Source organism: Heteronotia binoei, chromosome 17 (genome assembly GCF_032191835.1).
Source record: "Heteronotia binoei isolate CCM8104 ecotype False Entrance Well chromosome 17, APGP_CSIRO_Hbin_v1, whole genome shotgun sequence".
In the NCBI taxonomy this organism is placed as follows: domain Eukaryota; kingdom Metazoa; phylum Chordata; class Lepidosauria; order Squamata; family Gekkonidae; genus Heteronotia; species Heteronotia binoei.
The window spans coordinates 8,735,726-8,879,724 of NC_083239.1; the positions used below are offsets into that span (position 1 = coordinate 8,735,726).

The 143,999-nt window shown below is 45.0% G+C and overlaps 3 protein-coding genes and 1 pseudogene across 5 annotated transcripts; all 4 read left to right on the forward strand.

Annotated features, from left to right (window-relative positions):
• Positions 1 to 15,174: 15,174 nt before the first annotated feature.
• PIGV (phosphatidylinositol glycan anchor biosynthesis class V) lies at positions 15,175 to 42,816 on the forward strand. 3 transcript variants are annotated; one of them, XM_060257591.1, is made up of 5 exons: positions 15,482 to 15,624; positions 22,953 to 23,024; positions 24,258 to 24,418; positions 31,455 to 32,621; positions 42,369 to 42,816. In XM_060257591.1, exons 3-5 carry the CDS (start codon positions 24,332 to 24,334, stop codon positions 42,669 to 42,671), a joined length of 1,557 nt encoding a protein of 518 aa, XP_060113574.1. In that variant the 5' UTR covers positions 15,482 to 15,624; positions 22,953 to 23,024; positions 24,258 to 24,331; the 3' UTR covers positions 42,672 to 42,816. The 3 variants fall into 3 exon arrangements, with proteins under 3 accessions (XP_060113575.1, XP_060113574.1, XP_060113573.1); XM_060257592.1 differs by lacking the exons at positions 15,482 to 15,624; positions 22,953 to 23,024 and adding an exon at positions 15,175 to 15,238; XM_060257590.1 differs by lacking the exon at positions 22,953 to 23,024.
• LOC132585720 (tubulin alpha chain-like) lies at positions 37,449 to 38,744 on the forward strand (annotated as a pseudogene).
• Positions 42,817 to 53,674: 10,858 nt separating the features above from the next.
• ZDHHC18 (zinc finger DHHC-type palmitoyltransferase 18) lies at positions 53,675 to 92,301 on the forward strand. Its single transcript, XM_060257593.1, has 8 exons — positions 53,675 to 53,932; positions 66,573 to 66,733; positions 76,707 to 76,856; positions 80,000 to 80,137; positions 81,019 to 81,067; positions 82,164 to 82,266; positions 84,306 to 84,415; positions 90,890 to 92,301. The coding sequence occupies exons 1-8, from the start codon at positions 53,676 to 53,678 to the stop codon at positions 90,993 to 90,995; spliced, it is 1,074 nt and encodes a 357-aa protein (XP_060113576.1). The 5' UTR covers position 53,675; the 3' UTR covers positions 90,996 to 92,301.
• Positions 92,302 to 133,907: 41,606 nt separating this feature from the next.
• Positions 133,908 to 135,379, forward strand: SFN (stratifin). Its single transcript, XM_060258240.1, has one exon. The coding sequence runs from the start codon at positions 134,024 to 134,026 to the stop codon at positions 134,762 to 134,764; it is 741 nt and encodes a 246-aa protein (XP_060114223.1). The 5' UTR covers positions 133,908 to 134,023; the 3' UTR covers positions 134,765 to 135,379.
• Positions 135,380 to 143,999: the final 8,620 nt, after the last annotated feature.

Below are 143,999 nucleotides of genomic sequence, written 5' to 3' on the forward strand. Positions count from 1 at the left end.
TAAATCCAATATCTTCATTCACTTCACAGGGTGTCTGTTGTGGGGGAGGAAGGGAAAGGAGATTGTGAGCCGCTCTGAGACTCTTCGGAGTGGAGGGCGGGCTATAAATCCAATATCTTCATCTTGCTGCAGCTGGCTAGCTGACGCCATATCCTATTATCTCACATCTTTATCCTATGTTTCCTTCAGCCAGCTCAAGTCAGTGCTTGTAAGGGTCCCATTCTCCCACCCCATCACCATCCTTTTAGTGGCCTTTGAAATAGGTTAGGCTTAGCAAGACAGACTGGTGCAAAGGCCTCCAGTGAGCTTTGCGGTGGAGCAGAGATTTTGAACCTGGGTCTTGCCAGTGCGGTGTAGTGGTTAGAGCGCTGGCTTAGGATCTAGAAACCCAAGTTTGAATCCTTAATCTGCCATGGAAGCTTGCTTGGGTGACCCTGAGGCCCACACTTTCAGCCTAACCTGGCTCCCATGGTTGGAGTAGAGGAGAATGATGCTTTGGGTCCCCCACTGAGGTTCAAATGAAATACATAAAGTCCTCCACTGACCTCTGGACTGCACTCAGCTCATTATTTCATTCCATTTTTCTCATTTATTTGGTGAAAGGACCCTGAATAGACTTAATTTTGAGATGTGGGAAGAAGGAAGGAATAATTTTGAGGTTTTGTACTCAGTTGAGCCTTTTTATATATATTGGCACTGCAGAATCCTTTGTCTGCCTTAAGTTTGTACTGATGCCTGTTGAAGTCGGCCCCTAGCAGCTATTAAAACATTTTATGCTTGAGTACGTATGCCATGAGAAGTTAACCCTCGGTGAAGGAAGGGCCTGTTTTGGTCTTCTGTAATCACTAGTTAGCTTCAGAAAATTGACTGAAGCCTAACTTTAATGTGTAGTTGGTGGGCAATAACTTAGACCTGTGTGACGCACAAAACCAGCATCTCATTTAAGCAGGGCTGCTGTGTTTAGATGTTTATGCCCCGCTTGACTTCCTAATGGAAGGACACCATTGCCCTTCCCTCCTCCATTTTATCCTCACAACAACCCTGAGGGATAGGTTAAGCTGAGATTGATGGGCCCTGGGTCACCCAGTGAGCTTCCATGACAAAGTGGGGATTCAAACCTGGGTATCCCAAATCCTAGTATCATGCTGGCTTTGTGTACAATGCCTGTAACATGTGGCATGTTAGCATGCTAGCTCAGAATCTCCAGAAAACACAAAATATCCCCCTTGTATAATGAAAACAATGTACTAAATACCTCCAACACATAAATGATACACAAAACACTAGTATTACATGTGAAAAATGCAAAATACACTTGCCAATAAATACAATACAGAATAACATAAACCAAACCACCAAGTTCCATTACAGTTGCAGGCTTCAAAGTATATGTAGACTTACACAACACTCAAATGTGATAAAAATATATTCTCCAACTGTGCATAAAGTATGTCCTCGAAGGAATTTCAATTGTTATGTTTCCCGTTTCGATTAATATCTTTGTCAAGAGATGCACATATGAATAACAGCCTTTACTCTGAGGCTCTCTAAACCATGTCAGCTTCAAAAATATTTATTTTAATATTGCTTATCTCTGGAGCCTTACAGCCTCTGTCATATTCACGACTCAGTGGTACATGCTTTATGCTGGGCCAGTTGCTCTCTATCTCCAGCATGCTTGTTGGGCAAATCTTAACCTGTTGGATTTCTATATCTATAATGGAGGGATTGAGAGATGAGTGTTACAAGTGATCACTAAAATAAATAGTGGAGTCAACTGAGCATAGTGTCTTTTTTAATACTGCAGTGCTTTGCTTAGCTTGTGGGGTACACCACCTACCTTACGCGTGTAAGACAACAGCCAAGGTTCAGGATTCCACCAAAATGGGTGACCTAGACCACAGTTGTTGCCGTCCTCTGTTGGAGTAGCCTGTTTGTGCAGCGCAAATGTGTGACTCTTGTGAAGTTTTGTGTGTGTTTTTAAGAAGAATGATAGTAAGGAATTGAATACGGTTCTTGGCACAATGGAGCTTTTTGTCCAGGTCTAAACTTCTAATCTTTGAAAATCTTCCTTCGAAAAGACAACCCAAATAAAATGCATGCAATTTCCCCCAAATATAGAAGTGAATGTCCTCATTGTAATGTAATGTCTTTGTGCTCCTCTTGAGTGGATTAATGCCAATGGCATCGAATGTGTCTTTAATCCAACTGAGTTATAGGATAAATACACCAAGGTATTCTGAAGGTTCTGCTGAACTGTTTTTGTGTCAGCTGCAGTGATTGCTCAATGAATTCAACAGGACCATCCTAACCTGCAAAAACCTAAGTACATTCTTCTAGATTTTGAGGCAATTTAATGTATTTGCTAGCAAAAATTCAGTTGGGAGTATTCTCATAGAATTTCCATAGTGGATAAGATGCACATTTTATACCAGTATGAAATTGGAGTTAGAATGTTGGGCTAGATCTGCTGAGACTTTTGTTCATATCTCTGTTTCCTGCTATAACATTTATAGGGTAATCTTGGGCCAGTCACTTTACTTAATCTACCTTGCAGGATTGTTGTGAAGCTGCAGTGGAGTGGAGAATCATGTAGTTCCTCAGATAGAGGGCAGGATGAAAATGGAGGGAGTGGTATGTGATTTTCCCCCTACATGGAGATAATTTCTGTGCAGACAACATCACCGGCATCACGTATCAGCTTTGCTTTGGCAGCCGCTGCCACGGCTTATACACAAGAAACCTTTTGCACGCAGACTAGCCCTAATGGAAAGGAAACTTAGCTTTTGGAGGACACAGTATTTACCCAGATTTGGGAACAGGCACACCAAGAAATGATTAGGATGTGAGTTTTCTGTATCCAGGAAGCCCCGTGGTGCAGAGTGGTAAAGCTGCAGTGCTGCAGTCCTAAGCTCTGCTCACGACCTGAGTTAGATCCCAGTGGAAGCTGGTTCAGGTAGCCGGCTTGAGGTTGACTCAGCCTTCCACCCTTCCGAGGTTGGTAAAATGAGTCCCCAGCTTGCTAAGGGGGAAGTGTAGATGACTGGGGAAGGCAATGGCAAACCACCCCATAAAAAGTCTGCTGTGAAAACGTGAAAGCAACGTCACCCCAGATCAGGTATTTGGACTTGTTGCCATTTCCGTGTCTGCACACTGGGAGGAACTGTAGTTTTGTGGTAGAGGGCAAGTTCTGCATTCAGAAGGCTCCATGTCCAAATTCCTTGACATCACCAGTTTTTTTAAAAAAGGGATCTCCGATAGAGCAGGGGAAGATCTCTACCTGAAATCTTGGACTGCCTATAAATCAGTAGAGCAGGACTCCTCAAACTTTTTAAATAGGGGGCCAGTTCACTGTCCCTCAGACTGTTGGAGGGCCGGACTGCCGTTATTGTACAAGGCCGCGGGCCGTCAGTTCTCCGTCTTCTGCATCTCTCTCCCTTCCCCACACCACACAACCCGGCCTGGGAACTCACCTCACCTCGGTATTGCCTCACACTCTGTCTCCGCCGCCTCAGCCCAGTGCCGGAAATGTGCGTTGCTAACGCGAGTTTAGGTCGAACGTCACTTCCAGTCTGATTTTGCCATAACCCGACGGGCCGCATAAACGTCCTCAGCGGGCCGCATCTGGCCCATGGGCCGTAGTTTGAGGACCCCTGCAGTAGAGAATACAGTGGAGCCTCATACAATCCTGGGAAAGAAAAGAAATAATTGTAGAATAGAAGGTGGTGTGTACTATGTCTGGCCAATCCTGATATTATGAGGAATAGTGGTCAGTAAAGCAGTTAAAAAGCCAGCAGAATAGCGGGGGCTATCCAGTGTTTTGCAGGGAGTGCCGCAGGTGTGATATCTGCCCAATGGGCTGAAATTGTGGGTTTGTACTCAGTGCATGGAGCTTCTGGCTTTATTTGTTCCTTGAAGCTAGGATTGCCAATTTGGAGAAGCTGAGGGAGACAGACAGGTTTGTCGATGAGACCTTTTGTCATTACGGTAACTCAGCAGTCCGACATGGGTTACTGTATGTGTGCATGCATGCCTTGGAAAGATTTTGAAGCTCAAAAACTCGAGAGAGGTGGTCCTTTCCTCTTTTCCACTTGTTTTCCTGCCTTTTCCATTGTAAAAGAGGGGGTGGAGCAACCTTCCCTTGTCTCTGCTGCCTTGGAGAGAAGTTCTTTCCTTTGAAGCTCCATATGGAAAAGCCTGTGGCCTTTGGGCCTTTTTTCTTTCAACGACAAAATAGTTAAAGGAAGACTTTAGATAAAATGGCCTCGAAACTATGGCTCCAAAAGCTCTTAAGGAATGCATATCTCGTGAAGCTAAAATCCCCGACACGGACAACCGTACGTTTTGCCTACTAATACTATGCCTTGGTGAGCAGCACAATGTCTTGAGGAGCCCAGTATGTAGATAATATACTCCCCAAGCAAGATATGATAGAGTGCCACACCTAAAAGCTGCTCTATGGGACAAAACCTTGTTTAGCACTGCTTCCAACAGACATTTGAGCATGACACTGCAACTGAATCCAGGGAGACAGATCTGAGACCAGTTTCAAGCTGCTCCAGCTACCATGCCCATTTAGCTCAAAGTATTACCCCAGCATTGCTGAGGAGAAGTGCTTAAGGGCCTCCTCCTAAAAATGGTTCATAGTAAGCACAAGTATGCTGAAAAAAACTTGTCAAAGTCATACAAGTTGTTTTCTTCCTCTTATAAAAACATGGTTCTGGCATGGCCATCACTTAAGTGCATTGTCAACCACCAATTCTGAGAACCCCTTTGACATCAAGCCACCCCCCCCCCCCCCATGTCAGCTCCATCAGCGTCACAGGTGAACTTGTTAATTTCAGACCACCGTTTCCCTGTCATCAACCTTCATGGTTCCGTTGGCTGGACCAGTCTGATCTAACGGCACACCCCCATCTCTCCTTTGAGGCCTCTTCCAGAAGACCCATATGCTCCTGTCAGTTCTAATCCAGCCAACGTTACGCAGGATCCTCCAACATTGCCAGGACAACACCCTGATTTTCCAGTGGATCCAAGGTCTGACTCATTATGATCTACAATCGATCAATGCATAATGAACAGGACTTTTGTTTTACCTCAGAACCAACCCCAAAGGACCCACTTCCAAAGTCAGTTTGGTGTAGTGGTTAAGTGTGTGGATTCTAATCTGGGAGAACCAGGTTTGATTCCCCACTCCTTTACATGCACCTACTGAGTGAGCTTGGGTCAGTCACAGTTCTTGAAACAGCGGCTCTCGCAAGAGCAGTTCTTGAAAGAGCTCTCTCAGCCCCACCCCATCTCACAGGGTGTCTGCTGTGGAGACGGGAAGGGAAAGGACATTGTAAACCACTCTTGAGTGAAGGGTGGGGTATAAATCCAATCTCCTCCTCTTCATCCATGTAAGCACTTTCGGCTCTGCATTGCAAAATAACTTGAAATTCATGTCTCGAGGCCCCCAAGGGCCACAGATCCAATAGATAATGCATCCTAACTCCATGGGTCCTGCCCCTGTCATGGATGAATCATTAGAAGTGACCACAAGTCCCTGGTTTAGACCAGCATTTATGGCACCATCAGCCCACAGAATCAAAAACCAATCCAGGACCAAGCTAGAAAGCTGTCCTTTTCTATTCCAGCATCCCATAGCCACCTCCCAAGTTGTTGTTCCAAGGGGAGAAACAAAGGCACTCAGCACTCTGATCCTGCGGACAGAGAGGGCTGCAAGCTCGATGGATAGGCTAAAAGATCTATGTCTCCACACCTGGACCTTCAAAATTGCCAGTTACCAATGTATAATGGCCATATATCAAGTGGCCTACAGGAGTAAAACCTGTTCAACAACTTTATAGATAGAAAAATGTTATTAGTTACAATTTATTAGACAATATTGACAATTATAAATGATTTTTTTCTCTCTGATTCTTTTTGTCAACCAAAATATGACTGCTCATGTATAAATGAAACTGTGGAATTTCTATCTTATCTTACTTTTCTCAATGTTTGTGTTGTTTATATAAATTTTTTTTAAAAACATACTACCCTAAAAAACAAACAAACCTGGTCCTATGGGATGGTATCACCCCATATCTGGACTCCTGCCAGAGGTAAAGTGCAAACTGCCAAACTCCTGCCAAACTTCTAGAGCAAGGGTGTCAAACGTAAGTCCTGGGGGCCAGAACTGGCCCATCCTGGGGTCTTACCTGGCCGATAAGCGGCTGGTATGAATGGAAATACAAGGTACTCCCCCTTTTATGGTATTCTTGTGGGGGGGGGGGAAGCTAATCTTGCATATCTCTCCTATATAATAATTTCCTTAGCAGACTGGTCATGAATCTGATAATTTCCCATTAGCTGAGCTACCTGTTGCTGCTTCGCAGAGGAAAGAAAGCCTTCCCTCAATTGGCTGAGGGGGGAGTGAAAGAGCCAGAGGAAGTCTTCCCTTGATTGGCTGAGGACTCCTCCCTCTCATCTTCTGAAAGGGAAACAGCCAGATATGGGGAAAATGGTGTCCAATGGCAGCAGAGCAGAGAGGGAGAGAATGAACTCCTGTGTTTAAGACCAACAATGTTATTGGAGAGAGAGGGTTGGTCTGAAAGGTCTCACTAAAGGACTTTGGGGGGAGAAATAATTGCAGCTAGTCCTGACAGGGATGCTAGTTTCAGGTTAGTGGGAAATTCCTGGATATTTTTTTGGTGGAGTTTGAGGAAGGCAGGGTTTGGGGAGGGGAGAGATCTCAGCAGAATATAAGACCATAGAATCTACCTTCCTAAACAGTTATTTTTTCCAGGGGGAGACAGATCTGTTGTCTGGAGTTCAGTTGATATCCAGGCTACACTTGGAGGCTGGCTATCCTAGGGCTCGCTGCTTGCTACTGTTCAGCAGCAGCCCCTCTATGACAGACAGTGTGGCATAAAAGTTAGGGCTTCAGAGCAGTGTCTGCCAGATGCAGGTTCTTACTGTGAAAGCTGACTGGGTGATTTTGGACCAGTCACAGACTTGCAGCCTAACCTACCTCACAGGGCTGTTGTACAGATCAAAAGAGGAAGAGGAGAATGATGTAATCTGCTTTGGTTCCCCCTCCCCACTGTGGAGAAAGACTGTTGTTTTCCTAGGTAGAGGCTGCAGGGAGGAGGGAGGCAATGGAAAGCTGAAGTCAGAAGGGCAGATAAAGGGAAGAAGATAGGGTTGCCAGCTCCAGGGTGGGAAATTCCTGGAGATTTTAGGGGTGGGGACCTCAGACAGGTACAATGCCACAGACTCTACTCTCCAAACCAGTCACTTCCTCGGGGAACCATTGTTGTGAATCTCTGGGTGAGGGCTGGAGATCACTCAGAATTACAACAGCTCTCCAGATTACTTCCCCTGGAGGAAATAGCTACTTTGCAGAGTGGACTCTGTGTCATTATAACCTGCTGAGGTTGCTTTTCACCTGCTTTGATCCAAACTCTGATTTCAGACCACTCACAGACTTTCAGCCTAACCTTGAGACCAAAGGCTTCTTCAATAAATTTATCTCTCCTCATCTTAGTGATGGCTTCAGCAGACTTAAAAAAAAGAGGTCTTCAAATTTATTGAAGAAGCCTTTGGTCTCATACTTGTCAAAAGGTTATGCCATAGAGTTCCTTGAAATTCCAGGTCACTCTCCACCCACTCTGATTCCACCAAACCTCCTTCACTTTCTAAGCGCTATTGAGCTGCAGGATTTTCTGGAGGATGCTTTCATAGTAGATCCATAACAGTCAGGCTTCTGCCCAGGTCACAGGACAGAGTCAGTACTTGTCATCCTCATGGATGACCTCTAGAGGCATCTGGATTGGGGCAGGGCGGCCGTGCTGTTGTTGGACCTGTCAGTGGTGTTCGACAGGATCCAGCTACTGATCCAGCACCTCACCAATGCTGAGATACAAGGGACTGCCTTACAGTGGCTTTCTTCCTTTCTCCAGGGTTGGGGACAAAGGGTGGTGATGGGGGAGCAGTTGTCCCAAAGGCACCTACTATTATGTGGAGTGCCACAAGGGGCTGTTCTCTCCCCAGTGTTATTTAACATCTACATGCACCCCCTTGCCCAGATTGCCCGGAGGGATGGGCTGCAATGTCACCAATATGCAGATGACACCCAGCTCTATCTACTGTTGGGTGGCCGGTCTAGCTATGGACCGAATAATCTGGACCTGGCACTACGAGCTGTGGCTGGTTGGCTCAGGCTGAGTCGACTGAAACGGAATCCAACCAAACAGAGGTCCTGTACTTAAGTCATGGCCATCTGGGAATGGAGGTCTCACTCCGCCTTCGATGGGGTGCAGTTGGTGCTGGCCATGAGGATTAGGAGTTTAGGAGTGCTCCTGGAGCCCTCCTTATCAATGGAGGCTCAGGTAACAACCACTGCCAAGTCAGCCTTTTACCACCTCTGGCTAATTAGGCAGATGGTTCCCTTCCTTGACCGTTATGACCTAACAACAGTGATCTATGCTATGGTCACCTCAAGACTAGACTACTGTAATGCTCACTACATGGGGCTTCCCTTGTCTGAAATTCGCAAGCTTCGACTGGTTCAGAACGTTGCAGCCAGGCTGCTATTGGGTATCTCCTTGCGAGAACACATTCAGCGGCGCTGAAAGCACTGCGCTGGTTACTCATTGCATACTGGATTCATTTCAAAGCACTGGTTCTTACCTTTAAAGCCCCATATGGCCAGGGACCTACATACCTACTGGACCACCTTTCCCCATATGTTCCCCAGAGAGTACTACAGTCTGGATTCCAAAATCTCCTTTCAATCCCCAGCCCTAGAGAAGCCAGGTTAGCTGGAACCCGAGTGAGGGCCTTCTCAGTTGCAGTCTGCGCTGGCCCAAGGTTCTGTGGTGCCCCGGAAGGTGCAACAGCACTCTGTCACACACACCCCCTTCCCGTTGAGCTTCCTTCGAAAGATAAGATGCACGCCGCGTCGCGGCCAGCAGGGCCTAGGCGCGACACAGTCCGATCGCGCCGGGGAGGGGGTAGGGAGGCGAAGGGAAAGGAGGGGTGGGTGGTGGCGGGTGGGCAGAGAAGGCAGGCAAACTAGGCACTTGCTGGGGCACTGGGGGGGGGGCAATTCGGCACTCCCACCCTCCCGGCACCCTAGGAAACGGCGTAGTTTGCTTAGTGGGGGAGTCTGCCCTGGTTGTAGCCCCACACTGGTAGAATGAGCTGCCTGAAGAGGCTAGGGCCCTGTGGGATCTTTTGCAGTTCCACAGGGCCTGTAAGATGGAGGTCATCCACCAAGCTTTTGATTGTTAAATTCTGGGACTCCTGTCTGGTCACATTTGAAATGCTATAATGTTGGACACATTGAATTTAGAAAGGGAATTTCAAAAGTACCTCCAAAAGAACAACACACAGCTTTTTTTCTTAAGGCACTTCTTGTTGAAAAAGAAAGAGGTGGCGGGAGTGAGATTCAACCAGAAGACTTTAAACAAGTTTTTATTAATTAAAAAGTTAAGAATGTTATTAATCTTAGATGTCCTTCCTCTACTACATTCAGGCGCATGGTTTGTGACCCTAGGTCTATTAGATGCCTACTTTCATGTAAAGATCAAGCCAGACTGTCAAAGTAACTTCATTTTCAACGTTGCAGTCTTTTCCTGTAATACACAGTCCTACTATTCAGATTAGCTACAGCACCCAGAGTGTCCATTAAGGTGGTTGTAGCTGGTGGTGGTGGCATATCCATACAAGTTAAGGTGCAAAATCTACCCTTACTTAAATTGTTGATTGATTATAGCAGACTTTCAGGCAAAACGACAGTCCGATGTCCAATAAATCCTGAAAGTTTTGGAGGGGCTCAAATTGCAAGTCAGCTTTTGAAAATCCAAACTAGAACCTACCTAGAAAGTATTTTTCATAGAAAGAGCACTGGAACTGGCGAAAGCCCTTCTGCTCTTACACAGAATCCTGGCCATTTGTCTAGGAATATACCACTGCAACGTCCTGCAGCTCAAACCTGCCATCTACTTTCAAAAGTTCCTGACATTAATGGCTTCTACCACAGCCATAATCCCAGATTCTTGACCATACATGCATACCTTACAGATGTGGTTACTAAGGGTCTTCAACATCCATTGCCATCCCCAGTCCAGAAAACTAAATTCCCCAAGACATGTTATATGTTCCTTGTCCTATTGCAGGGGTGACCAAACTTGCTTAACATAAGAGCCACAGAATAAACAAATGCTTGAGAGTCGTAAGAGAAGGAAGGAAGGCAGGCAGGCAAATAGATGGGGAGGGAGAGGTGGAAGGAAATCAACTTCAAATGCATTTTCCAAGCTGCCGGCTGGCTTGGCTTAGAGAAGTGACTTAGAGAGACAAATGTCTTCTCCAAGCTGACCAATAGGGTGGTGGAGGCTTTAAGAGGCACACACCATGTGTGAAAGAGGCCACTCCTGTCCTAGTGGATTCTCACTCAAAGTGCCCTGTCAGAAGTCCTGGATTACACCGATACCAGAAATCACCATTGCGACAGACGCCTCAGGGCACTGGGTTGCTCATGCAGGGCCCTTTTCAGCGAGGTCTGAGTCACTCGTGAGAAATTGCTCCGCATAACTATCTTGGAAATCAAAGCAGTTTAACCAGTGCTGACCACATGTAATGGGAAAGAGCAACCATTCCCTCCAATATTGGAACAATGGGTCACTCACAACATGGATATGGCCATGGATGTGAACAAGAAAGACCCTTTTCTGTTTCCAAGCTGCCTGGTACCCTCATTCTTTAGGGAACTCCTTCCAGATCTCATGGACAGAGGACCCCATTTCTGTTGATTTCTCGGATGCTGTGCAAGGAAAGGGCAAAAAAGACAATGGCCACAGTAATAGCCCCATTTTGGCCAAGGCAGGCATGCTTCCCTGCTGTTCAAGATGCCGTGTCCTCTACACCACAGCCCCCTACATCAGGGCTCCTTCCTACAATGTGCATTTGACAACGCAGCTCATTCATTTCCCAACCGTTGCTTTTCAGAACCTGTGAAAGAGGTACTGTTAAACACCAAGGAGCAAATATCCTTTCATTTATTAGCTTCTTTGACCTGTGGTCCTAAGCTCAAAATAAAACAAGATGGTAAATACAAAACATATCACAAATAATTTAAGATCAAAATAGAAGCAATCAACATGGTGCTCATACTGCTCAAAATGGAAGAACTTTCCATCATGGGCCACTCAGAAACAAAATGATGTGCTCCTTAAGTCAAATATTTGATTACCTCCTTTACCTGTCCAGGAGAGCCAGTTTGGTGTAGTGGTTAAGTGCGCGGACTCTTATCGGGGAGAACCGGGTTTGATTCCCCACTCCTCCACTTGCACCTGCTGAAATGGCCTTGGGTCAGCCATAGCTCTGGCAGAGGTTGTCATTGAAAGGGCAGCTGCTGTGAGAGCCCTCTCCAGCCCCACCCACCTCACAGGGTGTCTGTTGCGGGGGGTGGGAAGGTAAAGGAGACTGTGAGCCGGTTTGAGACTCTTCGGAGTCGAGGGCGGGATATAAATCCAATATCTTCATCTATCTCACAGGGTGTCTGTTGTGGGGGAGGAAGGTAAAGGAGATTGTGAGCCGCTCTGAGACTCTTCGGAGTCGAGGGCGGGATATAAATCCAATTTCTTCTTCTTCTTCTAGTCCAAGGAGCAATGTCTTCATCCTCCCAAGGTGCATTTTGCAACTATAGCCTGTTCCCACATATATACTGGAGGAAAATCAATTTTTGCCCACAGAAAATCCAAAGTGTTCTTTAAAGTCCTGTTAAACTCATTACCACAAGTCCAACTTCTAGTCCCTCAATGGAACCTTTCTCTCATGCTAGCCAAACTGATGTGCAAACGGTTTGAACATATAGCTGCTTGCATTCAGACTACTCTCTATGAAAACCATATTTGTGGTGGCCATAACCTCGGCCAAAAGAGTCAGTGAACCCCAGGCCCTTCAACACGATTCTGGTTTTTTTTCAAAATTATTGCCTGCCAGATAGTATTATAGCTGTACCTTGAGTTCCAACCTGACAGTTTCAGAATTTTGCTTAAATCAAGACATCACTCTGCCAATATTTCTTCTGCAGCCACAGAATGAAATAGAATGTGCTCTTTATGCTCTAGATGCATCACTATTATATCTGAACAGCAGTGGCTCAGTGGTAGAGAATCTGCTTGGGAAGCAGAAGGTCCCAGGTTCAATCCCCGGCATCTCCAACTAAAAGGGTCCAGGCAAAGAGGTGTGAAAAACCTCAGCTTGAGACCCTGGAGAGCCGCTGCCAGTTAGGGGAGGGACAGTGGTTCAGTGGTAGAGCATCTGCTTGGTAAGCAGAAGGTCCCAGGTTCAATCCCCAGCATCTCCAACTAAAAAGGGTCCAGGCAAAAAGGTGTGAAAAACCTCAGCTTGAGACCCTGGAGAGCCGCTGCCAGTCTGAGAAGACAATACTGACTTTGATGGACCAAGGGTCTGATTCAGTAGAAGGCAGCTTCATATGTTCTCCATATGTTCAACAACTTATTAATCTCTTTCTCAGCCCCTAGATCAGGCCACAAACTCTCCACACAATACATTTCCAGATGAATTATCGCCTGTATTCGATTATATTACCAGCTCGCGCAAGGTGTCAGCCTGTTACACCTCAGTGCCCATTCCACCAAGGTGCAGTTGCCCTGCAGCAATTCATTAAGGCTTCCCTGTCAAAGAAGTATGCAAGGTGGTGTCTTGGTTCTCCTCATGCACATTCACCAAGCACTACTCCATGGACGCTGATGCCATGAAAGATGCAGCAGTCAGAAAGGCAGTACTCCAGTGACTATTCATCTAGGAGCTCACAAGACCTGGAGGCCCTTTCACACACACTAAATACTGCACTTCCAATTAACTTTCAGTGCATCTTGCAACTGGATTTTACTGTGTGAAAGAGTAAAATCCACTTGCAGACAGTCTCTGAAGTGGACTGAAACTGCATTACTTAACATGTGTGAAAGTATTGGCAAGTCAGCTAGCTATTCTCCCATATGGGACTGCACGGGCACTACAACAATAAAAGCAGGGTTGTACTCATTTATAACTCTTCACTGTGCTGTTATACATCCCTCTCCCCCTCCTAGGGTTGCCAAGTCCAATGCAAGAAATATCTGGGGACTTTGGGGGTGGGGCCAGAAGACTTTGGGGGTGGAGCCAGGAAACATTAGCTGTGTCAAGGCTGTGACAAGCATCATTGAACTCCAAAGGGAGTTCTGGCCATCACATTTAAAGGGACGGCACACCTTTCCAATTCCTTCCTTCCATAGGAAATACTGAAGGATAGGGGGACCTTCTTTTGGGGCTCATAGAATTGGACCCCCTGGTCCAATCTTTTTGAAACTTGGGGGGTATTTTGGGGAGAGGCACTAGATGCTATGCTGAAAAATTGATGCCTCTACCCCCCAAACAGCCCCCCCCCCGAGCCCCAGATACCCGCAGATCAATTCTCCATGTTTTTCTATGGGAATAAATCTCCATAGGGAATAATAGAGTTCCCAGCAGACATTTCCCTCCCCCCCCCCCGCTTTCTGACGACCCTGAAGCGGGGGGAGGGCCTCCAAACCGGGGGATCCCCTGCCCCCACCTGGGGATTGGCAACCCTACTCCCTCCTGCCCTGTTCATAGAATCATAGAGTTGGAAGGGACCACTAGGGTCACCTAGTCCAACCCTCTGCACAATGCAAGAAACTCACAAACACCTCCCCCTAAACATCCCTCTCTCCCTCCTGCCCTGTTGTGAGCTCTGACAAATATAAGTATAATCAGGCCTTGAATTCAGCAGGAGCTCACAGGAGCATAGCTCCTGAACCTTTCTGAGGGTTCCCCCTCCTCGTCCCCACCTACCTACCCTATCCACTGAATAGTAGGTGCAGCTGCATAACAATCCGTGGATGAGTTCCACCACCTGTTTTTCTACAAAATGACCTCTGAGTGCAATCCTAGCTCTCTGATGATGGCAGTGAGGAACTGAGGGAAGGGCTCTCCACCGCTGGCGCTTAGTATCAACAATGTGGCAGGGTAGCTTTTAAACTAATCCCACCCCCCCAATGGTATACGTGGTTCTCTTTTGCTGTGTTGTATGTGAGGTTGACAGTGGCTGGCCCAAGGTCAGTAAGATTTATGGCAGGGTGCACATTTGAATGTGGGTCTCTCAGACCGTAGTCCAATTGTAGAATCTTAAACAGAGTTGCCTTTCTAGGCCTATTTACTTAAATGGGAGAAAAACCTGTCAAGAATTGCCCTGCAGCATTCCAAGCACTCCACCACAGTGGTTTCCCTCTCTTTCGTCTCTCAACTGATGACGTACAGCCTTATTTTTCATATTTCTTGTTTCCCTTCGGTAACTCTACAGCAGGGGTGGCCGAGGGTAGCTCTCCAGATGTTTTTTTTTGCCTACAACTCCCATCAGCCCCAGCCAGCATGGCCAATGCCTTCTGCATTGCATCTTGCTTTAGCAGGCTAGCTCAATCGCACAGGAGCTGCAGAGCAAAACCTCAATTTTCTCCATTGGCTGAGGTTCCTCACTTTCCTGGTCCCCAGTTTGGTGTAGTGGTTAAGTGTGCGGACTCTTATCTGGGAGAACCGGGTTTGATTCCCCACTCCTCCACTTGCAGCTGCTGGAGTGGCCTTGGGTCAGCCATAGCTCTGGCAGAGGTTGTCCTTGAAAGGGCAGCTGCTGGGAGAGCCCTCTCCAGCCCCACCCACCTCACAGGGTGTCTGTTGTGGGGGAGGAAGGGAAAGGAGATTGTGAGCCGCTCTGAGACTCTTCGGAGTAAAGGGCGGGATATAAATCCAATATCTTCTTCTCCTTCCTTTGCCCAGTTCCCTGGATCCCATGGGAGAAAACATCTGGAGAGCTACCCTTGGCCACCCCTGCTCTACAGAATAGTTTACCAACTTATTTATTTTGTGCATTGTTTGGAAATATTTATAACGCTTCTAAATATATATATATATATTTTTTAAAAAACGGAACGCAGAACAAGGGTAATTTCTCTTAGCGAGGGGAAGGGCAAATGAATGTTTCAGAGAAAGAGTGAAGAGAAGCCTTGTGCTTGCTAGCTAGCCCCGCCCAGTACTGGGACGGGCGCAGGCAATGCCTGGCACGGAGGCGTTTCTCAGCCCTTTACAAAGATGCCTCTTCCATCCCACCCCAGCGGCTTCTTTCCTAGCCTTGTCAAGGGCTTGGGTTGCCTTAATACGATTGCAACTCATTCAGGTATATTGCTTAACATCATGACACAATGCAATATTGTGCAATAGCGTTTAACGACTGAAATAATATGACTGTTACTCCGGTATCAAACTACTTTTTGTTGTTGTTTGGTTTCCACTCTAGTTTTCCAACGTAAAAAAAAAAAGCATCAGGAGGATAGAAGATTCCTCCAAGCCCTAATATGATTGATAACCGGAAGGTCAGGTTGCGCAAAAGACTACTCTTTCTCCCCTCTAGGGCGCCCCCTTCTCCAACCGGAAGGGCGGTTGCCCCGCGCGAAGGCGACCCCTGCCGCCGGAAGTATTTGCCGAGGGCCGGAAGTGGGTGGGGGAAGTGGCGGAAACCGCGTGGAATGGAGCTGGGACGGTGTCTGTGCGCTGAGTGTTCAGGTGGGGGTGGAGGAGAAGCCAGAGCCCCGGCTCTGTAACCTCGGAGGGCATTGAGTGGGAGAGGGGGCCGCCACCGGACCCCCTCGCGTAGTCTCATCCCATAAGCGTGTTTCTCTGGGGTTGTTCTCTGTGCTCCCTTGGATGTTAAGACTCGTGCATTCATTGTAGTGTTATCTTGCTGCTTCTCATTAGAGTGGAGTCCATCATTTCTCCTTCTCCTGCTCAAGTTTGTCTTCCCAACAACCCTTTGGGGGTAGGTCAGATTGAGATAGCGTGAGCGGTCCAAGGTCACACAGCGAGCTCCATAGCAGAGTGGAAATTTTAAAGGGGTGTGTGTCTGTCTGTGTGTGTGTGTGTGTGTCTGCCAGCCAGCTGCTAATCCAACAGTAACCTCTATGTCATAATGATTCTCACAAGGGCTTGTTGAGTTTTAGAAGTATGCACTTCGAAATAAATTATTTTCCTTCTGCTTATGGGGGTCCGGCATGCATGGAGTTGGCTGTATATATTTCCTTTATGCACTCAGGATCCATAATTCTACTACCATATACCTGGTTGGTAGGTAGCCTGTAACTGCTTTATGTTATGTATTCATATATATATGAAATTGCTGAGCAGACAGGTTAAAACGGATCAAAGGGAGTACTTCTTCACCCAAAGGGTGATTAACATGTGGAATTCGCTGCCACAGGAGGTGGTGGCGGCCACAAGCATGGCCACCTTCAAGAGGGGTTTAGATAAAAATATGGAGCAGAGGTCCATCAGTGGCTATTGGCCACAGTGTGTGTGTATATATAAATTTTTTTGCCACTGTGTGACACAGAGTGTTGGACTGGATGGGCCATTGGCCTGATCCAACATGGTTTCTCTTATATTCTTATGTTAAACCAGTCTGTTGATGTTGCCTACAGCAGTGATTCTTTGAGATCTCAGGTAGAGAAGGATCTTTCCCAATACGTTTTAATTTGAGCCTTCTCTGATACAGTCACCAGCTGTCCAGCATCTTAAAAGTTTCAAGTGTTAGGAAAAACCTTCTTATGCTTGAGGTCCTGAACAACTCCTAGGCATAGTAGACTGGACTGGACTGGATGAGTCAGTGGTCTGATGCACTATAAGGAATAATAGGGAGTTCAGTTCTTTGGTAGAGCACCTGCATTACATGCAGGAAGTTCCATGTACCATCCTCAGCAATGCCATTTAACAGCATAAGGCAGGAGGTGATATGAAAAACCTCATTTTGGGACCCTGGACAGCTACTACTAGTCATACCAATGACCTGACTAAGCGAAAAGTAGCTTTTATCTCCAAGATCTAAGGCAGATGTATTTGCTCTTTTTGCTTGGAGAAATGAGGGATTAAACCTGGGGCTTTCTGTGCATAGAGCAGGTGTGCCTCTCCTCACCTATCATCCCTCTCTGCTGACTTTGGCATGCTTTTGGTCTTGGCGCTTAAGGATATGTTGTGTTCTTGGGATAGAAAGGCTCTTTGCACCTTAGCTGACAAGGGTGCTGGCTGTAATTCAGAGCATTCTCGCTAAGGGTCAGGCCTATTGAACTCAGTTGAACGTGGCACACAGGTAAACACATAGGAGTGCATATACAAGTAAGCAAGCATTCTGCCTGAGAATAATTGCCCTTCAAAAATATCATTCTTAGATTCTGAATGTGTCCCAACTCTGTAACTGTACACAGCCTTTAGGGTTACCATGTGTATGATTGTTTGCCCCTATGAAGGGAAGAGGTGAGACTATGTGTCAGGATGTGTTGTGGTCCAGTGCTAGGAAACACAACCTAATGTAACCGAGTGGTGTTTGTTTATGACATATTCCCTGAATATTTGTTGATATTACGAGATACCAAATGCTAGAATAAATGCAGTAAATATGACATTGTATGAGGTGTAAATTAGTCCTCGTAGATTTGCTTCTTGGATTGCTATCCACTGCCTCTGTAAGCCTCAGTAGCTTGCTTGACAGGTAGGTAGTGTGAGGAGTCTGTTAGAATGAAGAAAGATGCATTTGGATGATTACAGCAAGTTCTTCACCCACATCGGGAACTCAGCACGACAGCTGGTGTTATGGCCATAATTGACAGCAAGGTGAGCGCTGTTAATGAGTTTGTTAACTCTTAGGCTAAGGTGATAGGTTAGCCCTCAGTTTAGTTCTGCTATAGCTCAGTGACAGAACTATCAAAGCACATTCATCACCCTTAAAATACGTCGCAAGTTAGAGGAATCTAGAGTGCTTTAGAAGATGCTTTGCTGCAAGACTGTAGAAAGGTAAAGTAGCTTTCAGTAAATTCAAGGGAATGGTGCAGAGAAGTCACCTGAGAAAGAGGAGCTGCTTCACACCTGGGGATCAACATAGCAGGAAGTGCTGGCAGATGAGATAAGCGTACTCCAGAAAGGTTAACAATACAGGAAAGAAGATAGCGTAGGAATAGAAAGGTGAATATTCTAATAATGAGAACTTGAGGCTTAAAAATGTTATAAAATACAACAAGAATCCAGCAGTCTAAAATAATATTTGGGACGGGGGGGTGGGGGAGGGAAAGGGGAAGCAATATATTTCTTTTTGTCTATTCTGTTTCTTTCCTTTTTGTGTTTGAAGATTTAATCGTTGTCAGCTTTTAGCTTTAATACACAACAAGAGTCTCCAGTTTTGAGATTTCAGGCTTCTGTGTATGAACAGGTCATAATACAGAGATAAAAAGTACACTTGTTGTGTGAATAAAGCCTCTAGTGCTGCAGTCTTTGGCAGTACATCTGGTAAATCACTCTGCTCAGTTCCCTGTCTGCAAGATGGGAATGAAAGGGTTGTACATAAGCCTTGTACATAAATTGTAATGCACATTGGAAACAAAACACACACGCCAAACAGAAAAGAGCCGATTTGGAAGTATGGCTGAGATACAGCATAAAAACAAATCTTGCACAAAAAAAAAAAAGACTACCTCAAGAACAACCTACTAGGAAGCAAGTGTAATGTATCCTGAGTTATAACATTAGGACACCACTAACTGGAGGTCTGTCATTTGTAGACAAACTCTTCCTACTAAAAACGAATAATTTGGTGTGGAAGGGACAGTACACATGTACAACGCTCAGGTTTTCAAAGTTGGTTTCTGCCCCCCCCCCCGCCTCCAAAACCAGCTGTATGATTTGCCTACAGGAAGAGAAATAGGACAAAATAAACATCTGTCTTTCAGTAGGAGTGTTGGATTCTCTTATGATAGCTGCATAGGATGGAAAATTTGCTTAGATAAATGCAGAAAAGTAACGGCAAAGCAAACAAAAAACCCTGCAAGAATATTGAGAATGAGTCTTGCTGTTTTTTAACATGGAATCACTTTCAGGAGATTTTAATGAACAGCTCTGAATACTGTATGATGAAAATGAGATTTGGGGCTCTATTTTGTTTGCTTGTTTTATGATAGAGCCTTCCTTTCTTCCCTTTCAGGCACCCTAAGTGGTACCTGGAAATGTTCAGAACATCAACACGACATAAACCATATTTCAACAGACAAACCAACATTTTTCACTTAACCAAAATGGATCAGAACTCATTGTTTAAATGTACAGCAGTTGGGAAACATCAATCCAACCCTAAAAGCCTTGAGAGGGGAAAAAGTCTCCAAATTGCAGAGAAATTAAATATATATATATATGTATTCATTCTCTGAGAATACACACACACACACACATATATGTATATATAACTCAGCAGTGTCCCAGTCTTATTGTCTGGAATACTGTAAATACATAAAGAGGTATCTAAATCATTGCTATATAACTGAGTTCAGTGTGAACACTGCGTTGGATTTTATCTACAAATCCTGTAACATGCCCATAACGTGGTGACCACAGCAGCAGAAGGCGTGGGGAGGTATTAACACAGTGGGTGCCTGCTGCCCTCTGGTGGCAACCAATCTGCAATGCAGAGCATGATAACATTTACTATTTTTATTTCAAATCATTAGGGGGAAAAAAAACCCCAACCTGTCATTTGGCTTATAAACTCTCATGCAATTGTTAACAGCAGGTAGAAAAAATGGGGATTGAAAGAACAGGAATCTTTCATATTTGAAACCAGCGAGCTGGCTAGAAATATGAATTGTTGCTAGGTTTTAGATTTGCATAGGGGTTTTATGTTATTTTAGGCCAAAGGTTTTCTGCCTCTCTTGACATGATGGCTCCACAGGCTTACTTAGTTGTACTTTTAGTGCAGAGGCAGGCCTGCTAGGTTTTTTTTTTAAAGTGACACCACAGTAGGCTGCCATTTGTGGGAGGTTTCAACTTCCTCCTGAGAAAAAATGTGCTTTGTTGTCAACAGGGACAGCTCCGGCTGTTCTTGCTTCCTATACTGGGGCATATGCCTGCAGTCACATGCATACTTCCTTTCACACATGTTCTTGTTTTCTCTCTCCCTCTCTACCGGCTGCTGAATTAGAGTTTGCAAGTTGGGGACCTCTGATGTATTGCGGGGAGGACAACTTGGAAGTCCCAACCGTTGAAACCTCTACAGGAGTCTTTAAACTCCCAGAGAACGGAGTAGTCTGATTTCTCCTCCCCTCTCCTTCCTTCCCTCCTTTAACTGACACTTGGAAGCTCTCAACGTTTTGCCCCTTCTAGAAATGTTTTTCCCCTTATGTTTAATTTACAGTGATGTAGGGTTAAAGTATCAGAATAGGATCTGGAAGACCCAGGTTCAAATCCCCTCTCTGCCATGGAAGCTCGCTGGGACACCTTGGGCCAGTCATGCTCAGCCTAATCTGCCTCACAGAGTTGTGGTGAAGATACAATGGAGGTGAAGAGAGCACTGTAACCTGCTTTGGTTGGTGACCACTCAAGAGAAAGACAGGGGGCGTTTTCGCACTGACCTTAATTGGCAGCGAAGCCCCTCTTCAGTGCGCAGGATCTGCACGGATTTCGCACTAATTGCCGTGGAGCACCCGGAAGAGCCGGAAAGTCCCGCGGCTTTTGCGGCGCAAATGGAAACCGCCAAAAACCAGATCCTGCGCGCTGAAGAGGGGCGTTGCTGCCGATTAAGGTCAGTGCGAAAACGCCCAGGGTGTAAGTGAAGTAACTCAATAAACACTATGTCCTGTTCTCTGTATGGAAAGAAGATGGGAACTTAATACTATTTTCTCCCATAGAAGTGAATGGCAGCTTGCTAAGCTTTCACCAGGCCATTTTTTGGTTTTTAAAGAAAACCCTTTTACCCTTGGATTACATAAATTGTATCGTTCTACATATCTGGGGGATTCCCCTGAGCATATATACCATATCTGTGGATGCTTTTTGTGATTTTTGAATATGTGTAATGATGATAAGCTGAGGACTGTATTGCTTGGATAAGAACTACTCTGAATGGCTGTCTCACTACAAAAAAGGTAATTGCCCCACCTATGGCTTTTTTTTGCCAAGCCATTGTATGCCTGTATTCTCCACCGTATCACTAGACTTATTAACATCAGGTGATTAGATTGTGCACTGTATTTCGGTTGTCAGGCCTTGTCTTTACAGTTTTCTCCTTGGAAAACTGCCGCTGCCCCTATGAAGTATGCATATGTCACATATTTGGTTTTTTTGCATATATATATATATATATATATATATATATATATATATATATATATATATATATATATATATATATATATATATATATTCCGCTTAAGACATAGCATTCTCAGGAGGTGTCTCATCCAGAGAGTGACCAAACCTGCTTAGCAACAATGAAGTAGTTGTATTATGTATGCTTCTAACTGTAGACAATCCACACAGATCCAGCTCTTTGTGGCTTCTTTTCTCCATGCTTCCACTGTGCTCTGCAACTTACCACCTTGGTTGCACTCAGTTTGTTAGAAACCAAGGGCTGCATCCACATACAATTGGCTATTGCGTATTTGTTGTGCTGTAGCAATAATTTGTCCCTGGATTTTCCTGGAGGGCAGGTTCCAGATGATGGCTGCCAGCACAGCTGGTGCACAGTAGCCATTGATGTGTAGATTTAGCCCAGTTGTTACTGCAGAGTTTTGCCAACATTTAAAAAAAAGATGTATGTTCTTTAGTTACATAAGTACTGAATTCCTTGATAGATTAAAATACTCCTTGTAGCATCTTTGTCTGAGAAATAAGGCTCTTGAAATCTTTTACTTCAATACTTTAGCTAGACTATAAGGTTCTCTTTGAGTGTTCCCTTCTTCTCTGGGCTGGTCTCTTTCTGTTACATCCTTTTGTTCTGAAGATGCCAGTTCCAAGGCGGCAGTCATCCCCAACAGATGACATTTTGCCTGCCTTTTGGGTCTGGAAGGAGAACACCAGCCACTTTTTCTTCTTTTTTTTGATTGTTGATCAGCTTAGATGTGGAAACCTGGGTTCAAATCCTTGTTCACTAAGGAATTCACTGGGCTGCCTCACCTACCCTGCAGTTCTGAGTACTGTAAAGCAGTGGTCGCCAACCTTTTTCGCCCCAGGGACCAGTCCTTGGGCTGGCAGGCTGGTGGCACCCAATTTGGCCTCCCTCCGTCCCCCATGGCGCCTCCTCACTCAGTTTCCTCCTCCCTCCTTTGCCAGCCCCTGGTGCAGCCTCACCAGCCCCCCTGCAGCCTCCTCCTGCCCCCATTTTCCTCCTCCCTCCTCTGCCAGCCCCCCCCACAGCCTAGCTGCCCCTGTGCAGCCTCGCAGCTTCCTCCCCCCGTTTTCCTCCTCCCTCCTTTGCCAGCGCCCCCCCCCGTGCACCCTCACCGCTCCCCTGTGCAGCCTCACCACCTCCTCCCCCCATTTTCACCATTTTATGGCCGGGGAAGGGGCCAGAAAGCGCCTCCCAGGAAGACCCCCCCCCCGTCAATCAGCTGATCAGTGGGGAAACCGGTGCGGCAGCGGCGAGTGTGACGCTGCCCTTGCCTCCTTCCCTTCCCCAGCCTTAAAATGGTGAAAACGTGTGTGTGTGTGTGTGTGGCAAGGCTGCACGGCCCATTGCAAACAGGCCGTGGCCCGGTCCCGGTCCCCGGCCTGGTGGTTGGGAACCCCTTCTGTAAAGAGATGGTGGAATAAGTATGTAATTAGTACAGGTGAGTGTGGTTATGTCCCATTATATCTGAGAGTCTGCCTTACTTCTCCTGAATTGCTTTGTCAATTTACAGGCAAAGCTGCCTTCTGAAACTGAGAGGTTAGTCATCTGTATGGGAAATGTGTAGAGGTGTGTGTGTGTGTGTGGGGGGGGTATTACAGAGATAAGCCAGTCCCCCATCTTTCTGTTGTGTATGTAAACTGACCTGGTGGATCGGTGCCTCACGGAAGCTGATGCTGGAATGAAATTTTCTTAGTCTTTGAGATGCCTTCGGTCTCCTGTTTTATTCTGCTAGACAGATGAAGAGGGCTACCCATCTGACACCGCTGTAAGTCATCCCGTCCCATTGTTGCTAGCAACAGTGAATTTGTAGGCTAGTTTGAAATTTTCTACTATAAATATGTTCCTTTACACCAGAGAGTGAGGTGGGCATTGTTAAGAGATTGTAACTTTTTAAAAAAAGGTGATGGGGAGGGATGGTGGCTCAGTGGTAGAGCATCTGCTTGGGAAGCAGAAGGTCCCAGGTTCAATCCCTGGCATCTCCAAAAAAGGGTCCAGGCAAATAGGTATGAAAAACCTCAGTTTGAGACCCTGGAAAGCAGGGGAGGGACGGTGGCTCAGTGGTAGAGCATCTGCTTGGGAAGCAGAAGGTCCCAGGTTCAATCCCCGGCATCTCCAAAAAAGGGTTCAGGCAAATAGGTGTGAAAAACCTCAGCTCGAGACCCTGGAGAGCAGGGGAGGGATGGTGACTCAGTGGTAGAGCATCTGCTTGGGAAGCAGAAGGTCCCAGGTTCAATCCCTGGCATCTCCAAAAAAGGGTCCAGGCAAAGAGGTGTGAAAAACCTCAGCTGGAGAGCAGGGGAGGGACGGTGGCTCAGTGGCAGAGCATCTGCTTGGGAAGCAGAAGGTCCCAGGCTCAATCCCCGGCATCTCCAAAAAAGGGTTCAGGCAAATAGGTGTGAAAAACCTCAGCTGGAGACCCTGGAGAGCAGGGGAGGGACGGTGACTCAGTGGTAGAGCATCTGCTTGGGAAGCAGAAGGTCCCAGGTTCAATCCCTGGCATCTCCAAAAAAGGGTCCAGGCAAAGAGGTGTGAAAAACCTCAGCTGGAGACCCTGGAGAGCAGGGGAGGGACGGTGGCTCAGTGGCAGAGCATCTGCTTGGGAAGCAGAAGGTCCCAGGTTCAATCCCTGGCATCTCCAAAAAAGGGTCCAGGCAAATAGGTGTGAAAAACCTCAGCTTGAGACCCTGGAGAGCCGCTGCCAGTCTGAGAAGACAATACTGACTTTGATGGACCCAAGGTCTGATTCAGTATAAGGCAGTTTCCTATGTTCATATGATGTGCGAACAGGCCCTAGACTCTCTGGCACTCTAGGCAATGTGAACATCTGGCTCACCCCCCCCCCCACACTGATAACATCACCAAGTCACATGGGGGGTGTCCAACTCGGTATCCCCAGAAGGCCAGCGCCCTAGGCAATCACCTAGTTTGCTTAGTGGCAGGGCTGGCCTTGTGTGCAAGAGTTTGCTGTGTTTGTGCTTGACCTTTTGCTCTGTTTCAGGTCTCAGCATCTGTAGATGGGCTTCCCTGTCTGAAAGACATTGGTGACCTACTTGGCGGTCGCTTGGTATCAGAATGCAGATAGCGAATGGAGGAGATCCTCATCGTCGAGAGGTGGTTTGCTTTGCAGTGCTTTGCAGAGCCGGAACGTTGGTGCTCCAGGCAAGTGCTCACGGTCCAGATTAATGTCAGGCTGAAGTCAGACGTGCGGAGCGAGAGCTCGCTTCTTTCTGATCAGAACAGAGACTCGCGCAGAAACACCGGAGTCAGATTCTTTGAGGGCTGGCAATTCTTTACTCTTGCACGCCTTCGAAATAAACCGCCTCGGTGCCTCCGGTCTTAATATGTGCCTTCCATCAGCCCCCATGGTCTCCAGCCACTTACCCCTCTCCCCGCATCCTTCTCACTTCCAAGTACTCCAGTGATTCTTAACTGTGGGGGCCGCCGGTATGTCCCCTGGTGCCTGCCTGCTTTTATCTCCAAAACTGACTCTTCCCTAATGTTAAAGGGCTTGTCCTGACTTCCTTCCACTTTATTGGAGCAGGACATGCTTCAGAAGAGTGCCGGAGGTATCCCTTTTATGTCTGCAGGGAGCACCCATTTGGAAACAGCTGCCTGTATCATAGGAGGATGTTTGGCTTGGAACCTGCTGCATTTTTGTGCATGTCCACAGTGGCTGTCATTTTTTTGGTGGTACCTCCTACCTTTTCTCAAAATGCTCGTGGGCTGTTTAATTTTGAGGGACCCCTGAAATGCACACTTAGGTTTTTAAATTAGTTTTTGTTTAAATGTTAGTTGCTTTGTTTATACGAAGTTTAAATAATTTCTCTCCAATGGGGACTCAAGACTGCATACATTGTTCTCGTCGCCTCCATTTTATCATCACAACAACCCTGTGGGGTGCGTTATAAGCAGTTGAGGAATATTCTCCTGTTTCGCCACTCATGAACATATGAAGCTGCCTTCTACTGAATCAGACCCTTGGTCCATCAAAGTCAGTATTGTCTTCTCAGACTGGCAGCGGCTCTCCAGGGTCTCATGCTGAGGTTTTTTCACACCTATTTGCCTGGACCCTTTTTTGGAGATGCCAGGGATTGAACCTGGGACCTGCTTCCCAAGCAGATGCTCTACCACTGAGCCACCGTCCCTCCTACATATGAAGCTGCCTTCTACTGAATCAGACCCTTGGTCCATCAAAGTCAGTATTGCCTTCTCAGACTGGCAGCTGCTCTCCAGGGTCTCAAGCTGAGGTTTTTCACACCTCTTTGCCTGGACCCTTTTAGTTAGAGATGCCGGGGATTGAACCTGGGACCTTCTGCTTCCCAAGCAGATGCTCTGCCACTGAGCCACCATCCCTCCCCTGCTCTCCAGGGTCTCAAGCTGAAGCCTTTTCACACCTATTTGCCTGGACCCTTTTAGTTGGAGATGCCGGGGATTGAACCTGGGACCTTCTGCTTCCCAAGCAGATGCTCTGCCACTGAGCCACCATCCCTCCCCTGCTCTCCAGGGTCTCGAGCTGAGGTTTTTCACACCTATTTGCCTGGACTCTTTTTTAGTGGAGAGGCCAGGGATTGAACCTGGAACCTGCTTCCCAAGCAGATGCTCTTCCACTGAGCCACCGTCCCATCCCCACTCATAACGTTAACAAGAAGGCCAACTGGCCTCTGTTATTAGTGTTGTGAAATTTAGCATGGAGATTTGGTTTTGGATCATTTCTGTTGTCTAGACTGAGTCTAGGTGAGTGAAGGTAAGGGAGGAAACTTGGAACTGCTTGATGGGAATTGATGGTATCAAAATACAAAAAGAGTATCACCAATACAAAACATACCAGTCATGCAGAATGTTAAAACCTCATCAGTTCCACAATCCTACTACTGTTCTTATATGGCACAAAGCCACTATATTATATTCCAGTGCTATATTTGAGAAAAGGTCCAACGGATAACCAGTCCACTTAGCAAGCCGTTTTGGATCTCTGATCCTTCTTCTGGGGGCCAATCTTGTATATTATATGTGATTTTCAAGGTCCAGTGGTGCCAAAAATTATACAATCATCATCCCTGTCAATCCAGAATTCCTAGCTTTCTCTAATTTCCATTTTGGAAACGCCATAGTTAATACATTCTTTGTCGGCAAATCAGCCTGCCGACAAGAAAGAGATCCCAAACGGCTTGCTAAGTGGACCAGATCTTCTTCGTGGTCTCTGTGCAGTCCCACATATGGGTAATCCGCAAGGATCGGCCCCAACCTCCATCTTTGACTGACTGGCTCTTCACACTTTATTGTGAGTACCACACTTCTATTGTTTTTCTCCTGTTTACATAATCATGCTACCTTTTACAGGTCCAGCACCCTCCTCCTGATGGAATAGCTTGCTAATCACCCATATGTGGGACTGCACAGAGACCACGAAGAAGATGGACAGGTTTCTTACCTGTAACTGGTGATCTTCGAGTGGTCATCTGTGCAGTCACACAAACCCACCCAGCCTTCCCCGCTGCTGGATACTCATTTTAATTTTTCCACCTTTTCGGCGGCGGGAAGAAACTGAGTGGGCTAAGCGCCTCCCCCTCGTCCAGGCATGCGCAGACGATGCCTCCTCCCCAGGACGAGAGGAAGACGCGCCAAAATTAACGCTCAAGATTGCTTTGAATTCTCCGAGATTGGGGCCGGTCCTTGCGGATTACCCATATGTGTGACTGCACAGATGACCACTCGAAGATCACCAGTTACAGGTAAGAAACCTGTCCTTCTCCGTTGGACCTTTTCTCAAATATAGCACTGGAATATAATATAGTGGCTTTGTGCCATATAAGGACAGTAGTAGCATCATGGAACTAATGAGGTTTTAACTTTCTGCACGACTGGTATGTTTTGTATCGATGGTGCTCTTGTTGTATTTTGATACCATATAATCCTTACACAGTCAGAATTGTGTTTTGACCTGGAGAGTTTTATCTTTGTTTTGTTTATCAGCTCCTTCGTGGTCCCAGCAATACTGTGATGGGAATTTATAGCAGTTTAATGCGAGGGAACTGTGGTAAGATGTGGGTAAGCCAGGGGTCGTCAACCTTTTATAACCGAGGAGTCAAAACAACTCAAAATTCAGAATAAGAGATCAGTGAAGAGCCAGTATGAAAAGCCTCTTTTGCTTAACAAAGTATACAGTTTAGCATAGCCTGATAACTGAAGCAGGGATTAATAATGCACTGATATAAATCTAGTTTCAGGTTGACAGCCATGTTAGTCTGTAGTAGCAGAGCAAAAAGTGAGTCTGATAGAACCTTGAAGACCACAGTTTTTTGGGATATAAGCTTTATCAGACGCTGACGAAGTGAACGTTGAGTTATGAAAGCTTATATCGTGAAATATATTGTCTTTAAGGTGCTTCTGAACTCAGATTTTGTTCTTGCATACATACATCTCAACAAGGTTCACGGTTGGATTCTGGGCAAATGTTCACCGCTATAATTTCCCTTTCTGCAAAGCAGGTTTAAGAAGCCCTTTAGTTCTGTATACACACTTCGATTATTGAAGCATTTCACCTACTCCTATACAATACCCTTTAACTTAAAAATTGGGCTGGGGGTGCTATATTTCTGGTTTTTAAGCACTATACTGGGCTCTGTACGGAGTCATAGGCTGCATACCCCGATGTAAGGATTCCTAAGCAGATCTGCTTAAAATCCTATCTTTGCTCTATTCAGTGAGGCTTACTCCAAGGAAAGAGTTCTTCAGACAGCGCTGTAGGGCTTGTCTTCAATGCAAGTGAAATGAGGGAGGGAGAAGAGGAGAGAGAGGGCACGTGGCTGGGGTCAGGGAGCTGGGTCAGCTGCAGGCATCTGGCTGTTGGGGCTGTTGCAGATCACAAGGACATCTTTGGGCAGCCAAGGAGCACAACTTGTGTTTGGGTCTGTGGGCAGCTTCCTGGTAGCAGCTGCAGTTGGCAGGGGGAGTCTTTGGAAGGCCGTTGCTTCAATAGGCAGGAGCTGTGCCTGAACATCTCCAGTTGTCATGGCAAATGGAAATGTCTTGCAGTCCTAGAATGATTAAAGGGCTGGAACACTTTCCCTATGAAGAAAGGTTGAAACGCTTGGGGCTCTTTAGCTTGGAGAAACGTCGACTGCGGGGTAACATGAGAGAGGTTTACAAGATAATGCATGGGATGGAGAAAGTAGAGAAAGAAGTCCTTTTCTCCCTTTCTCACAATACAAGAACTCGTGGGCATTCGATGAAATTGCTGAGCAGACAGGTTAAAACGGATAAAAGGAAGTCCTTCTTCACCCAAAGGGTGATTAACATGTGGAATTCACTGCCACAGGAGGTGGTGGCGGCCACAAGTATAGCCACCTTCAAGAGGGGTTTTGATAAAAATATGGAGCAGAGGTCCATCAGTGGCTGTTAGCCACAGTGTGTGTGTGTGTATATATATATATAATTTTTTTTCCATTGTGTGACACAGAGTGTTGGAGTGGAAGGGCCATTGGCCTGATCCAACATGGCTTGTCTTATGTGACACAGTGTTGGACTGGAGGGACCATTGGCCTGATCCAACATGGCTTCTCTTGTGTTCTTATGTGACACAGAGTGTTGGATGGGCCACTGGCCTGATCCAACAGGGCTTCTCTTATGTTCTTATGTGACACAGAGTGTTGGACTGGATGGGCCGCTGGCCTGATCCAACATGGCTCCTCTTATGTTCTTATGTGACACAGAGTGTTGGACTGGAGGGGCCATTGGCCTGATACAACAGGGCTTCTCTTATGTTCTTATGTGACACAGAGTGTTGGACTGGATGAGCCGCTGGCCTGATCCAACATGGCTCCTCTTATGTTCTTATGTGACACAGAGTGTTGGACTGGATGGGCCGCTGGCCTGATCCAACATGGCTCCTCTTATGTTCTTATGAGACACAGAGTGTTGGACTTGATGGGCCATTGGCCTGATCCAACAGGGCTTCTCTTATGTTCTTATGTGACACAGAGTGTTGGACTGGATGGGCCATTGGCCTGATCCAACAGGGCTCCTCTTATGTTCTTATGTGACACAAAGTGTTGGACTGGATGGGCCATTGGCCTGATCCAACATGGCTTGTCTTATGTGACACAGTGTTGGACTGGAGGGACCATTGGCCTGATCCAACATGGCTTCTCTTGTGTTCTTATGTGACACAGAGTGTTGGATGGGCCACTGGCCTGATCCAACAGGGCTTCTCTTATGTTCTTATGTGACACAGAGTGTTGGACTGGATGGGCCGCTGGCCTGATCCAACATGGCTCCTCTTATGTTCTTATGTGACACAGAGTGTTGGACTGGAGGGGCCATTGGCCTGATACAACAGGGCTTCTCTTATGTTCTTATGTGACACAGAGTGTTGGACTGGATGAGCCGCTGGCCTGATCCAACATGGCTCCTCTTATGTTCTTATGTGACACAGAGTGTTGGACTGGATGGGCCGCTGGCCTGATCCAACATGGCTCCTCTTATGTTCTTATGAGACACAGAGTGTTGGACTTGATGGGCCATTGGCCTGATCCAACAGGGCTTCTCTTATGTTCTTATGTGACACAGAGTGTTGGACTGGATGGGCCATTGGCCTGATCCAACAGGGCTCCTCTTATGTTCTTATGTGACGCAGAGTGTTGGACTGGATGGGCCATTGGCCTGATCCAACAGGGCTTCTCTTATGTTCTTATGTGACACAGAGTGTTGGACTGGATGGGCCACTGGCCTGATCTAACATGGCTTGTCTTATGTGACACAGTGTTTGACTGGAGGGACCATTGGCCTGATCCAACATGGCTTCTCTTGTGTTCTTATGTGACACAGAGTGTTGGACTGGGTGGGCCATTGGCCTGATCCAACATGGCTTCTCTTGTGTTCTTATGTGACACAATGTTGACTGGATGGGCCACTGGCCTGATCCAACATGGCTTCTCTTATGTTCTTATGTGACACAGAGTGTTGGACTGGATGGGCCACTGGCCTGATCCAACATGGCTCCTCTTATGTTCTTATGTGACACAGAGTGTTGGACTGGAGGGGCCATTGGCCTGATCCAACAGGGCTTCTCTTATGTTCTTATGTGACACAGAGTGTTGGATTGGATGGGCCGTTGGCCTGATCCAACATGGCTCCTCTTATGTTCTTAGGTGACATAGAGTGTTGGACTGGATGGGCCGTTGGCCTGATCCAACAGGGCTTCTCTTATGTTCTTATGTGACGCAGAGTGTTGGACTGGATGGGCCATTGGCCTGATCCAACATGGCTTCTCTTATGTTCTTATGTGACACAGAGTGGTGGACTGGATGGACCATTGGCCTGATCCAACATGGCTTCTCTTATGTTCTTATGTGACACAGAGTGTTGGACTGGATGGGCCGCTGTCCTGATCCAACATGGCTTCTCTTATGTTCCTCATAGTTAGGGCTAAATGCAAGCCAGCCAGTGCAGTTCCAGAGGTGCCATATCCTTCAGCCAGCCAAAATACGTCAATCAAGGAGGTCACGTTTTTGTTATAAAAGTGTGGGCTGCCTTTCATGCAACACAAGGGCTCTCTCTTTCCATTCTAGCACATAATCGGTGTGATTGCACAAAGGAAAATCTCCTAGTAAGATGTTGTGAATCTTGGGTCTGCTCAGAAGGTTAAATGATTTCTCTTTGGCAGATGATCTCCAAGGGCATTAAAAATCACAACCTTTGGCATGCTTTTCTGTTAATGTTCGGTGTGCTTTGGTGACCATGGTCTGTCAGCTTCTCTTAGCCTTACCTATGTCACAGAATGATTGTTTTGAAGATAAAATGGAAAGGGGGAGAACAATGCCGCAAGCTGCTTGGGGTCTCCATTGGGATATAAAAATGAGGCACTTTTGTTTGTATGTATGCTACGGTTGTACTCCTCCCTCACAGCCAATGTTCCCTCTAAGCCATGGAGTCTTGTGAGCAAAACTTCTACTTTGTGAGCAACTGATATTAAAGTTGTGAGCTATTGCATAAATTAGTTTGCTCTGGGGCTATTTGCCTGAGCAAAGTCAAAAATATGTGAGCCGGAGGCCAAAAATCTGTGAGCTAGCTCACACTAACTCAGCTTAGAGGGGACACTGCTCACAGCACAGACCAGGAGGAACATAGTTTCAAGGAGCAGGAGGGGAATGAGGCTTTTTTAAAAAAAAGTTACCATTTTCTCTTTTCCCCCCAGGCTCTTTTCAACCTCCTGATCCCAGATCATGCTGCAGATGCCTTCTCTCCGCCCCTTTTGTCTGAATCGGGGCTCTGCGACAGGGTTGTGGAATTGCTGCTGGGCGGCCTGTCGCACTGGGACGCGGAGCACTTCCTTTTCATAGCTGAACATGGCTATGTGTATGAGCACAACTGCGCCTTCTTCCCTCTGTTTCCCTTGAGTCTACGCGCGGCGGCAAGAATGGTGCTGTGGCCTCTCCAGGGTTTTCTGTGCTTCCGAAGCCGGCTGCTCCTTTCTGCAGCTCTGCTAAATGCCGTTTTCTCTGTCCTGGCCTCGTGGGTCCTGTATGAGCTGGGCTGTGTTGTCCTGCGGTGCCGCAGGCAGGCCTTCCTGTCAGCCATCCTCTTCTGCGTCACTCCTGCCAATGTTTTTATGGCAGCTGCTTACTCAGAGAGCATGTTTGCCCTCCTGGCATTCGGTGCCATGTGGCAGCTAGAGAAAGGGCGCTCGTGGACAAGCACCGTCCTGTTTTCGCTAGCCAGTAGTGTGCGTTCCAATGGCATGACCAATGCTGGGTTCCTCATTTATGCCCAGACAAAATACTTTGCCTCTCAGCTCCAAACGAGGACCGGAGTTGCACTGTTGCTCATCTTAGGTCAGCTTCCAACCTTAGCAGTGTCTGTGGCCTTGATGTGTGCTTCCGTTATCCTACCCTTTGCTTTGTTTCAGCTCTATGCCTACTTCTGGTTCTGCAGCGACAACGTTGGCTCTGAATACGTCGTGCCAAGGCCACTGTTGCAGCTAGCCGTGGACATGGGATATCACTTGGCCTTTTTAAATGGTGCGAAACCATCGTGGTGCTCTTGGGATTATCCTATGGTCTATACCTACATTCAGGATGCCTATTGGAATGTGGGCTTTCTCCGGTATTATGAGGCCAAACAGATTCCCAATTTCCTGCTAGCTGCCCCAACTATCATGCTGGGCTCTTGGGCGGCCTGTCGCTACGTTGCTTCAAATCCCTGGCACTGCCTAACTCTTGGCCTGGCAAGGAGAGAGACTGGAAGAGCGGCGGCAGACTTCTCTGCAAAGCCCACTGCTGGATTTTGCTCTCCTGACGTATTTGTTTACATCGTCCATTCAACCGCTCTGTTGCTGTTTGGGACTTTTTGCATGCACGTGCAGGTGAGAGATGACGCCCTCTTATGAGTCTTGCAAGTCAGGCAGTGTGAATGTTGATGGTCTCTGAATGAAAGGACGGAATCGACCTCATGCAGAGCCTTAGCAGTGTCTGTGGTTTTGATGTGTGCTTCCATTATCCTACCCTTTGCTTTGTTTCAGTTCTATGCCTACTTCTGGTTCTGCAGTGACAACGTTGTTTCCAGCTGAACATTACTGGAATGAGAGCCTCAAGCGGCTGCAGATTGTGAACCCATCTCCCAAGAGGTTATGCGTCGCCTCTTCACAGGCTATGCAGAGACTAAACTGGGTGTGCTCTTAGGGTTGCCAATCCCCAGGTGGGAGCAGGGGATCCCCCGGTTTGGAGGTCCTCCCTCCGCTTCAGGGTCCTCAGAAAGGGGGGGGGGGAGGGGAGGGAAAAATCTGCTGGGAACTTTGTTATTCCCTATGGAGATGTATCCCCATAGGAAATAATGGAGAATGGATCCCCGAGTATCTGGGGCTCTGGGGGGGGCTGTTTTTTGAGGTCCCAAATTTGCAGCGTAGCATCTGGTGCCTCTCCTCAAAATACCCTCCAAGTTTCAAAAAGATTGGACCAGGGGGTCCAATTCTATGTGCCTCAAAAGGTGCCCCTATCCTTCATTATTTCCTGTGGAAGGAAGGCATTTAAAAGGTGTTCAGTCCCTTGAAATGTCATGGCCAGAATTCCCTTTGGAGTTGAATTGTGCTTGTCACAACCTTGCTCCTGGCTCCACCCCCAATGTCTCCTGGCTGCACCCCCAAAGTCTCCTGGCTCCACCCCGAAAGTCCCCAGATATTTCTTGAATTGGACTTGGCAACCCTATGTGCTCTGCAGTGTGCACTCTGTAGGGATCTACCAGCCAACCCTGCTTTACTAAGTAACATTTCTCTTTTGTCTGCGTTTCATGGCAACGTTATGCTTTTAGGTTTTCTAAATGTATACTTAAAATGGCTGATCTCCTAGTCTGTTAACGTGTATCCCTTAACTGAAGAACAAACCGAAGTTTCTATAGATGCTAGAGGGGCTAGACTAGATGCTATGGCATCCGTGGTTGGGATTGAACCTTCACAACAGTTTTAATTGGCCAAATTCTTCTCTAAAATGACAAACGATCAATCCTGGTGGAATACCATAATGTCTAGTTTGGCTCCAAGATGGTTCTGCGCTCAACTTTTGTGTTCAGGTTAGGGAAGCTGAAGGACCTAGGAAGAGGTAGCCTTAAAAAAAGCATCAGGCTTCTGCATTCCAATAACTAAAGGAATACCATTCTCCATTACATTTTTTAAAAAATGGATTTTATTTTGTATTTATTTATTTATTTAGAATTTATATCCCGCCCTTCCCACAAGTGGCTCAGGGCGGCTTCCAACAATAGATCCAACATAAAAATTAAACAATATTTAAACATGTAAGGAATTAAACATTTAAAACAGATAAAACCTTAACAATTAATAAATATTCCAAATATATATAAAAAGAAATCTGGCAAGTTGCATTAAATTCTCAAGCTAGGTTTAAGCTAGCCGGAAGAGGGTTGTCTTACAGGCCCTGCGGAACTGAACAAGGTCCCGCAGGGCCCTCACCTCCTCCGGCAGCTGATTCCACCATGTAGGGGCCATAACAGAGAAGGCCCTTTCTCTGGTGGATTTCAAGCGGGCTTCTTTTGGCCCAGGGATAGTAAGGAGATTTTGTGTTCCCGACCTCAGTACTCTCTGGGGAACATGTGGGGAAAGACGGTCCTTCAGGTAGACAGGTCCCAAGCCATATAGGGCTTTAAAGGTGATAACCAGCACCTTGTACCGGACTTGGTATATCACTGGAAGCCAGTGCAAGGTCCGAAGACCCGGCTGAATGTGTCCCCACTTTGGGAGACCCAGTAACAGCCGGGCCGCGGCATTCTGCTTCTAACAGGGGAGTTCCTTGCTTTGTTTTCAGTTAAGGAATTGCTGGAAGATTCCAGGAGAGGAAAAGCAAATGAGGGAAGGAAGGAAGGTGTGTGTTTGTTAGAAAAATTCAATACCGTTTATTTTGTGATAAATCCAAGTAGCCAGCCGTGTTGGTCTGAAGTAGTAGAACAAAATAGGAGTCAAGTGGCACCTTAAAGACCAACTTAGTTTTATTCAGAATGGAAGCTTTCGTGTGCTCTCTAAGCACACTTCATCAGATGAAGAATCCTCGTCTGATGAAGTGTCCTTAGAGAGTATACGAAAGCTTACGTTCTGAATAAAACTAAGTTGGTCTTAAAGGTGCGACTTGACTTCTATTTTGTTCATTTATTTTGTGAGGCAGAGATTGAGCTGTTGGTTCCTTCTACCTGTAAGAAGGGCAGTCGGCCTCCATGGTCTGGATTGCTGTTGAGGGGCTGGGTGGGTGTTTAATAAAACACTCATTCCAGTAATGTTCAGCTGGAAACAAGTTCCAGTGAGTACGGCGGGGCTTACTCACAAGGAAATGCGACTGGGAATGAAGCTGTGGAAAGTGGGGCTTATTAGTTGCAAGGGGGAAAGGCATGTCCTACTGAATTTCCATTACTGGCTCCAAAGCTCAATCTACCTACTCTGGTTCTGTGTTCCCACTTGGTTAAAAAGGGCCTTGTGTTACTGAACATCTCTGCAAGGGCCATTTTGAGACCAGAGAAGGAAGCAGGGCGGGGTGGGAAGAAGACTGGGACTGCCCATAATGTGAGCTGATGTGGTATAGAGCAATGGGGAAGGCCCCATGTAAAACTTCCCTTGGCAGACGGCCTCAGGCATGTCTCTGTTCTCTCTGGTGTCGTCAGTATATTGGCAGTACTGGGCGGCGGTGTAGCGGTTAGAGTGTTGAGCTAGGCTCTGAGAAATCCAGGTCAAATGCCCAATCTGCCTTGATGCTCCCTGGGTGACCTTGGGCTAGTCATGTGTTCTCAGCCTCCCCTACCTTCCAGGATGCTCATGAGGATAAAATTGGGAAGGGAGTCCTGTGGGCACCGCCCTGAGCTCGTTGAAGGAAGTGCGGGTTAAAAATAATTGGATAATCATACAAATAAAATCATTGGACTGGTGTAAATCATTGTGGCCTCCGCGTGGTCTTGAGAGCAGTTTGACGTCTTCCCGGCTAACTGTTGCCACAAACAGCTGCAGGAGCTTTTTATTATAGCATTGGAGAAAGTTCAGAAAAGGGCAACTAGAATGATTAAAGGGTTGGAACACCTTCCCTATGAAGAAAGGTTGAAACGCTTGGGGCTCTTTAGCTTGGAGAAACGTCAACTGCGGGGTGACATGATAGAGGTTTACAAGATAATGCATGGGATGGAGAAAGTAGAGAAAGAAGTACTTTTCTCCCTTTCTCACAATACAAGAACTCATGGGCATTCGATGAAATTGCTGAGCAGACAAGTTAAAATGGATAAAAGGAAGTACTTCTTCACCCAAAGGGTGATTAACATGTGGAATTCACTGCCACAGGAGGTGGTGGCGGCCACAAGCATGGCCACCTTCAAGAGAGGGTTAGATAAAAATATGGAGCAGAGGTCCATCAGTGGCTATTAGCCACAGTGTGTGTGCGTGTGTGTGTGTATATATATATATATTTGGCCATTGTGTGACACAGAATGTTGGACTGGATGGGCCATTGGCCTGATCTAACATGGCTTCTCTTATGTTCTTATGTGACTCAGAGAGAAGCAGTGTTCTGTTTCACCTTGTGTAGGATTCTGCTTTTGGCACTGGGCTGAGAAACCAGAAGCCTGTGACACAGCAGTTACTAGAATAAGGTTGGACTATAAAGCTGACTAACGGATCTGATTTACTTTTGGTTTCCTCTTCTGATGTGGAAGAACAGTCAGGACAACTGGTATCATACAAACCACATCTTGGATCCATGACATTTTGTAAAGGGTGCCTCCAGGAAAGTTAGTAAGAAGAACAGGCAAGTTTGGGACTGGACAATAATAAGAGGGAGGGAGAAAGAGAGAGAGAGCAAGAACAATGTCTGTTCATGAATTTCATATGGATAAATTTCATATATCCTTATAGCTAAGAGTTCCGTTGGTAACTCAATTGAATCAGTTAACCAGGTTCCAGAGGAGAGTTTTCTTTTGGATTACGTTGCTTAGGTCTGTATCTTTCAAGCTACTCAAAAACATACCGTTGTTCCCAGGAAGTGATTCAAGATTATCTAAAAAAAGGGGAAACAAGTAAAAGGAACTAGGAATTTCACCACATAATCAACAGAAAGCACACACCCCCTCCCAGTTGGCGTAACAAAGACTTACTCAAAAATGCCTTCCTGGGACCTTTCTGTGAGGCTGACAGTCAAAGGTCAAGTATATATTTATTTACTTCATTTAAACCCTGCCTTTTTCAAAACCCAGCTTGGCCCCAAAGTGGCTTTCATAATTTCTCCATTTTATCCTCATAGCAACCCTGTGAGTTGGGGTAGGCTGAGAGTATGTGACTGACCCAGGGTTACCCAGCAAGCTTTCATGGTTGGGGGTATTTGAATGTGGGTAGTCTGACACTATGCCACAGTGACCGGATGAAATCTTAACACTGAGAGGAAGTCATCTCATGACGTTCATTCTGGGGCGGGAGGACCATTGGGAGGCTTTGACCTCTTTGCCTTGCTTGTGGATCTTCAGTGTGCATCCGGTTGGTGCTCTGTGAAGGAAATACAAACAAACGCTGTGATATGGCTAACATATTTGGTAAAAAAAAAATTTTTTCCAAGAATCTTACAGATCTTTTGTCACGTTATAAAGAAGTTTAGCCTTACAATATTACAAAGAAAATTGCGTCTGAATTTGTTTTACGTTGACAAGGAAAAGTACTGAACTTCAAACCGTGAGGGAATGCGTCTCCATTCACGTTGGCCAGGCTGAAGTTCAGATGGGAAATGCCTGCTGGGAACTCTACTGCTTGAAGCATGGGATTCAGTCGGGTGGGTGGATGGATTCCTAGTAACTGGGCCACTGATGGGGATTCTTCTTTAGGAATGTTCTTCAACAAAACAGGATTGGGCAAGCATGTCCCCAGAGCTTTATTTGTTGACCTTGAACCATCCATCGTTCTCAGACTGTGTGGCAGATGAGATCCAGACAGGAACCTACCACACCTTGTTTCATCCTGAGCAACTCATCTCCAGCTAGGTAGTCACAGCCAACAACTATCTCCGAGACCACTACACCATCAGGAAAGAAACTGTACAGCCTGTGATGGACAGAGCCTAGAAGATGGCTGACCAATGTGATGGCTTCCAGGGCTTCCTGGTTGTACCACAGCCTTGGTGGAAGCACAGCTTCAGGCTTTATGTCTATTTTGATGTGGTAGCTCTTTATTGAATTTGGGAAGAAAGCCAAACTCAAGTTCTTGGTCTATTCTGCCCCACGGATCTCCACAGCAGCAGTGGAGCTCTACAACTCCATGCTGGAGCACTCAGGCTGCTCCTTAATGGTGGACAATGAGGACATTTACAACATCTTCAACCGGAACCTCAACATTGAGACTCCAGTGTACACCAACCAGCATACACCAATCATCCATCACCACTTCCTTAAGATTTGATGGTGTCGACCTCACCAAGTTCCATCTCAACTTGGTGCCCTATCTCAGGATTCACTTCCTGCTAACCACATATGCTCCCATCATCTCTGCCAAAAGACCTACACGAGCAGCTTTTGGTGCTGGAGATAACCTGCTTTGAGTTCTCCAACCAGATGGTGAAATTTGACCCTCAATGGAGCAAGTACATGGCTTGTTGTCTCCTCTGCCCTAGGGGACATGGTGCCCAAAGATGTCAACGTGGCAGTCGTGGCCATTAAAACCAGGAGGTCCATCCAGTTTGTGGAGTGGTGCCTGACCAACTTTAAGGTGGGCATCAACTATCAGCCCCCACGGTAGAGACCTAGAGCGGGCTGTCTGCATGCTGAGGAACATGATGGCCATCACAGAGACCTGAGCCCAGCTGAAACACAAATTTGACTGATGTATGCCAAGCAGGTCTCTGTGCACTGGTATGTAGAAGAGAGCATGAAGGAAGGGGAGTTCACTGAAGGCCAGGAGGACATGGCTGATCTGGAGGATTATGAAGAAGTGGGGAGGGACTCTGCAGACAGGGAAAAAAAGGATTAATATGATGACTCTTGAGCCCCGCAAGGCAGATAAACTCTAGACTCAAACAGCTGTCTGCGGCTGTGAGAAATAAAATGCACCGATTTATATGGCCGAGGACCTGCCTACCTCAGGGACCGCCTCTCTCCATATGTTCCCCAGAGAGCACTGCGCTCCAGTTCACAAAATCTCTTGGAAATCCCTGGGCCTAAGGAGGCCAAACTTAAAACGACCAGGGAGCTGGCCTTCTCCATAAAAGCCCCCCAATAGTGGAATCAGCTGCCGGAGGAGGTGCGGGCCCTGCGGGACCTCAATCAGTTCCGCAGGGCCTGCAAAACTGCCCTCTTCCAAGAAGCCTTTAAGATGTAACCAGAATAAATATTACGCTGCCAGATAAATAGAGACTGTAGCACCACTGTATTGTTTTAACTTTTTAAATTAATGTATATTTGCACTTATATTGTTATTGATTTTATCTGTCATTGTGATATCATGATTTCGTATCATGCTCTGTAAGCCGCCCTGAGCCTGCCTCGGCGGGGAGGGCGGGGTATAAATAAAAAAAATTACTTACTAAAATGAAGGTGACAAATAAAAAGAATGAAATGAGCTGGGGGAGGGGGGAATGAATTATTTTTTTAAAAAAGTCCATCAAGTGAGCACCAGGATATAGGCTCATTTCATCATAGATTTTCCTCTGCAGTGTGGCTCAGTTGCAAACTTCAAAGTTATCTGTGTGTATATATTGAGAACAAGCCAGTCCCGAGCCTCTTCTCTAACCAGAGCAATTTACCAGCAACATTCAGAAGGCTTTTGCATCTGGCGAAAGAAGAGTTTCAGGACTGGCTTGCTCCTAAATTAAACACTTAAGTGGTATTAAGAGGCCATTTTGCTAGCCAAATTAAGAAGGCTTTTGCATCTGTTTAGTGAAGAGGTTAAAGACTGGCTTGCTCCCACTATACACCCTGAATTGTAAAAAGAGGCTGATAAATTTGAAGTAAAACCTGAATACAGATGTAGACTTTGCCAAAATGAGCCTATATCCGGGTGCTCATTGGATGGACTTTTCTTTGTAACATTGCACGGTTGTACTTCTTTATAATGTGGCAAAAGATCTGGATGATTCTTGAAAAAAAGTTTTACCAAATGTGTCAGCATCTCACAGTGTTTGTTTGTATTTCCTGTAATAAGAATTGTTGCTGAGTGTTTTTAGTCCTCTGTGAAGACAGATGCTGAACTAATAGAGCCACTGGTCTGATTTAGCATGGCTGTTCTTATGCTTCTTTCCATGCTTGAGGGCACATGCCAGAACCAGTTCCAGACTTCCAACAGTTCTTCTTGCTGGAAGATAAACTCCATGCCACACAATGCCCTGAGCAGTTCCGTATTTCGTATCGAGCACTGCTTTTCCAACTGAGTTCCAGGAGACAAGGGGGGGGGGGTCCTCAGTGAGAATGTCACTACTGAGGAAGAAGCTTCCCTGAAAATAAGTTCGCCATAGCACTGCAGATTTTCCTCTGCGGTGTGGCTCAACTGCAGACCATCTGCTTTGCTTGCAGAGGGTTACAAGTTCAATCCCTGGCATCTCCCAATTAAAAGGATCATGTAGGAGGTGATGTGAAAGTCCTCTTCCTGAGACTCTAGAGAGCTGCTGCCACTAAAGTAGACGACAACAACCATTAGTCTGACTCAATATAAGACAGATTCATGTGCGGAAACATTAGAGTGTTGGTTGAGCATTGAACAATAGCAGCCAGACCTAGGTGAGTCATGCAATTTGGTAGTAGAAAGTTGCACAGTGGTTGCTATGAGCTTGGCAGGCCTAGCCCTGATGAGTCCTTACCCCCGTGCAAGAACAGCCCTGAAAAAGGCCTTTCCCCTGCCTTTTACTGACAGAAGCCAAGAGTTGAAGACTGGTAATACTGTTATGTTGCTTAGCAACTCTTAACGGCCACTGAGATCTCAGAGGGCATCCATTTTTTTAAAGGTACAGGAATTGTTTGTATTACTGTAGAGGGGTTGCTCTCCCCAAAATATGTTTTAAAGGTTTCAGATTTTCCGCAGACCTGGGGCTTTTCTCAGTTTTGTAGCAAGATCTTTCTTGTCTGTTCATGACTCTGTTCCCTGGATTTTTTAGTGTGGAGCCCTGTTGAGAGTTAGATATATCGATGGTGATACATACAACAATCCAGATAGACCCATAAACAATTCATTTGGCATTTTAAAAAAATGCGCCTTCTTACATAAATGCTAGTATCAATGACTTGGTTTATTACGTTAGGTAAATCATGTGCTGCCTCCAGTATTGGGGGATTTTACATTCTTCTTGATTAGCAGTTGATGAGAATCCTTGACTTTCCCATGTACCTACCTCAGAGATTATCTTCACTTTCTAATCTCCCGTGTTCCTTGTCAAATTTCCTCCTGCATCTTTTATTTCCACCAAATGGCTGTTGCAAGGCACACTACCCTAGAAATGAATGCATTTGTTATCAATTATTATTAATATACAAAAACATACAAATATACAAAACAGTTTTCTTTTTTATTAGGGTTTGTAGAAAGTTTTTCTTCCAGACGTTTCGTTCTTGGCTACGGAGAACATCCTCAGTGGCGTTGCAGTCGGAGCAGGCGCTCTGACCTTCTTGGCTGCTGTGCATTGAGTGAGGCCAGGGCTGCTGGAGAGCTGCTATTTCTAGGCTGGAGGGGGTGTGGTGAATTTCTAGGCTGGAGGGGGTGTGCCCATTGTCTGACCAAGAAGGTCAGAGCGCCTGCTCCGACTGCAACGCCACTGAGGATGTTCTCCGTAGCCGAGAGCGAAACGTCTGGAAGAAAAACTTTCTCCGGTAGAACATGGCACTTGAGCCCGAAAGATTCTACAAACCCTAATGATGTTACCAGCCGTGAAAACCTGAAATCTTTGATAGTTTTCTTTTTTGACTCAAAATATCTCAGTGGGTATCATATTATCCTCTCCCTGCTCCCATCTGTAGAACACGTGAGGGTTATTTTTCAGTGGTCATAAACTGTGCTTTAATGTAACATAAGTAAAAAGAGCCCTGGCCCCAGTGATCTAATGTCTAATTTCAGCACAGGGAGCACAGACAGGATAAAACTCTGAGGGACAACAAAAACATGTAGTGGTTCAGTTACTTGCAGTTAATCTTCATTTCTGTAGAGAACCTATAGTGCCATAAAGTGAAAGTGAAAGCCATTGTGGTGTAGTAGAGTAGGACAGGCGTCCCCAACCTTTTTGATCCTGCAGGCTCTTCTGGAATTCTGATACAGGATGGTGGGCGCAACCACAAAATAGCTGCCGCAAGAGATGGAGCCAATAACAGCATGTCAAGGAGCTGTATATACTGCCCCGAATTCCTTGAAAGGAAAGTGGGATAGAAATGTACTATATAAGTATGTGATTATACATGCTGAAAACTGAAGGACCATTCTGGACCTCAAATTCTGCAGCCAACTTCATCCTCAAATCTGATAAAATTATGCTGCCTTGTCTGTTGTAGTTCATTTCCATTATTCTTGCAAATTACTTAAAGCTTATTTTTTCCAAGATATCTTGGGATTATTTGACAGTTCCTGAGATCATGAATGAGTGATTAACATTCACTTTCTTTTTCTTTTAAAAAACAGGTTCTTACCAGATTTTTGGGTTCATCTTCTCCAGTCCTTTATTGGTTCACTGCCTATCTTCTTTATACCTATGAACCTTTGTTACAGAACAGGGACCCATCGACATCACATGCTGCACCTCACTTAGATGAGGCCTCCTTGGGAAGCCCTTTTCCTGCTTGGAACACAAATGAAAACCCTGTGCTAAGACTACTGAAGAACTGGAGACAGAGCACTGTTCTCACCAAGTGGATTTTGGGATATGCTCTTTCCTATTGGTTGCTGGGGCTGGCTCTTCACTGTAACTTCTTTCCTTGGACATGAGCACTTGACTTGCCAGCTGGTTTCCTTCTGGGAACCAAATGGCTGGCCACAGTGTATATCTTTCAGCATGGCACTCTTCTGGAGCTGAGGGATGTCTTTTAGGAAGTGTTGATCTTTCATGTTGCATTAAAACAAGTCCACAGTGGATATAGATTGGGCGTATTTAATCACCATTACATGTTGTCAAACAGTGGGGAAATTATTGGATGACGGCTTTTGCTAAATCCAAAAACACAAAAACGTCAAGTGTAGGAAAAAAAAAGCTGCTTCCACGCATGGCTTTCCCCCCTGTATGGAGGGCAGTGTGCCCCCACAATTTGGGGAAGCTACCATACAACATTTTGCTAATTCCAAGTACAATTCTTGGGTCTCCTGGGGCTTCTGTTTTTATACTAGATCAAGGGAAATCTCCTTTGATCCTGTTCAGACCGAGAAATATGGGGCAGCTATAAGTGGAACTGTGTGAATGGAAGCTCTGCCTGCAGCCAGTCCAGGGAGTTCCACTTTTCCTTCCTATCCTTCAGACTTTTACAACATTTATTTTCACTGCTGAGCCATGGCGATTTGAACACTGTGGCTCAGCTGTGAAATAGGGAAAGTAAGGGTTTCTGGGCTGTTAGGAGACTGTGATCGTTGGCTCCTCTGTGCTAATGGGAAATGAAGAGGTGGGGCGACAACAGTAGCAAGCAGCCGAAAGCTTCCACAGTGGTGATGACTTTTTGCCCCACCTGTATGAAAACAGCCATGGACGGTAAAATATTTGCTGAGTCGATTGTGCTCGGTCTAATTTGTACAGCCAGCTGATTTCCAACACTCCAATCACACTCTGATGTGACCAAGATACAGTACTCAAGATGGGACAACCTTGTGTTGAGAAAGAGCTGCAACAATAGGAACAGGTGTGATTTTCACAGACTTAGGGTGTCAAGGACAAAATGTTAGTCCCCACACCAAGGATGTCTCAGAGTGTCTCTTGTACATAAATGGTGCGTTGCTGTTGATTTCTATGGGAAAAGGTAGAGTACTACACTTGGGAATAATATATGCATTGACGGCAAATACCTACCTGTGAAGGCACTAGCTGGGATGCTAGAGGATGTGCAGTGTGTGTGCATACACAGCGCATAGAGATCTGTATTCTCACCCATGCAAGGGAATCATTTCCACATAAAAGCTTTCCTTACTGCCACACATCCCATGAACTATTGTGTTAGTAGATAAACTCAAGATTGTGTAACTGGGTACTTGTGCTCCTTAGTAAGCATTTCAATTGGACTGCCTGAGTGAGTATAACTTAGAAGTCAAAGCCATTTCTCTTTTGACCACATCTTTAACTGTTTTGCTAATGGGGCAAGCCATTTTTATTGCCTTCTATAAGGGGAAGTTCTGTACAGATTCCCTTAGATCTTCTGTTTCCAGAGTGGTGAGAACTTTTTTTTTTTTTTGCTTTGAAGAGGTAATGCTTTGTTCCATTTGACCTAAAAAAGTTGTTTTTATGAGGGCAAAGCATAAATAGATAATTGCTTCCTTCACATTAAATTCAAAACAGCTGTTTGGTAACATTCCATGGCAAAAGAATACTTTTAAAATGTCTTAAAGAAGGTCCGGGTGATAAATTCATGTAGCGCAGTCTACGTGCTAATATCAATAAACATTTTGGCTTATGTTCTGTGGCAGAGTTTGAATAAAGCAACCTTTATTAATCTTAATATAGTTCATATAGTTGTATGGTTCAGCCATTCAAGTTTTAACTAATGACCAGTGTTCAGCAATTCAAATTGTGTTTGAATGTTAAGCACCCTGTTTAGTAAGCAAGCTTTAGCTTTTAAGCAGCAAGTAACGTTTTCTCAGTTGTACCTAAGTGAGCTCATTTGCCAAGGCAGTCTCCATACAGATCAGTGGAATTATCCAGTCACATTATTTATCCCTACCCTACAATGCAGTCCCATGCAATAACTTCAGCGGATTTTGCTGAAGGAAAGCTTAGGGTCTGCCTTATGTTCAATTCAGTTGACCTGTAGAATTAGTTTCACGCTTTGCTTTAAATAAACTTACAAACTTGTGCCACCCTGACCTAATGAGCATCATCTCTTTAGATTTGCTAACCAAGGTGCATTCTTCAAGTTCTGCTACCTAGCAATTCCAGCAATTTAAATTGGGGTCTTTTGCATGCAAAATAGTCCTCATCCCTTTCATACTGGTTTATACGTTAGACTGTTGTCACTGCATCATTGCCACTTAACCTCTGAATGGTTTACATAAATATTTTTAAAATCGTGAGAACAGCAACCTATAAGGAAATTGAATTCTTTATGAAACCTTCCCCTGTTTAGCACTTTGCTAATGAGAAAGCAACTGTGCAGTTGTGTAGTGCAAGTGGTAAGAACGGAGGGATTCAGTGGTTCAGCAGCTCTTGGTTCTGAGCTTCTGCCCTTCCCAAATATATATGAGGTTACTGCAACATTGAAAGTGCTATATAAATGCTAAAATAGGAGTATTCTGTAATCGCCAGTTGATCTAACTGTGATGGCCATGTAGTGTATCGAGATAATGATACAACGCAATGACATAAAACTAGCCAGTGTGACCCTGCGCGGAGCAACCGGGCGGTCCCCGGGCGGCTCAGCGCAGGGCGCGAACACCCAGCCAATCACCAGCTGTGGCGGGAAGTTCAACAGGCCAGGATTGGGCTAGCCTGTCTGAAAGGAGGTTCCGGGAGTTGTACATATAGCGGGACCCGGCCCGCGTGTTCCCTCTCTAGTAACGTGCCTCCATTAAAGCATGTTGCCCTACCAATGTCTCCTGTCTCAGTACGTTACAGGCCAGCAGCTTTTTCAGCTTCCCACCCAGCCTGTTGTATGTTCCAGTGCAGTGACGAGTATTTTTGTTATGGTGTTGCGACGAACTTTTTTTTTTGTAGCAGGAACTCCTTTGCATATTAGGCCACATACCCCTGATGTAGCCAGCAGGCCTGGCGCTGAGGTTTCCAGTGCCCCAGCCCCAAATCTGTCTCCCGCCTCCTTTTTTTTTCTTTTTTATAGACTTGCACGCATGGCCCAACGACGTGACGATGACATCATCAGGCTGCGCGGCCGGGTTCCCCTATTCTCGGTCCTCTCCCGCTTTGAAGCAGGAGAGACCCTGACCCCCCCCCCGACCAAGAGCAGGAAGACACCGGCGCACTGAGAGCCACTGGCTCTGAGCGCACGCGCTCCCCACCCCCCCCAACCTTGCCAAGGCTTGGAAAGCCTCGGGAAGACAGCGGGCACGCTCGCTTCGAACGCGCTCACTCCCCGCCCCCCCCTGAACCTTGCCAAAACCTTGACGAGGTCAGAGACAGCGGGCGCACTCAAAGCCGCCAGCTCTGAGTGCGTTCACTGCCGCGCTGCCTCCCTGACTTTGCTGATGCTGGGGGGGGGGTGTGGCAGTGGCGAGGTCAGAGTGAGGGAGTGGGGAGCGGGGAGCTTCAGTGACGGGGGGTAGCGAGCCCACTTTCTTCCCAACGCGGAGGCTTTGCAAGCCTCTGCAAGATCGGGAAGTTAGCAGCGGCCAGACACGGTGGGAGAGGGGATGCCTTTTGACGCCCCTAGGCCTGTGGTGCCCCAGGTGGCCGCCTAGTCGGCCTACTCCCACGCGCTGGCCCTGGTAGCCAGTACTCCAAGAGCTTGCAGTAGGCTCTGCAATAAGAGCCTTGTAAGCTCTTGGAGGATTGGCTACATTGGGGGATATAGTCTAATATGCAAGAGAATTCCTGCTCCAAAACAAAGCCCTGGTTAAATAAAACTGTGCCTGATTTTGTTTCGCTGTTATAGAGGAAGCCTGGGGAAGTGGAATAGAAACCTGAGGTGATTTCTGCTACTTCTGCCCTCCACTTCTGGAAGTGATTCTCACCAATACCTTCCTTTCATAATACACACAAAAAAGTTTGTCTCTTCTTTAGAAGGGCTTAGTGTTTCGTGGCTAAGATAAAGAATGTAACCAGTCGTTGGCATTTATAGCAAGAGAACACAGAACTCTGCTCTCAAATATAATTTCACGTGCATACAGCTTTACTGAATTGATGGGGTGTTTGCCAAAAGAATGATTTCATTTGGAACGTCTCCTTAAATCCAAGAATCTCATTCTATTGGAATAGGGTTAGCTTGTATCTTGGGGTAGTCCTTCACAAATGCGTAACCTACTATTTCCCTATGGTAATATAGGATATCTGCTCTATTCCTGCCGGATGCTGTAGATTCAGGTGGTCCGAAGCAATAGTACAAAGTTTTAGTCTAATGATACCATTTAGGCCAACAAGTTTAACTCTTGGTATAAGCTTTTGTATGCATCTGATGAAGTGTGCATAACTCATGAAATGTTATACCCTGCATTAAACTTCGTTGGCCTTAAAGTTGCCACTGGACTCAAAACGTTCTATAACTGTTGTGAGTTCTTTTCCTTCACTGAGTGAAGCCTAACCTGGTAGTTTCCCCCTGCTTATCTATTGCTTTCCCAAGTTCTCTTGCAGGCAATGACAACCTTTCCCTCCACTTAACTCTCCTCCCCCCCCCCCACAAGGTTCCACAGCATTTAATTGGTTGATGCCAATTTAGTATCACACCCACCCAGGGTTTTGCTTGGATTCCTGGAGAGCAGAACTGGAGGCTGTCCATCACACAGATGAAAGGTTCAGTTCTTGCTCAGAGGCCATCTAGCGTCTGTTTAAAAACCTCCAAGGAAGGAGAGCCCACCACCTCCCGAGGAAGCCTGTTCCACTGAGAAACCGCTCTAGCGGTCAGGAAGTTCTTCCTAATGTTGAGCCGGAAACTTTTCTAATTTAATTTCAACCCATTGGTTCTGGTCCTACCTTCTGGGGCCACAGAAAACAATTCCACACCATCCTCTATATGACAGCCCTTCAAGTACTTGAAGATGGTGATCATATCATCCTCCCCCTCTCCAGGCTAAACATGCCCAGCTCCTTCAACCTTTCCTCATAGGACTTGGTCTCCAGACCCCTCACCATCTTTGTCGCCCTCCTCTGGACCCGTTCCAGCTTGTCTATATCCTTCTTAAAATGTGGTGCCCAAAACTGAACACAATACTCCAGGTGAGGTCTTACCAGAGCAGAGTAAAGCAATACCATCACTTCACGTGATCTGGACACTACTGTTGATACAGCCCAAAATTGTATTTGCCTTTTTTGCCACCACATCACACTGTTGACTCATGTTCAGTGTATGATCCACTAAAACCCCTAGATCCTTTTTGCACATACTACTGCCCAGACAAGTCTCCCCCATCCTATAACCATGCATTGGATTTTTCCTACCTAAATGCAGAACTTTACATTTATCCCTGTTAAAATTCATTTTATTGGTTTTAACCCAGTTTTCCAGCCTGTCAAAATCATCCTGTATCCTGCTTCTGTCTTCTACTGCATTTGCAAACCCCCCCCCCCCAATTTAGTATCATTGAAAAATTTAATAAGCGTTCTCGTTTCCTTAATGCAAATCATTTATAAAGATGTTGAACAAAACATCCCAGGACAGATCCTTGAGGCACTCCACTTGTCACTCCTCTTCAAGAGGATGAGGAACCATTCACAAGCACTCTTTGGGTGTGATCTGTCAACCAGTTACAGATCCATCTAACGTTAACAGGATCCAAACCACATTTTACCAACTTGTCAACAGTATATGGAACCTTATCAAAAGCCTTACTGAAATCAAGATAAACGATGTCTACAGCATTCTTCTGATCCAGCAAGGTAGTCACTTTCTCAAAAAAGAGATCAGGTTAGTCTGACATGACTTGTTCTTGAGAAACCCATGCTGGCTCTTAGTAATCACAGCTATCCTTTCTAAATGTTCCAGGACTGTTTGATGATTTGTTCTAAAACTTTTCCAGGTATAGACGTCAAGCTGATGGGTTGGTAGTTACTCAGATCCTCCTTTTTCCCCTTCTTGAAGATGGGGACAACATTTGCCCACCTCCAATCTTCTGCCACCTCTTCTGTTCTCCAAGAATTCTCAAAAATACCGGTAATAGCCAGAGGCTCAGAAATTACATCTGCAAGCACTTTTAGTACCCTTGGATGCAGTTCATCTGGCCCTGAGGACTTCGTTTCATTTAAAGAAACTAGGTGTTTATGTACTACCCCTATGTTGATCCTAGGTTGCAACTCCATACCTACATCATATGTTCTGTTTTTGCCATGTTGAGCACTGTTTCCCTCAGAAGAGAAGATTGAGGAAAAAGTAGGAATTGAGCAGTTCCGCTTTCTCTTCATTCCCTGGCACAATTTCACTTTCCTGCCCTCGCAATGGGCCTGCCACGTCCTTGCTCTTTTTCTTACTCGGAACATAAGAAAAGAACCCTTTTTTTGACTTGGAAAAGATGTGGGAAGGCTATTGAAGGTGGCAGCAATAACCTCCTAATCTTCTTAAGACACAGATTTCAGTTCTGAAACTGTTGTCATCATTTTATTTAAATGAAACAGATTCCCCTTCATTCACCTTAAAAGTTTGTCTTGGTGGCAGTGGGAGGTGCTGTCAAGTCGCGGGCAATTTATGGCAACCCCGTGGGGTTTTCAAGAGGAGACTTCAAAAGTAGTTTGCGGTTGGTTGCCTCTGCATAGCAACCCTGGACTTCTTTTGCGGGGTCCCATCCAAATACTAACTTCTGCCAACATTGCTTTGCTTCCAAGATCTGATGAGATCAGACTAGCCTTGGCCCATCCAAGCTAGGGATGCAGTAGGAGCAGAAGGGCTGCCTAGAAGCCTGAGTACACCCCCCCAAACACACACTTTGCACACGTCCCCCTATTGTAGATCACTACAATAGAACCAAGGGTGGATCTGGATTTGGGACAGCTGTGAGGAAGACTCCCATGTGTTTGTTTCACGAAGTGTACAGAACAGAATTGTTCTGTAGAACGTGACTTTATTAGGGATAGTCTTTCCTGCACTGATTGTCCTATTGCCTTTAACAGAAACATTTGTATTTTGCCTCCCCCCCTCCTGTTCCAGCTTAATTGCATTATTATTATCATTACTAAAGATACATAGAGGTAAAGTTTATTATCTATGGCCAAAGGCCATTACAATCTGAACACACAAAGCAATTTTTCTTTGCTAGAAATCTTTGCTGTCAGATTAAAATAAGGAGGGAATATGCAAAGAGTTGAGGCAGCATTTCATTTTCCTCTCCCCGACGACTTCATCTTTCCCTTCCCTGAAAACCCCCATAAACTCTCCCCCTTTCCTCCTGCTTTCTCTCCTTTCTGCCCACCAGCCAACCTAGCTATCTGCCCACCTGTCTTCGGCATCCCTCCTTCCTTCTCCCTGGCAGCCTCTCCCTGGGAAAACGAGACACCACTCTGTGAAAAAACCTAAGGTCACAGTAACTTCAATTATCCAATAATGTGTCTTTCAGTAATATTAATAAAAGATGTATAAATAACAATGTTGTGTATAATCCTCCTTTCTCATATATATACACACACACACACATATATATATATACACATACATATATATATTTTTGTTGTTCAGTCGCACAGTCAAGTCCGACTCTTTGCAACCCCATGGACAAAGTCACGCCAGGCTCTCTTGTCTTGCGCCATCCTCTGAAGTCTGCTCAAATTTGTGTTTGTTACATCAGTAACGCTGTCCAGCCGTCTCCTCTTTTGCCGTCTCCTCCTCCTTTTGCCTTCTTTCTTTCCCAGCATCAGGATCTTCTCCGGTGAGTGCTCCCTTCTCATTTGGTGGCCAAAGTATTTGAGCTTCAGCTTCAGCATCTGACCTTCCAGGGAACAGTCTGGGTTGATTTCCATTAGGACTGGCTGATTTGATCTTCTTGCAGTCCAAAGGACTCTCAAGATTCTTCTCCAGCACCACAGCTCAAAAGCATCTATTCTTCTGCGCTCGGCCTTCCTTATGGTCCAGCTCTCACAGTCATACATTACTACTGGGAATACCATCACTTTGACTACGGACTTTTGTTGGCAGGATGATGTCTCTACTTTTTATTATACTGCCCAGGCTCACCCAGGTTCACCATAGCTGTCCTCCCAAGGAGCAAACGTCTTTTAATTTCATGGCTGCAGTCACCATCTGCACTGTGATATTGGATCCCAGAAATGTGAAGTCTGTCACTACTTCCATGTCTTCCCCTTCTATTTGCCAAGGTGTGATGGGGCCGGATGCCATGATCTTAGTTTTTTTGATGTTGAGTTTCAAGCCTACTTTTGTGCTCTCCTCTTTCAACCTCTTCTGCATCAATGGTTGGGGCATAGACTTGGATTACTGTGATATCGAATGGTTTGCCTAGGATACGGACCGATATCATTCTGTCATTTTTGAGATTATATCCCATTACTGCCTTCTTCACTCTCTTGTTAAATATAAAGGCCACACCATTTCTTCTATGGGACTCTTGGCCACAATAATAGATGTAGTGATCCTCTGAGTTAAATTCAGGGTTGTATTTTCTATATATATATATATATAATTTCCCTCTCATGGATTGCTGCCTCGATGCGAGAGGGCTTGCGCGGTTCAGTGAGGCTGTGGGCTATGCCATGCAGGGCCACCCAAGAGGGACAGGCCACAGCTGAGAACCCAGACGAAATGCGATCCACTGAAGAAGGAAATGGCAACCCACTCCAGTATATTTGCCAAGAAAACCTCATGGACGTAACAAAAGGCTAAAAGATATGGCGCTGGAAGATGAGCCCCTCAGGTCAGAAGGTGCCCAATATGCTACTGGGGAAGAGCGTTCAAGTAACCACAGAAAGAGTGAAGCGGCTGGGCCAAAGCTGAAAGGACGCTCAGCTGTTGATGTGTCTGATGGTGAAAGAACAGTCCGATGCTGCAAAAAACAATACTGCATTGGAATGTGGAATGTAAGATCTACGAATCAAGGTAAACTGGGTGTAGTCAAATGAGATATAATACACCCCCCAACATATGTCCATGATACAACAAATTCATATAGTATACATACAGTATCCGAAGAACAAATAGTCAGTTTCCAATATTCTTAATGTGAGCACCGTCCAATTTTCTAAAAAAAAAAAACCAACAGTCCTCGATGGTACAAAGGTATGACTGGCTTTTTTGGGGGAGGGGGCAGGAACACACAGTAATGCAGTTCTGGCTGGCTTGTAGGGTTGCCAATCCCCAGGTGGGGGCAGGGGAAACCCCAGTTTGGAGGCCCTCCCCTTGCTTCAGGGTCGTCAGAAAGTGGGGGGAGGGGAGGGAAATGTCTCCTGGAAACTCTATTATTCCCTATGGAGATTTATTCCCATAGAAAATATGGAGAATTGATCTGCAGGTATCCGGGGCTCTGGGGGGGCTGTTTTTGGGGGTAGAGGCACCAAATTTTCAGTATAGTATCTAGTGCCTCTCCCCAAAATACCCCCCAAGTTTCAAAAAGATTGGACCAGGGGGTCCAATTCTATGAGCTCCAAAAGAAGGCGTCCCTATCATTCATTATTTCCTATGGAAGGAAGGCATTGAAAAGGTGTGCCGTCCCTTTAAATGTGATGGCCAGAACTCCCTTTGGAGTTCAATGATGCTTGTCACAGCCTTGATCTTGGCTCCACCCCTAATGTCTCCTGTCTCCACCCCCAAAGTCCCCAGATATTTCTTGGACTTGGCAACCCTACTGGCTTGGCATCAGGGGGTACGGCCTAATATGCAAATAAGTTCCAGCTGGGCTTTTTTTCTATAGCAAAGCCCTAGTGTGAAATGATGGTGATGTCAGGGGTGTGCAGCCTAATATGTGAATGAGTTCCTGCTGGGCTTTTTCTATAGCCCTGAGTGAAATGATGGTGGTCAGGGGTGTGTGGCCTAATATGCAAATGAGTTCCAGCTGGGCTTTTTCTATAGCCCTGTGTGAAATGATGGAGATGTCAGGGGTGTGTGTGGCCTGATACGTGAATGAGTTCCTGCGGGGCTTTTTCTATCGCCCTGTGTGAAATGATGGCAATGTCAGGGGGGGGGGTGTGGCCTAATATGCGAATGAGTTCCAGCTGGGCTTTTTCTACAGCCCTGTGTGAAATGATGGTGATGTCAGGGGTGTGTGTGGCCTAATATGCGAATGAGTTCCAGCTGGGCTTTTTTCCCTATAGCAAAGCCCTAGTGTGAAATGATGGCGATGTCAGGGGTGTGTGTGGCCTAATATGCGAATGAGTTCCAGCTGGGCTTTTTTCCCTATAGCAAAGCCCTAGTGTGAAATGATGGCGATGTCAGGGGTGTGTGTGGCCTAATATGCAAATGAGTTCCTGCTGGGCTTTTTTCCCTATAGCAAAGCCCTAGTGTGAAATGATGGCGATGTCAGGGGTGTGTGTGGCCTAATATGCAAATAAGTTCCAGGTGGGCTTTTTCCCTATAGCAAAGCCCTAGTGTGAAATGATGGCGATGTCAGGGGTATGTGTGGCCTAATATGCAAATAAGTCCCAGGTGGGCTTTTTTCCCCCTATAGCAAAGCCCTAGTGTGAAATGATGGCGATGTCAGGGGTGTGTGTGGCCTAATATGCAAATAAGTTCCTGCTGGGCTTTTCCCCCTTTAGCAAAGCCCTAGTGTGAAATGATGGCGATGTCAGGGGTGTGCGCGGCCTGATACGCGAACGAGTTCCCGCGGGGCTTTTTTCTCCCAAGAGTCCCGCGTGCCACTAGCAAGCCTCCTATGGATTGAGAGCCTTCGATGTTTCAAGGAAGCTGCACCTCCCGTCGAAGCAGGGGGCTCCCCGGATTGCATCAGCCTCTGCAGCCCGCGCTCTGCTTCCAGCGGGCATTCGGCGGGCGGGCGGGCGGGCGGGCGGCGGCTGCAGTGGGGACTCCCGGCCGGCGAGGCGGAGGGGGGCGCTGCGGCGAGGGGGGCGCCGGGTCCCGCGGGCTGCCTCTCCCTCCGCCGCTGGGCCGAGCCCGGCCTGCCTGCCTCCTCGCTGCCTGCCTGCCTGCCTGCCGGGCGGGTCCTGGCCGTGCCGTTGCGGGGCTCTGCAGGAGGGCCGCCGCCATGAAGGACTGCGAGTACCGGCAGATCCCCCCGGGCACCCCGGCCGCGCCGCCCTCTTCGGCCGAGCCTCCCCGGGCAGCCTCCCTGCCGCTCCCCGCCGCCGCCCCGCCGGACCGCCAGCGCCGCAAATGGGAGGTCTTCCCCGGGCGCAACCGCTTCTACTGCGGCGGCCGCCTCATGCTGGCGCGGCACGGCGGCGTCTTCCTGCTCACGCTCGGCCTGGTCGTGCTCACCAGCGGCCTCTTCTTCGCCTTCGAGTGAGTGAGGCAGGGGGGCGCTTGGACCCCGCGGAGGGAGGGAGGCAGGGAGGGGCCCCGGGTGCCTCGCAACGGTGTGACCAGCACAACAGCCCTGCGAGGGAGGCAAGGGGGGGGGCAGACCCGGCGAGCGTCACAGCGAGCGGGGGTTGTTAGGGATGGTTGGTGAGTTAAGAGTCCTGCTGGGAGGTCTAGTCATGCTTCTACTCATGTTTCAATCTAGTGTTACTCTGACAAGCAGCTTCAAGAGGGGGTTAGATAAAAATAAGGAGCAGAGGTCCATCAGTGGCTATTAGCCACAGTCTGTGTGTATGTGTGTGTATTGGCCACTGTGTGACACAGAGTGTTGGACTGGATGGGCCATTGCCTGATTCAACATGGCTTCTCTTATGTTCTTATGTGACACAGAGTGTTGGACTGGAGGGGCCATTGGCCTGATCCAACATGGCTTCTCTTATGTTCTTATGTGACACAGCGTGTTGGACTGGATGGGCCACTGGCCTGATCCAACAGGGCTTCTCTTATGTTCTTCTGTGACACAGAGTGTTGGACTGGAGGGGCCATTGGCCTGATCCAACATGGCTTCTCTTATGTTCTTCTGTGACACAGAGTGTTGGACTGGATGGGCCATTGGCCTGATCCAACATGGCTTCTCTTATGTTCTTCTGTGACACAGAGTGTTGGACTGGATGGGCCATTGGCCTGATCCAACAGGGCTTCTCTTATGTTCTTCTGTGACACAGAGTGTTGGACTGGAGGGGCCATTGGCCTGATCCAACATGGCTTCTCTTATGTTCTTATGTGACACAGAGTGTTGGACTGGAGGGGCCATTGGCCTGATCCAACATGGCTTCTCTTATGTTCTTATGTGACACAGCGTGTTGGACTGGATGGGCCACTGGCCTGATCCAACAGGGCTTCTCTTATGTTCTTCTGTGACACAGAGTGTTGGACTGGATGGGCCATTGGCCTGATCCAACATGGCTTCTCTTATGTTCTTCTGTGACACAGAGTGTTGGACTGGATGGGCCATTGGCCTGATCCAACATGGCTTCTCTTATGTTCTTCTGTGACACAGAGTGTTGGACTGGAGGGGCCATTGGCCTGATCCAACATGGCTTCTCTTATGTTCTTCTGTGACACAGAGTGTTGGACTGGATGGGCCATTGGCCTGATCCAACATGGCTCCTCTTATGTTCTTATGTGACACAGAGTGTTGGACTGGATGGGCCATTTGCCTGATCCAACATGGCCTCTCTTATGTTCTTATGTGACACAGAGTGTTGGACTGGAGGGGCCATTGGCCTGATCCAACAGGGCTTCTCTTATGTTCTTATGTGACACAGAGTGTTGGACTGGAGGGGCCATTGGCCTGATCCAACATGGCTTCTCTTATGTTCTTATGTGACACAGAGTGTTGGACTGGAGGGGCCATCGGCCTGATCCAACATGGCTTCTCTTATGTTCTTATGTGACACAGCGTGTTGGACTGGATGGGCCACTGGCCTGATCCAACAGGGCTTCTCTTATGTTCTTATGTGACACAGAGTGTTGGCCTGATCCAACATGGCTCCTCTTATTTTTTTTCCAGTTTAAATTTTTTATTAATTAATAATAAACACAATTTTACAAACATCAACTATAACGATAATATTAACAATAACTAAACCATAAGCCATCCTGTTCTGTATATGATATACATAGTACATGTCTAATAAAAAGCAAAATCTACATAATTTACAAAATGCACTTTGATCGGAATGTACATAGTCAAAAAAAGAAACCATTTTTCTATAAACATATTCTTCTTGCTTCCTTTATCAAGTGCTTCTTTAATTTGTATGGTACCAGCTATTTTGTCCATCACAATTAGGTCCCAAATTTTTAGAAACCATTTTCGTTTGGAAGGTAGAACTGAAGCTTTCCATTGTTGAGCTATTAATAATTTTGCCGCTAAAATAAGCATAGATGCTAATTCTTTCTTATGTTTTGGTAATTCCGAATCATTCCATAGGTTAAGCAAAATTGATTCAAGGGAAAAGGGCACCTTGTGATCTATGATACGTTCCAACGTGGGTAAGATTAACTTCCAGAAATTCAAAACAACAGGACATTCCCACCAACAGTGGATAAATGATGGCTCCTCTTATGTGACACAGAGTGTTGGACTGGATGGGCCATTGGCCTGATCCAACGGGGCTTCTCTTATGTTCTTATGTGACACAGAGTGTTGGACTGGATGGGCCATTGGCCTGATCCAACGGGGCTTCTCTTATGTTCTTATGTGACACAGAGTGTTGGACTGGATGGGCCATTGGCCTGATCCAACAGGGCTCCTCTTATGTTCTTATGTGACACAGAGTGTTGGACTGGAGGGGCCATTGGCCTGATCCAACATGGCTTCTCTTATGTTCTTATGTGACACAGAGTGTTGAACTGGATGGGCCATTGGCCTGATCCAACATGGCTTCTCTTATGTTCTTATGTGACACAGAGTGTTGGATTGAATGGGCCATTGGCCTGATCTAACATGGCTTCTCTTATGTTCTTATGTATCCTGCTTCTTAACCTCACCGGTTCTAAATCATAACGGTGCTGTGGACACTGCTGCTGTATAAATGACGAAATAATCATGAAAGGTTGGTTTGATTGTAAGAAATAGACTATAATAATCACAGAAACATCGGTAGCGAGGAATCGTTATGAACTAGCAGTGAAATGTAGAATTGAGAGTAAGGATTAGAATGAAATAATCATTCGTGTTTCAAAGGCAAGGATGTAAGAAGGCAAAGCGACAGAATAATAATAATTCTGAAATGTTTAGGTTTTGGATCAAACAGGAAAAGGAATACGAGTTGTCATATGAAGGACTCTGCCTTTGCTTAACCAGTTGTGCTACCCACTGTGTGCCACAAAGAACGTTGCAATAAGATTCTGGAGAACACTGGGTTCAAATTCTGGCTCTACTATGAACCTTAGTTCAATCGTTCTTTCTCAGCCTAACTTAGAACGTTGCTAAGAAAAAATGTGGAAAATTGAATCTGGTATATTACCCATATTTTCCTGCATTTTCCTGGGAAGAGCCATGGCTCAGTAGTAGAGCATTTGGTTTGCATCCAGAGGGTCTCAGCTTCAGTCCTTGTCATTTCTAGTTTTATAGGATTGGGAAGTTGGTGATGGGGAAGACCCTAGCCTAAGACCCTTGAGAGCTGCTGCCAGTCAGAGTAGACAAGACTGATCATGATAGCACAAGGGTCTGGCTTGGTATAAAGCTGCTGCATGGGTACATGTGGGTTTCTAGATTGATTCCTGTGCATGAAGGTTGATTTACAATCAAGATTCAACATTCTTTACAGTGCAGGCATGTGTCTTCAACTTTATGTATAGTTGGAATACATTCATTCCTTATTTATCCCCTTCTTCCACCTCCAGTTTGGTGTAGTGGTTAAGTGTGCAGACTCTTATCTGGGAGAACTGGGTTTGATTCCGCACTCCTCCACTTACAGCTGCTGGGAGTTAGCCATCGCTATCACAGGAGTTGTCCTTGAAAGGGCAGCTGCTGTGAGAGCCCTCTCAGCCCCAGCCACCCCACAGGGTGTCTGTTGTGGAGGGAGAAGACAGAGGAGATTGTAAACCGCTGAGTCTCTGATTCAAAGAATGGTGGTGTATAAATCTGCAGTCTTCTTCTTTGTCTCCTTTGTTTAAATTTTTAGATTGCAAGTTTTTGTTTTCCTGTGTCCTGTAAATTGTCACGGGCATTGGTGGCAGTGCTATATAAATAGTACAATAACTGAAGCGCCAATTTAATATCAAGGGCATGAGTATCCAGAACCACAAATAATAAATAAAACAATTCTACAGTATCAGCTTTAGAATAATCAGGTTTGGAAAAGAAAGGAAGAGGCGCAGGGAATTAGGACTTTGCTTGTCTTAGGGAACAAAATAAAAATGATTTTTTTGCGTTAGTTATTATTTTAAACACACACACACACACACACATTCCTTAGAAATATACAAACAAAACCAATGGTACACCATAGAAGTTTCAAAACTACCAGATAAGATCAAAAGAAAAGAATACAGTAAAGAGGTTTTTACTGTCCTCTGAAAAGAAGATAAGATGTGGACCAACTTAGCCTCGAACGGAAAAGAATTCTACAGATTGTCCACCACTGAAAAGGCTCCTGGTCATACCAAACTCTTTCCCCAGGAATGCCTGTAGGTCCCTAATATTTTGTCTTGGTAATGCAACTCCAGTCTCTCAGCCCCACCTGTTTCAAGAATGGGGAAAGGGACAAATGCTTATGATAGTAGCTGCTCAGAGTGTGCTAAATGGGAACCTCCATTGTTCAGAGGCAGTATACTGCTGAATAGAACATGCTGGGGACTAACCAACATGGGAGGGGTTTTCATGTTGAGCTTGTGGCCTTTGACCCAGTTCTTTGCTAGGGCTCATCTTTCTCCCTTGTCTCTTCACCTTGCTAAATTGGACCATCAAAGAGTTCAACTTCAGTCAGCATCCCATTGCGGAGACTTAAGGAGCACGTGGTCAGGAAAGGTAGGCCAGTAGTTTCACCTTCTCTGTTTCTCACTCCCTTCTCCTCTCGTTTATCCTTTATTAGCCATCTCTGAAGGGAAGCTTAAGACTTTGGCCGCACTTGAATTGGTTTCTGCCTGAACGGAATGCCCTTTTGGATACAGGAGCCCCAGCGTTTCACCTTGGAAACGAGATCCATTTCAATGCCCTTCACTTTCTGGGCTCAAGCCTACTGGTGTAGCCAGTTTGGTGTAGTGGTTAAGTGTGTGGACTCTTATCTGGGAGAACCGGGTTTGATTCCCCACTCCTCCACTTGCACCTGCTGGAATGGCCTTGGGTCAGCCATAGCTCTGGCAGAAGTTGTCCTTGAAAGGGCAGCTGCTGTAAGAGCCCTCTCCAGCCCCACCACCTCACAGGGTGTCTGTTGTGGGGGAGGAAGGGAAAGGAGATTGTGAGCCGCTCTGAGACTCTTCGGAGTGGAGGGCGGGATATAAATCCAATATCATCATCATCATCATCATCATCATCATCATCATCATCATCATCATCATCATCATCATCATCATCATCATCATCATCTTCTTCTTCTTCTTCTTCTTCTTCTTCTTCTTCTTCTTCTTCTTCTTCTTCTTCTTCTTCTTCTTCTTCTTCTTCTTCTTCTTCTTCTTCTTCTTCTTCTTCTTCTTCTTCTTCTTCTTCTTCTTCTTCTTCTTCTTCTTCTTCTTCTTCTTCTTCTTCTTCTTCTTCTTCTTCTTCTTCTTCTTCTTCTTCTTCTTCTTCTTCTTCTTCTTCTTCTTCTTCTTCACATATTTCTCAAACCTCAGAGTACTGCATGACAGAAGAGCCCTGTAATTTGTGTATGTACATTGCAAGGCTCCTGGGATTCTGGGGGTGCGAAGACGAGGGATCTCTTTTGTGCAAAGTGGAAGGGAGGATGGTGGTGAATACACCCTCTTTCCCCCTCCTATATGCCCTGCAAATGGACTTGAAGAAATATTTCCACCATTAACCCCTCTGAGATGACATGAGATGGAGAAAGCTGATTTGTCTGTTGGGTTTCAAATTGGTGGTTGCAATGACTTTGGGGGTTATCGTGGAGAAAATGATAAGCAGCTAACTTTGATTGCCAACTTGTGAGCACCTGATGCTTCCAAATCCTCCTTCATACACCTTACACCCTGGGAACTGTGCATCTAGCTTGGTGACAGAAGGGCATGTTGACATGTTCCTTGGTAGATATGAGAACAATACTCTCCACACTGGCTGTGTGCTCATACATTACTTGAAAGGTTGAAGATCCATGCGGTGGTGTGAGCTGTTTCAGCACTGAACAGTGTAACAGTGAAGGACTGCATAACAGACCCCAATTTGTGATTCTTTTAATCTGCTAAAAACATTTCCATGGCTCTACATACTAACTCGCTGCCCACTTTCTCTATATTTAGGACTGCTTTCCATTCCATTTTTGTCTGATGAAGTCTGCTTAGAGCACACAAGAGCTTACATTCTGAATAAAACTTAGTTGGCCTTAGTTGACTACAGCTTCAGACCAACACAGCTGCCCACTTGGGTCTGTATAACTTTCAGTTCATTGTTTGGTATGACCTCAGCTCTTCTAAGCTATTTTGAGTTTGTGTGCATGAGCAGGCACCATGTTTTAGACCATGCTAGCATTCTTGTGGAGGCAAGTAACATTGCCTGTTGCAGAAATTTGGAGAATTTGCTTTTCAATATACGGTGGCTGCGCAGAGGGAACTTCCTCAACTGTGCTACGTTGCAAGCAGTAGATGATGTGCCAACTCATGGTGTGCATCAGCCTTTAGTACATGGTTGAGTTTTTTGGCCACAGGAGAAGGACCAATCGGCAGCCACGTGTCAGGCATTTCCCAGCAATCTCCATATGGTTGCCCTAACACGAGGCTGTTAATTTTTATCTAGCATGCATCTAAGGCTCATTTTAAGCTTTCTGTACTAGGTGCTTTTATGATCAACCAGAAGAAGAAGATATTGGATTTATATCCTGCCCTCCACTCCGAAGAGTCTCAGAGTGGCTCACAATCTCCTTTATCTTCCTCCCCCACAACAGACACCCTGTGAGGTAGATGAAGATATTGGATTTATATCCTGCCCTCTACTCCGAAGAGTCTCAGAGCGGCTCACAATCTCCTTTATCTTCCTCCCCCACAACAGACACCCTGTGAGGTAGATGAAGATACTGGATTTATATCCCGCCCTCCACTCCAAAGAGTCTCAGAGCGGCTCACAATCTCCTTTCCCTTCCTCCCCCACAACAGACACCCTGTGAAGTAGATGAAGATACTGGATTTATATCCTGCCCTCCACTCCAAAGAGTCTCAGAGCGGCTCACAATCTCCTTTACCGTCCTCCCCCACAACAGACACCCTGTGAGGTGGGTGGGGCTGGAGAGGGCTCTCCCAGCAGCTGCCCTTTCAAGGACAACCTCTGCCAGAGCTATGGCTGACCCAAGGCCATGCCAGCAGGTGCAAGTGGAGGAGTGGGGAATCAAACCCAGTTCTTCCAGATAAGAGTCCACACACTTAACCACTACACCAAACTGGCTCTCCAGGTGTCTGGTCTTTCCCCAGAAAAATAACGTCCAACGTTTTGTTTTCCTATGACAGACTAACACAATCATCTTGCAATCATCTTGGAAAGTTTTTTCCCCCCAGAAATGCACCGTATTAAAATATTTTGCTTTTTGTTGCATGTATACTCTGACCAGTGGAGCTACAGCTGCCTACTGGGATTAGCACCCCCAGGAAAGGGAACTGAGAGGGGGGATGGGGAGTGCAAATGATAAGGGATGAGTGTCACAGGTGTGTACTGCATAATAATAATAATAATAATAATAATAAATTTATTTTTGTATCCCGCCCTCCCCTGCCAAAGGCAGGCTCAGGGCGGCTCACAGGACATGGTATAACCATGATTTCAATAAAATACAATCAGTACAATAAAACAGATTAAAATACAGTTGAATTACATTTATAGATTAAGTTAAAAATTAGATAAAACAGCCATTATGAGTTATTAATTAAGGTGCTACAATTCACAAACATGTATAGGATGGCTAGAAGTCAATTTAGCCGGGTTCCATCTTAAAAGCGAGCTGAAAGAGGGTGGTTTTGCAAGCCCTGCGAAACTGATTCAGGTCCCGCAGGGCTCGCAGCTCCTCTGGGAGTTGATTCCACCATCGGGGGGGGGGCATTGTTGAGAAGGCTTGCTCCCTCGTTGTTTTCAATCTAGCCTCTCTTGGTCCAGGGATTTTAAAAAGGTTTTGGGAACTGGATCTCAGCGCTCTCTGGGGAACATATGGGGAGAGGCGGTCCCTAAGGTAGGCAGGTCCTCGGCCATATAGGGCTTTAAAGGTAATAACCAGCACCTTATAACGAACTCGATACACAACCGGCAGCAGGACCTTCTCAAAGGAAAGTCTGGAGACAGCAGTAGCAGATGACGTTGATCTCGATCTGGTGTGGTTTTGCGGCTGAGCTTGAGAGATGCCTCAGATTTCTGTAATCCTCTTGTGCGCAGATACCAGGAAATATATGGGCAGCTTGCATGAGTCCGTTGGAGTCTTTGCGATTACTGATGCTTATAATAGTAAAATCCTTTCGCAGAGTGGGGAGGAGGGGTCAAGGTTTGGCATTTTCCTTATGCAAACAGCCTTTCGTTCCCTTGCATGTCCAACTCGCTGTTGGGAGTTATTTCATCTTCGGTTTGTCATATCGAGACCCCTCGGGCTCAGCGCCTGCAGCAAACAAGGCGGCTTCAGCCTGGAAAGCGAAGTCATACGTTGCATCTACATGACCAGAGAGTCGCGGTTTAAATAAATTAATAAAATACCTTAAATCTCATATTGTATGTTTAAGTATGCAACCTGAATGGCAAGTGAGTGCAGTTACTTATGTGGTTATGGCGTTCGAGTCGGAAGCAGTTCTGACCCCCTCCCTGATGTTTCGCATGGTGCGTGCAATCATCTTCCTGTGGCAGGTCCGTAGTATCTGCAGGTACGATCAGCTGTATCACTCAGGTTGCTTGTAATCTACGCTGCTTGCACGGTACAGCTCATAAATCCTTTCAGCCTGAACACTGTATTCTAAAAAAAGAGTTCGCTTTGTTTCTGGACTCTCTTCCAGATTTGAGAGGAGACGAATGTTGATGCAAGATCAAATTCTTCCTTTCTGGAATAACTGGGACTCTGTCCTTTACTGCAGGGGTCCTCAACCTCCCAGCCCATGCATCGATCCTGATCTATGACTTGTTAGTCTCCAGGTCTTGAGGCAGAGGCTCCGCACTGCCTCTTTCGCCCACCTGAAGCCCAGGCAGATGAAAGAGACAGTGCGTCCTCGCTCTGAAGCTGCCTCCCCTTGATGGGTGGGGGTCTTTAAAGGGGAGGAGGAGGCAGATTTTCTGCTTCTGCTAACTGGCCCCACCTAGTAGGGAGATGACAGAAGCAGCCCCAATAATGCAGGCAGGTTTCTGCAGTGGTGAAGGGCAGATTGCGTTCTAAAAACAGTTTCGGCCACTTCCTCTACCCTCGTTTTCACAGTTTCTGATAACCTGGATGTGCAGCGCGGAGCCTCTGCATTCTCCTTCCTGGCTGTGAGGATAGACTGCGGAGCACTAGTCCGTAAAGGTGCTTGAATGATGTGGTATCTGTAGCGTAGCTTGGAGTTGCAGGATGTTGTCATCCTCCCCAGTCAACATACTGGGTTTCAAGAGCAGTAACCTCAGCAACCTTGATTTGTATGTATAAACTATATATTTGAGGCTATGAGTTCAGGGGTTATCTCAAATTAGTTTGAGCTGCAAGGGAAAGGGAAATAAATAAAACAGCCCCGGGCACCTCTATAGAAACAAGGCACAACTATTTAAAAGCAATTTCACTAAAACCTGAGGGTTTACTTTTAAGTAAATGTGCGTAACACTTGAGCTGCTAATGTCCTCCATAAACATTTCAGGCGGGAGGAGGTCTGCTCTGAATTTCCCCCAGTGCTTTGGTTTGCTAAGCTTCCAGCCATCCTCTGTAGTTGTATGCCTCCAATAATATGATTATACTGGCAGCTTGTAACATTGATTCCCAGGCTGTGAAATGCTTCCATCTGGTGAATTCAGCGGATTAAACGGCTGTTTAAAGGGACAAGAGTTTGAGGCTGTTTTTGTAATGGTCAGTTGACAATCTTTTGGGCACTTTTGCTGCATGGTGCATGAGCATTCACTTTTTCCCTGTCTCTCCACAGCCTAGTAGCTTTCTATTGAATAAACCCAATGTTTACGAGCCTATTCTCTCCTCAGAACAGAACAGAAATAGTATTAATTTCCATCATGACACACAGTTCCCTCCCACTTCTCAACTCAGATCAGCCGCTCGCCCCCTTCTCCTTTCAAAAATAATTCCATGGTTACTCCAACAATTCCCAGCAACAGGCTCTCCACAATTAATTTTCCCTCTATCCCAAATGTGGCTGTCATTGGAAGTCAGGATTTAAATACAGTGGCTAACTCTGGATCCTGATGGGAACGCCTGTTCTTTTAAAAATCTTCTTTTGCTTTCTTATTTTGTGTGATCCTCTGATACACTTTAGAGCAGGGGTGTCAAACATGCAGTCCAGGGGCCAAATCAGGCCCCCGGAGGGCTCCTATCAGACCCCTGAGCAACTGGCTGTCATATGCTTCCTTCTCGCTATATCTTGCTTCCTTCTGCATAACAGCTTGTTTTGCAAGGCTTGCTCAATCGCATGGGAGCTACAGAGCACAAAACCTCTATTTTCTCCATTGGCTGAGGCTCCTCCCTTGGGGAGGAAGGGGGGAGGAATAGCTTGCTTTGCCAGGCTTTTTCAATTGCACAGCAGAGCTACTGAGCCACACCTCTCTTCCTTCTACTGGGTGAGGCTCCCCCCCCAGTTCCCTGGGGAAGGAAGGAACGAGCCAGAGCTTCCTTTGCCCAGTTATCTGGATCCCATGGGAGAAATACAAATAAAGCATCTTTAAGACCAATGAGTGCTAACGTTTTAAGCATGTTTTAATTTTTTTTTTAAAGAATGCGTTTGTGTTCTTTATGAAATTTATATATCTGCTACCTAATCTTAAAGAGGTACACACATGGCTTGGTCCGACATGGCTCTGCGCAACCCAACCTGGTGAACATGAACATATGAAGCTGCCTTATACTGAATCAGACCCTTGGTCCATCAAAGTCAGTATCGTCTTCTCAGACTGGCCGCGGCTCTCCAGGGTCTCAGGCTGAGGTTTTTCACGCCTACTTGCCTGGACCCTTTTTATTTGGAGATGCCAGGGATTGAACCTGGGACTTTCTGCTTCCCAAGCAGATGCTCTACCGCTGAGCCACCATCCCTCCTACATATGAAGCTGCCTTATACTGAACCAGACCCTTGGTCCATCAAAGTCAGTATTGTCTTCTCAGACTGGCAGCGGCTCTCCAGGGTCTCCAGCTGAGGTTCTTCACACCTATTTGCCTGGACCCTTTTTTGGAGATGCCGGGGATTGAACCTGGGACCTTCTGCTTCCCAAGCAGATGCTCTACCACTGAGCCACCGTCCCTCCCCAACAAGTCTGGCCCAACAAGCCATTTTTGTCAGATCCATCCCTCATAACAAATGAATTTGACACCCCTTCTTTAGAGATTGTAGATCTGAGTGATTGTTTGGGGGAGGGGGTGCGTGGCTGGATAGCTGAAGATTTTAGCCATGAGTTGCACAGTTTCGGCAACAAGTGGAAGCGCTGTGTGAAGTTAAATTTTCTCTAATCAATATATTGATTTTGTCTCACAGTACCGAGTAATTGTGAACTATTGCAGTACAGACCAATTGATATGGTTTCTCCACAGCTATATTGTCACTGGGCAAGGGGTGTGTGGTGGGGAAGGAAAGGCCAGAGAGATGCTTGAAGAATCATGTTCTCCTATGATGTCCAGCCTACCAGTTATTATAATCTTCTCAAGCTGTGCTCCCATCTGCAAATGTGAGGCTGGTTCTAACCAGAGATGGACCTTTTACTTTGGTGGCACCTTTGGATGTCCTCTTCCTTGAGGTTCACCTGATTTACCTTTCTTTAGAGAGCTGGTTAAAAAAATCTTCTTACCAATAGTTTTATCTTTTTTAATTTTTAATTTGTTTTTATTATCTGCTTCTAGTCCCAGGACTGGCTTGTGAGTAATGCTTTAGGCAGCTCAGTGTTGTTTTATGTTGTTTTTATATCCCACCTTGGTTTTGATGACTTGTTTTTATGCTGTTGACTTTATAGTATTGTTTCAGTTTGTGAGCTGCCTTTTGAGATTTCCTAAATTTTCTAAACGTAATAAATAATCTTGTCTCCCGCTCTTTGTAGAACAGAATCGAGGCTTATTTTGCAGTTATCCTTGGTGGAATCAGATAAAGTCACATCTGTGCCAGGAAAAAATTACTAACTCATCTGCTGTGTGACTATCAAAAATTGCATTGAGGAATTAACAGTTGGGTATACTGGGAAGGACTTACATGAAGATGAGGAGAGGCCCTTGAGTGAAAAGTGAACTTTATCTCAAGCTTGTAGATCACAGAAATTTTTTGAGAATGTAAATGAAAATTAGATCGTAATATCAGAGGAGGGACAAGGAATATACTCTGGATTGAATCCTATTGAGAAATTTGTGAAAGAAGCTGGCGGTACAGAACTGTCCCTTCTTTCCCTCTCCAGCAGGTAATTCAAAAATCTTCCATGAAGGCTCTTGAATAAAATGCACTCCAGCAATGGAGGCAGTGCTGAGGAGAGGAAATTGGGAAAATTTACTCCCTATTCCTTCTTCTGCTGGTCGTTTGCACTGGTGGTGGAGGAGATGATGTTACCGGTAGGTAACCCACTGGATCCAATCCGTTGACTGCAAGTTGGGCTACAAATGACTGTGTCTGCTTAGGATACCTGCCTGCTGTCCAAAATTTCATTACTGTGTCGTTAAAAGATCCACAAAAATATGCAAAGGAGAGAACTTTCACAAAGGGGTAGCGAGAGGAAACTAGCCACTGGATGAAGCTCTTGTACATTGAATGGAGATCATATTAACAAATGTTGTTTTCTTTTCAGCTGCCCCTTCCTGGCTCGTAACCTGACCGTGGCCATTCCTATCATTGCTGGCATACTGTTCTTCTTTGTCATCAGCTGTTTACTGCAGACCAGCTTCAGGGACCCTGGTATCCTGCCTAGAGCCACCCCCAGTGAAGCTGCAGATCTGGAGAAATGGATCGGTGAGTGTCTAGCCCACATGATCTTTACTTATGACAATATGTGTATTTTTTTTTTGTCAAATGCGATAGTTATCCGATGGTATTCTTCATCCTCCTTTGCATCTTTGTTTCTTAAATGAAGGGTGGCAAAGTAGTACGATCGTCAGATTTTAGCCTTTAGAAGACCTCCGATATCGTAAGCCCTCTGGTGGGAACTGTTTTGGCGCTGAACATCAGCATTATCCTTTGTGACGTTGCTTCTGCTGCCTCTCATCCTGTTTGCTATGTTTCAGAGCTATTAAAATACCACGATGGGGACTTATCTATGTGTAATAATAAATAATAATAAACTTTAATTTGTATCCCGCCCTCCCCGCTGAAGCAGGCTCAGGGCGGCTAACAAGACATGGTTTCCCATGATTTACATAAGACAATTTTAAAATACAATTGATACATACATTTAAAAACAGTTACATTAGGTTAAAACTACATAAAAGTTAAGACTACCATAAATTAAGGTGCTATTCAGTAGATATTTTTCGATGGCAAGGTATCGTTTTCAGGACTCCTTATATGCTTGCATAAAGAGGGTAGTTTTGCAAGTTGCAAGTGTAGCAAGTTGTCCACTTCCATGAGCACCATGTGATGGTCAGAAAGAGTGGAGGGACAGATTGTCGACGAACGCACACATCGGAGTATGGATTTAGACACCAATAAGTCATCTAATCTTGCGAGGGGGATGTGAGAGCAGAAGGTGTAGGCTTTCAAGTCTTTATGTTGCTCCCTCCATACATCCACCATCCCAAATTCCTTCATCAGGGCCAATACGGCCAACCGTGATCTCAAGGATCGTTCAGTCGCACCCATGCGATCCATCTTGCCATCCAGAGTGGTATTGAAATCACCGCCTAAAATAATATTGTCATAGTCCAGGTTCTCAAGTATAGCAGCCACTTTATTAAAAGTATGAGTATTTTCATTATTCGAGCCATAGATATTAATCAGGGCCGTCCTCACCCCCTGGGCTTCCCCTAACAGCACAATGTAGCGACCTTGGGGGTCGGGGAACTCTGAGTGCACTGCATGTTAGAGCAGAAGGGGACGGGTGAAAGATGTCTGGACTGCAGCAGCATTGTGGTGGAAAGTCCTGGTCTTTTGTTTGGCACAAGGTGTCTTCCTCACTGTGAAATGATGAAAGAGTAGCTGAAGTGAAGTTGTAGTAATATTACTTTGGCATAGGGAGTATAGTAGAAAAGCCTGTGGCCCACTTTTCCATGTTGAAGGAGAAGCAGCACCTTAGGGCCCAAGGAATATCAATCTTCAGTGTGTTCTCTCTTCAAATAAACACAATAATTTTTTTTTCAAGTTTAAATTTTTTTATTAATAAAAACACAATTCTACAAACATCAACTATAACAATAACAATATCTATAACATAAGCCATCCTGTTTTGTATATGATATACAGAGTAAATATCTAGTAAAAAGCAAAATCTAAGTATTTATCCGGTAATTTACAAAGTGCACTTTGGTCAGCTTGTACATAGGCAAAAAAATGAAACCATTTCTCTATAAACATATTCTTCTCGTTTCCTTTGTCAAATGCTTCTGATTTTTGTATACAACCAGCTATTTTATCCATCACTATTAGGTCCCAAATTTTAAGAAACCATTTACATTTAGAAGGTAGAACTGAAGCTTTCCACTGATGAGCTATTAATAATTTCACTGCTAAAATAAGCATAGATGCCAATTCTTTCTTATGTTTTGGTATTTCTGAATTATTCCATAGGTTAAGCAATATTGATTCCGTGGAGAAGGGCACCTTGTGATTTATAATACGTTCAATCGTGGGTAAGATTTTCTTCCAGAATTGCAAAACAACAGGACATTCCCACCAACAGTGGATAAATGAGCCGATATGGCCGCACCCTCTCCAGCAGTTAGCATCTTTGGATCTTTTAGAATAAAAAATCTGCAGTGGTGTCAAGTACCATCTGGAGTAAAACTTAAAATTTTGTAGCCGCAAATTCAATATAGGGGTGTGGTATAAAGATGATGACCAGATGCTTGGCCAATTTTCTATTGTAATTTTAGTCCCACAATCCTTATCCCAAGCTTTTACTGTTGAGCTTTCTATAAAATAAACACAATAATAAGTAATTCCTTTTTAAAAACTAAGCCGTCATAGGTCACCTGATCAGTTTCCCAGATGATTTAAATAGGTGACATCAGTTCCGCTATCGCTACTTTGCCGTAAAGCTCATGCGTTGTGACTTCTGCAAGTGAAGCATGTGTTGCTCTCTTAGTCTTGTGGTTAGCAGTGACCAGTGACCAGCTGCAGAATTATCAAGAGAGAAAAGAAATACTAATGCCTTGTAAAAGCAATAGAAGTGTATGGGTTCACATATTGTCCTGATCCTTCCAGTTCCATAACGCGGGGTGCGACAAAGTCTGAATTATTCCTGCGACGGAAGTATTCTGTTAATTCCTTGAAGATACAGGCAGAAGTTAAAGAAAAGAACAAGTGCTAGTTTTTCTCTCCTCCGGAGCAGTCTGGAGAACTGATTAGATTACATTTGTAGGGCTAGTTAAGCATCCTTTCTCTTGTTCTGAGCACAGACAAGAGGTGGCTCAGAGCAGCATGTTTTACAGTGTAGCACTGGTAATAATTCCTCATTTGCTTATAAGACTGAGAACTGCTTTCAGATATTCAGGTAGAGAAACTTTACAAAGTTGGGTTTTGAGGCTATTATACATGAACAGGCTGGCATTTTGGGGGGATAGTAACTTTTCCAGGCAGACTTCCTGGGTTGTTCCACAATAAGTTCTGGGGAAGTGGAGAATCTGTTTTTGTGCTTGTAGTTTCCATCAGTCTTTTGGGAGATATCTTTTGCTAGAAATGTGAATAATTATGCAAGTTAAAGATGGTGGGTCCAGAGCGTGTGTGTATGTGTGTGTTTAGCCTCTTTCCCATGCTTTGTGGCTGAAGTTCCATATATCTACTGTTCTTAAGACCTAGATTTGAGTCCAGTAGCATCTTAGAGACCAAGAGAATTTTCAGGGTATGAGCCTTTGCGAGTCAACACTTCCTCAGATACGTACTACTATTCTTAACTTACTGATTTTGCAAATCCATCATACGGAGTTTGCAGAGGTCTGAACAGTTTTCTGGCATATATAAACTTTATTGCTGTTGGTGTTCTGTTTCAAAATCTAAAGCAGTATCTTCTGCATGTAGTTGTCAATTACATGTTACAAGGGACAGGACTGCCACTCAAAGGACAAGTGAGAAAGGTAGTTTAGGAAAGAGATGATAGAGTAAGGAACAAAATATAAATATGGACTGGAATCTGGCTATCCAAGTGCATTTGAGTTAGGAATTTAACATCCATAAGTAAGAATGGAGTTGCACATTGGCTTATTCTGATACAGTTACACTGATTTCCTGTTTGCTTCTGGACTGAAATGTAGAATAAATTTTGTAGGAAGAATGTTGTATAGACAGAAAGTCTCCTGCAGTCATTATATGTCAGCATATTTGAGTATCAGACTTTAAAAACAGTGAAAACTCTGATATTATCAATTTAAAACAATTTTATTAATTTGCAATATATTGGGATATTCTTTAAGAAGAATTAAAAATAATACAGAATAAAAACAATACATCGCTTCCCCCCCTTCTCCTCACCTCCCCTTTTCTTGACCCCTGCCGGTGTTTACTTAAAATTAAAAAAAAAAACCAAGGTAACTTAGCAAATCAAGAATCTCCATTTTAAAACCTTATAACAATATGGAAGAAATAAAAACAAAAAATAAGAAAAGTTAGCTCTATAAGTTCATCTTCATTTTTCAAAAGAAAAATTTCAGCTTTTATCAAAAATCACTAAATGTCCCCTTTTCATTGTTTTTCAACGTAATTTTGAAATTTCTCCCATTCCTTCCTAAACTTCTCCAAATCATAGTCTTTTAAGATTCTTGTAAGTTTGTCCATTTCACTCCATGACATAACTTTTAAAATCCAATCTCATTTTTCTGGTATTTTATCTTGCTTCCATAACTGCGCATACAAAGTCCTTGCAGCTGAAAGCAGATACCACACCATTGTTCTATCTTGTTTCGGAAAACTTTCCCTTTGTAATCCCAACAAAAAATAGTCTGGAGACCTCTTGATGTCATAATCTAAATTTTTTTGACATTTCTTTCTGAATCATTTGCCAAAATTGTTTTGCTTTTTCACAAGTCCACCACATATGGTAGAAAGATCCTTCATGTTTTTTACATTTCCAACATCTATCTGACACCTGATTATTCATTTTTGCCAATTTCTTAGGTGTCATGTACCATCTGTACAGCATTTTAAAACAGTTTTCTTAAATCTTATAACATGTCAATATCTTCATAGAGTTCTTCCATAAATACTCCCAGGATTCCATTTGTATTTCTTTATTGAAATTGATTGCCCATTTTATCGAGATTTAACTACTTCATCTTCTATAGACCATTTCAATAGTAATTTATAAATCCTTGAAATCAACTTTTCATTATTACCCAGCAGCATTTTTTCCAATTCTGTTTGCTCCTGTCTTATACCTTCATTTTTAATGTCCTGCTCCACCAAGCTCTTAATTTGTTGTAACTGAAACCAGTTATATTTATATTGTAATTCTTCTGCTGATTTTAGTTCCACCTTTCCTTCATGTATTTTTAATAGTTGATTATACGTTAACCACATCCCTTCACTTGTTTCTGAAGATAATTTTATTACTTCAGTTGGCACAATCCATAGTGGCTTCCTCTCATCACCATATTTTTTATATTTTGACCAAGTACTTAGCAAGTTTCTTCTTATATAAAGGTGTGAGAAAAAACCATCTTATTTCTCCCATACAACATACAAGCATGCCAACCAAAAATATTTCCATGGCTTTCTAAAACCAACAGTTTTTTATTTAATAATGTCATCCATTCTTTAATCCATACCAACACACTGCATCATGATACAATTTTAGATCCGGTAACTGAAAACCTCCCCTTTCTTTTGCGTTGGTTAAAATTTTCATTTTGATCCTTGGTTTTCTTCCAGCCCATAAAAATTCTGAAACTTTTCTTTGCCATTTGGTAAATTGTTTATTGTCCTTCACAATTGAAATTGTTTGAAATAGAAACATAATTCTTGGTAGAACATTCATTTTAATTGCAGCGATTCTGCCCAGCATAGACAAGTTCAATTTGTTCAATTTTATCAAATCTTCATCAATTTTCCGCCAAAACTTTTCATAATTATTTTTATACAAATCTATATTTTTCATGGTAACTTCCACACCTAAATATTTTACTTTTGAAGTGACCTCACACTCTGTTGCACTTTGCAGTTCTTCCTGTTGACTCTATGTCATATTTTTGCACAAAATTTTTGATTTTTCTTTATTTATATAAAAGCCTGCCAATTCTCCATACTCCTATATTTTACGAAGCAGCAGTGGTATCACAGATAAGGGATTTTCGTTGATAAACATTACATCAACAGCAAACGCTCTATATTTATAAGAAAAACCTTTCAATTTCAGCCGCTCTATCTCTTTATCATCTTGTATTTGCCTAAGCAAAATCTCTAATGTCATTATAAATATCAATGGAGATAGAGGGCAACCTTGCCTTGTTCCTTTACCAACAATCATTTTCTCCGTCAAATCTGCATTTATACAGAGTCTTGCTTGTTGTTCAGTATATATCGCCTTAACCATTCTTATAAAATCTTCTCCTAATTCCAATTTCTCCATCACTGCAAACATAAAATCCCTATTCATATTGTCAAAGGCCTTCTCTGCATCTGCAAAAAATAGTGCCACTTCTTTTTCAGGTTGCTTCTCATAATATTCAACAATATCTTTAACAGTTCTGATATTATCTCTAATTTGTCTCCTGGGAAGAAATCCTGCTTGTTCTTCTTTGATAAAATTATTCAAATGCTGTTTGAGTCGTTCTGCTAGTATCCTAGCATATATTTTGTAATCATTGTTAAGTAATGAAACTGGTCTATAATTTTTTACATTTGTTGTATCTCTATCTTCTTTTGGTATCAACAAAATTGTAGCTTCCTTCCATGTGTTTGGTATTGTCCCATCAATCCTTATAATATTCATCAACTTCTGAAGTTTCGATACTAATGTCTCTGCGAGAACTTTATAAAATTTTGCTGTAAAACCATCTGGACCCGGTGCCTTTCCCATTTACATTGAACTTATAGCTGCTTCAACTTCAGTTTTTTCAATTGGTTCATTTAATACCTTTTCCATATTTTCTGTTAAGGGATTTACTTGAATTTTCTGTAAATATGCATCTATTTTTCTTTTATCCACCTTTTGAGCTTGAAATAACTTAGCATAATATTTATAAAATTCCCTTTTAATTCCCGCTTGGTCAACAATTTCTTTACCTCCCGATACAATTTTGTTCACAAATTTATTTCCCCTTTTTTTTTTCATTTGCCAAGCCAGGTATTTTCCAGGCTTATTTGCTCCTTCAAAAGATTTCTGTTGGAGTCTCTTAAGGTTCCATTCTACCTCTTTATTTAACAGATGTTTCAATTGGTTCTGCAATATTGTGATTTCCCTTATTATTTTCTTTTTCTCCGGTCTTTTTTTAAGTTCCTTTTCTTTTCTCCCAATCTCTTTTTGAATGTCCAACATTTGTTTCTCTTTGGCCATTTTATCTTTATTATTCATTGTAATTAAAATACCTCTCATTACTGCTTTGTATGCATCCCACACAGTTTGAAATTGAATGTCCTCCTTTTCATTTATTTGGAAGAAGGCTTTAGTTTCTTTTTCTAGAGACACCACTGTCTCGGTTTTCTGTAGCAAATCTTCTTTTATTCTCCATCTCCTCATCTTTTTCACACACTTTGCTGACCACATTGTGATCTTTCCCAACTTTAGGAAGAGTCTCTATTTTTTTTGTCATAAGTCCAAGATCTTTTGTCATCCATAACATATCGATTCTTGAGAAAGAGTTATGCCTAGCTGAAAAAAGGTGTAATCACGCACTTTAGGATTAAATTTCCTCCATATATCTTCCAAACTTTCTTGTTTCACTAAATGGAAGAATGACTTTGGTAACTTCCCCTCCTTATTTTTTCCCCCTGATTTGTCCAGATCATTAAATTGTTCCATTAAAATATCCCATTACCATTATTTGTTCATAAGTCACTTGGTCTAATTGTTGCACAATATCTTTAAAGAAGGAGTCTTTCGCCCCATTTGGGGCATACAATCCCAGCAACAATGTCTTTTTATCATTCATTGTCACTTCCACAGCTAAATATCTCCCTTCATTGTCCTTAAAAATCAATTTTGGATCCAATTTCTGTTTAACATAAAAAAATCACTCCCCTTTTTTTTCTCCTTAGCCAAGGAAAAAAATTCCTTACCCAATTGTTTGTTCCATAAAAATTTGTAATCCAATTGTTTAATATGTACTTCTTGTAAGCAAATTATATTACATTTTTGTTTCTTGATCCAATGAAATGTAGCCTTTCTTTTTTGGGGTGAATTTAGTCCATTTACGTTCCAAGATATTAATTTGTAATCCATAACGATTCTTCTTTTATTCTGTATCCCCAAATTTTCTTCAAAAAATCTCCTCATTTCCTGCACATTTGTAATTGTAATCCTCTTTCCTCCATATTCAAAACTTAGACCTTCAGGCAGTATCCATCTGTATCGCACTTCATTCTCCTGCAGTTTGTCAGTTAATTTTTTGTACAATCTTCTGTCATTTATAACCTTTCTTGGCAGCTCTTTCATTATTCTTACTCTGCTTCCATCAATTTCCAATGTTTTTTCAAATTGTTTTCTTAAGATCTTTCCCACCATATCACTTGAAATAAATTTTACTACCACATCTCTTGGTAGTTTGTTTTTCTTGGCAAACGATGAATTGGCCCTGTATATGTAATCATAAAGATAACTAGATTCATCAGGTTCTATTTCCAAAAACTCAAGCAATAGTGCTTATTATATATGTCTTTAAGTCATCTCCTTCGTTCTCAGGTACATATCTGGTTTTCCATTAACTTACAGTCTTGCAGAACTACTTTCTCCTGCAATTTATTAATCATGGAATCTTGATCCTTCACCTTATTCTCAACCACATGTACTTTATTTAGTGTTGCTTGTGAGTCCTTTCTGAGATCCTCAATTTCTTTTTTAATTTCTGCCTTCACCATTTCTGCACTTGTTTCAATATATTTTTTTAATTGCTTCTTATTGTCCATTATCAGATCTTTCATCACTTTGACCAGTCTTGCCTCCATGGCATCCAATTGATCTTGTATTTTAGGCATTATACCTTCCTCAAGTGAACCAGTCCTTGCGCGTGTCTGTTTTGGTGCCGGCTTGTGATCAGACATTACTATTTCTCCACTACCAAAATAGGCTCTTAAACTGATCTCACCAAAATCAAATTAAACCATTGGATCTTATATATTAGGAGATGCCCTTTCCAATAAGCCCAAAATCACTGTTCTCAAGGCTTCCTAACTCAAGATATAATTTTTTAAAGTTTTAAAAATGCACAAAATGGTGTCCACGATTTTTCAGACCCTTTTGGAAGTTTTTTTCTTTTTTCACCAAAAAGCCACCAAAATCAGTTCCAATATTATAATCCAATGTGTTTCCCTTTGTAATCTTGATATCTGCCGGCTCCACTAATTTTCAGTCTTATTCTCTTTTCTTGAATATTTAAATTTTTTGACCTTCCTTTAATGGCTGCCACAATTTCTCTATGGTTTTCAAATCCTAGTGAAGGCCAGGAGGTTTAAAAGTTCCCTTCTTCTAATGGCTCCTTCCTGCTTTTCTTGCCACAAAGTCATGTTTCAATGGTTGAGAAATCTCGCGATGCTTGTATGACGCCACTTCCTGTAACGTCTTCCAGTTCAGCAACTCAGTGACGATGGGGTTTTTTTTGCAGAAACCACAAGTATTCCAAACATTAATTGTTTTTCGTCTTTTAACTTTGCTTCTTAAATGCCAAAAGTCCCGAAATTACCCCCTTCTCTTCTTTACAACTTTAGAGTAATATAGTTAAGTCCAAATCTTAATCTTTGTCTCAGATAAAATTGATTTTAGTCCCGGAATGATAGATAAAGATCTTCTTACCTTGCAGCCCAATATATCCTTGTTAACACCGTTCTTATCAGTGATAAATGTTTAGATGTTAGAATAGTCCAAAGAAAGCTTGAAACATGATGAATTTAAGTCAAATTAATGACCACGGATGTCCTCTGTAGACGCTGGAATGCAATTCTTCACCGGGGACCCTTCAAAGCCCATAAGGAACCCCCCTGGGACTCCTTATAAGCCAAAGTAAATCCCCTCAGAATTTTCCTGAGCACGTCTTAGCCTTTTCCCTCACTGAGAAAAGTAGGCAGCAGGTGTTGAGGTCACCTTCTCTACCCAGAACAGAGGCTCCGGTCCGCTCCTCTTTTTGAGAAGTATCTCAACTCGCCATGTTCCAACTCTGGAAGTCAAAACTCTGATATTATCAAATACATTATAGCATGTTAATTGTTGCCAGAATTATTCAAATTTAAACAGTAAATAAGGTTTCAAAATTATGTTGCATATGTCTACAGTATACATAGTGATAATTCCTATTTACTGTGGTAGATTATCTTACATAAAAAGCTGCATGTGTTGAGTTAGTGAAACCTTACCTTGAAAAGCATTTTCCCCATTCCAAAGAGAAAATATTTTATAGGAGGTCTCCCCCATTCTATTCTCTCCGCCCCATTTTTTTCTGGACTTTTGCATCTCCAGTCCAGATGGCATGCAATCATCAAAGGGGGAGGGGAGGAATCTGTAGAATACATTGTGCTGTGGTTATTGCTTTTGAACCAGGGGCTTAACAAGGAAGTTACCAAGTTTCATTCAGTCCTGGGATTTCACTGGGAGAAGAACCTAATATGTAGACTTTTGGTTTTGCCTTTGCAGACAACCTGGGCACCTCCACTTATCGGCCACCTGCCCGCACTATGGAAGTTGTTATAAACAAATACATGGTGAAGTTGAAATACTGTTACACTTGCAAAATGTTCCGTCCTCCCAGGACATCCCATTGCAGTGTTTGTGACAACTGTGTAGGTAAGTTCAAGGTGAGACTTCCTGTGGCCTATCAGAATTGCATATTTTGCTTTGTAAAATAATCTTTCCACTTCCCTGAGGGTAGGTCTGTGGCATAATGGCGGAGCATCTGCTTGGCATGCAGAAAGCTCCAGGTTCAATCCCTGGCATCTCCCATTAACAGAATAACTGATGAAATTGCCTGAGACACTGGACTAGGAATGGGCACAGAACACAAAAATGGTGGTTTGTTTCATTTTGTGGTTCGTTGGGTTGCCCAGATTGGTGGTTCAGTTTGGTTTGTGTTTTTTCCATTTCCCAAACGATTCAAGGTTTGTTAGATTGTTTGGTTAAGGAAGGTGTAGAATGGCCCCTGAGTGGGCTAGAAATGCCATACTTGTGGCAAACTCTTCAGCAGACTCTCCTCTATCTGAGCTACAGCCCCCCAAAGCAAGTGCCCCCAGTAAATTTTCTTAGGAGTATGTAAAGCTTGGGAAGGAAAGGGAGGTGCCCTGCAGCTTCTAGCCGATTTCACCCCCAGGAAGCTTGGAAACTGACTAGAAGCAACAGCTCTTCTCTCCCCAGCCCACTGTGCTTCTGTTCAGTTTCCAGTGAAACTGACCAGAAGCACAGGGGGTCTGGGGAGACCAGAGCTGCTGTTCCTAGTCAGTTTCACTGGAAACTGACCAGAAGTGCAGGGGGCCAGGGAGAACAGAGCTGCGGCTTCTAGTCTGTTTCACTGGAAACTGACCAGAAGTTCAGGGGGCCTGGGAGAGCAGAGCTGCCATTTCTAGTCAGTTTAATTGGAAACTGACCAGAAGCATAGGGTCTGGGGAATCATGCTGGCGCCAGGCTGTCTGGAAAAAGGAAGGAAACAAACTAAATGGCATACCAAGAAAAAAGGCCAATTCATCTTCTGGTGTGGTGGGATCAGACAAACCAGTTTGGAACAAACCACGAATTGGCCATTTTTAGCTTGAATCACGATTCATGGTTCGGTTTGTGCTCATCCCCACGCTGCCACTCAGTGTAGACAGAAGCTACTGTGATAAACTAGTTTGACTCAGTGTAAGGCATTTTCATACATGAGTTCAGTTGAAGGAAGAGATTCTTGGACTTCAAAAATGTTCATCCCTTTAAGCAGTCAGTGTTGGTCATTCTTGACTGTGGGTTATTGAGATATTTGTACTCTGCTTTTCTTTCCAAAGTGTAACCAAAGTGGCTTACACCATCAGTTTCCCTTCTTCCAATTTTATCCACAGAACAGCCGTTTTGTGAGGTAGGTTAGGCTGGGAGAGAGTGACTGGAAAAGAGCACAGCTTGGTTTTCCCCCTTAATACCTTCTTGATGTTTGGATGCAAGGCATGTTGTTTGAAAGAAGTACAGCAACGCGAGTGCCCTAACCAGGCTTCAGATTCAGTGGGAGCTCACAGGAGCACAGCTCCTGAACCTTTCCGAGAGTTCCTCCTCCTCCTTCTGAGTTTCTGAGTTCCACCTCCTCCTTCTGAGTTTCTGAGAGTTCCACCTCCTCCTTTTGAGTTTCCGAGAGTTCCACCTCCTCCTTCTGAGTTTCTGAGAGTTCCACCTCCTTGTCCATTGAATAGTATGTGCAGCTGCATAACAACCCCTGGCCCTAACAATAGAAACCTTAAGAACCCATTGACATGTTTGTCCTTTTTGTGCTGAGTGTTTCCAGCCTTACTTGGGCATGTGCTCCCGTGGATATACATAATATGAGTCATTGTACTTGGTTTGATTGCATTCACTGTTTCTTCAGCCACTGTGGTTGCAGGACTGCTGCAATCCGGGTCAGCGTTTGCCGGCTTAACTGCTGCACTTATTCTTGTCAATTCAGACCTCTGGGTGCAGAAAAGATGTGGAGAAGGAATTGATGTCCAAGAACAAATGAACTCTGATCTAGGAGGCCACTGATTCAGATCTCCGGGCCACTACTACTACTTATTAAGTGTTTTTGATAGTGCTGAAACTGTTGGGAAATGAAAGCTTTCTAACAAATCTATCTAGTACATTTTTATCCTGCCCCTCCTCCAAGTAGTGCAGACAACCTTGTGAGGCAAGTCAGGAAGAGAGAGAGAGAGAATCTGCCTGGCCAAGGCCTCCCAACAATTTTGATGGTAGAGTCAGGATTTGAAAATGTGTCTGGTTTGACAGTTTTAACCATTACCAAAACTAATTCAGAGAAAGGAAGACAATTAAACAACCCCGTTGTCTTAATTGTTTATGAAACAAGGGCAAGGAGATATCTAGAGTAGACATGATACATCCCTGACATATCTGAAGCACTGATTAGTTCTTGTCCAAATTACTTAGCTGGAAAGGTTAGAGAGCCAGTTATATGATTCCCCCCCCCCCGCATCACATTCAGCATTACACCTCAAAATTGCGACCATTAGCAAATGCTCCATTGAGGCTCCTGAAAGCCTTGAATCTAATCTTTTTTTTTTTCATTTTTTATTTTATTTGATTTATCTCCCGCCCTACCCCACCGAGGCAGGCTCAGGGCGGCTCACAACATAATAATTCTAACAATGTTTAAAAATTAAGATACAATAATAATTTACATAATTAAAACAACCAGTATATAAATGTATCAATCAATGTCAGTATGCTATCTTATTGTCTTCCTTCAGAATATTTCAATGCTGGTCAGTAATAAGCCAACCGGAAGAGGACTGTCTTACAGGCCCTGCGGAACTGTCCAAAGTCCCGCAGGGCCCTGACCTCTTCCGGTAGCTGGTTCCACCAGCAAGGGGCTGTGATTGAGAAGGCCCTGTCCCTAGTTGACTTCAACCGGGCCTCCTTTGGCCCGGGGTTTACAAGCAGATTTCGAGAGCAGATTTCCAAGTACATACTGATATTTCACCCAAACTGAAATAGCTACATCCTCCATTCTTGTGTGCTGCAGTTGGAGGGGCCAAGAAGAAATACCCTTTTGCTTTCAGGCCAAAGTGAGTTACAACGGTTGGCATCTGCCACTGCCTTTTATTTTCTTTTTTACTCTTGTTCTGTGTGTACTAACAGAAAGATTACCTAAGACTGTCATCTGCTTCAGTGGCCCCTAGGTCTTTGCAGAGCTTCTTCTGTTGGACTGTATAATGCTAAAGTCACTTTAACATCATCATATTTGCCTTTTGTTTTTCCAGAGCGGTTTGATCACCATTGCCCTTGGGTGGGTAACTGTGTAGGGAAGCGCAACTATCGATACTTCTATGCCTTCATCCTCTCTCTCTCCTTCCTGACTGCGTTCATCTTTGCCTGTGTTATCACTCATCTTACCCTACGTAAGTAGTATTTTTCTAGAAAAGCTTTCTGGACCGTAATGCCTCAGTAGGAATCTAGATAATCATACTACAAAAACCATGTTGTTTTGGAAAAACATGGATAAATTCAAGAGGAGGATTTCTAAGACCTGGACAGCAGTGATTGGTGTTTCGGGGGCTGTAACAACAATTGAGGCAAACTTGGCTAGGCCTAGGGTTGCCAATCCCCAGGTGGGGGCAGGGGATCCCCTGATTTGGAGACCCTCCCCCCCGCTTCAGGGTCGTCAGAAAGCGGGGGGAGGGGAGGGAAATGTCTGCTGGGAACTCTATTATTCCCTGTGGAGATTTATTCCCATAGAAAATCATGGAGAATTGATCTGTGGGTATCTGGGGCTCTGGGGGGGCTGTTTTTTGGGGTAGAGGCACCAAATTTTCAGCATAGCATCTAGTGCCTCTCCCCAAAATAATCCCCCAAGTTTCAAAAAGATTTGACCAGGGGGTCCAATTCTATGAGCCCCAAAAGAAGGTGCCCCTATCCTTCATTATTTCCTATTGAAGGAAGGAATTGAAAAGGTGTGCCGTCCCTTTAAAAGTGATGGCCAGAACTCCCTTTGGAGTTCAATTATGCTTGTCACAGCCTTGATCTTGGCTCCACCCCTAATGTCTCCTGGCTCCACCCCCAAAGTCCCCAGATATTTCTTGAATTAGACTTGGTAACCCTAGCTAGGGCTAGTGCAAAATTTGTCTTTGTTTCTGTCCTCTTGAGTTCTTGGATAGGAGGAAGGCATCCTGGATGCTTGTGTTGTCATTGTGCCATCAGTGCTGTTTTGACTTTGTGCTTTTGTCTAGGTAGAGAGAGGAACATGGCCTACAAGAGTTTATTTTGTTCTTTTGCTTTGCAGGTTCCCAGGGAAGTGATTTTATCACTGCTTTGAAAGCAACACCAGCCAGATATCCTTTCAGTATTTTTGTCATCTCTTTTGTTTCTCTGTCCCCTACTTTTTTTTTTTTGCTAAAAAACAACTAATAGATTTGCAAGTGCCTCTAAGAGATGCCCTGTAGCAAGGAATAATCACACTTTTATATCCACTTAGGCAGAGAAAGGAGATAACTGTCCTTGCAGGAATCATAGAAAACCCCTGCTTTGGGTCATGCATTTTCTCCCACAGTTTCTTTTCCTTTGGTAGAAACGTCAACCTGCCCAAGGCTTATGACCGATACAAAGAATTGCTCTGCATGGATACCTGCACTAGGCCATCTTGCTGAGCATCCTCAGACTTATCTAGTCTCAAAAGTGAGTCTAACCTAAGATCATCTTCAGCCCTGCCATCCAGCATCATTTAATAATAATAATAATAATTTTATTTGTATCCCGCCCTCCCCGCCGAAGCAGGCTCAGGGCGGCTCACAGACATGGAGAATACCATGATTACAATACATTATACAGTAAAATACATTAAATAAATAAATAAATAAATAAATAAATACTATTACACTTACAATTAAGGTGCTATAGTACAAAACCTATCGGATGTATGTCAGATGGCTGGATGTCATTTCAAGATTCAGCCTTGAAAGGCCATTTGAAAAAGGGTGGTTTTACAGGCCCTGCGGAACTGATTGTAGTCCCGCAGGGCTCGAACCTCCTCTGGTAATTGGTTCCACCAGTGAGGAGCCGTTACTGAGAAGGCCTGCTCTCGAGTTGTTTTCAATTTTGCCTCTCTTGGTCCAGGGATTTTAAAAAGATTTTGGAAGCTAGATCTCAGCGCTCTCTGGGGAATATATGGAGAGAGGCGGTCCCTAAGGTAGACAGGTCCTCGGCCATATAGGGCTTTAAAGGTAATAACCAGCACCCATTTAAATGGAAATCTCAGAGATTAAATCCTGGTGGATCATATGTGTAGAGAATTTGTCTTATTGCAGTGAACTGAGCATATTAATTTCTGCAGTATGGAAGACAAAGGGAACAGAGCTTTGTCTCTGGGAATGTAATAAGAATACTTTTCCCCAATAACACACCTAGGTCCTTCCTTAACTCTCTTCTCACTGTGTTGGAACTGGTGATCTGCTTTTTCTCAGTCTGGTCTATATTTGGCCTCTCAGGGTTTCACACTTATTTAGTTGCCTCCAACTTGACAACCAATGAAGATGTGAGTATGGATTTTTGCCTCTCCTTCCATAGGCCCGAGCAACCATTTCTACTGTTTTAAATACATTCTTCATGCAAGCTACACTGCTGTAGCATTTTGGTAATCCGATTTGATTTCTGGAGTAATGGATGTAGCTATCCCATGCAGATAACGAAGACAAGTTTCTGTAGTGAAATGGGTGGTTAGATCTCAGCAGTACCTGTATGAAGAAATAAGCGCATCTGGAACCAAAAGATTCTTACCTCAAGTTGGTGACTCCCAGCAAATATGTTTTCAGCAGGGTGCCACCGGCCTTAAGAAATTTTAGTTGATTAATTATACGTATTTTAATTAGTAAATCAGACTGAATGGGTGTATGAAGAAACAATTCAGAATGAACCGAATCCTTACTGTTTACATGTTTACCAGGGCTGCGCCATTTCACATTGTAAGGGAGAGAAGAGGTGGCCCTTGTATTGACAGTTTTTGCAAGTACCTATATTATAATAATAATACTTTTTATTTGTATCCCGCCCTCCCCGCCAGGGCAGGCTCAGGGCGGCTCACAGCATACGAATATAAAATACAATAAAACCATACAGTTACAATTATAAAATCATCATTAAATCATTAACAACTTACATTAAAAATTAAAAAATGTTTCTCCTTTTTAAAAAGATTGCTGCTTGGCTGTCTTGGGGGGGGGCAGTTTTTTCAAACGTTTTAAACATTCACTTGAATGTTGATTATGATTCACCATGACTTTTTAAGAGTAAAACTTCCTTGTATGCTTGCGAAGACTTATTTTTATATATGAATCTTAGGGACTTTTCTGTCGAAAGCACTCAAAACAATTTAAAAGCAAAGGACTAAAACCAACGAACAGCAAAACTTAATGTATAAAAAAGTTCAAAGGATGTTGAAATTTAAGAGCTAAAATTACTACATAAGCTAGTGGATGAACCATTGTCAGTAAACACAGGAAACAGAAATTGTCATCTGTTGATACAAGTTACATGGTGAGCTAATCTTGTGGTTAGCTACCACATTAATTTAATTCACCAAAAGTAGCCAGCAATTTCTTCCAAGTTTTTACCTAGTATTGAATTATGCTTGTCCAAATGAGTGTGAGAGCCAGTTTGGTGTAGTGGTTAAGTGTGCGGACTCTTATCTGGGAGAACCGGGTTTGATTCCCCACTCCTCCACTTGCACCTGCTAGCATGGCCTTGGGTCAGCCATAGCTCTGGCAGAGGTTCTCCTTGAAAGGGCAGCTGCTGTAAGAGCCCTCTCCAGCCCCACCCACCTCACAGGGTGTCTGTTGTGGGGGAGGAAGGGAAAGGAGATTGTGAGCTGCTCTGAGACTCTTCGGAGTGGAGGGCGGGATATAAATCCAATATCTTCATCTACCTCACAGGGTGTCTGTTGTGGGGGAGGAAGGGAAAGGAGTTTGTGAGCCGCTCTGAGACTCTTCGGAGTGGAGGGCGGGATATAAATCCAATATCTTCTTCTTCTACATCTGTCTCAACAGATATAGAAGACCAAAACTAAAAAAAACAGGCAAAGCCCTCATCACTTATCCTTGATTTGGTTATTGGCCTACAATTACATTCAGTAAGAGTTCAGAGCTGTCTGAATCTAAAAGTGTGAAAATATCCTGTTGAAGGGGGTGGTAGGCAAACAAGCAATGAGAAGGAAGCCATGTGACGTAATGGGATACTTTTGAGCGGTGAGGATATGATTGTGCCCGGTGTCTGTTGACAACAGAGAAGGTTATGTGTGTCAGAGGAAGCTCGCCAGAGTGCAAACCACCTGAGCCTCTTGCAAGTAAGGCTGCTTTGTACTCTGAGGACAGTCCCTTCCCCCTGTAGAAGGTTTTCCACTGCTGACTTGTCATGCAGTGTCATGATTAATGGGCTACGGTAAGCCAGAGTTACATAAATATTAGGGGTTTATCTAAGGCAGCTATCAAAGGTTTATCTAAGGCAGCTCGGCAAATGATTCTCATTGACTTTTCCTTTAGATCACCATTCCTAACCATTTCCTTTCTCTTGCGATTGCAGCTGAAAGGGGCATGGTCAAATAAGGGAGGCTCTGATTTTGCCAATCCCTACAGCCATAAAAGCGTCCTCACCAACTGCTGTGCAGTGCTCTGTGGACCATTCTATCCCAGGTAAGATCATCTGAATGAACTTCACAGCTGGATGTTTGGAGTATAATTTTGTTTAAACAATTTTATTGATGATGATGATGATATTGGATTTATATCCCGCCCTCCACTCCGAAGAGTCTCAGAGCGGCTCACAATCTCCTTTACCTTCCTCCCCCACAACAGACACCCTGTGAGGTGGGTGGGGCTGGAGAGGGCTCTCACAGCAGCTGCCCTTTCAAGGACAACCTCTGCCAGAGCTCTGGCTGACCCAAGGCCATGCCAGCAGGTGCAAGTGGAGGAGTGGGGAATCAAACCCGGTTCTCCCAGATAAAAGTCCACACACTTAACCACTACACCAAACTGGCTCTCCATATATTGATAACATATGGTAATAATTTCCATTAATAACTTCTTTTCATCTATCCCATATGCTTCTTTCTAATCCCCCCTCCCCCCATTACTTGATGCCCACCAGTGTTATTTACTCAAAATACTAACATTAAAAGGTACCCTTAATTCCTAAGAACTAAAATTAATATTCTTCTTTCTTCTAAAGTTTAATCATTATCAAAAATTGTCCAATGTCTATTAAATGAAAGTTTTAATAGATGCTAAAGAAAGAGGAGGATTCCAATTACCAGATTTAAGATTATAACATGAAGCAGTTTGTTTAGTGTGGATAAAAGATTGGGTGATGCTGTTGAATAAAAAACCTTTAACATTGGAAGGTTATGGAAATAAATTTGGCTGGCACGCTTATATGTATTATGGGAAGAAAAAGATGGATAGTTTTTTCTCTCACCATTATATAAGAAATAATTTGTTGCATACCTGGATGAAGTATAAGAAATATGGTGATGAAAAAACCCCATTATGGATAGTGCCAGCAAAAGTGATAAAAATAACAGCTGAGACAGGTGAGGGAAAATGGCTGTCATATAATCAACTATTAAAATTACAAAGTGGCAAAATAGAATTGAAAACTGCTGTGGAGTTGAATAATAAATACGATTGGTTTCAAATGCAACAAATAAAGAGTTTGGTGGAAAACTATATTAAAACTGAAGGAATAAGACAAGAGCAAACAGAAATGGAAAAAGTTCTGCTTGGAAATAATGAAAAATTATTTTCAAAAACTTTTAAGTTACTTTTAAAATGGTCTACAGAAGATGAAGTAGTGAAATCTCATGATTAAATGGGCAATAAATGTAAATAAAGAAATGCAGATGGATACATGGGAATATTTATAGAAGAGCTCTATGAAACTTTCAACATGTCAGAGTATTAAAGAGAACTGTTTTAAAATGATGTATAGATGGTATATGACTCCTAAAAAATTGGCAAAGATGAATAACAAGATGCCAGACAGATGTTGGAAATGTAAAAATCATGAAGGTTCTTTCTACCATATTTGGTGGACTTGTGAAAGAGCGAAAAAGTATTGGCAGATGATCCAACAAGAAATTTCTAGGATCTTGGGATATGAATTCAAGAAAGCTGCAGAGACTTTTCTGTTGGGATTACAAATGGAAAAATTTCCAAAAGAAGATAGAACTATAATTTGGTACTTGCTTTCAGCTGCTAGGACAATATATGCGCAGTTATGGAAGCAAGAAAAAATACCAGAAAAATGGGATTGGATTGTAAAAGTTATGACATGGAGTGAGATGGACAAATTAACAAGAACTTTAAGAGACTGTGATTTAGAAGATTTTAAAAGGGAGTGGAAAAAATTTAGAAGTTATGTAGAAGACGAGTGGAAAGTTTGGAGTATAATTTTGAATCATGTTTGAGTACGGAGATTGATACCAAATAGCAGCCATTCTCAATTCTTCTGTCAGGGAAAACTATCTCTGTCATCTGTGCAGGACAATTATTGCCGATGCTGAAAAAAGGCATCGCAAACAAAATCTGCCTAATTCACAAGGAGAGCGGTGGAGAATTTTGAGGCTGAGACAGATGTTGCCTTTCTTTTGCAACGTCTACCTCCTGCTATTTTGTGTTGCTGCTGTGGGTTCTGAGCAAGCAAAAGAGGATCTCCTCTTAGGTAGCAATCCCATCACCCAGAGTGAGGGAGAGTTGTGCTCCTAAACGTGTGTGTGAATTGTAGAAAATGCCTTTGTGGCTTAAGGCTAGCGTTGGCTTCCTCTTCCCTGCTTGGGAGGTGCTGGGAAATATATTGGTAGCCTAATAGCTAGAAGGACGGGGGCAGTGGAAAATGAAAGGGACGAAAGGTAAGCTTAGGAGTGGAGTGGGGAAACATAACCAGAAATGAAAACTTGAAAAATGCAGAACTGACATGGGATTGATTGGGGCCTATAGCAAAAAAAAATCCATATCATTGTGACCCCATCACATTAAAAAATACAGTAAACAACAACAGCTTTTTTTTTTTTAATATTGAGGAAAATCTTCAGCTTGAATCCGCCATTTTGCTCTGCTTAGTGTATCAGGGCTGGTCTTGGAAAGCCGTGTGGCTTTGATTGAGCCAGCAGTCATCTGAAGTGGTGATGCTGTTATCGGTGTTGACGTGGTTCACTAGATTGTATTTCCAAAAAAATCCTCATCCCATCCCATCCCGTTTATATCCTGCTCCTTTCCCTGCCAAGCAGGGCTCAGGGTTGCTTCCAACTATTAAATATGCAATAAAATCGATATTATTACAATTTTAAGATACACATAGTAAAATTTAGAAATTAAATATCTGTCTACTATATCAGATGGCACCCCAGCAATCCCAACGCAGGTAGATAACTAGGGAGGCAGCCAGTGCAGAGACTCATGGCCCAACGATAAGGAGGGAGGACGATCTTTAACCATCACTGTCTTAAACCATATGCCTGGTGAAACATCTCAGTCTTACAGGCCCTGTGGAACTGAACCAAGTCACACAGGGCCTGAGTCTCACTATTCAGAGAGTTCCACCAGGTTGGGACCAGAGCTGAAAAGGCCCTGATCCTGGTTGAGGACAGCTAGGTTGCTCTGGGGCCAGGGATTACCAATAGGTTGATGGCCGAAGAATCAAAATTTTGAGAGTCCCTTGACAGGGACATAAGCTAATTACCCTAAACAGTTGAGCTGGGTGAGAACTTGCAGATGAAGTGGAGGCTGCATAGTAAGCTTTCTTTGTCACCTTCGCTGCCATCTCATAGGATCTCATAAAGGTTCTACAGGATGTTCTTGTTGCCTAGTCCTGAGTACGATTCCAAGCTCACTCTAGTAGTCTAAGCTCCCAGTTCATCTCCCTTAGCTCTGAGGATATACCAAGGGGTGAAGAGGACATTAGGTACATTAGGTAGCAGTCATTAGGTAGCAGTCTTGTTGATGGTCTCCGAAAGACGGTTATACCAATATTCCATCAGTGCATCTAATGAGCCATCAGGGGGTGTCAATACATATGAACATATGAAGCTGCCTTATACTGAATCAGACCCTTGGTCCATCAAAGTCAGTATTGTCTTCTCAGACTGGCAGCGGCTCTCCAGGGTCTCAAGCTGAGGTTTTTCACACCTATCTGCCTGGACCCTTTTTTGGAGATGCCAGGGATTGAACCTGGGACCTTCTGCTTCCCAAGCAGATGCTCTACCACTGAGCCACCGTCCCTCCTACATATGAAGCTGCCTTCTACTGAATCAGACCCCTGGTCCATCAAAGTCAGTATTGTCTTCTCAGACTGGCAGCGGCTCTCCAGGGTCTCAAGCTGAGGTTTTTCACACCTATTTGCCTGGACCCTTTTTGGGGATGCCAGGGATTGAACCTGGGACCTTCTGCTTCCCAAGCAGATGCTCTACCACTGAGCCACCGTCCCTCCCCTGTTAGGTCCTGCAGAGCATTCTAGAAGCTGGTTGGATCCATAAGTCTCCACAGATAAATCCACTTGCCACCTATGCAGGGGGGGGGGACTGACCGTACAGTCAGACCTTCAGAACAAAATGGTCTGATGGTTGCATATAGAAATCCAACCAACGTTCACACCCACCACGAAGATTAAATCTAGCATGTGGCCTGCTTGATGTGTGGGACCTGATACAATCTGGGAGAATCCTAGTACTGCCCTGGATACTACTAGGTCTGAAGCCTGAGAAGATGACAAAGTGGTATCTGTGTGGATGTTGAAATCCCCCCAGAACTATCAGTCTGGGATATCTTAAGGCTCATTCTGCCACCGTCTCAATCAAGTTCGGCAAGGTATCTGCTGGTGCACTAGGTGGTTGGTACACCAGCAGGATAGCTGTACTCTCCTCAGCATCCCACACCAGAGTTACACTATCAATGCTAGAGATCTCCTGTAGGAGAAAGACCCCTCTCCCCTGTCCCTTTGTCTGAGATTGATGAAGGATCAAGAAACCGAGGGGGGGGGAGGTGTTAGTTCTTTCAGAGGAACTGTCCTTCCCTCACCCAGGTTCACTCCTTGGGTCACAAAATAACTCTGTAACATTGTGGTCTTATTAATAGATCTGACATTACACAACATCAATGTTGGAGAAAGGCTACAACTCCTAACCCCACTACCAACATGTCTCAGGGTGGGTCAGAGACTGGAATTAAAGTGAGCATAACCATATCTCCATCTCCTTCCCTTCTGACATCTCCCACTGCCATGCCTCCCAAATGCCCAATCACAGGTATCCCTGAACACATATTGGCCTTCCAAGAGAAGGCTGGACCCGTCCCCCGCCCCCCACAATCTCAATTAACTCCCCCCCCCAACACAATGGCCAAGGTTTTGGACTTCCCTTCACAACAACCACTGATAGTAACAGCTAAAAACAATCTTAATTATAAATCAAGTGTGCATGCACATGAAAGCTTACATCTTGAATAAAACTTTGTTGGTCTTAAAGGAGCCACAGGACTCAAAATGTGTTCCTTCATACTTCACGTAGTCACAAGAGGGCAGACTTGTACAAAACTAGGGCTGATTTCAAGGTTAGCACTTGGCATTGTATTAGGTGACCTCTGGAAGGAATCCCTGAAACACATGCAGAAAAGTTGCTGGTAGGGGTTATCCGCCTAATGTTTCTAGGGGTGATTTTTAGGTAGGCTTTGGGATGCTCGAAAAGGTTACTCAGAAATCTGTTTTAGCTGTAATTTTTCCTTATGTACAGAAGTGCTCAGTAGAGTCATCACAGGAGTGCCCAATGTGTGTTTGAATTGGGCTTGAGCCCCAGTGTCAAAGAGCACTTACCTCTGAGGCGTGTAAAGTCCACGCTATGCTGGACTGAATCTGAATCTGTAATGAGGAATAAGCTGCTATTATCTGGACCATATACAATTTAGAGTATGGTTTACAAGTTGCTGTCGTGAGAACTTCATACCTACTAACAAAAGTGACAACTGAATGGTGTTGGTATCTCGAAACCAGACCATTGTCCCGTTAGTGAAGGGATGGGGAAGTTTACATACTGGTATTGCCATTGCTGGCTAGCTCTGTGACACGCAGTGAGTGGCGGGGCCCACATTATGTTAGAAAGCTAGCCGTGGAAATTTCCTTGGATGTGTGAAGCTGCCTTCTGCTAAGTCAGACCCTTGGTCAGTCAAGGTCAGTCTTGTCTACTCTGACAGGAAACAGCTCTCCAAGGTCTCAGGTCAAGGTCTTTCACTTCATCTGCTGCCTGATCCTTTGAAGTGGAGATGTTGGAGGTTGAATTTTGAGCCAGGTTGGTGTAGTGGTTAAGTGCGCGGACTCTTATCTGGGAGAACCGGGTTTGATTCCCCACTCCTCCACTTGCACCTGCTGAAATGGCCTTGGGTCAGCCATAGCTCTGGCAGAGGTTGTCCTTGAAAGGGCAGCTGCTGTGAGAGCCCTCTCCAGCCCCACTCACCTCACAGGGTGTCTGTTGTGGGGGAGGAAGCCAAAGGAGACTGTGAGCCGCTCTGAGACTCTTCGGAGTGGAGGGCGGGATATAAATCCAATATCTTCATCTACCTCACAGGGTGTCTGTTGTGGGGGAGGAAGGGAAAGGAGATTGTGAGCCGCTCTGAGACTCTTCGGAGTGGAGGGCGGGATATAAATCCAATGTCTTCATCTACCTCACAGGGTGTCTGTTGTGGGGGAGGAGGGTAAAGGAGATTGTGAGCCGCTCTGAGACTCTTCGGAGTGGAGGGTGGAATATAAATCCAATATCTTCATCTACCTCACAGGGTGTCTGTTGTGGGGGGAGGGAGATAAAGGAGATTGTGAGCCGCTCTGAGACTCTTTGGAGTGGAGGGCGGGATATAAATCCAATATCTTCTTCTTCAAAGCAGAGACTCAACCACTGAGCCTAAGCCCCCTTGTAAACATTTGTCTTATTCCACATTAATTATCTTAATGCATGACTGCAGAACAAAGAATGCCCCAGGTGTGGGCTTTTCGACATAATTATGTCAACATAATGCTCTTCATCTGTCACCAGGGTGAAAAATATACTCCGTTGTTGCTTTTGCTGTTCTTTTTGCTTTGTTAATTACCAGCCTAACCCCCACCCCCTTATTTTCTCTCCCCCTTACTAGTTTAATAGACAGAAGAGGATTTATCGAGGCAGATGCTGGGACCCCATCCACTCCTAAGAGCGAAATCCCTTCCTTTGGAACAAAATCCGATGCCAGCATGGTATGATCCATCCCTTAGCAGAGATGCCACGTAGTGCTGTGCCTATGTCTACCTCCGGCTGGTGCCTCTCTTCCATTTACCATTTTCTGAGTTCCAAACAAGGGAGCTTGTTGGGGTGGAGCTTCCAATTTGCCCGTTTTCAAACCACATGCCATCATTTCTTGCATTGAGACAGAGATATTGTCATTTGGTTTCTTTTTTAATACATTGGGACTTATCTGGACATCGTGGACTGCTGCAGTTAAGCCTCTAGATGGACATTACTGGCCACTTATAGGAAAGGGGGGGGGGGTTGATGCTGTTTGGAGCAGAGAGAGCCATGCGCTGGGTGAAGCCAGCCCATTCTTGAAAGCCTGTTCCAGTAACCTGTTGGGCTATCTGCACAAATTAGTTGAGCGGAACATAGTCACTTGCAAATGGATTTGGTACGGGGGGAGTAGAGGAGCAATCACACCACCTCCTGAACAGCACTTCAGAGCGGGTTTTTTTTTTTAATGGTTTCTCATCCATGGAGGGTGGATGTCTTAAAAGTTATGTATTTTCCTGCAGTCCTGAGTGAGCACTGCAAAGGTTATTTGGCGCTTGGCGGAGCCGTAAAGAAGATTAGAGCACTGTTTAAGGACGTGGCACTCTTTGCCCTAGTAGCAAGCGTGGCTGACGCCTCTCCTGTTTCCACTAGTGGAGGGAAGAAAGTTGCAAAGAGTAGAGGATTCCTTAGAACGATCATGTGAAGAGATGTGGGTCTGCTTCAGATCATGTGCACTCTGAGGACTGACCCAGATTAGGCCTTGTTGGTTTCAGCTGATGAATCAGGCCTCCGGCAAGAAAGGGAACGCAGACCAGTGAAATTCCCTGGCTAATAGTTAGAAGAAAATTAAGCAAAGCAATTTACAGTTCTTAAATGATGTGAAGGAGATAAGAGATCATTACTTTGTGCATATGGATAGCAAAGCGACCATCTTTGTAGGGGAGAACTGTTGCCTAAAGGGTTTGTTTAAGGAAGAATTCAGGGGGACCCTGACCCAGATAGGCTATCCAAAACTGTTCTCTCTAGGAAACAGAGACCATAGTCTGGCTTCTTCATCTATTGCCTGAAGAGGCAGGGATTGGGTTTCTTAGTGTTGAAATGCCTCTTGCCATTCCTCCCATCCTCTTCTGTAGGCCCTTATGTATATTGGACTGTTGTTAAGAAATACTTGAAATGTGTCTATTAAAGCTGCTGGGTATTTTTTTGCACATATTTTTGTAAACTTTTCTAAGAATTTTTTTAAAAAATATTTTTGCTGTAAATAAACCTGTGGTTACCCATTTATTAGGGAAGATTTTTTTTAAAAAAACAACAACACACAGCATTGTAAATTTGAGTATCAAGAAATTGTGTGCTCAGATCATTAAGACCGCATTCTCCGGCATTGGGTACTCCATGAGAAAAGATTAGATTCTTCTGGGGAAAGGGTGTAGAAAGCTTCTCCTGTGCTGTGTCCCTGTTAGCTAAAAGAAGCTATGGGGTTATAGGCAAACAGAATAGGATCTTGATCTTACTGAGAGAGATCAAACAGATGGGAGTACGCCATACTCTATCCAGAGAACCAGTAATGTCCAACTTAGCAGGTCACATGAAAAAGAACAAAACCTTGGCGACTGAGATATTGCAGGAAGCTGCTTTTCTTTCTTACTCTTTGCCCCTGCTCTTCTGACTATGCGATGTATCCATCATCCGCTTTCAGTAGCTCCACCTCCTTCAGGAGAATATTCTTAAAAAGTCATCAGTTACCATATGTTTGCTGCTAAGTGTGCTCCCTTGATCACACCGTGCTAGTCTTCATTCCCCTTCGGGCCAGCCGTGGGGTGACGAGCAGCTGGTTTCTCAGTCGTGTTAAAAGGGGGTCATCATAGTTCCCTGCTTCAGTTTCAGAAACGGGAAGGTTTACTGTCTTTAGTTTTGTACTCCACCTTAGTAAGCATAGTCTAACCTGTGGGGTTTCCCTGCTCCTAAAGAACATCAAGTGATGTTAATAGAAGGAAGGCTTCTGAAATATGTGTGGAATCAAGGGATTTGCTCCTGCCAGAGATCACTGGCTCACAACTACCATGTCATTTCCACGATCACCTTTTTGGTTTGGTTTTAACATGTGTGATACTGTCATTAACGTTTCCTGCCTACACTGTCATGTTTGCCTGACAAATCAGGATTGTCATGCGGAGGCTGTCAGTCGGTCATCCCTTTTCTAGAGTTTAGATCTGCACTTAACTTTGTATGAGCAAATACAAAATTTCATATTTTTCAAATATGAAAAATGCTGTTTTACAGCCCCTCCCCTTCCTCATACGTTGTTCATTTCTATACTTGAAGGAATCTGCTGGTCTTAAGTTTCATAATAACTATAGGACACCCCCTCCCTCACACACACACACTTTGTGGTTGTCCTTGGTAGCTCTCTCTAACCCTTGGGACAGTGTTGTAAAGGTAGCCTGAATGTGTGTGGGACAGGTGCTTATATTCTGTGCCTTTTAAGCAAGTTCCAAATCTATAGGTGGAGTCAGAACATTCCTTAGTGGTAGACTGAAGCTGCAGGAACGCTTTCCCTCTGAAAGCTAAAGAAGCCTGTGCAGGAAGTAAGTCACCACAGTCTTTCTGTGCTAGCAGCCGTGGCTCAATTCCAGCATCCCAAACCTGTGCCCTCAAACCAGTGACTAAGCTGGCAGTTTGGTCAAGGGGAGTAGGAAACAGTTTTGAGCTCTTATGCTCTAGTAGCAAAGTGGCATTTTGGAAATCTTCCCTGCCCAACCGAGAATATCTTCTCTACCTCTGCTTGTGTTCTGCGCATTTCCTAACCAGCTGCGGTTTCCAGAACATCCCTGTTCACCATCTCATTATTGATGGTGCCTTTCTAAAGGTAGCCTTGTCAGAAAAATAGTTTTTCCTGGTGAAACCTCAATGGCCATTGGAACTACCTGCTGAAAGGATTGCAGCTTTACTTTCAGGTGGATGCTCAGTTTGTAGAGCAGTATAATTCTCCCCAGTATAATTTTCTGGGAACAGAATCATGAAGGAGTGAATGTGTGTGCAGAGTTCATGGTGACTGAGTAATTCTATGCAAGACCACCACCTTATTTCCTAGGGGTTAGACTTGTATGTTTACCAGGGAAGAAAATGGCTCTGGTTGAGAGCGCTCGTGCCATCTCCAACACGCTAATGTATTATTCATAAAGATTGGGTGGGGAGTGGGGGGGGGGCAGCACAGCAGACCGTACCAGTGTTACATTTGTGGAAGAAAATACTCTTATGATGCTTAACCCAGCCTTTTGTTGTTTACTTGTAATAAAGATGTTTATTTTTTAAAGAGTGAATTGCTTTGGGTTTTATGTTTTGTATTTCTTTATGCTAGTTTTAAGTGGTTGGGTTTTGGGTTTTGGTTTTGGGGTTTTTTTTGTGTGAGCGGGAGGGCTGTGCTTAGACAGTAGGAGAGACAATCTGCCTGTTCAAACCGTCGCCTGGGTGCTGCTATTTAGAATTCGTTCTAGGCTTGGGAATATGAAAGCGAGAGTATCTGTGTTCCTGGGACACAAATGGTTTTACAAGTCAAAGAGTTTTAAAAGGGCCATAACTTTTCAAGCGGATGTCTCCCTGCCATTAAAAATGCACTTTAACGATGGCGTAGGGCCCCCCCCTTCCCTCCTCTGATTTTGCTTCCCTGCTCTGACGCTGCCATCAAGCGTAATCTCTGGTGTCTTCTCTAGGAGGACGCCTGCCAGGACTTTGCCATATCTTGCACAGCCTGATGGGATAGCCCCTCCCCACAGGATGGGTTAGCACTGCTGTCTAAGGGTTAGCTGGTAAGAACATGCTCTTTTCTTCTCATCCACATCCAGTGAATCATCTCATTCTCACCACCACATAGTTGCTTCAAGCCTGGGGTCCACCCACCCAACCTTCCAGTCTGTGTGGTCGTCATTTGTTGTGGGCGTAACCAACCGTCTCACTGATTTTTGACTGGCTGTCTTTGACAAGAAGGCTGCTTGTTGCCTTGAGGGCCAGCTGAGCTGGGTGGTGGGAGGGTACTTCCTCACATGGGTCATGAGCAGAGAAGACCATCCTTACTTATGGTATCCGCCCCCCCTTGCCCATCAACTTAGTGGAATCACTGTTGCATTTCATCCTACACCACCACCACCCCTTCTGATTCTTCCCATACATTGCGTGTTGAGTTCTAGTCTAGCCAGAAGAGGTGGGAAGCAGCATTACAGTTTTCGACAGGTGTGTTCACTTCTCTATGATTTTCTGGAGAGCGGACAGTAGGACCACCTGGCCAAAATCGCATCCCAGCTAGCATACAGGAAACAGCACATAAATGTTTGGTGATCTCTCTCAGCTGTGTAAACCGAGTTATACATTATTGTCAGAACAAAAGTTATTGGGCTAGATGAAATGTCAGATGCATAACTGCAATTGAACTGTTGTTTGCATGTTAAGATCTTGGTAATCCTGATGAATTTGGGGCATGGAAGAAGGCAGTGCACGGGACCATCATCTTTAAAAAAATACAGCTCAATGCATCTCAATCCTTGATGGTCACAAAAAACTTAAGACACGTTAGTAGAAGATAGCACTTAGCATGTATATAGTGCCATAGAATACTGCAAAGTTCATTGTGTTCTCCTGGTAATCTTTCAAATAATTCTGTAGGAAAGGTCAGTATTCTCTCTCTCTTCAGCTTGAGGGGCAGGGAAGGGACTGGTAGAGGAGAGGCTAGCTTCAGGTCATCTAGTGAAGTTGTGGCTCAGGTGAGATTTGGACCGCTGACAACTTAGCCTGTAAACATTGCACCACACTGGCTCTCAAGATGAAGTCCCTATTGATGTGTAGCATGTCCACATCCAAGACTAGACCCTAATGTACTATCTTGGCTGTGCTGTAGCTTACAACGCCCCCCACCATACACACACCCTGTACCTATTTGGATGCTGTCTGTGTTTTGCCAAAACAAGCCTAAATTCTTCAGTCATATGTATTGATGTCGGTAAGTTCAAAGTACTTTTGACATTATTATTATTATTATTATTATTATTATTATTATTATTATTATTATTATTATTATTATTATTATTATTATTATTATTATTAATTTTTATTTGTATCCCACCCTCCCCGCCTGGGCAGGCTCAGGGCGGCTAACAACATTCAATAAGCCATAATATAAATACAATAATTAAAACACATTAAACACATAAAACACATTAAAATTATAAAACAGCATAAAATTTTTTTAAAACAACACTAATCCAGCATATATAGTCTATAACATATATAATCTATAGTTTAACAACAGCAGAGGTGTTCCGGGAGCTGTTACATATTTAAATATTTACATATTTACATAATATAAATACAATAATTAAAACACATTAAACACATAAAACACATTAAAATTATAGAACAGCATAAAATTTTTTTTTAAACAACACTAATCCAGCATATATAGTCTATAACATATATAATCTATAGTTTAACAACAGCAGAGGTGTTCCGGGTGCTGTTACATATTTAAATATTTACATAATATAAATACAATAATTAAAACACATTAAACACATAAAACACGTTAAAATTATAGAACAGCATAAAAAAAATTTTTAAACAACACTAATCCAGCATATATAGTCTATAACATATATAATCTATAGTTTAACAACAGCAGAGGTGTTCCAGGCGCTGTTACATATTTAAATAGTGGCAAGAATCATTGAAGAATCACTTTGTTGGATCCTCCGTTCAGTCATCCTCTGTCAGCATTCTGAGAAAGCCTGCCTAAAGAGGATGGTCTTGCAGGCCCTGCGGAACTGCGGAACATTTGTGTTAGATCTATGTTAGATGCTGAAAGAATAGCCTTACAAATACTTTTATTTGTTTGGAATATTGCTGTGCTGCCTTTCCACTCAAATAGGGTTCCAAAGGTGGCGAACATTAAAGCGTTAAAACATCTCAACATTAAAAGGGCATTTAAAGTAAAATATATAAAATAATTGAATAAAAACATATACATAATGCTAAAACCAAGGAGAGGGGGTCAGTAACAGTTATAGGGGATATGCCAGTAAAAAAAGTCTTCACCTGCTGACAGAAGACAATAGAGGGAAATGGGTGAGCCTCCCTGGGGAGAGGTTTCAAAGTTTTGGTGCCATGACCGAGAAGGCCTTTACCTGGATTGCCACCCAGTTATGCTAAGATGGCAGGGACATGGGCCTTTGAAGATGAACATATGAAGTTGCCTTATACTGAATCAGCCCCTTGGTCCATCAAAGTCAGTATTGTCTACTCAGACTGGCAGTGGCTCTCCAGGGTCTCAAGCTGAGGTTTTTCATACCTATTTGCCTGGACCCTTTTTTGGAGATGCCAGGGATTGAACCTGGGACCTTCTGCTTACTAAGCAGATGTTCTACCGCTGAGCCACCATCCCTCCCCCAAAGGTTTTGAACATGAACATATGAAGCTGCCTTCTACTGAATCAGACCCTCGGTCCATCAAAGTCAGTATTGTCTTCTCAGACTGGCAGCGGCTCTCCAGGGTCTCAAGCTGAGGTTTTTCACGCCTGCTTGCCTGTACCCTTTTTAGTTGGAGATGCCGGGGATTGAACCTGGGACCTTCTGCTTACCAAGCAGATGCTCTACCACTGAGCCACCGTCCCTCCCTAAAATTAGTCTAGTCTACTCAGACTGGCAGCGGCTCTCCAGCGTCTCAAGCTGAGGTTTTTCACGCCTGCTTGCCTGGACCCTTTTAGTTGGAGATGCCGGGGATTGAACCTGGGACCTTCTGCTTACCAAGCAGATGCTCTACCACTGAGCCACCGTCCCTCACAAGATAACCAGAGTGGATGAGAAGGTTCATATGGAAGAAGACAGTCCTTAAGGTACGCCGGCCCCAAGCTATCTAGGGCATTAAAGGTCAAGACCAGCACTTTGAATTGGGTCCAGAAGCGAATTGAGAGGCAGACTGGTTTATCTTTTTGTCTTGCCGCCACATCCACTTCCACTGTTCTTCCCCTTCCATTTCTCAGTGGAACTGGAGTGCCCAAATAGTTTTGCACTCCATTTTGAATTGGCTTTATTGATGCTTGTACTTGGCAGGAGCAACCAAAGGGAAAACAAAACCTGCCTGGGACATCAAGGGTTCTGCTTGTTGAGCCATAGCGATTGCTTTCTCATTATTTGAAGAACTGGCGTAGGTTATATGCTTGGTTGGGCTGTCTGTACTCATTGCCTGGGGAAAATGATTAATCTGAGGCAGGTTTCATAAGAGCCAGGCTGCAGCCCTGGTCTACATTTCCCCTTCATTTTGCATGCGTTGGACTAGACGACCCTGGAGGTCCTCAAGAAGGCAGTGTGCAAAACTAACCATTGTTGTATTCCTCTGAGGCCTGAGAGTGCTCAGCCTACATTATATTGTTGCTGCATGCACAGGGTTGTATGAAGGTGTCGTTTTAAAACCTATTCTCCATAGTGCGATTGGCGTGACTGGAAGTGGGCTGTGTGCGTTACACATCAGAAAGAAGGGATCTGTTTGCTCACCACTTGGTTGTCTGTTTATATTCTGCTTTTCTCCCCACCGAGTATCCAAAAGTGGCTTATGGTACAAAAAAATACAGCATAAATAATTTTAAAACCCCACAAATTAACCAAATTATACAGAATCAGACCCGGTCCATTAAAGTCAGTATTGTCTACTCAGGGTCTCAGGCAGAGGTTTTTTGTATCATCTCCTACCAAATCCTTTAACTGGAGATGCTGCGTGCCAAACAGATGCTCCACCGCTTAGCCTCAGCAGCAAGTGGATAAACAGCAAGAGGCAAGAGGAGAGGAGAGGGAAACCAAATGCAGAGCAGGTCTTTCCCCCCACCCCTCTCTGCTCTTCTTTGAAACTCTTAATGTTTCCAGGCTACAACCCTTAGGCAAGCCTCCAAAGGGTTAGAGCTCTTTGACTCTTGCCTGTTAGCTTGTGCCTCTGGGCATGCCCAGGATTTAAGTACCTGTAACAGAGGAAAGAGCCCCGTGGCACAGAGTGGTAAAGCTGCAGTACTGCAGTCGGAGCCCTCTGCTCACAACCTGAGTTCAATCCCAGCGGAAGCTTGTTCAAGTAGCTGGCTCCAGGTTGACTCAGCCTTCCATCCTTCCGAGGTCGGTAAAATGAGTCCCCAGCTTGCTGGGGTGGGGGGAGAGTAGATGACTGGGGAAGGCAATGGCAAACCACCCCGTAAAAAGTCTGCCGTGAAAACTTGGTGAAAGCTACGTCACCCCAGAGTCAAAAATGACTGGTGCTTGCACAGGGGACTACCGTTACCTTTTTAGCAGAGGAGAAACAAACTTAGCCAGATCTTATTCAGCTGCTCCTAGATAGCTCGAAGGATCTTCCCTAGATACTCCCCATCCTTGGTTGAAGGTCTAAATTAAACTTCAAGAACTCACTATCCAGGGCTATTTTTGTAGAAAAAGCCCAGCGCAGCTCATTTGCATATTATGCCACACCCCCTGACATCACCACCACTTCACACGGCTTTTTTGTAGGAAAAGTCCAGCACAACTCATTTGCACATGAGGCCACACCCTGTGACACCAAGCCAGCCAGAACTGCGTTCTTTTGCGTTCCTGCTCAAAAAAAGCCCTGCCTGTATCAATTTCTGTTCTTGCAGAAGAAACAAACATAATTCTATATGGATGCTGAGATGGGCTTGAGATTAAGGGGCTTGGAAGTAACCGTTAGCAATACTCAGACTAACTCACCCAGCTTCTGCCTGTGTCTTGCAAGACAAGCGTCGTGAGAAATGCATCCTCTGTCTTGTCTGTCTCCAACTTTTTCTCTTGGCCGCCTGGCAATCTGCGAAATAATTTTCCCTCGCTGCTTGTAAGGAGATGCAAATGGGGGCCAGTGGTCTGTTTCCTCTTCTTGCAGCGTTTGAAAAATCAGAAGGTAACATCAGTCCAGTGTCTATTAAAAGAATCTCGCTAGAGCAGAGTGCAAGGAATTAATTGGTTTGCTAGTATGTTTTTTGTGTGTGTGATCATTCTCTCCCCTCTCTGCAGAAATCATGCCGCGTATCTTTAGCAAAAGAAGTCATGCATGGACATTAATTCACTGGAGAAGTAAGGCAGCTGTTGTATCTTGGTCCGGTAAAATTACCTTGATGGTAGAAGGTGTCCTAATCCTGTTTCTCACACTGCCCAATAATTTGTTACGAATGAGATAATAGAATTGGTTTGAATTCCTCTGTGGTGCTATGATGTACTTGACACTCACCCTTTCCTTGGCATTTCACCTCATCATAGCCTTCATAATGCTTGCATAATCCTTGCAAGAACAGCACTTGTTCCAGATTTAACCAGATTTGCACACTGACTTCCTCCTCTGTAGCTTGCTTGCAGGTGCTCTACCTGCAATCTTCTTTCTGTCTCCGGTGTTTCCCTAACTAATCCTCTTTTCTCTTCTTCCTTTTTTTCTTCCCTCACCGTGCATTGCTTGAAAATCCAGTGTGTCCAGGGCACTAAAGAGCTTTTGAGGACCCTCTGCGCCTCGTGGCAAAACCCAAGGCGATCCTAAGAGGCCCCAGCCAGTCTCTGAAAAATACAGCCATTGCCACCGCCTGTGCCTCTACCCTGCAGGGCTATCTAATTTTTCTATTGTTGCATCTCTTCCCCTTTTCACTGCAAGGGCAGAGAGATGCCACCATGCACAAAGGAAAAAAGCTGTTCCAAACCCTCAACGCTTGAAGTTGAGAGGCTTCTGCTGCCTGTAGGGTTTGAAGCTTAAAGCCATACAAACCACCTGCTGTGAGTACAATAACAGGAGTTGCTTGTCAGCTCCTCTATCTGGGAAAATGGACTCCAGCACCTAAGCACATCAAGGCCGGGGAGAGAATTCTTGTGTCTAGCCTTATTCTGCAGCAGAGATGTCTCCGAACTCTGAAGCTGTTAGGAGATGTTTTTAGTTATCTATGCTAATCTAGGATTGTCTCCTTTTTTTCTGTTCCCTTCCCTACACTGTCCGTTTGTGTCGTCAAGGTTCAGTGTGTCTGTGGGGATGGCAGAACAGGCGCTGCTAGAGGCAGCCTTTGCACTAGTGCTCAGTGTGTTCCCACTGGGTGCACTAGATCAAAGTTGTCTCCTTGAAGTACTATGTGATAAACTGGGATCGGGAACTAATGCCCAGGGCTTGTATGTGTGTGTACTCTCTATACTTCCATGGGACTCTAGGAAGGATGAAACACAGACTGTGGTAATGGGTGGGGAATTCAGCTTCCGAAGAATGCCAGCTTTCATTTGTTTTACAACACGAGCGTCTGGTCCATATAGGTATGAAGACTTTGCACAATACCTGCTGGGAAGTCAGAAATATTGGCAGACGTAAATGTCCAGTGATTCCTTTCCAGATGCAACTTCGCCGTCCTGCAGCAGCCCTCTGGCAAACTGGAATTATGCACACTAGTAAATGCAAAAAAAATTGTGAAACAAGCCCAATTTATGTGACTCGGGTTTGCAGGATTTAGTTTTCCTTGGTTCAAAATGCGTGGGCTCAAAAAAGCACATACCCTACCTTGGGATGCTGAAGCCAGATCAAATCAGCGGCTGCAACCTGCCAAGCAAAATCTTTGCAAAGATTTTGGCTTCGAAAACCCTGGAAACAACACAAGTTGCTTTTACTGACTGTCTAACAAGGGAAGATGCACACCCTCGGAGTCATTCGTGTATGTCGGAAGCTTGTCCCTTTCAGCATTTAACCTGTTTTAAAAGTCTGTTTATTGGACTGCTTTCGATGTCTCTTTCCTCCAAACAGTATTTTGTAGAACGCATCAAACGGATCCTAAACAGAACTCTGCCCTTGTGTTCCAACTGAAAAGAATGTTTCAGGGAGGGTGCTAAGGAGCAGCAGACCAGAGGAGAAGAAAGGCTCTACACACAGAACCAAACCAAACTAGAAGGCTCTACACACAGAACCAAACCAGATCCCAGCGGCCCCCTTGAATGTTGTTTGGTAGGGTTTGGAATCCATTAATGCCTTTCACTTTTGTAACAATAAAATTTATCCTGTCCTGCTGCATGTTCACTGGCTTCTGTGTGTTCAGCTGTACCTGTGGCTCCTCTTTCCCCCTTCTGCTGTTGGAGCATAAAATTAAGGGTGTCATGTAATATATAGGGGTATACGTATGTATGCACACTGATCCTGCAAATTGTACCGTGTGATTCCGCAGCCCGCCTTGAAGCACAGAACAGTGCCCTTGAGATTTCTGGTTCTTGACATGTGTGACGGAACCGGCCCGATTCTGCCTTCAGGCCCGGTCCCGTCAGCTCCCTATTGAGTCGCCAACTCCTGGAGGGAGCTATTTCTCCTCCTGCCCCTTGGGCTCGCTGCCACCACCTGCTCAGTCTAGGGGTTCAGATTGAGAGGAACAGGACTCCCAATCCCCCTCTCCAGCTAAGAGGCCAGGCCTCAAGGTCCTCTGCCACCCTGTACTTGGGTATCACAGAGACCTCAGCACTTCTTTGGGGAACCCCTGGAGGATTGGCACCTTATCCAACTGCATGCCTTCCCCCTTCCCCGGGGCCCCCTTCTTAAAACAGCGTGGTCTAAGGCGGTTGGGGATCTATGTGGTACAGAGATGGACTGCCAGCATTTAAAACAGTAAAAATATTTAATTAAAAGAGAAAAAGAAAAGAAAAGAAGAACAAAACAAAAACAGTTGCTTGTAAAAGGTTACACAGCACAGCACCCGCACAGCAAACAGCATGACAAAGGAACGATGTTATAAACGCATCCTACTGTCCCTGGTTTAAACTTGCCCCACCTTGGGGATGACTTACTTGGTCTGACTGCCTGGGGGCCTCACAGGCAGGAGCCCCCATGCCCACCGCATGCTCCCTCGAGCGCCAGTTGCAAACTGCCTTCTCTTCCTGCTAACTCCAATACAAAGAACAAAAGAACTTCCTGCCTCTCTAGGAGACTTTCCCCCTAGAGTTGTTGGTTTGGCTCTGGAAGGGAGGGGGGAGTGAGGGGAAGGCTAGGCCCAAGCCTGCTTGGCAGTTTAGTGATCCCTCCCAATGAAGCACCAACATTGACTAAGATGGCGTTTCTCCACAACATGCTTTGGCACACAGCTCCTGAAATGTCAGAAAAGATTATTGTGGTGCTGGGGAACTCAATTCCACAGTCTGAACTGCAGATGTGTAACTTCAGAATCATGTGACAGAGAGGGGGGGAAACCATAAGGATCTCACCAGGACTGTAGGCAGCAGACCAAGAGAACCGGGATGGGAAACACAAGATGAGTGCTGGAGGAGTGTAGCACAGTGAGGAATAAGCTAAGGTCAGAGCCGCATTCACTACTGCCTTGGCCTTATCTCACTAGCCCTGGGTTCCTCTTCATGTGTGTGCAGAGAGAGCCTGAAGGTCAAGACTGTGGAGAGCCGGTTAAACATATAACCCAATGGATGTGCTGTGTCAGAAAGGAATGGACTTGCCCAGCCTTTCTTGGAAGCTTGCTAAGTACACCTAGAATCCACCTGAGCTGCAACCAATACTTGAACAAAGATCTTCAGATTTTGTTGCTGGAGCTTATCAGAGACAGGAATAGCAAGGAAGGTTGTGTGAAAGGCACTCTCCCACCATGGCTGATCTTCCCTCTCCATTATGCACTAGCATGGGGGTATGCATCATAAGTCACAGCTGGTTCAAGCAGGGCAGTGATAAGGTCTTGGCTCAGGCCTGCTAGGGCCTTATCACATTAGGAAGCTCTTCCTAATGTTTGGGGGGAAACTTGATTTAATTTCAACCTGTTAATTCAGAACCAATGACTCTTTTCAGTGGTTGCCCCCAGGTGCTGGAATAGCTTCTTTTGAGAAGTCATCTTGGTTTAATCTTCAGGCCTGCTTTGCTCTCATGCTGTGTTACTTAGGCTAGCATTTAGGTGACTTTGATGTGATATTTTGGATATATTTGAGTGCAGAGTGACTGCCACCCTGGAATATTTTGGATATGTCGGGAGCAGGACATCTGCTCAATTGGCATGGCAATTGAAGATTGCTCCTTTTTAAAAATGTGTATATGAAGTCTCCACCCAGCTGCTTTTCATTTTAGCTTGCCTTGCTGCATTGAATGTAAGCCTTCCCTTATTATTATTTAAACAGAAGCAGGATACTTTAGAAGCCGAAAATGATATATTGCTTGCAGTTCACAGTGTGATTGTGGGAAGACAATGGGAGCGGTAAGGAATACAAAGGAAGGATAGGAGGAATGGCCATTTATGTAAACAAGGAACCCTTTTTTCAGAGTTCCAAAGCAGCATACAATAGAGTGAATAAAACAAAGATGGAAATAACATGTACGTAAGTTTATTTTAAAGTAATGCTAACAAAACAGCAGTAGAATAACAGCATAAAAGAGCAGGCAGGGAGAATGAAACTGAATTAGAAGTCAAGCGAAGCATAGTGTTTCCACTACTGCACATTGCGAAACATCTGCAAAGATTAAACCAAGATGACTTCTCAAAAGAAGCTATTCCAGCACCTGGAGGCAACCACTGAAAAGACTTTGTCATAGAATCATAGAATTGGAAAGGAACTCCAAGATCATCTAGTCCAACCCCTGCACGATGCAGGCAATCTCAAAGATATGCAGGCCCCAGGCCGCCCTATACTCTGAATCTCAGAGTCTCAAAGCGGTCACAATCTCCTTTACCTTTCCCCCCTCCCAAAACAGACATCCTGTGAGGTAGGTGGGGCTCAGAGAGCTTTTACAGCAGCTGCCCTTTCAAGGACAACTTCTGCAAGAGCTATGGGTGACCCAAGGCCATTCCAGCAGGTGCAAGTGGAGGAGTGGGGAATCAAACCTGGTTCTCCCAGATAAGAGAGCTACGGCTGACCCAAGGCCATTCCAGCAGCTGCAAGTGGAGGAGTGGGGAATCAAACCCGGTTCTCCCAGCTAAGAGTCCGCGCACTTAACCACTGCTCCAAACTGGCTCTCAGAAAGGATTTCCAACAGCACAGCGGTCCCTGCTCCACTCCCATTCCAGATGCCCCTAAAACGATGCTCATAGAATTATAGCGTTGGGAAGGACCTCCAGGGTCATCTAGCCCAGCACCTAGTGACTCCTGCTCCAATCCCGGAAGATGGCGTAAAACCCCACAGGATCCCTTGACAAACTGGCTTGGAGAAAATTGCTTCCTGACCCCAAAGTGGCATTTCCCTGGGTATGCAAGAAGGGGCCACAAGAACTAAGCGCTGATGCAACCCTTCCTCTCATGATCTGCCTAAGTTCATAGAATCAGCATTGCTGTCAGATGGCCATCTAGCCTCTGTTTCAAAACCACCAAAGAATGAGAGCCCACCATCTCCCAAGGAAGCCCATTTCACCGAGGTACTGCTCTGTCAGGAAGTTCTTCCTAACGTTTGACTGAAAACTCTTGATTTAATTTCAATCTGTTAATTCTGGTCCAATCTTGTGGGGCAACAGAAAACAACTCCACATCATATGACAGCCCTTCATGTAGTTGAAGATGGTTATTGTATCACCTCTCAGTCATCTCTTCTCCAGGCTAAACAAAATGAGTTCCTTCAACCTTTTCTCACAGGACTTGGTCTCCAGACCCCTCACCATCTTTAGTGCCCTCCTCTGGACACGTTCCAACTTGTCTATATCCTTAAATTGTGGTGCTCAAACTGATACTATAGGTGAGGTCTAACTAGAGCAAAATTTGATCTGGACACTGCACTTCTATTGATACAGCCTAAAATTCGCATTTGCCTTTTTAACTACAACTTCACACTGCTGATTCATGTTCAATGTATGGTCTACTAAGACCCCTAGATCCTTTTCGCACATACTACTGCCAGAACAAGTCTCCCATATCATGTAATTATGCATTTAGTTTTCCCTGCCTAAATGCAGAACTTTACATTTATCCCTGTTAAAATTCATTTTATTTGTTTCATCTCAGTTTTCCAATTAAGATCATCCTGTATCCTGACTGTCTTCTACTATATTTGCTAGCCTCCCAATTTAGTGTCATCTACAAATTTAATAAGCATTCCATCTATTCATCCAAATCATTTACAAAGATGTTGAAGAAAACAGGTCCCAGGACAGATTCTTGAGACACTCCACTTGTCACTCCTGTCAAGTCTGATGTTTCAATAACGAGACCTTCTTGATAAAAAGTTTCTAGTTTATTGTAACATGTTGCAAGACTGTAAAAGCAGATTGAGAGACTGGCGAGCATGCACAAAGAGCAAACATTTAAGGTATACATCAAAAGGATTCCTGAGGGTGGGGACACTCTATGCAGGGCACATTCACACATTGTTATTGTTTTATCGTTCTCAAGCACCGGTTGGCCTTGGGCGCTTCCTTAGCCCTAGCTATCTCTGAGAAGGCACCACAATCTTGTTCCCATATTCTCGTTTCCAAGCATTGCTACATAACAAAGGAGAGGAGGGGGGAGGGAGAGCTTAGCTAGCAGCATCTGAATGTAAAATGGCTTTTACCCAGGATCCTTTTCCTGAACCACTGTTTGGGACTAAACTATTCAAGCATTATAGCAGACTTGACAACTCCTCTCCAAGAGGATGAGGAACCATTAACAAGCACACTTCGGATGTGATCTATCAACCACCAGTTACAGATTCACCTAACAGTTATAGGATCCAAACCACATTTTGCCAACTTGTCAACAAGAATATTATATGGAACTTCATCAGAATCCTTGCTGAAATCAAGATAAACAATGTCTACAGCATCCCCCTGATCCAGAAAAAGAGATAAGGTTAGTCTGACATGACTTGTTCTTGAGAAACTCGTGCTGGCTCTTAGTAATCACAGCCACCCTTTCTAATTGCTTAAGGACTGACTGACTATTTGTTCTAAAAGTTTTGCAGGTATGGGCATCAAGCTGACAAGTCAGTAGCTAACCAGATCCACCGTTTCCCCCTTCTTGAAGATGGCGAAAATATTTGCCTGTCTCCAGTCTTCTGCCATGTCACCTGCTTTCCAAGAATTCTCACAAATAATAAACTCAGAAATTACATCCACAAGTTCTTTTAGTACTCTTGGGGGCAGTTCATTTGTCCCTGAGGACTTAAAGAAACTAGGTGTTTATGTACCACCCCATGCAGATCCTAGGCTGCAACTCCCTTTCCTCATCATGTGTTCTATTTTTGCCATGTTGAGCACCATTTCTCTCTCAAGAGAAGACTGAGGAGAAGTATGAATTGAGCAGTTCTCCCTTCTCTTCATCACCTTTTACAATTTCACTTTCTTGTTCCCACAAGGGGCCTACCACCGTCCTTGCTTTTTTTCTTATTTTGAACAGAGAAGAACCTTTTGTTTTTAGCAACTCTTGCTAGCCTAAGCTCATACTGAGCTTTATCCCCACAGGATCCCTTGACAAACTGGCTTGGAGAAAATTGCTTCCTGACCCCAAAGTGGCATTTCCCTGGGTATGCAAGAAGGGGCCACAAGAACTAAGCGCTGATGCAACCCTTCCTCTCATGATCTGCCTAAGTTCATAGAATCAGCATTGCTGTCAGATGGCCATCTAGCCTCTGTTTCAAAACCACCAAAGAATGAGAGCCCACCATCTCCCAAGGAAGCCCATTTCACCGAGATACTGCTCTGTCAGGAAGTTCTTCCTAACGTTTGACTGAAAACTCTTGATTTAATTTCAATCTGTTAATTCTGGTCCAATCTTGTGGGGCAACAGAAAACAACTCCACATCATATGACAGCCCTTCATGTAGTTGAAGATGGTTATTGTATCACCTCTCAGTCATCTCTTCTCCAGGCTAAACAAAATGAGTTCCTTCAACCTTTTCTCACAGGACTTGGTCTCCAGACCCCTCACCATCTTTAGTGCCCTCCTCTGGACACGTTCCAACTTGTCTATATCCTTAAATTGTGGTGCTCAAACTGATACTATAGGTGAGGTCTAACTAGAGCAAAATTTGATCTGGACACTGCACTTCTATTGATACAGCCTAAAATTCGCATTTGCCTTTTTAACTACAACTTCACACTGCTGATTCATGTTCAATGTATGGTCTACTAAGACCCCTAGATCCTTTTCGCACATACTACTGCCAGAACAAGTCTCCCATATCATGTAATTATGCATTTAGTTTTCCCTGCCTAAATGCAGAACTTTACATTTATCCCTGTTAAAATTCATTTTATTTGTTTCATCTCAGTTTTCCAATTAAGATCATCCTGTATCCTGACTGTCTTCTACTATATTTGCTAGCCTCCCAATTTAGTGTCATCTACAAATTTAATAAGCATTCCATCTATTCATCCAAATCATTTACAAAGATGTTGAAGAAAACAGGTCCCAGGACAGATTCTTGAGACACTCCACTTGTCACTCCTGTCAAGTCTGATGTTTCAATAACGAGACCTTCTTGATAAAAAGTTTCTAGTTTATTGTAACATGTTGCAAGACTGTAAAAGCAGATTGAGAGACTGGCGAGCATGCACAAAGAGCAAACATTTAAGGTATACATCAAAAGGATTCCTGAGGGTGGGGACACTCTATGCAGGGCACATTCACACATTGTTATTGTTTTATCGTTCTCAAGCACCGGTTGGCCTTGGGCGCTTCCTTAGCCCTAGCTATCTCTGAGAAGGCACCACAATCTTGTTCCCATATTCTCGTTTCCAAGCATTGCTACATAACAAAGGAGAGGAGGGGGGAGGGAGAGCTTAGCTAGCAGCATCTGAATGTAAAATGGCTTTTACCCAGGATCCTTTTCCTGAACCACTGTTTGGGACTAAACTATTCAAGCATTATAGCAGACTTGACAACTCCTCTCCAAGAGGATGAGGAACCATTAACAAGCACACTTCGGATGTGATCTATCAACCACCAGTTACAGATTCACCTAACAGTTATAGGATCCAAACCACATTTTGCCAACTTGTCAACAAGAATATTATATGGAACTTCATCAGAATCCTTGCTGAAATCAAGATAAACAATGTCTACAGCATCCCCCTGATCCAGAAAAAGAGATAAGGTTAGTCTGACATGACTTGTTCTTGAGAAACTCGTGCTGGCTCTTAGTAATCACAGCCACCCTTTCTAATTGCTTAAGGACTGACTGACTATTTGTTCTAAAAGTTTTGCAGGTATGGGCATCAAGCTGACAAGTCAGTAGCTAACCAGATCCACCGTTTCCCCCTTCTTGAAGATGGCGAAAATATTTGCCTGTCTCCAGTCTTCTGCCATGTCACCTGCTTTCCAAGAATTCTCACAAATAATAAACTCAGAAATTACATCCACAAGTTCTTTTAGTACTCTTGGGGGCAGTTCATTTGTCCCTGAGGACTTAAAGAAACTAGGTGTTTATGTACCACCCCATGCAGATCCTAGGCTGCAACTCCCTTTCCTCATCATGTGTTCTATTTTTGCCATGTTGAGCACCATTTCTCTCTCAAGAGAAGACTGAGGAGAAGTATGAATTGAGCAGTTCTCCCTTCTCTTCATCACCTTTTACAATTTCACTTTCTTGTTCCCACAAGGGGCCTACCACCGTCCTTGCTTTTTTTCTTATTTTGAACAGAGAAGAACCTTTTGTTTTTAGCAACTCTTGCTAGCCTAAGCTCATACTGAGCTTTATCCTTTGTAACTCTCTCTCTCTCTCTCTCCAAGCACTGGTTATTTATTTATATTCATCCTTGGTTTCCTAAATACTCTCTAAAGATGTCTTAAAGTCTTTAGAGAGCTGTTTATGGAGCCACCTTGCCTTCTTTAGGCTTCTCCCGTTTTTCCTTCTCATAGGAATAATTTGTGATTGTGCCTTCAATATTTTGCTTTTAAGAAACTCCTACCCTCTTGAACTTCCTTCTTCCTTGAAGAAATCCCTTAGTGCCTGTTGCTCCTTGAAGAAATCCCTTGGCGCCTGTCGCATCAACCATCACCAGTGGTCTGACCTAGCCTCAGATCGCAAAGCATGGAGGCACACCATCCACCAGGCTTGTCTCTTCCTTTGAGAACGCACGCATAGCTGGTCTTGAGGACAAAAGGAGATCGAGGAAGAATCGCACTGCTACAGCACCAACCCCAAATCAGACTTTTCCCAGCAGCCACTGTGGCCGGACCTGCCTGTCCCGCATTGGGCTTGTCAGCCACCAGCGAGCCTGCAGCAGACATGGACTACTGCACCTTTCTTAAATCTTCGTTCGCGAAGTCAAGCCAAGAGAGAAAGACAAGAAGACCCTCTTGAACTTCCTTCTCCTTAAGTATTTCTAGCCATGGGATTCCACTCGGCATAACTTTAAGTTTGTAAAAAAAAAAATTTGCTTTCCTGAAGTCCAGCCTATATGTCTGCCTATGTAGCCTTCCCCAAGACTCTAAATTCCAAAATTACATGGTCGCTTCTACCCAGAATGCCCACTCCTTTCACCTCGTCGACCAATTCTTCCCTGTTGGTGAGAATCAAGTCCAAGACAGCAGATCCGCTTGTTTCCTTCTTCAGTTTCTGGAAAATGAAGTTGTCAGCAAGACAAGTCAGGAAATTATTTGACCTTTTTTTTAGCAGAGTTGGACTTCCAACAGATTTCCGAGTAATTGAAACCTCCCATGGCCATTGTGACCCAACTCTTTGAGAACTTTGTAATCTGTCTTCCGCCTGGCTTGGTGGTCTATAACAGACTCCCACCATAATATCACGATTAAGTCTTACTCATTTTATTGTTACCCAGAGACTCTCAACTGAACATGGAATTTGTGTATTTCCTCACAAGTATATTCCTCCTTTATGGTACTCCTCCCCCCTTCCTTATTTGTCTATGCCATTTAAACCCTTGTACCCCACGGCAGGAGTCCCCAACCCCCGGGCCACGGACCGGTACTGGTCTGCAGCCTGTTAGCAACTGGGCTGCAGCCTGTCCGTCCCGCCCTTCCTTCGCGGTGCACAGCTTCACCGCCCCGCCCCCCTTCGCGGTGCCTCCACCCTCCATTTTTATGATTTTAAGGCCAGGGAAGGGGCGGTGAAGCGCCACCTTCCCCAGCTCCTTAAAGACCAACACCTCCCCGCCACACACTGATCACCTGGTCAGCGGAGAAACCATCCGCAGCAGCAGTGGGTGACCCGCTGAAGAAGCCGCGCTGCCCTTGCCTCCTCCCCGCTTCCTTCCTGGGCATGGGAAGGAAGTGGAGAGGACACAAGGGCAGCGCTGCTTCTTCAGCGGGTTGCCCGCTGCTTCTTCAGACATTTTGCCCGTCGGTCGGTGGTGTGTGTGTGTCGGCTGTTAAAGAGCCGGGGAAGGTGGCGCTTCACCACCCCTTCCCTGGCCTTAAAATTGTAAAAACAGAGGGTGGAGGAGGCACCGCAAGGAGTGGACAGGGCGGTGAGGCTGCATGGCTGTGGGGGGCAAGGCCAAATTCGGTGCCCCCACCCTGCCAGCCCTGAGGCTGTGGTGGGCGGGCTGGCCCTGGTGCTGGTCCCCAGTGCCGCAAAGGTTGGGGACCACTGCCCAACGGGGTGGTTACAACAGAGCCGACTGAAACTAAATCCATCTAAGATGGAGGTCCTGTGTTTGGCCCAGGGCGGAATAGGTACAGAAATAAGGCTCCCAACCATTGGCAGGGCACTTCTGTCACTGGTGCCGAGGTTTCGGAGCCTTGGGGTTATCCTGGATGCCAAAAGCCAGTTTGGTGTAGTGGTTAAGTGCGCAGAGACTTATCTGAGATAACTGGGTTTGATTCCCCACTCCTCCACATGCAACTGCTGGAATGGCCTTGGGTCAGCCATAGCTTTCACAGGAGTTGTCCCCCACCTCACAGGGTGCCTGTTGTGGGTGGGGGAAGTAAAGAGATTGTGACTGCTCTGAGACTCTGAGATTCAGAGTATAGGGTGAGATATAAATGCAATATCATCATCATCATCATCATCTCCTCCTCGTCCTCCTCTGTGAAGGCCCTGGTCACTGCAGTAGCCAGGTCTGCCTTTTACTATCTATGGCAGGCGAAACAACTGGCTCCCTACTTATCCGTCCAGGATCTGGCCACAGTGATCCATGCAACAGTCACTTTCAAACTAGATTACTGCAATTCGCTCTACACAGGCTTGCCCTTGAATCTGATTCGAAAACTCCAACTGGTGCAAAATCCTGCGGCACGCCTGCTTGCTGCAGCACCTATGCAGGTGCACATGCAACCAGTGCTCTGCCAGCTGCACTGGTTACCAATTGAGTACCAGATCCAGTTCAAGGTTTTGGTTATGACCTTCAAAGCCCTGAACGGCCTGAGACCAGCATATCAGCGAGACCACCTCTTCCCATATACCACCCCGGGGAGAGACACTCCATGGATCAACATCTGGTAATCCCTGGCCCCAAAAGGAGTCCACTTAGCCTCAACCCAGGCCAAGGCATTCTCTGTCCTGGTCCCCACCTGGTGGAACAAACTCTCATTGGAGATTAGGGCCCTGCAGGGACTGTTGCAGTTCCACAGGCCTGTAAGACAGAGCTTTTGCACCAGGCATTCAACTGAGGCGGTGGACATCTTATTCTGTGGCCTCCCTGCTGGCGGGGACCTTGATGATATAACTCTGCTGACCCATTTATCTTATACCAGCTGGGGGTTGTATGGAAGGAGTGGAGGCAACTGATATCACCAACTGCAGAATTGGAGTTTGTTTTTAGATTATTATTGCTTTTAGATTGTATATTGTTTTATTATATGTATTTTATTTTAATCTTGTATTATTGACTGTTGTTACCCGCCCAGAGCCCATTTGGGAAAGGACGGGCTATAAACTGAAAACAATAAATAAATAAATCCTAATATTCCAATTGTGTCATCCCACCAAGTTCCAGTAATGCCTCTGAGGTCATAGTCCCCTTCCTGTATTAGAATTTCAAGTTCTTCCTGCTTGTTTCCCATACTTTCTGCATTAGCATAGAGACATCAGAAGGCATGTTTTATGTGCCTTGAGTTTTTCATTTCTGTACTTTCCTGCAAGTTAATGTTACCTAGCATATGTGCTGCTCCTCACAAAACTTTAGTGTTCTTATCTCCAGTTATTGGCATCATACTAGGCTTTGAATTTTTGTCTCGCTTCCCTCATAGGATTTAGTTTAAAGCCCTCCTTTTTAGGTTTGCAAGGCCCTTACCAAACACATTTTTCCTACCCTCATGAGGTGCAAACCATCTCCCAGTAGAAGAGCTCCATCTTGAAAGCGTTAAGCCATGGTCCCAAAAAACCAAAGCTTTCCTGATGACACCATCTACGTGGCCAGTCATTTATTTGCAGTATTTTTCTTTCCCTTTCTAAGCCATGGCCTTCAAGAGAAAGAACTGGCAAAAACAAAACCTGCACTCCCAGGTCCTTCACCTTTCTATCCAGAGCCACATAGTCTCTTTTAATATGTTCTCAGCTGTGCCAGGCCATATCATTTGTTCCCACATGAATAAGTAAGGAAGGATGATAACCTGTGGGCTTGATGAGTATTCCTACCCTTTCTATCGTATCCTGGATCGGCGTTTTCCAATGGCAGGGTCAGGACCTGGCACTGGGCTATGCAGGCCTTGATCCTGGGTCGCGGGGCCTCCCATCGACATCCCCCCCCCACGCCTCCCCCCCACAGCATTGCAACCCCCCCGCACCTCCTCCTCCCTCCCTTCCCCACCTCAGGTCAATTTCAGGCTGTGTAAACCCCCCCATTGGCGGTGAAAACGGTGCTGAGCGCTGACTCATCGCAAAATTGGAATGGAAGGAGACTGAGATACAAGAGGGCTCACTCCCCTTCCAGCCTGTGTCCCATCCCAATGATAGTGGGTATGGGGGCCAAGTGGAAGCACTCGCCTTCGTCCCTGGTATTGTGCAATGCCAGGTCCATAAATAATAAAACCTCAGTTCTGCAGGATTTTTTAATCAGTCAGGATATGGACTTGGCTTGCGTGACGGAGACCTGGGTGCGGGATGGGAAGACGTTTCCTCGCTCCCAAGTAGCCCCGCCTGGGTTCTCCGTTCTTCATCAGGCTTGGACTAGCGGGCGGGGGGAGGGGTGGCTTTTTTCATATGGAAGGATTGCTCCTTCAGGGCGCTTCCGCCACCAAGGATCATGGGCATAGAGTGTGCTGGCCTGATGTGGGATGTTGGGGAGAGGTTGGCAATCTGGCTGGTGTACCGTCTGCCTAACGCACCGGCCAGTGGCTTACCGTCCCTGATGGAGGCTGTAGCAGGCTGGGCATTGGAGCATCCTCGGCTTATAGTCCTGGGTGACTTCAGTGTCCATGCCGAGGACGCGGCTTTCACTCGGGTGACGGACCTAGTGTCTTCCATGGCAGCACTGGGACTCTCCAATATATAACAGCGCCCACACATCAGGCCGGACACACATTAGACCTGATCTTTGTGGCGGGAGTTGCAGTGGATCAGATTTCTGCTGAGGCAGTGCCATGGTCTGACCACTATGCCCTGAGGGCCCGTGTGGATACACCACCCCTACCCCGTTTAGGCAGTGAGCAAGTTCTAGCTCGCCCGCAAAGGCAGATGGACCCTCTGCGGCTTCAAATGACTTAGGGGATCCCTGGCCCTCTGGTGACTCGTTAGATGAGCTGGTGGAGATCTGGAATAGCCAGCTTTCTACAGCCATTGACGAGATTGCTCCCCGACATCCTCTCCATCCTCGTTCACTATCCGCTCTGTGGTATACCCCAGAGCTGCGATCAATGAAACGGCGACTGAGACGACTAGGGAGACAATGGCGATGTACTCGCGATGAAGCTACGAGAACATCTTATAGGTCATTTATGCGGACCTATGAGATGGCAGTCCGGGACACAAAGGCGGATTACTTTGCATCCTGGATTGCGTCTGCGACCTCGTGCCTAGCACAATTGTTTAGTATAATTTGGTCATTAACAATTTTACCGCAAGATAAACCAAACGTTAGAGAATTGGAAATTGGCTGTGAGGCTTTTGCGAGTTTTTTCGTAGATAAGGTCTCGTCGCTTCGATGCGACCTCCCCACCATAATTGATACAGTGAAAGAACTTGAGGCACCGAGCGCGTCTTCTGGGCCAATTCTAGATTTTTTCAATCCACTCAGCCTCGAGGAAGTCGATAGGATCCTTTTCGCTGTACGCCTTACGACCTGTGGGTTGGACCCGTGCCCGTCCTGGCTTATAAAAGCTAGCCAGGCGCTGTTACATGAGCCACTACAGGGTATTGTCAACAGATCCCTGGTAGAAGGGATTTCCCCCACACCTCTTAAAGAGGCTGTGGTCCATCTTCTCTTGAAAAAACCATTTGCAGATCCGGTCGTATTGGCAAACTATCGGCCAGTATCAAACCTTCCCTTTTTGGGTAAGGTTATAGAGTGGGCAGTGGCAACTCAGCTACAGGGATTCCTGGATGACACTTCCGATCCATTCCAGTCCGGCTTTCGACCAGGTCATGGGACGGAGACGGTTCTGATCACCCTCATAGATGACCTCATGCGACATCTGGATGGGGGCAGTTCAGCGGTGCTGTTATTATTAGATGTCAGCCGCATTTGATACGGTTGACCATCAGCTACTGACTAGCCGCCTTGCCGACGTGGGGATTCAGATGCCTGCCTTACAGTGGTTGGCCTCTTTTCTCCAAGATCGGGGACAGGGGAGGAATCATCTTGAAGGCACCCACTTACATGTGGTGTGCCACAGGGTGCAGTTCTGTCCCCGATGTTGTTCAACATCTATATGCGCCCCCTTGCCCAGATTGTCAGGAGCTATGGCTGGGATGTCACCAATATGCAGATGACACCCAGCTCTATCTATTGACGGGTGGTCAGTCCGACTGTACACCGAAAAATCTAGACCTGGCTCTTCAAGCTGTAGCATCTTGGCTCAGGCTGAGTTGGTTGAAGCTGAAGCTGACGAAGACGGAGGATCTCTACCTGAGCCGGGGTGGTCCGGGGGGGGGGAGATCCCTCTGCCAGCTCTTGACGGGGTGTCACTAATACTGGCCCCTAAGGTCAAGAGCTTGGGCGTGCTCCTTGAGTCCTCTCTTACAATGGAGGCCCAAGTAGCAGCCACTACTAGATCCGCCTTTTTCATCTTTGGCGCATGCGGCAGTTGGCCCCTTTCCTGGAGCGTGACGACTTAGCAATGGTGATCCATGCTATGGCCACCTCAAGAATAGATCACTGTAATGCTCTCTACATGGGGCTACCCTTGGCACTGACTCGGAGACTACAGCTAGTGCAGAACGCTGCAGCACGGCTGTTAATGGGGCTCCCATGGTGGGAGCACATTCGGCCAGTACTGAGACAGCTGCACTGGCTACCTATTGTGTTCCGAGTCCATTTCAAGGTGGTGTTATTGACCTTTAAAGCCCTCTATGGTCAGGGGCCTGTCTATCTGCGGGACCGCCTTTCTCCACATGTTCCCAGGAGAGCACTGCGCTCAGGGACAAAAAATCTATTGTCCATCCCTGGACCAAAGGAGGCTAGGTTGCGGCTGACGCGAGCTAGGGCCTTCTCGGTGGCAGCACCAGAATTGTGGAATGCTCTCCCGGATGCCATAAGGGCCCTGCGGGATCTCTCTACCTTCCACAGAGCCTATAAGACCGAACTGTTTCAACAGGCCTTTGAGATCTAACCGGAAGAGAGCTGCCACCCTACATCATTATAGAGTACCATATGATCACCGCTCATATTATATTGTAGTGATACAGCACCATGAAATGAAATGTTTTTAAATAATTTTAAACTGTAGCTATTTTGTATTGGTTTTTAATCTGTAAAAATGAATGTTGTCAGCCGCCCTGAGTCCGCCTGCGGAGAGGGCGGGATAGAAATTTAAAGTAATAAATAAATAAATAAATCGCTCAGGCAGGCCAGCGGCAGCTCAAACGGACCATCTGAAAAGGGCACCATGGCTGCTCCCTCCCCTGGATGGGAAGTAAGTGTGGGGGCGGGAGCAGCCACGGTGCCCTTTTCAGTGTCACGGGCTGGGGCTGGGTCAGGCAAAGTCCAGGGGCAGTCCAAGGTCTGTAGCAGGTGAGCAAAGAGGGCCCAAGGCGCCAAAACCGAATCACAGTCCAGGTATCGCAGGTCAGAGGTTCAGAAGCCGAAGTCAGGGGGTCCAGAAGTCAAAGCCAAAGTCAGGGGGTCCAGAAGCCAAAGTCAAAAGCCGAAGTGGATGCTGGAACGTCAGGTAAGTGACTAGTTGCTTCCACAAAGCCTTCTCCCAAAGCCCACAGCTATATAGCCCTCTGCTGTCTGTTGCCCATTTGGGCTAATTGTTGGCTCAGAGAGGCAGCCAGGATCCTGCTGAGACTCAAGCATCCTCACTCCTAGAAGGGCCAGAATCCTTTCAAAACTCAGGGCTCAGGGAGCGTCTTGCTCGTGAGCGTGCCGCCCTCCTCCGATCCCTGAGGTCTTGACGAAGGCGGTCACGCACACGAGCCACCCGAGAGGGCGAGGCAGGGGGGCTTGGATCTTCTCCAGCAGGAGGCAGGGGCACTGGTGCAGGTGGCAGGGGCACAGTTTCTTCTGCAGGCTCAGCTTCTTCTGCAGGGTCCCCAGCACCCATGACATTCGGACGGTCCGTTTGAGCTTCTGCTGGCCTGCCTGTGCGATGAGTCAGCACTCAGCGCCATTTTCCTCACCAATGAGATGGTCAGAGGGGGGGGAGGGCTTTACACAGCCTGAAATTGAACTTGGGTGGGGAAGGGAGGGAGGAGGAGGCACGGGGGGCGGGGCAAGCTAGGCCTGAGTTCCCTCTGGCCAGCAGAGCAACGGGAGTCAGCAGTTTAAAAAGTAAGTTGCTCCCATCCCGTTTCTTTCTGTTTTTCTTTTCTTTTCCTTTCTTCCTTTTGTCCCTCCTTTCTTTCACTCCTTCCCTCCCTTTTCCTTCTTTCCTATCTCCTTTCTCTTTCTTTTTTCTTTTTCTTTATATCTATTTGTTTCCAACTCTCTCCCCCTCCCTCCCTTCCATTCAATCACTCTTTCTTTCAGTCTTTTCCCCCTATTTGCCTTATTTCCCACTCCCCTTCCTCTCTCTCTTTCTCTTTCTCTCTGCCAATCAGTCAGTCTTTTCTCCTGTCTCCCTCCCTCCTTTCTTGCCATTGCTAATCTGAGTAGAGCAGGGGAGGGGAGGAAGAAGCTTGAAATGCCCTGCCATTTCATGTTTTCTCAGGCTGCCATTTCATATTTTGCTTTCTCTCTTCCTTTCTCACTTTCTCTCTTTCTTTCTGTCAGTCAGTCTTCCCCCCTCTCTTTCTGTCAGTCTTTTCCCCTGTCTCCTTCCTTCCTTGCCATTGCTAATCTGAGTAGAGCAAGGGGGAGGGGGGGGGGAAAGAAGCTTGAAATGCCTTGCCATTTCATGTTTTCCCAGGCCAGATAAATTTCCTTCAAGCTTCTCGGAAGCTTGGAGAGTAGCCCTTGTTCCAGTGGACCAGAACAAATATCTGTGGAGGGATTCTGGAATCAATTGCTTAGCAACAGAGGCTTAGAATTCGTTCTGGTTTTCCTGCTCCTGTGGGTTACATTTTCTATGTGCCCTCCTCCTGTTGGGTGTTCCTCCATTCACTGAGATAGCTTTCCCTCCTCCTCCTCCTCCTCTTCCTCCTGTTGCCCTCTCAGGAGTGCCTCATGCGTTCTGTCTATGAAATCTTCACCTTTCCTCATAAAATGGAGTGTGGACAAGTGTGCTTCAAGTCCCTGTATTTTCTCCTTGCTGCAAGTATAATTGCTGTTATCCTCAAGTAAGAATACTAACTTGCCACAAACTTTACATGTCACTGATGATGGAAGTATGTAATAATGATTGAAAGTGTAGACTGAGCAACACCCCATTTAAATCAACTGTTGGTCATGAAGTCAGTGGAAGGGCACAGTTATGCTCTCTTGCCTCAGCCCCAGCATCCACTGTCCTATATAGTCTGACTTGCAGGATTATCATAAGGAGTACTGAATAACCTATGTAATGCTTTGGATTCAAACAGCTACATAAATGCTAAGTTAAAAGAGGTGCCCAGAATCACTTTGAGACTTAAAAAACTTATTCTAGCATAAGCTTTTATGAATCAGACCTCAGTTCATCAGATGTATTGAGAGCCAGTGTGATATAGAGGTTACTGTATTGGACTAAGATCTAAGAAGGGGGCCCCAAACCCCGGGCCTAGTTAGCAAGCAGGCTGTGAGGCAGAGGCCCGCCTGGGACCTGGGCAGATGAAAGAGGCAGAGGTCTCACTCTGAGGCTGCCTCCCCTTGTGCCTGTCCAGGACCCAGGTGGATGAAAGAGGCAGCACAGCCTCACTCTGAGGCTGCCTCCCCTTGTGCCTGTCCAGGACCCAGGTGGATGAAAGAGACAGCGCAGCCTCACTCTGAAGCTGCCTCCCCTTGCAGGGTTACGGGAGGCAGCCTCAGAGTGAGGTCACGCTGCCTCTTTTGTTCACCTGGGTCCTGAGCAGGCAGAAAGGGCAGTTTTGCTGCAACTTTCACCTACCCCCCATTTATAATCAGGTCTTGAAATGAGAGAGGAATTGGCCACTTCGGCCATCTGCCATCTGGCTGTCTAGCAGGGAGACAGCAGAAGCAGCCCTATTTAAAGACCCCCATGCGGGGCAGGGATGGGGCATGGGAGGGGGAGCAGCCTGAGGCAGCAGAAACCCAATGCCACCCTTTCCACCAGTCCATGGAAATATTGTCTTCCACAAAACCGTTCCCTGGTGCCGAAAAGGTTGGGAGCCACTGATCTAAGGCTGATTCCACATTAGCCTTTGCTCTGGCTCCGACGATGTGTTTCCCCTGGGGCAGATGTTGGTTTCCGCAGATTTTGACCCGGGGCGGCAGTTTGACCCGCCTCTGAAGCGGTGCCACCCCGGATCAGGGTGATCGGCAAAATACCAGATCTTTTTTTTGCTGCGGTTCCGAGGCTCGGGATTTTATGTGTGGAACTCGAGCCAGTGCGCTGTCAAACTTGTCGCATCATTAGAACACACCCACATAACTCCACGCCCCTGATTCCGCCCAGTTATTTCGTCACACCCTCTTACTTTTACTCCCTTTTAAAATTGTCCACCATTATCTGATTAGGAATTTTTTTTTTTAAGCAAAGCTGGTTTTGCGTTACAACGCTGCAATGCATACCGCTGCAACACAATTCTCTTTTTTGCCCGAATGCATCCCTTACTTTCAAACGCCCTCACTCTTTACGGTGTTCCACGAGATTTTGGTAATGTGCCCTCCATTATCTGGGAAGTAATCTGCCATAACATTTGATCATTCACAACGTTATCCCCCCCTCAACTGAAAGCACTTCATGCTATCACACTTTTTTTTTGACAATAGTTTCGTTACAACGTCACGAAATGAAAATCGATGCTACGTGAACTAATTTTAAGATGTGCTGATGCCACTTTTATCCACCACCGCCTCCCACATGTTCCTCAAGAGGGAACTTGGCTATGTTTATAGCCCTTTGCTGATGTGCTGGGGACAATACTTTAGATACCACTCCCCCTTCGGGCTCCTTTTTTTAATAGTTTTTTCCTGAAAACTGTGTGCTTAGCATTCCAGCAAGTGTGTGCTTCCTGCTTTAGACAATAGACCAGGGGGCAGATTAATGGCGGTGGCCTCAGCACGCATTGAGGGCTTGCGAGAACTTAAGATCACATGCCAGAATCCAACGCATCTCTTTTCCAAGCCACCCAATAAGCATGTAACACCATATCCGCTGGCCAATCGGATCCCACCTATGGTTTCGATCGCAAAATCAGATTTCCTGGGCCTTAGATAAATGGCCAATGGCAGGTGGGAAGGAAAACACGTGACTTTGCAAGTATTGCGCCTCTGGTGTAACGTCGTAACACAATAAAAAAGGTTACGTTGTAACGTGAACACGCATGCGTGTAAAAAAAAAAGGAACTACATGAATGAGTGAGGAGGGAGGGGAGGGGGAAATTGCTCCGATTATGGTGGAAACTCCGGGAGCAGCAGTACTGCAGAATCAAAACACACGGAACAGATTGGGAATTGAATCCGGGAGAAATCCTCTAGTGCGGAATCGGGAAATCAGGCCCGCATGGAACAACCCCGGAGCGAAAGGAAGGCAAACGGCAAATGCGGAATCAGCCTTAAGAGACCCAAGTTTGAATCCCCATGGAAGCTTGCTGGGCAACTTTGGACCAGTCCCACACCCTCAACCTAACCCCTCTTACAGGGTTGTTCTGAGGATGAAATTGAAGAGAACAATATAACCTCCTTTGGGTCCCAACTGGGATGAAAGATGGAATATACATTAAGTAAATAATAAATAGTGAGATCTGGCTCACAAAAGCTGATGCTGCAATACATTTCCTTAGTCTTTGAGATATTGCTGCACTTCTGTTTAAATGTGTTGCACAGAGTCTGCAACATGGTTACTTCTCTGGTATTATAAATACAAGTATTGATTCCCTAGAATTGTTAGTTATGGTAGATGTAACTTCCACGTTCAAAGGTTGGGAGTTACCAGGTGCTGGGATGACAAATGATGAAATGATTGCCGAAAGAGCATTTGCCTTGTCACTTTTGGAGAAAGAATGTTGGACTAGCAGAACTGATCCTTTGCAGGCCTCCTTGTGTGGCCTGTCAATGTTCTTGGTGGTGTGGTCACAAGCTATGTGTTTGACATGAAAGGCATAGCGCAAACATATAATTAAGCAGACTGTGATTCTCTGTTCAGATATAAGACTCTCCCTTGAGAACTTACAGAGATTTGAAGAGGCAGTGTCAAGTCGGCAGATTCAAGAACAAGTCGTTGTCGAAACAAAATAACTAGTTTATTGATGCTGTTGTTCTCGACTAGAATAGTATTGAAAGACTAAAGATCATACAGTAGAGTGCAATCATATAGGTACACTTCAAAGGGATTCTTTAGGGAGGGGGGACTATGCAGGGCACATTCACACATTGATGTTACCACTTCGTTCTCAGACCTACTTTGGCCTTGAGCGTTGCAGGCTCCAGACTCCCCCTGAGCAGAGCCTGAGAAGGCACAGATAAAACTTTCACATATTCCCATTTCAAAGCAGTCCTACATAACAAAGGAAAGGAGGGGGTAGGGAGAGTTCAAGCTAGCAGCAGCTAAATACAGTTTGGCTTTACCCAGGATGCTCTCTGCCTGAGCCATACTAGGTACAGACTTGACCAGAGTTTTACACAGACTTGACAGGCAGCTGATGGTGCTCTGGTTCGAAACATAAAACCTGATGGCTGTGCTGACTACGAAGGATTTATTATTATTATTTTTCAGTTAAGTTAGCAGTCTCCATGGTTGGAAACAAACATTTGAAAACGGATGGGCCTCAGTTCTTGAAGGAGTGTCCTCATACATCCCGTGTACTGCCTTCTGATTGTCACCTTCTAGTACCTTTGCTGAAGGAGGCCTGCCTGCCCTCTGCTAGAGCCCATTCCTTCGGTAGACTGGCTGCCATCTTGACAAGTGGGCTCACTGAGAGGTGCCGGGAGTACCATCTTTAGGGATTTTTTTTAGGGCGCTCTATAAGGAAGTTTTATTGATGAGGCCTTTTAATAGAGTTTAAGCTTCAGGTATGTTCCAGGATGGGACCTGGGAATGGAATTCAATTGTATCTAGGAATTGTAAGCTGCCTTGAGCCACAGAAGAAAGGCAGGTTATAATTTAAAAAAAAATACTGATGGTTTGAGGAGTTGGCTGCATGTATACTGCATACGATTGAGTTTGATGTTGGCTGCCACAATCAACATCTTGACTTTCATTGTGGTTTTTTTAAAATGTTTCTAGCCCTCATGGCTCAAACAGACAGGAAAGTGGTGAGGTAATGTCTGGAGCAACCTCAAAAGGATGGCTGATTAAGGTGTCCAGTCATCAGTGCTGCATGTCATTCCATTTCATAGCATGACTCGTTAGAAGCAGAAACAGTCAATGTAGCTCCAGAGGCAACTCTCATGATTTGCATAATTTATACACATTCAGCTTTTCTTGGCACTTCCTATTTTGTTTTCCTATAACTAAATAGCTCTCTGGAAGGTACAGAGAGATATTCCAGTAAATCAGCAGAGTAATGGTGACTTATATAGGCCACACCTAACTGGTAGTTCATCTTCAGTCTTCTGTACAGGCCAGCCACTGGAGGCTCTCTACAGCGATTCTAGTATATTCTAACACTCCAAAGGGAGCCCCTCCCCTGCAGACCTCATTAGAGGCCGTTTTCCTGTCAATATTCACGTGCTCTGCAGGGAGGAGCCCCCCCCCTTTCCCTCAGTCATTTATTCACTGCCACATTGTGAGGGCATTTTCTCTACAGCTACCAAGTTCATGAGTTTTTTCCTCCAAGTTTTGCTTTATTTGAGCTATTCTTGCTTCAGTTATGTCATAGAAGGCGCTGTTTAAAAAATGTACCCAATGTGGTACCAAAATTACTCAGATGAGCACCTTTCATGCCTCCTTTGTCTTGGTGAAGCCCATAACATGGCCATGTCACGTGTCTTCAATTTACTCCCAAAGCCCACTCTAATTGAGCAGCATGTTTAAAAGCCAGTTATGGGAGAAAGTGCTTTCCTGCTCCAATAGCCCAGCAACTAAAACTTCTGCCCCCAGCAGTGCATAGGCAACTGTTGCCCTCCAAATCACCAGTGAAAACTGGCTCTGTTATGAGTCTGCCACTGAGTGGCTTGGTTCTGTCAGTTTCAGAGACAGATCTGAAACGTTGGGTGCAATCCAATTTGCAGAATGCTGTGCATCGGAACCCCCACCGGAAAAGGCACATCCCAAGCCCAAGCACAAGGACAAACAGTGCGTTGGTTCCAAGATACCTACAGAGCCAAGCTCTTCAATGATGATTTATCCAGAATCATTCACTGCCTGAAGGGGAGCTAGAGCCTGGCCAGAGTGCATTTGCGCTTCCAGCACCAAACCAGCCTTCGGAACCATCCTCACCAGCCCCATGGCAAGGTTCTATGCCTCCTTCTCCATGGCAAAGTTACCTGTATTATTTGCCATCCCCTAGGCTTCAGGAATGGGACGACTAGCATCAATGGAAAGCGCTGGTTGAGTCTAGACCAGGGGTCCTCAAACTACAGCCCACGGGCCAGATGCGGCCCTCTGAGGACGTTTATGTGGCCCGCCGGGTTATGGCAAAATCAGACCGGAAGTGACGTTCAACCTAAACTCGCATTAGCAACGCATACTTCCGGCACTGGGCTGAGGCGGCGGAGACAGAGTGTGAGGTGATACCGAGGTGAGGTGAGTTCCCAGGCCGGGGTGTGTGGTGTGGGGAAGGGAGAGAGATGCAGAAGACGGAGAACTGACGGCCCGCAGCCTTGTACAATAACGGCAGTCCGGCCCTCCAACAGTCTGAGGGACAGTGAACTGGCCCCCTATTTAAAAAGTTTGAGGACCCCTGGTCTAGACACTCCTCTACATCGAGTTATGAGGATGCAGGTCCGCCAGTGGGGTATCCTGCAGCAATGCCATCTCATACACAGAGATGCCATTCAGATTCCGAGGAGGAGCAAAGAGAAGAGTTGCCTTTGGGATCAGACTCAGATTTCCCATTAGAACCTTCCCCTGACAACATGGTAAGAGATTTTGACCCTGTGTCACCTAATGAAGACTTAAAATTCAATACAGAACAAATGATGAGGATGGCAAAATTATTGGAGTTGGAAGTCACATCCACCAACCCAAGACCTCGGGATAAGATCTTAGGCAAACTTTATACTGACTCATTGGGTGTAGTTGCCTTTCCGACGCTAGAAGGGATCGATGACATCTCCCAAGACCTTATGGCAGAAGCCAGTGACCGTGACGGCCGTATCCAAGAAAGGAGAGAACCTTTACGGGATGCAGCAGGAGCGAGATTTCTATTTATTCTGCCACCCTCCAGCCTCATCTCTAATAGCAAAGGAGATGAAGGTAAAACTGCACAGGAGTCTAATCACCAGCCAATAAAGAAGGGTGAAAGATTGACGCATTTAGCAGGAAAATCTGTTCTTCTACTGCTCTTAATCTGCACATCGCTAATTGTGAGGCAATCGTAGAAGGGTATCAGCTGTTTCTCTGGGAGAAGACGGCCACCTACATGGACCTTCAACCTGAGAACAATTAGCCCTTGCAAAACTCTTACAGGCAGAGGCACTGTGCCTTTCCAAGCAGTAAATTAATGCAAGCAGTCAGCCTGCCGACTCTTCCTCTAGAGCTATGGCTTCAGCACTTCTGCTAAGGAAACAGGCTTGGCTGCATTCCACAGCTCTTCCCCCGACAGCAGACAAAAAAAATAGAAGACCTACTATTTGAAGGGACAACATTGTTTGCCTCTTCAACCAATGAGCTTTTATCTCAAATTAAAAAGAATAAGCAAACAGCCCAGACATTTAGCATCACACCAGGTCCAGCTGCTCCATATTGATCCCAGCAGATATATAGATATCATCAGCTGCAATCACCATATGTCAGATACCCTCATCAGCGTTGGAGGTGTCATAGTATCCTATGCAGAGATCCTTTCCAGGGCTCGTGAATCAAGGCAGGTGTAACCCTAGCTATAGGACTGAGCATTCAGGCTCACAGGATCAACCACTCCTCGAAGAGCAGCAGCAGGCTTCAAAAGGTTTTAGATCAGGCATTTTTTTTTTTTAAAGAAAAGGAGATCCTAGCTTTCTTCAAGGAGAAATGGCAGATCACCAAGGATAAATGGGTTCTGTGAATTGTTGATATAGGTTATAGATTAGAGTTTTGGCAGTAGCCATCCCTCCAACACTCAGACGAGGCTCTGAATAACTCTATACCTGAGTTAGAAAAAGGAGCTTTGATCCCTGATAGAGAAAGGATCAATCCAGAAGGTCCCTGATTTGGACCCCATTACGGGTTTCTATTCGCATTTCTTTTTAGTATCCAAAAAGGATGGTAGTCTCAGATCAATTATGGACCTGAGAGATCTAATTTTTTTCCTTAGAGGTTAGGAAGTTTAAAATGTCGTTGCAATCAGTTTTGCAAATGTTGTAAACTGTTGTAAAAAAAACATTAAACTGTTGGTTTTGCATACTTTACCTTCAGGATTCTTATTTTCATATTGCCATTCACCCTGGTCAATCCGGATTCCTGCGCTTTAAGAATAACCAAATATCGTATCAGTACATAGCTCCCCTGTTTGGGTTGGCAGATGACTCACAAGTATTCTCAAAGTGTGTTGCACTGTCAAATACTACTATTCCCCTACCTCTCCATTTTAGGCAGACACCTGTAAAGGTCAGGGGTTTGGGACCAACCACAGTTAAAATATAGATTTCTACAAACTCAAGGAACTTCAGTTTTGCAGAGAAATATTAGTTTTAACACACACATCCTCCTAATGTGGGGCTTCAATGCAGAACAAATGCTGAAGAGGACAACCAAATGTATTATCTCAAACCATCCCGTAAAAAACCCTGAGACTTTGGAGAGCCACTGCCACTCTGAATAGACAGGGGTGGAGAGCTTGCAATGCCCAGCCATTTTGTTCTCCTAGGCTCAGACCATTTTATATTTTTTTAGTTTATATTTTTAGTTTCTGCTGTGATCCTTGTGCTTTTTCTCGATGTTTTATTTACTATTTCCCCATCTTTCCATTTTAGGCAGGCATCTTTTATGGGCAGGGAGGGGCGGTTTGGGACGTGTCAGATATCAAAGCCTGTTAAATAAACAAAATACTGTTTTAAGCACGTTTGTATTTTAAGTAAAAAAAATACTCTCTTTAATTGTGTTTGCGTTCTTTATAAAGTTTAAATCTCTGTTCCCTGGCATTACATTTTATGGCACACTTGGCCTGGCCCAACAAAATCCCATTAATGTCAGATCCATCCCTCATAACAAATGAGTTTGACATCCCCACTTTAGATACTTCTGTACAGGGCTGGGGAGCTCACTGTAGGCTTTTCAGTGCAGGGTATATGGTCACCAGAAGAGCTAGGCCTTCATATTAATCGGTTATAATTCATGTAATATTTTGTGCCCTTACCTCATTCACAGAACCCAACAAAGGGACTGTCGTCCAGGTTACTATGGACAACGCAATGGCTATGACCTACATAAATCAACAAGGGGGCACAGCATCATCAACCCTTTGCAGGGAGGCCACATGTATTAGGGAATTGGTGATGACCCAAGGATCCTCCCTCCAAGTAGTGCATGTAGCAAACACTGCCGGTACAAGAGCAGATACTTCAGCAGAATGGGGCAATCAGAGTACTAATGGGTACCAAAGGAGAAATATATCCTCCTAGTTTTTCAGCAGTGGGGTTTCCCAAGGGTAGAGCTTTTTGCCACTCATGCCAACATGAAAACCCCATTGTTCTGTTCCAGGGCAGGCACAGATTTCCTCTCCGTAGGAGATGCATTCCATCCTTTTTCTAGCGCCTATTTAAAAATTGCTTTACACCACTCTCTCTTATTCCCAAAGTGCTGAACGAGATTAGAGAGAAGCGCACATGGTACATTCTAATCACACCTTTCTGGCCCAGGCAGGTCTGGTTCCAAGTCCTCCTGGAGATACCCAAAGAGACTTATAGACATTTCTCTCATATATGGGCTCACATTCCCTCCCTCCCACCCCATTGTGAATTCATAGGATGTTAGAGTCGTGATACTTGCTGCGGCTCAGAAGGACTGAGGGAAAGGGGGGGGGACTCTTCTCTGCAGAGCATGTAACCATTGGCTGGAAAACAGCCTCTAGTGATCTCTGCCTAGGAGGGGCTCCCCTCAAATTGTTAGAATATACTAGAATAGCTGTAGAGAGCCTCCAGTGACTGGACTGCATATGTGTAGTCCCAATGTGGGACTGCACAGAAGACATCTCAATGAAGAACAGTTCCAGGTAAGTGTGATACTGTTTTTTTTCCATGTTCCTTGTTTTAGAACACTGCTACATTTCTGTTCCTACCACTGCAAACAACTGGCATATCTTTTTAGTTAGGGTGTCAGGTGAGCATATGAACACACAAAGCTGCCTTCTGCGTTGCCATGAGATGGACAAAATAATCCAGTGCAGGATGAGGGGACAGAAGTTTGGTATCAGTAGTGAGTCTTCAGGATGGATTAAGAGTAGGGATGGGCATGAATCGTTCCACAAATCACATTTCCTACATGAATCATCCCAATTTGTGGATTGTTTCAAACATCTTTGCCCAAACTGGAAAATGAACCACTCTTTTTCCTTGGAGTTTCATTTGGTTCGTTTTTGCAGTTCATTTTCTTAGACAGCCTGGCACCGATCCAGTCAGTTCCTAGGCAACACTGGGAGTGGACTTCTGAGAGCCCTAGAAATGCCCATAGCAGTTGTCCATAGTTTGATTGGCGGCTCTGGAAGCCAATCACAGAGCTCCCATTTTGCTCTAAGGGAGCAGACTCCCTGATTCAGCTGCTTTCACTTCATAGCACGAAGAGAGAAGAGTTAGTTTTTGTCAGGAGAGCTGAAGCTGAGCTTTTCTGGGAGCACCTGATTTGGAGGGCTATAACTTGGACATTCCAAATCCAATTATTGCCAAACTTGGGAGCGGGTGCTGGAGAGCCTGCTGAAGATCCTCAGTGAGTTTGGTATCTCTAACTTGCAATGGGGTTGTTCTACACCTCTCGAACCAAATAAACTATGAACTGGTTCAGGAAATCAAACGAACCATGAACCAAAACAAACTGCCATTTCCCTGTTCCGTACCCATCCATAATTAGGAGACAGTCAACTAACAACAGAGAAACAGGTGGGATTGTAGTTGAAGGCTTGTTGAAATACCTGATGAACAGCAGAAAGAGAACAGAAAAGAAGTAATGATAGGGTTGCCAAACTCCCCACAGCCTCTGGCAGGGGACTTTTTTCATGTGTGCAACACGCATGTGGCACAATGATGTCACCCGGAAGTGACGTTATCTGGCTGGCAATGCCATGCACCAGCCGCTCTAGGCATTTCCGAGAAAACTTTATGGTTTTCCCAGACGCTCTAGCAATTTGGGAGGAAAACTCTGTGGAATGATACCATATAGTTTTCCCTCCCAGATTGCTAGAGCGTCCGTGAAAACCATAGAGTTTTCCTGGAAATGCCTAGAGCGGCCGCCAACATCGGGGAAGGTTCCCCCCACCAGCCCAATGTGGGCCAATGGATTGGGAACCTCCAGGGCGGGGGAACCCCTGCCCAGCCTGGGGGCGTGACAGCCCGAAGTAATGATAATCCCTGTCCCCACGTCTCAAGTACACTGAGCTTCCCTATTGGAGTTTGGAGAACTTACATCCTTCATGATTAATTATACCATAGGCATTATTCCACCATTGATTCCTAACATGGGCTGCAACGCTGGATTGATTGACTGCTCTGATCCATGATAGATGCACCTAATCTACAAAATATGCTAGCTGTGCATTACCATTCCTCGCACATTACGGAGTATACAGGCCAGGTTTGGGTCTTCCAACCTGTGTTGGAGGAGGTAACTCAGTCGCATATGAGTAGTGGTTGTGGCTCAATTCCTGAACTCACCATTTCTGATTAAGATCAGGACCATAGTGCATGTGGAGAAGGGGCACTCAGATCACCAGTTTTTCAAATCTGAAACAGTCTCAGGGATGTGCTATTTGAAGAAGAAGAAGAAGAAGAAGATATTGGATTTATATCCCGCCCTCCACTCCGAAGAGTCTCAGAGCGGCTCACAATCTCCTTTACCTTCCTCCCCCACAACAGACACCCTGTGAGGTAAATGAAGATATTGGATTTATATGCCGCCCTCCACTCCGAAGAGTCTCAGAGCGGCTCACAATCTCCTTTACCTTCCTCCCCCACAACAGACACCCTGTGAGGTAGATGAAGATATTGGATTTATATCCCGCCCTCCACTCCGAAGAGTCTCAGAGCAGCTCACAATCTCCTTTACCTCCCCCCCCCCCCACAACAGACACCCTGTGAGGTAGATGAAGATATTGGATTTATATCCCGCCCTCCACTCCGAAGAGTCTCAGAGCGGCTCACAATCTCCTTTACCTTCCTCCCCCACAACAGACACCCTGTGAGGTAGATGAAGATATTGGATTTATATCCCGCCCTCCACTCCGAAGAGTCTCAGAGCAGCTCACAATCTCCTTTACCTCCCCCCCCCCCCACAACAGACACCCTGTGAGGTAGATGAAGATATTGGATTTATATCCCGCCCTCCACTCCGAAGAGTCTCAGAGCGGCTCACAATCTCCTTTACCTTCCTCCCCCACAACAGACACCCTGTGAGGTAGATGAAGATATTGGATTTATATCCCGCCCTCCACTCCGAAGAGTCTCAGAGCAGCTCACAATCTCCTTTACCTCCCCCCCCCCCACAACAGACACCCTGTGAGGTAGATGAAGATATTGGATTTATATCCCGCCCTCCACTCCGAAGAGTCTCAGAGCGGCTCACAATCTCCTTTACCTTCCTCCACCACAACAGACACCCTGTGAGGTAGATGAAGATATTGGATTTATATCCCGCCCTCCACTCCGAAGAGTCTCAGAGCGGCTCACAATCTCCTTTCCCTTCCTCCCCCACAACAGACACCCTGTGAGGTGGGTGGGGCTGGAGAGGGCTCTCCCAGCAGCTGCCCTTTCAAGGACAACCTCTGCCAGAGCTATGGCTGACCCAAGACCATTCCTGCAGGTGCAAGTGGAGGAGTGGGGAATCAAACCCGGTTCTCCCAGATAAGAGTCCGCACACTTAACCACTACACCAAACTGGCTCTCCATTTGAAGAAAACTACTTTTCCTAATAGCATTCCCCAGTACTGTTCCAGGCAGGGAAAACAGCATAGAGAAAGCTGAAACCCCTTCTCCAAGGGCATCATGGTCCCGATTCCCACTAGTACAGTGCACGTGCAGGAACTGAGGCGGTTGTACTGAGACAAGGTTAGGGGTGGACGCAGACTCAGCTTGAATGCTTCATAATTTTTGAAGAGGAACATCCCACCTTTAGAAAAGGGAACGCTTAATATAAAGCTGATACACGTAGACGCACCGTTTTTAAAAGGGTGCTTTTTAAAACACAGTTGTGATTTATTCATTGGGAAATACATGCGGATTAAATCGTTTCATTTATTAAAACATGTATGATTGATCGGCTAAGGTTTCTGTAATTGGGTGACATGCCTGTTTGTTTCATTCCTATGTCTCCTTTAAAAAAAAAAAAGAAGTGAAATACTCGAGGCCATGTCAGTGAGACAATAAAGACACAATAGGTGCCTGTAATACGCAGCAGAACCACGGTTCACGCCCCATTTCAACTCTTAATAGCCCTTCTAGCTGGGGAAAGGATTCATAAGTTATGATTTCGGAGGTGAGAAAAATGCCTCATCCCTGTAGCAGAGCCCATATATTTGAGGATAAATGTCTCTGTGTGCACGCTATAAACCTGGAATGCCAGAGCTGTCCCCCGAGGAGCCAGGTGGGGCCTGACCAAACTGGGATCAAATTAAAAATTTAAAAAAAAAAAATTCTCAAAGCTTCTCTCCAATGAGAACAAGGAAGAAATGCTTTCAAGTTGTAAGGGATACATTCCGTAGCGGGATCCTAATCTTTTAAAGCTTTTTAAGGAGGTGTACATAGATGTAAATACAATGTGTACATCTTTGTCTTCAGCGCTGCGCTTGAGGGTATTATAAAGCCTTGATCTACTCATGAATGGGATTATTGATTAAAATGGAGAACCTGAATTCAAATTCTTCCTTTGCCGTATAGTTCACTCGGTGTCCATGAGCCAGAGTCCTCCTCAAAGCCTAGCTTACTTAACAAGCTTGTTGTGAGAATGAAATAGGAAGGGAAACCAAGTATGCTTCTTTAAGTTTGGAAGAAGGAGGGGATAAAAATCTGAGGGATCTCTGATCCCCAGCATGGTGCTCATGGGCACCGTAACTCCTGCTTGTATGTTTCTGGAGCACACTTCTTTTCTGGCACTGAAAGTGGCCACCAGCCCACATACACACACACCAGGACTTCTGCATTTTTTAAAAAAAACACATTAAAATATTCTTACATTGATATACTATTGTACAGATCGGTTTTATCAGGTTTTTCTGAATTCCCAGCTTTCATTTTTAAAAAGTAAGTGCATAGTCCCTTACCTCACAGAGATATCAGGAAAAAAAGGCATTATCTCCTCAATGGGAGGGGCTAGAGACTTAATTAAGCCTATATTGTGTATGTGCAGTCTTATGTTGCTATAAGGGTTGCGTAGTTTTTTAAAAAATCAAAATGGAAACAACGCATCTTCAGGGCGGGGGGAGGGAGTGGTTTGGAGGCAGGTGGGAGTGGGCAGGACAAAGAAGACTGTCAGAGACGATGCATGAGGGAAAGGGTAACTCAAAATTGGCTTCCAGGAGGAAAGTTGGGGTAAAAGTGGTCTCAGGAGAACCAGAAAAATTCCAAGAAACAAACAACAACAAAACAACATGAAAACTGAAGGCACAAGAAAACACAGAAATCATGTGATAATCTGAAGCAGCATGGGGCCAGAACCTACAAGAAACCCAATGCAGAGAAGCCTAAGGTTGGGGGAACCCAATAACAGATAGAGACGGTTGTCTGGCATCATGAGCTTCTGACCTATTGATCACTGCCTAGAGAAGTAGTGTGACACTCCTGTGAATACAGCAGATGGCTATCAGTGTTATAAACTGGAATTTCTGGGAAGGTCTGGGCGTGCCCCATTGTTTACGCCTTCTTCCAGCGTCCCCTCCTCCCTCATCCCACCCAGTCTCTTGGGCTGAGAAGAAAGGTTCCGAATACAGCAGTGTGTCACTGGAATGCAAAACGACTAAGGAATTTTGCCCACACCAAAAAAAAAAAAAAAAAAGATTAGTGAGTCACCCGATGAAACAATTCACTCTCAAACTGGAGAGGCTGAGTTATCAGCCCCACCTGTCGCCTCCTTTTGTGCTAACCTGGGATGCATCACCAAAGGTCCACAAAGCAGCACAAGAAATGTGTCATGAAGCCTGTGGGGGGGTGGGGGAGGGAACTGTGTCAGAAGGATAGAATAATCTCTTAGCAAGTGGAAACAGGTTTCATTCTGAGAGTGAAACTTCACCGTGACTGTGCATGGGCTGAAATATTATTGCCACGAGCAGAGTAGTACACAGAATGTTTGTTAGGGTCCCTCAGAAAACATCTGGATTAATCAGGCAGAACTCTTCTTCCCAGCCCTGATGATTTATTTATTTTTTTGCTGATGTCAAGGCACATCTAACTTCAGGTGACCCTGTGGGGTTTTCAAGGGAAGAGACCTCCAGAGGTGGATTACTGTTGCCTGGCTCTGGATAGCATCCGTAGACTTTTTCAGCAGTTTCCCAACCGACTACTAATCGGAGCTGAGCCTGTTTAGCTTCCAAGATCTGACAAGATTGGGCTAGCCTGGGCTATCCAAGTCAAGCTGAGAAATAAATACTCCCAACTGAACATCATTCAAACATCATACATTTCGGCTGACAGCCCGAAGTAGTACAGCCCAGGAAATCATGATTGGCCTTAAATTTAGAAAGGGAAGTAAATTAATAGGGTTTGATGAGATAAACTGGAATTGTAGGAAATGCAGGGTAGAGAATTCCAACAATAACGGCAGGACAAGAAGGGGGACGGGACAGGTGTACATACACTGCCCCCTGGAGGGGACTGAAACTTTTGCGCGCCTTCCATTGCGGCCCATCTTTTCTATTGGAGCCTGTGCCAGGGCTGGTGGTGACTTCATGCCCAAGAGGTCTTCAAGCAGGCTGCGTTTCTGCACCCTTAGCAGGTAAGCATTCAGTTTCCTCTCTTGCTCCAAGGTGAATCACTGTAACTTTCCTTTTAAGGAGAGGCCGAATGAAAGGAAGTGGGGGGGAGGGCTCACTAAGAGCTTCTTCGCCACGCCTTGTTCTCGCTCCAGGCTGAGACGCCAAGCCAAAAGCTGATCCCAAGAGCTGAACTCGGCAGACACTCTGACAGCTCTTGGAGCAGCTGCCTGATCCTTCTCATAGCCGGCCTCCTTGCCCCATCAGCTCTCCCTTCTGCGGCTCCCCCAAAATGGCAAGGAACCACCAAGTACAGAAAGCTAAGCTGGCCGAACAGGCTGAGCGTTATGAGGACATGGCTGAGTTCATGAAAACGGTGGTGGAGGATGGAGCTGAGCTCTCCAACGAGGAACGCAACCTCCTTTCCGTTGCCTACAAGAATGTGGTCGGCTGCCAAAGGTCTGCTTGGAGGGTCATATCCAGCATCGAGCACAAGACCGAAGGAGGGGATGACAAAGCACAGCTGGTCAATGAATACCGGGAGAAGATTGAAAATGAACTGAAGTGCGTCTGCAATGTTGTGTTAAGTCTCCTGGACAAGCATCTCATAAAGAAAGCGAGTGACCCAGAAAGCAAAGTGTTCTACCTGAAGATGAAAGGCGACTATTTCCGCTATCTGGCTGAGGTTGCTACCGGGGACGACCGCAAGCAGATAATTGACAATGCCCGGAAAGCATACCAAGAGGCCATGGACATCAGCAAGAAGGAGATGCAGCCCACCAACCCCATCCGCCTGGGTCTCGCCCTCAATTTCTCAGTTTTCCATTATGAGATCGCCAACGCCCCAGAAGAGGCCATCAAGCTGGCAAAGACCACCTTCGACGAGGCCATGGGGGATCTCCACACGCTCAGCGAAGACTCCTACAAAGACAGCACCCTCATCATGCAGCTTCTCAGAGACAACCTCACGTTATGGACAGCAGAATGCGCGGGAGAAGAAGGGGGAGAAGCTGGTGAAGAACCCAGAAACTGAACTTTGCAAACCACTGAATAACTCCCCGTAACTCCTCGTCCACCCTTCTCTCTTTTTCTTTTCCAAACTCATTCTATTTTTAATAAGGAGGCAGCTCCAACTCCTGGAAGCTCCAGCTGGATTTCAGCAACACAAGGGAACTGATTAATTTGCATGGGATTCAAGTGCTTACCTTACCCCTCCTTGTGTGGCAGCTTTGGGGGGGGGGCATCACTGTCCCTTGCTCTTCCTGGTATGTGACCTCTACTGCAATTGAACACTTCTAGCTTAGTATAGTTTCTTGTTTCCAGTTCAGCCCATGCTTAGCACAAAAGTCTTATTGACCTGTCATGGAGGACTGCACTTTTTTTTGGAGGGGGGTGGGTGGGGAACGTAAAATCACAGGAAATGTAAAAGTGTTTGAAATTGCTAAGATCTCAAAAAAACAACAACAGCTGGGCAGAGTTAAGCTTCTTTCTTATTCTGAAGGGGGAGTTTTCTTACTGTTGTAAGAAAATGGGTGGTGGGCCTCGAGGGGGCTCTTCGAAATGGGTTAACAATAGTGATCTCAAGAGGGCCTCTTGTTGTTCATGGTGATTTCCTACCGTGTTCCTCCCCAATAAAAGTTCACTTTCATGCCTGCCTTTTTTGTAGTTTCGGTCTCTAGTTTTTCCAAGGGGCTAGGGTGGTACACGTTGTATCCTGCAACTCCTGCTCTCTTGCAGCACTGCAGGAGGGGAAGAGGAGAATCCTGAAATTCACAAGTCTCAGCAAGGACTACAGAAAGCAGGTTGACGCACGCAAGGCAGCTTTTTAGCTCTTCCGAAATCCAAGGCGCTCCTGAGAGCTGCAGGGGGAAAGGTTATGCCTGAAGCAAAAAAAAAGCAGTGCAACACGAAAACATGATTGGGCCTTCCCTGGGAAAGGAAGAGGGGAGGGTGGAGCAGCAGATGCTCCAAGGGGAGAGGCTGCCAGTGACTGGAATGGCTTTGATCTGGGTGAAAAAGGGAGGATGCTGCTTACTCAGGAGAATGTGTGTGCTCCTTTTCTCTTCGTCGCCAGAGCGTCTCTCTTGCAGATCATGCAGCGAGGGTGCCGCTGATCAGCTATTTATCTCAGCGGCTTCCTGACCATCTAGCTACAGGGATCTTGGGGTTGGATCCTAACTGCTTTTCCAGAGCCAAAAGAGAAAGGAGCCGGATCCTTTTGACCCTTGGTGTGGCTGTGCTGGGAAGTGTAGAACCCACAACGGACAAAGCTGTGGAGAGCCAGTTTGGTGTAGTGGTTAAGTGTGAGGACTCTTATCTGGGTTTGATTCCCCACTCCTCCACTTGCACCTGCTGGAATGGCCTTGGTTCAGCCATAGCTCTGGCAGAGGTTGCCCTTAAAAGGGCAGCTGCTGTGAGAGCCCTCCAGCCCCACCCACCTCACAGAGTGTCTGTTGTGGGGGAGGAAGGTAAAGGAGATTGTGAGCCGCTCTGAGGCTCTTTGGAGTGTAGGGTGGGATATAAATCCAATATCTTCATCTACCTCACAGGGTGTCTGTTGTGGGGGAGGAAGGTAAAGGAGATTGTGAGCCGCTCTGAGACTCTTCGGAGTGGAGGGCGGGATATAAATCCAATATCTTCATCTACCTCACAGGGTGTCTGTTGTGGGGGAGGAAGGGAAAGGAGATTGTGAGCCGCTCTGAGACTCTTCGGAGCGGAGGGCGGGATATAAATCCAATATCATCTTCTTCTTCTTCCATGCAAAACAGGCTCTGTGATGAGGATGGAACTAGGTGGTATTGAATAGAAAAGATAACGGGATCCAGTCTTTCCCCATAAACATCATGTTGCAGAAGACTGGGATATCTTGTCCAAGAGAATCTGCTCCATTTCCTATTGGATCTGCCTGCTGTGGTACAAGGGTGAGAACTAACCAGAATCATTCCTCTTGTGTCACTGTAAGCTACACATGGTGCAGTGGAAAATCAGAGATGCTTCTTCCCCAGTAGTGGTTTTCTTCTTGGAGGAGCCTTTAATTAAATTAAATTAAATTAAATTTAGAAGCCCTGAAGCCCCCACCCCGAATGCCCGTGGTCTTCTTTTCCAAATAGTCTCATCAAAATGTAACTCCAGGCTTTCAACTCCAGGAAATTCCATTACTCCTATCCCATGGCTGGGAATGGGCGTGATTAAAGAGGCAGTGGCCTCTTTAACTTACAGGAAATATCCTGGTGGGCCACTGCCGAGGAGAGCTACAGCCAGCCGGTTGCAAGTGGAATCAAGCTGCCTCTCGGACACCAACAAGGGGAGGTGGATGGATAAGCATATGACCTTCATTGACGCCATAGGCCCCCCGCGAGGCTGCCTGTGTGTCAGGGAACTGCTCGACTTGGTATTTTAACGTCCCGATTCACTGCTGGAGATTAGATAATCAACAGACTGTCCCAGCCTCTTAAGGTTTAACTCTTTTGTTAAGAAGAAGCGAGTGGTTTGTGAATCTTCACTCTTGCCTTAAGCAACCCCCTTGAAACCATGTTGGCAGTTTCAGATAGAAGTGGAACTGGGAAGGGTGCGGCTTGGGCTGGAAGCTGTCAGAACGTCTCCTCTCCACACAGCAGTTCTAATATTATCACGGTGGGGAGGGAGCTGCTCTTGTGTCATTCTTTCCACCATGCTGCTCAAGAAGCCTGGGCCATGCAGGAGGAGTCCACACTGTGGCTTTCCCACTGTTTCTCCAGAAACTGGGGCAGTGCTGTTACAAATTGCTGTCCAGTGTGAGTGTCTCTTACATTGTCTGAGGCACCTCATGCTACCAGGCTGTGGAGCATTGGGGCAGCATCGCCCCCACGTGCACTAGGCCTCTTTACTGCCACACGGCATTATCTTCTTCATTCCCATTTTCTCCACACAATCCAAACACTCAGAATTTACCTCATCCGCAAAAAATGCAACAGCATGAAGTTAAGTGTTTGCGTTAGACTAGGCAAGGATTGCCAAATGCTCTGAATACTCAAAAGTGCTATGCTTGCAGGTTTCTCTGGTTGCACAAAATGCCGCTCTCCTCCCTGCCTTTCAGAATCAGGAATCCAAGGAATCATTAAAGTCACACCCACTGCAAATTCCCCTCAGTTTCCTTAAACCCTTTCAAATAACTGTTGATTCCTAATAAGATGCGGGGCCCAGAGGTTTATACCATGAGGCTGCTCTCTGCTTCTTAAATTTCTGGCTACCCTAGGAGCCCAGGGCAGTAGGCATGGCTCCCCCTCCTCGGATTGATCATCGCAACTGCCCTGTGAGGGAGGTTAAGAGAGGATGACTGGCCCAGTGCGCTAATAAAAGATGGCCCGGGGGCCCTCCCTCCTCACTCCAGTGAGCTTCATGGATGAGAGCAGGTTTGAATCCTGGTTACTCTGATCCTTGCCTGACGCGGTAACTACTACGCCATCCTAACTCTGTCTTGAGGGATTCTCCCGTGCGAGTCGACTGGAAATAAATTGGAGCCGATCCTAGTGCTATCCCATGCTGTGGGGCTCAGATCTGTTCACCACCTGCTCAGGCTGTCCTTTATAGTCCCTAATGTCCACTGCCTGAGGGTGCCTCTGAATTTCTGACACCAAAACAAACATGCTAACTGGGATGTGCTTCTAGAAGCTAGCCCATAAATGTCAAAGAGTCATATGCTCATTCAGAAGGTGGTTGTCAGAGCAGTTGATTTCACCACCTCTCGAGAATGTTAGAGATGCAGACGCGCTTATCAAATGAGATTAATTGCCCAGGGAAGACAAGTAGAGAAGGTTTCTTCACAAGGTTATAGCTGCTGACTCAAGTGAACTAACAGAGATGGTATTTAATTGAGTATTAATATAGCATTAACAGAGCCAGGGGCATCCTGGGTAGTTCCTGGGGTTGTTGATACCTTTCACAGGTAACATTAATGAAAACTGATCGAAGTGATTGGAATCATGTTTACAAGGGGTCTAAAGGAACTGCCTTAAGAGTCTTGATCTGTAGAATGGACCAACCAACTACTAACTCACTTGTTTAAATGTGATCCAGAAGGCTCTGGGTGGGACAGTAATCCCTCTTCTTTAAGTCACCGTTATCACCACAACCCAGTAAGGTAGGTCCTTGTTATTCAGTATCTTTCATCTATGGATCACCGTCTGAAAACCACCAGTTTTTGTCCTCTGGCAGCTCACAAAGATGGGATCTGTGGTCTGATTTCCCAACCTCTTGTTTTTTGTTTTGCTGGCCTTCAATAACTGCTGTATGAAATTGCAGGAGGGGACCTAAACTCGGTGGCAGAGCACCTGTGTTACATGCAGAAGGTCCCAGGTTCAATCACTGGTTAAAAGGATTAGGTAGAAGGTGATGTGAAAAGCTGCTGCAAGCCAGAGTAGACAATACTGAGATTGTTGGAGCAATGTACTGAGACAATATATGGCAGTTTCATGTGTTTGCATAAGTCCCTGGTTGCCCCAGTTACAAGATCTCAATGATGTGATATTGGGGAAGACCTTTGCCTGCTAAAGACCCTTGGAGAAATTCCATCAAAGTAGACAAGACCGGAGGCAGATGGACCAATCATGTTGACTTGGTATCAGACAGCTTTCTTTGAGAAGACTTTGGTGGTAGAACCCAAACGGAAGCTTTGTAGCAGGGCTGAAAAAGTTCTGGAAGACAGCAAGCATTTAGTTATCACCAGGGCTTTCTTTGTAGAAAAAGCCCAGCAGGAACTCATTTGCAAATTAGGCCACACCCCCTGATGTCACTATTGATTCACACAGGGTTTTTTGTGGAAAAAACCCAGCAGGAGCTCACTTGCATGATGCCAAGCCAGCCAGAACTGCATTCCTGTGCGTTCCTGCTCAAAAATTAAAAATAAAAATAAAAAATTTTTTTAAAAAAGCCCTGGTTATCACATTTAACTGGTTCTATTTTTAAAAAATGCATTCATTTTGATGTGTGGCCTGACTCCTTTCCCTTCTCCCACAAAATACTGTAGTTCGGCACTAATTCCAGTTACTTGCAAAGGCAGGCAAGTCACTGCAGCAGAGTTTGTTCCCTCTCCCTCTGCTTAACTGGGCTGCTTCCACATGGAGGATTTGCTTTGCCTTGGCTCTCAAACAGAAGCAAAGGTTTTTTTTAAAGGCAACAAGTTGGGACTGGGGTTGCCAGCTTTCTTCCTCCCTTTGACAGCTGCCTAGAATGAAGAAACGGAAAAGTTGGAGCATTTCACTGCCACTTGTCTCCATAGTGCTAAGTTCTGTGTAACAGGTTGCTGTGAATTTTTTAAAAACAGTCATTGTTTGTTGGTACATTCAGGCAGGGAATAAAACTAAATCAAATCTACAGAGTGTGTTTGAAGCTAGTCAGCATCTTCCCACTTGCCACTGGGTGTGTCTATAAGCTAATACAAATCTGGCACTCCCTCCCCCCGTTTTCTTTCTGCCTAGTCTGCTGAAGACGCATCTCAATCTTATTTTTGGCTGGCTGTTGTTGGGAATCTTTGATGTGAGTGATTTTATTATCCATGATAATTAGCAAGGAAACTTCCTTGTGAAAAAAAGCAGAATACCCCTCTTAGCAGTCTCCATGTGAAGGAGCAGAATTCCTCTGAATACCTGCTGGGAGAAGCCACTAGGGATGATGCAAATATTGAAAGGCATTGAGTCTCAAGTGTGGAAATGGATTTTGATTTTCCTGAATGTGGTTAATGAATGAATCAGGTGAGCATCTATGATTCATCAACTAAGATTTCTTCAACTTGACAGTTTTAACACTTCTGTTAGCCAGCTCCTGGTCCTTGAAGGGCTGCAGGACAGACAGAAATTCTATAAAGCGCAATGAGCAATGGGGAGAAAAGCTACACTTGACGAAAGCCTTCCAGCCATGTAAGCTGTCAAAAACGCAAGCGCCTGTGCAAGGGAAGGAGCTGGCAAGCCTGTGAACGTGCCTCATTCTGATGCACTCGAACACGCATCATGCAAAAGGGTGGGCCAGAAATTGATGCAATTCCAAGCAAAAACTGTAACCTCTCCAGTCAGAAAGAAACCTACATCAAAGAATTCGGAATATTCCAAACCACATACCCTTTTCTGTGTTCCTCTGGGAATGGGGAAGCTGAAAAAATTCCTGAACTGGCCCCCTTCCCATTTAATTTCTCCCTAAAATTGGGTGTAGCTCAGCAATCTCAGCTGTACTGGGGTTTCTCACTAGTTTCAACTTGACTGATAATTGTAGCAGAAGCGAGTCATGCCTCCTAGGGCTACAAACTCGTCTAAGCCAGCAAAACAGGGCTAGGGCGTGCCAAGAGGTGGAAGAGAGGCCCAGGCAGCTGCAAGAAAATCGTGGGTGAGTGGGCTGGTGTTACCTGCTTTTGCTCTGGTCATCTTCCCAACTGGAGCCATGGCAGATGCTCCCTAATTGCCTTTTTTTCTACTCCCCCCCCCCCAGTGCCATAGATGGTGGTTCAGTGCTAGAGCATCTGCTTGGTAAACAGAAGGCCCCAGGTTCAATCCCCGGCATCTCCAACTAAAAAGGGTCCAGGCAAATAGGCGTGAAAAACCTCAGCTTGAGACCCTGGAGAGCCGCTGCCAGTCTGAGTAGACAATACTGACTTTGATGGACCCAGGGTCTGATTCAGTATAAGGCAGCTTCATATGTTCATATGTTACCATTTCCCCCCCTCCCTTCCTATCAGAAAAGGGGGGGGGGGGTGGTCCATGCTAAAATCTAGTCCTAGTCTTCTCTTCCCTTTTGCAAAGGTTAAATACACAAAAATTAGAACCCAAAGCTTTGCACACAATATGGCACTATAGCTAGATATTATCATACAGAGTCCAAATGTCAAGATGGAATCCAAGGGGTTCCCCAAATGGAATCACGTCAGGAGGCTGTTCAGTATAATAGGCTCTAGTCTTGGGTTAGGCTAGGCAAAGAAATGTACTCATGTTATTTTTATGCCTCCCAGACCCTCGTGGTGTAGCCAGTTAAAGCTATTCAGCTATCTCAGCACTGAAATTCAGTTGGTGCATGTCTGCATTACAGTTAGCCCAGAAGAACTTAGGTTCAGCTCTTTTAAAATGCAGCCAGGATGTAAAGTGTAGATGACTGGGGAAGGCAATGGCAAACCAAGCTGTAAAAAGTCTACCATGAAAACATTGTGGTGAATGCAACGTCACCCCAGAGTCGGAAATGACTGGTGCTTGCACAGGGGATCTTTCCCTTCCTGCCCTTCCTACATTAGGGAAGGAATGCTAATCTTCTTCTCCTTACTCAATCTGAAATCTTTAACAGAACCAGAAAAGGGTAAAAGGAATAATAATTTTGTTTAGAATGCAGTGCCCTGAGACATTAAGAAGGAAAGAAAATGTTCACCTCAAGTCTCTCCTCTTAGAGCACAAGCAACCAAATGCCTTTAGAGAAAGAGACCCATCTTCTTTTATAAATCAGATCCATAACTAAGCCAGGGAAGAAGAAATTTAGTCTTTAGAAATAAGGTATAAAATCTGAACCCCCCACCAGGCAGATCTCTCATCACCTTCCCCATTTTGTGTTTATATATATATGCCCCATGGTATCTAAGGTGGGAGGCACAATTGAGATATATTTCTGAATTCTCATCTCCTGATTTTGGGTCTAAAGATACAAATTCAAACTTTTGAAATTCTGCAAGAATGTCTCCACAAACAAAATGAGTAGTTCTAGATGCCTGGAAGGAAAGATGAGCATATGTTGAAAGAAGCAAGCCAATTTGTAAGCTTCTTGGCTTGCTCAAAACACTGTGTTTTGCAAGGGTGCCAGTCTCCAGGTGGAACCTGGAGATCACTCCCAAAAATATAATGTAATGCCCAGAACATTAAAGCCAGTGCCTCTGGGAGAGCAAGTGTCCAAACAAATGGACTGCATGCCTTGTAATCTTCAAATTTAATTCAAATATTCAGAAATCTCCAGCCTGGAGCTGGCATCCCAAAGTTCCACTTACAGCTAATCTTTCTCTGCTAGAGAAAAGACCCTGCCTGTAAACTGCCCTGAGGCGAAGAGTTCTTCTAGATTAGAAGCTATTCTTCTGATAATTTTTTTTTTTTTTGCTTTACCTTTTGAGTCTGAAAATATTTTTCTAGTGGCCGTTATCAGTTTCCCTTGTACTTAGATTTTGTAGCTTTAATTTTAAGGGGAATACTTTTAAGATATTTAGCTTGTAGTCTCCTTTGTTTTAAAGAAATGATGCACCTAACAGATCTTTCGTTAAGTTTTTTAAATCTGAGACAATGGGTTAAAAGTATATATTTGCAATTTTGGGTTTATATGGAACATCTATTTTGCTAAAGCAATACAGTATCAAACCTTTTGGAAATTTTATTTCTCTCGTGATTTTTGTTAAGTACATCTCATACCAGAAGCATGTGGTCTTCGAGTGTTACATCTAACAGCTTTTCTATCTTACTTTGAACTGCTTCCCAATTTTTCATTCGTTTAAATTTGAAAATTTCTTTTGTGTTGATACTGAATTTTTTATTTTCTGAAAAGAACAGTGTTTTAAAATTCTAAAAAATTTGGTTTCTACAAGACCTCTTTTCATTTGAAGTTCTAGCATGTGTTATAGAAGAACATCTGTACCCTTCCTTGGGTAAAACTACCCTCTCACGGTGCGGCTTCTCTCTTAAGTCTTGAGAAACTAATACTTTGTTTTACCAGTGATCCAGTTATTCTCAGCGTCGTGTTTCCCACAGAAATACCTTCTCTGGATTTGTTGGTAATTCGGTAGGCAGGATTCCTGAAAACTCTTGGTCTTCATTAGAAATCTGGACTTTAATAATGTTCTGCATTCCTCAAAATGTATATCTTCATTTGCTCTCTTAATGTCATTTATAGTTATGTTCCATCTATGAACTGTGCATATCAGTCTTCCTATTCAGCTATTTGGTGAACCTCTTACCTGTGGAAAGAGGCATCTGTATGCTTATCATATTTTATGCCTCCATCTATAGTATCTTGTTAGAGCTTGACCTTTTCTGAGTGTTTTGTTCAGAAAATCCTTTCCATGTTTCATGTTCTTACCATGGTAGGACTCCAATCCTGCTTGATTTTGTGTTTCAATCCAGTCTCCAGTCCTGGTCAGGCTTGCCACTGGATAACACATTTCCATTTGCTTGTTTTAAGTTTCTGCCTCTCCGTTATTTCAGCCTTCTTTGTCAAGGTGAATTAACCAGAATTTGCTTTCCAGGATTGTTTTGTTATATAAAGGAAACTCAGATCTGCAATTC

Bases quoted from the DNA above. Each gene is read 5' to 3' on its own strand.
- PIGV (XM_060257592.1), top strand. From the start codon at position 24,332: ATGCAGATAGCGAATGGAGGAGATCCTCATCGTCGAGAGGTGGTTTGC. The intron at 24,419-31,454 runs GCAAGTGCTCAC...TTTTCCCCCCAG, and splicing joins CCGGAACGTTGGTGCTCCAG to GCTCTTTTCAACCTCCTGAT. The intron at 32,622-42,368 runs GTGAGAGATGAC...TTTAAAAAACAG, and splicing joins CTTTTTGCATGCACGTGCAG to GTTCTTACCAGATTTTTGGG.
- SFN (XM_060258240.1), top strand. From the start codon at position 134,024: ATGGCAAGGAACCACCAAGTACAGAAAGCTAAGCTGGCCGAACAGGCT.
- ZDHHC18 (XM_060257593.1), top strand. From the start codon at position 53,676: ATGAAGGACTGCGAGTACCGGCAGATCCCCCCGGGCACCCCGGCCGCG. The intron at 53,933-66,572 runs GTGAGTGAGGCA...TTTTCTTTTCAG, and splicing joins GGCCTCTTCTTCGCCTTCGA to CTGCCCCTTCCTGGCTCGTA. The intron at 66,734-76,706 runs GTGAGTGTCTAG...TTGCCTTTGCAG, and splicing joins AGATCTGGAGAAATGGATCG to ACAACCTGGGCACCTCCACT.